The following is a 142,562-nucleotide window of genomic DNA, read 5'->3' as shown; positions in this document are numbered from 1 at the left end:
CTAAGGATGATCATAATTCTTATTTTGTCGTTGAGGTGAATAAGTGAGAAAAGATGAGGTTAAGAAAAGGTGAAAGTTTAAAGTTCCAGAAAAAGTGGTGTGACCCTGGAGAAAGCAAGAAATGTTCTTAGGCTAGACAGTGGTAATAGGCCACAGATCGGTCTCCTAGCTCAGGCTGGGAGGAACTGTGTGTAACCTAATTCTATTTGGGAACCGAATTCTATTTCTGTATTTTTGTAGAAATCAGCAAGTCTCTCAAGATAACGCTGAGGTGGGGAGAGGGAGAGAGAATACCTCAAACAGCAGGCCCTATATTCCTGCATACATACCTTCATGCATTCATCAGTTTGTTTACTGATAAATTCGTATCATATACATAATACAGACACACATACCCACACTTGTGTTAGGGACCAAAGAAAATGCAAAAAGAAAATAAGACTCATCCCCAACCTCATGAAACTTTCAGTCTAGTGGGCATTGAACCCTGGGTGTTTAGAATCATCCACTCTTCCATTCTGAGCCTCAGAAAGGATCCAAGACCTGAGGGACAAATAAACACTTTTTTGGGGGGTGGGAGGAGGGTTCAGTGGAAAGATTCGTAAAGGTACAACTAGTTTTCTTCCAAAGTACTTTGTAAAGCCAGGTCTGTGTGACTGAAGAAAATCATTCCCTTTCACTGAACTGTTTTTTTTAAAAGAGCCTTTAAGAAACCAGTTGTTAGATTATAGTTTGTCATCATCCTACTATACATGACTCAAAAACCACGTCTTCTTTTTCAAAAAGGGCACTAGCTGTTCACACACATATGTGTACACACACACACACACACACACACACACACACACACACACATTCCCTCAGAAAAAGCCCTTTAGTTAGCCCTTAGTTAGTTGACAGAACTTAAACACAAACGCCTTAACCATTCACCTCCCTTGCTAATGCAGTTCTTATGAAAACTTTAGAATAATCTGATCAAGCATTCAGCTACTTATTCATTCGTGGTTTTGAATAAATATGTATTCGGTGCCTATTATATATCAAACACTACATTAATCGAAATTCAACTATGAAAAAAAATACTGGACTGTTAACCCGAAAGGAAATGAAGAAATGAAACATTCATGAGATAACTGAAGACACGGAGTAGTCGTGGCCGAGTGGTTAAGGCGATGGACTTGAAATCCATTGGGGTTTCCCCGCGCAGGTTCGAATCCTGCCGACTACGAGTCGTTATTTTGGGAATGACATTAATCAAAAAGTGAGCTTCGGTTCCACTTCTGTTATCTGTCTCCTACAGATGTGATGATTCTACTGACTGACAGTATGTAGTTCCCCTATTTCAGGCGTGGCCAGTTTATCTTTCGGCGTCCCTGGGAGTCAATTTATATACTTCTGAAACGAGATATCTCTTTCTACATTTTCTCCCAGTTACAAAGTTCCGTCAAGTAAGATGTTTTCTGTGAGACGTCAGGAAAGAAGGAAGGGGGGGACTGGAGCGATGGGTTTTGAACAAAGGAGGCGTGCATTTTTATAGATGAAGGTACACGTAGGGAGCCCCGAAACAGTACAAGAGTTTGGAGTCAGAAAACCCCACAGCAAATTTTGGGAACGTGAACTTTATTGGAGAAGGGGAATCAGTTAGTACTGGTTTCAGTACAGGGATTCAAGATCTGCTAACTACTATATTTTTGTGTCTCCTGCAGCTCCTAACACAGTGAATGCTTAATAAAGTTTGTAACTTGTTTCAGAGATTGGCCGAGGACAAAGAATTTGTACCCGAGAGGCGAATGAGAGTGCACGGGTGATCATCGTCATCATTGTACAAAAGGAATGGCATTTTGTTGTACAAAAACGAAGGCCGCATTGGTAAACTTTATTTGTAAGGTACAGATTCGGAATCCCTGGGAACTCACTTGGGTACGTTTGCCTGGGATTTACAGAAATGAGGAGAGGTTCCTGCTTCCCCCCGATAAAGGATTTTTATAAAAGCCACACCCTCAGTGAGCAAGAGAATGCGACGAGGATGGGATTCGAACCCACGCGTGCAGAGCACAATGGATTAGCAGTCCATCGCCTTAACCACTCGGCCACCTCGTCAATTTATTCAGCAGACAGCATTACTTCCTATAATAGTTAAGGATAGTTCCTTAAAGAAGCAAGAGGAATCGGGAGATTTCTCTACCTTGCTTTCCTTCATCGGGAGAATTCTACAAAGTAGCTCATATGAAAGACCTAAATCTGTAAACGTAAACTAGCTATAATAAAAAATGAAAATAAAAAACTAAGCTCCGCAGGTCCCACCGAGATTCGAACTCAGATCGCTGGATTCAAAGTCCAGAGTGCTAACCATTACACCATGGGGCCTCGCAACAAAGGAAGGATCCAGAAATTCATCCTTATTGGACGTAGCGAAATTTTTTTCCTTCCACTATCACGTTTGGTTTTTTTTTTCTGTTTGTGATCTTATGAACAGCCGCGTTTGAGCCTGGAGGAGAAGAGGAGCGGGCTGCGGACGCTCAGGATCAACACGTCCCGGGAAGAGGACGCAACATGCCCGAAAATGCACTCCGTTCGTCCTCCCGCAAAACGCCCCTGGAAAATTCTTTCCCTCGAACCACACCCGCCCACCGCGGCGCACCCAGCGAACACCATGGGGCTCGCCACAACCCAGAGGCTCGGATTCCCAGAATGCATAGCACCGGATGCGAGGGGGGAGGGGAGACACTCTGGACCTTGCGCCTGTGTGTGGGCGAGACTGTGATTGGTTCGAGGAGAATCCCCGGAAGGAGGAAGTTAGGGCCGGAGCGGCGTTCTCCCGGAACGCGGAGCACTCGGAGTCTACGGTCTCTTGGGCCCCCGTGGTGTGAGTGTGGCATATCCGGCTTTATTTCGTGGGTTGAGACCACGATATCTACTAAGCCCCGGGAAGGTGGCGGGCGATTGGCTGCTATGGTGCTCGAGGAGGAATCCGTGCCCTCGTGCTCGGGGCCGACGAAAACCTCTAACTTCGGGGCCGCGGTCTGGCCGGAGGAGGCTCACGCCCCCACGCCACGTGGCTGTCGTAGGCTGCGCCCGTATACAGACACGTGCACTTCTACATAGCTCTCTATAAGTCTGCGCATGTTTATACACACGAATATCTACAGATGTTGTAACGGTGACGTGATCAAGGTAGACTGAGGCAAAGTTCGGTGCCCGATCGATTTATTGGGGAAGCCCGAATTTACCAGTCCATAAGCTCTCAGCTTCCACAGTAAAAACCTAGTTATGGGGTTAACAGCTCTTTTTTACAATTTGGAGGAGTACGGAAAATAGGAAGGCTAGCATCGTGATTGGTTGGAATTGGGAGCGAGGGCTAGCAACAACCCCCTCCTTCCCTCCTGTGCCAGGACGCAGATAGCAAACCAGACTTCTTTGGATAAAAACCAGACATCCTTGAAGGATATCTTGGTGGTATAAAGATACTAGACCAGACTCCCTGGTGTCCACCTGCATCCTGCAAGGGTAACATTTCCTTGACAGAAGAATAGAACGGAGATTAACAGGAGAACTGGATTTCTAAAGTTAACTCATTAACTTATGAACTCGTTAACTTAACAACTCATTAACTTAACAGACCAGCTAAATTTATGGATTAAGTTCAGAAACAGAATCATAACTTAGGCTGTTAGAGAACAAAAAAAAAGTGTAAATACGGTCACTAAGAAAGACAATCTGACTATTTCAAAGTATATAAATATATTTCTATATAGATACCTAGGGATATGTATATAAATGCATATTTATAAATATATGGCTATAGATTATATATAAGTGAATGTATGCAGGTATCTTTTAGGAGCCATTTATCCATATATAAATATATGCAGATAATCTGTAGATGTCTTGATATTTATATATTTGAATATATTTCTATATAGATATATACTGATCTATGCACGTATTAATATGTACAAATGTCTATTGGTATACATAGGTATCAATAGTAGATATATACTAGCACATATATAAATATAAACAGGTAACTACAGATATATATATATATGTGTGCACATATAAATATGTATTGACATGGATCTAAAAAATTTCTCTATATATAATACATAGAGACAGCTTATATGTATACACATGAGATTTGGGTTATACATTGTACTTGGGTGTAAATAACTTTATGCCTACATATATGGTATATTAATATTTTTATATATGTGTGCTACATCTGACTATGAAATGTTAGACATGACTGTATATGTCATGTGGTATTTGCACATATGTATTTATATATATGTATATTAGATGCATCTGAAGTAGTGAGACAAAGCATTTCTGCATGCTGTGGACTCACCAAATGTTCAGTTGGGGCTAAAGTGACTATTCAGGGGACTAATTCCAGCCTTGAATCTAGCCCTTCTCTCTCTGCTAGTTTTAAAGAACAGAAGGAGAAATATAAAGATGAAAGAGAATGGCTTACTATATGACTGAGTTATAAACACCTGGACATAATTTGAGCCCAATATTATAAGTACAGGAGAGGAAAGATTGATGCGTGGTACTATTCTGCATAAGTTCTTCACTTTCTCTCCCATCTATATATGCCCCCTGAAATTGTGACCCCATCCACAGTGCTAACAGGGGAGATTCTCTATTGTCCTATTTATACTTCTGCTTCTGGAGAGAAGCTGGTCTCTAAACTCCCTAAAGACTATACACACAGGACTATGTGCAGTCTATTCTCCTTTAGAAGAGAAGGCAAAGAATTCAGTGCAATCTACCAAAACTTCCCAAATATGGAAAGTTATTATTCAGGCCAGAGAAGTACATAGATGTTCCTCATAAAATGAGTGAAGATAAATATCTTGAGATCTGCTGCTCAGCATTGCACATTATGCCACATTTTCTATGATCACTGTCATTGCTGAGTGGTCTCAGAAAGCATGCAGGAAAGGTTGTGAGGCTGGGTCCTAAGGTAGTCACTGACCACCATCCCTTCCTAGTGAATTTCAACTTCAGAAAAGCAGTGTGGATTTCTTCTCTTGAGTGCAACTAGCATAGTAAGATATAAAGTGTTCCCCCACTCCCCAAAAACACTCCAACCATTAGTGCAATCTAAAGCATTGATACCTAAAACTGCACCAAGACTTTTGAGACACCCTGTATTTCAATACTTTCTGACTGTGATAGGGGATAGGAGGAGGTGGGAGTTGGAAGGATAAATGAAAATTCAGAGGAACATTACTTTTCAAAAGCCAGGTTTTGAATTGAAGGAGAAACTAGGTCCCTAGCTACTTGGAATTTCTTTTAAACTATGTCCTTTAAATTCTAATTTCATGACTAAACATACATTAAGCAATAAGTTGGGAAGGAGGCAAGAATTGTAAAGGGAAATATGAGATTTTCTCAGTTTTCTGGGTTAAGGTAAAGGAGAAAATTTGAATAACTTTATGAAAGATTATATGTAAAATGACAATATTTTTTACAGAATTCACATTTTATATGTCAGTGTTTTTCATGACTCCTCACTGAGTCAGAAAGAATTTGGACTACAATGGTAAAAGGTGATAAAGACAGCATTAACACCCACACCTGTCCTTGCTTTTGTGCCCACACAGGAGTAAATTGTTTCTGCAAAACAGTAAACTTTTGTGTTACCTACAACAGCAGCAATCTTTTACAGGTGGTGGATATCTCTTCTTTGTACCCTCTTAGAGACCATTTTCTGGGCCTGAGGATGGATGTTGCTTCAAGGCCTTCATTATTCCTGAAAAAGCAAAAGTGAAATGTCTTTTCTTTAGTATTATCCTGTAGTATTGAGAAAGGCTCAATGTTGTAGGTAACGTAAAAGTGAAGAATCTTCAGTGCCTATGTATGAGCAGGAAAGTGGGAATAATAAAAAGAAAGTCAAATGTTATTTGTTCTCACAATGTAACAAGAAACTGAAACTGTTTTTAAAAGTTCTCAAACTTTTTGATCTCAGGATCCCTTTCCATTCTTAAAAGTTACTGAGGACTACCCCACCCCCAATCTTTTGTTTAAATGGGTTATATCTCTCAATATTTATCATATTAGACATTAAAACATCTTAGTGTTATGAAAATAATTTTAACCTTTAGGACCTACCCCCTGAAAGTGGTTCTGCTATCCCTGAGTCCCTGGACCACACTTTGAGAAGCACTCCTCTAAAGACCTGGAGTTCTTTATGTCTCTTCCTTGAATCCCCAAAACTGTACCTTGTGTCCTACTATAATATGGCAAAAGAATCTTTGATTTACCACCCTACTTCTTTAGATCAAAATTGTGGTATTTAATAATAGTAACTAATAACTTTACAATGTACCAAAAATAAAGCTGCTCTTAAAAACTTATATTATCCTTGTTACTTAAAATTTTTGAAATACCTCTTATTGTTGTTGAGGAGGATGAGACTTTGTTATTTCATGAAATAAATGTGATGCTAATAGCTATGAAGTTTTTAACATAGTCTAGAGACTCCCTTTTTTTCTTTAACATTTCCACATTTTTCCCCTTGCCATTTCTTCCATCATTCTTCCCCTTTTACCTGTCATCTCTCCAACTTTCTGCTTCCTTACCCAAAATTTCCCATTTTTTTCTCATATCTTCCTCATTGTGTTTCCCCCTTGTATTTTGACCTACCATCTTCCCTTATTTCTCTTCACCAGATTCCTTCTTGTCCTCTCTTTAATTCTGGGAATGAGGAAATCAAGTTTCCTGACTTTCTACATTTGTTAACTTCCAGGCAGTTCCCACTATCTCCCACAGTTCCCTTTTGCTGACTGAATATTTGAAACTGGGAAGTAAGGAAACAGAGAATTGAGGAGATTAGGATAACAAGTGGTTAATTGTGGGAATTGAGTGAATCCCACTCAATTCTGGAGCTATCTCAGTTCCCTTTCTGTTCAGTTATGAGTGTAGTCCAATTTCTGTCTTATGGGGAAATTTTATTCAGTTGTGGAAATTGTGAGAAAACTTTATTGCATTGTTTGAACCTAGCCCCACATGGTTGGAAAGCTAGACCACCTCCCCTGGCTGCTTAAAGACCCTTAACCAAGAACCTTAGTTATGCTGACCAGAAACTCAATCTGACCCAAAGACTGATGCAAGGAATTTTCTCACAGTTGTACATCTCGAGCAACCCATATGTCTTATCTGAAAATTGGCTGTATATTGATCCATCAGTTATTGTTTCCATATTCCTTTGATTGTTTACAGACATTTGAGGGGAGTAGGATACCTCTTTTTCTGAATTCAGGGAATTGCATCTATTCTTTCTTCCTTGGAAAGACCCTAATCTTCCAGTTAGAAATCAGATTACTTAATGTGTATTGTTTTAATTAACCTTATTTGACTAATTATTTTTAATGTACAAAGGTCTGCCTCCCCCTGTACTGTTGGGCAGTTGCTGTGCATTGTTTAATAAATTGATGTGCTCTGGAGATCAAACCTTTGTTTCCTTGGTCATTTTATCTTTTACCTGCCACAGGAGAGGTTATTATATTACACTGCAGAACAAAGCACTGTACTTAGCTTTCACTCACCCTTCATTATCAGTTCCTCCCATTTCTGAAGTCTGTAAGTAGAGGAAATGTTTTATCTTCCCTTCAGAATGCACACATTTACAGGTCTTCACTTTAATTCAGCAACACATCAAGTGTTCTGGGGATAATGGGACAGAGTTGTACATCCTTACCCCTTCTATTGGGCCACATGTGTTGACCCCTTGATAAAGGGACTTCATTTCAAGCTCCTAGTTGGCCTTCCTGTGTCCTTGTGAGTGGGGTACCTCATATGCAAATGATCTGAACACACAGTTGACTTAAAAATCATTTATTTGGGCTATTATTTGTTCCTTGTTACATTAGGCCATATGTCTAGGCCTGGCAGAAGTTTCTCACCATCCCAGTTCCAGGGTAAGAGGATATGTTTCATCACCTAAGGGTTTAGGCATAGGAGTGGGGTGGAAGAGGGGAAGGAAAGAAGAATGATAAGTGAATGTTGGGAACACAATAAGGTTTGGAGACCCTGCCGCCTCCACTTGAAGGTAGCTATAAAGACTACAGCTTCAGACAGACTGACCTTTGCACTGTGATTTTTCCTCTTTCGTTAGCCGAGAAGTCCCCCAAGTGTATCAGGGCCACTTCTACAACATTTTCAAATAGCTAAGTCCCACAGATGGAAGGATCAGACTCATGGTCCATACCTTACAGTTGTTTTTGGTATTTTTGAAAATGCTTTGGTAACCTGACTCAGGATTTGCTCTAAGGAATTATTTCCTTTTAGTGGTAGGGTGTGGAGAATGGAAGGACAACTGAGTCAGAAATGCTAGATAGGAAAGAGCAAAGGGACATTGAAAAATGAACCTTGTGCTAGTTGTTAAGAGGCTCAGAGGGAGAAATTCTGTGTGGTGACAGAACCACATGGACATTGGAATAGGACTATGAGTGACACCTGGGCACTCGTCTGCCAATCAGAGTATACAGTTTGAAGACACCCTGCTTTGGACTTTCCTTGACTTGAAAAACACGTGAGACAAAAGTGGGCGGTTACTGGTGACAGTGTCTGACACGTTGGAAGAGAAACTGGCCAATACCTTTAAGGAGGGAGACACTGTCCGCAACCAGACAGAATAAGTAGACCAAGGTATGAGCAGAAGCCAAGTGGACCAAGCTTTGATGTAGTCTTATAACCTCTGATATTTTAGCATGGTTATAGCATGTGGAGAAACATTATCAGAATCCATACCTGGAAAAGAAATAGCTGCTCTCCCAAATCCAGGGATACATTTGTCAAACCTGCGGTCTCTGTTGGAGAAAATTCACAAAACCTTGCTTACTGAAACCCTACAAATTTGTTTTATGTGATCTCGACTGGCCTTCATTGCAGAAACACAGTTTATACCTCCCTAATTGATTTGCCATCCTCATACCACAATGACTGTTCCAAAACTTTTCATGCCTTCTCAGATCCCAGCATTAAATCCTATACTAAGGACTTTGCCTCATACTTCACCAAAAAACCCAGGTTATTCACCAAGAGCTTACTCTTCCTTCCTTCTCACCTTACTCAAGCATTTTTCTTGACTGTCTCCTTCACACCTATCTTTGATGAAGACGGGGGCCTTCTTGTTGCCTAGGCCAAGGGCTCTCCATATACCCTTGATACCATCCCTTCCTATCTTCCAAAGCAGATTTCCCGTTCCATCATTTCCACAATCTCTAATCTTTGATCTTTCCCGTGTAATGAATCTTTCCCTGATATTTATAGGCCCTCTTTTTTCCTCCCTGTATATTATTTATCAGCTTCCATGTGTTCAATTGCCATTTCAATGCAGATGCTTTGTCCTTGTGTCTCTACTAAGCTCTACTCCTGCATGACCATTAGTCCTTTGAATGTCTAACTGGATGGCATCTTACATTCAACATGTACAAAACACAACTTATTTTTTTCTCAATCAAATCTCAATTTTCCTTTTACCATGGAGGACATCGTTATTCTCACCATCTACTCCTTTCTCTCATCCCATATATCCCTTCCGTTGCCAAATACTGCCTTTTCTATCTTAATATCTTTTTTATGACTCCTCTCCATCCATACTGCCCCTACCCTAACTCAGACTCTTATCACTTCTCTGGATTGCTGCAAACAATTCCTTAAATCGTCTCCCCATCTCATATCTTCCTCTACTCTAATACATTCACTTATCCACCAGTGACTTTCCTTTCACTTTCTCAACACATTTCAGTGAAATCCTATTACTTCAAGAATAAAATATAAAATTCTCTGACTAGCATTTAAAGCCCTTCACTTTCCTCTTCTTTTCCAGTCTTCTTACATGTTACTCCCTTTCATATACTCCGCCTTCTAAGGTCCATCTATATTGGCATGTTTTTTGTTTCTTAAATACAACTCCTTTTCTCAAATCCATGTCCATTCACTGGCTCTCCCCTCTGCTGAAATGTTTGCCCCATTCTCCTCTGTCACTTAAGTTCCCTGGCTTCCTTTAAGACACAACCCAAATCCCACCTTCAGTAATAGTGGCTGAAGACCTTGCTCACTTTCCATCCCCTTACCCAGTCCCTTCTTCAGAAATTACCTTCGAGCTATTGTGTTTATATCTCATGTGTTTGTGGCAATTTATAGGTCTTTCTCATTTGAATGTGAGCTCTGAGTGCATGTACCGAGTTCTTCTGTTTTTTTGTATTACTGGAGTAGGCCAGTACCTAGCATGTAGTAAAACCTTTACTTGTTGACTGCCACAAACCCAAGATCCAGTTTCAAAGAATAAGTAAGATCTAGTAGAGGGTGTCCCACTAAATGTATCTTTCTTTCTTGAAACACAAAGATCTGATGTTTCTGACCAGAGACCAAAGGAATCACAGATAAATTGCAACTTAATTTCTCCTTACACTTCATTTTAAAATATTTTTTCCAATTACATGTAAAAACAATTTTAATATTTGTTTTCCAAAATTTTTAGTTCCAAATTCCCTCCTTCCCTCCTACAGAGAAGGCAAACAATTTGATATAGGTTATACATGTGCAGTCATGCAAAACTTATTTCCATATTAGTCATGTGAAAAAAAACAGGAAAGATAAGGAAAGTTTTTAAAAGTATGCTTCAGTCTGCATTCTGACTCCATCAGTTCTTTCTCCAAAGGAGGATAGCATTTTTTATCATAACTCTTTCAGAATTGTGTTGAATCATTTTATTGTTGAGACTAGCTAAGTCATTCACGGTTGATCATCATACTACATTGTGTTAATGTCTACAGTGTTCTGGTTCTGCTCACTTCTGCATAAGTTTGTATAAGTCTTTCCATGTTTTTCTGATAGCATCCTATTCATTATTTCTTGTAGCACAATAGTATTCCATCACAATCATATGCCACAACTTCTTTAGTCATCCCCCAAATCATGGGCATCCCCTCAGTTTCCAATTCTTTGCCACCACAAAAAAAAAAAAACAACAAACCAAAAAACTGCAAATAGGTTCTTATGGGAAAAAAAAATCTCTTTGGGATATAGATCTAATAGTTGTATTGTTGGGTCAAAGGATATGCACAGTTTTATAGCCCTTTGAACATACTTTCAAATTGCTCTTGAGAATGGTTGGATCAGTTCATAACTCCACCAACAGTGCATTAGTGTCCCAATTTTTCCACACTCCAACATTTATCATTTTCCTCTTCTGTCATATTAGCCAATTTAATAGGTGTGAGGTGGGATTTCTGAGTTGTTTTAACTTAAATTTCTCTAAGCCATAGTAATTTATAGCATTTTTTCATATGACTATAGATAGCTTTGATTTCTTTTTCTGAAAATTATTTGTTCATATCCTGACTAATTATCAATTGGGGAATGACTTGCATTCTTACAAATTTGACTCAGTTCTCTATATATTTGAGAAATACTTGCTGTAAAAGATTTCCTCCAGATTTTCTCCTTTCCTTATAATCTTAGACTGCATTGGTTTTGTTTGTACGAAACCTTTTACATTTAATGTAACCAAAATTATCCATTTTTACATCCTGTAGTGCTGTCCACCTTTTTATGGTCAGAAATTCTTCCCTTATTCTTAGATCTGAGAGGTGAACTATTCCGTGCTCTCTTAATTTGTTTTAGGTGTCAACCTTTATGTCTAAATCATGTATCCATTTTGACCTCATCTTGGTATATGGTGTGAGATGTTGTGCTGTAATTTCTGCCAAACAGCTTTCCAGTTTTCCCAGCATTTTTGGTCAGATAGTGAGCTCTTGTCTCAGAAGCTTGGATCTATGTGTTCATCAAACGCTAGATTACTATGATTATTTGCTACTGTGTATTGTGACCTTATACTTTAAAACAAATGTAGACATAATGCTCTGGAGGACAGAGTAAAAATTTGTAGAACACAACTATCTTACAGAACATTTAGGGCTATATATTTCTGAATCCAAGGACTGTAGTAGTGTCTATATGTAGACTGGCTTGGCCTGGCCACTGAGGACTGAGGACCACAAGGGGAGATAAGCCTGGTGGTGATAGAGAAAGTGACCAGGGCAATAATTGAAAATGTAGCACTCTAAAGTTGGGTGGGGAACTTCGGAGAAGGCAGACAGGCACTCACCCAAAGTATTTACCTCAGGTGCTGTGCCCTTACTTTTGTGCATATCATATGGAGTTGAGCCCATGGAGAATACATTTACTTTTACTAGCAATTTAAGTAAATATGATAAACAAGTTTGGGCACCTAAATAAATTATGTCTGAATCTAAATCCTAATTTTTCCTAGGGCAGGGGGACAAAAATAAAGCCAACAAAATGCAATACTAGTGAAGCTGTATAGAAATAAATACGCTCACACATTACTGTTGGAATTAAAAGTTAGTGGAGTCTGTGGTATAAATTGTCCACATGCTATGAGTTATAGTTATACTAATATTCTTTGACCTAATAATCCCTATTGTGAGAAACATGCCCTAAAAACATTATCAAAAAGAAAATGTTCCAACAATTGGAAAACTGTGTTATGCTGGTGTAATCCAATCCTATAATGCAATTTAAAACTAGATATGTGCAGAATATAAAATGGTACCGAAAAATTGCTGTAAATAATGACAAGTGAAAAAAGTTGAACCAGAAGTTCTCTGTGTTTAGTTGGACAGAGATAGGATCTGTGAACTTGTGGGTTTTTAAAAAAAATATTTTGATAACTTTTGATATAGTTGGTTCCCTTTGTAATCCAATATGTTTTGTTTTGCGCGTCTAAAACATTCTGAGAAAGGTCCACAGACTTCTCCAGATTGTCAGTGGGATCCAAGATACCATGCCCTGCCCCCCGAAAGCTAAGAACTCCTGTGACTTCGAGTTTTTCCCATAGCACTGAGAACTTACATGACTTGTCTAGAGTCAAATACCTAGTATATGGTGGAAGCAGTATTTAAATTGTAGTCTGTCAGCCTCTGAAACTCAATATTCACTTCTCCCAGCATACTGGTTATAAGTATATAAGCACAAATCAAGGATTAATTGGACAAAGACAATTGGCGAAGACGGAAAGAGTTTAGAATTTGTAAGTTGTAGGAATAAAAGTTAGTTTAATAGCTTCAATAGTTTAATTGATTTTGTTACATTTAATGTCATCTTTACCGAGCTGTTGTTTTCAGATTTTGCCACAAGGGGGTGTGAGTGTAAAGTAAATGATTTCTAAATTTTTTTTTTTAATGCTTGGCATAGTCACTAGATCATTATAGCTAGGTGGAATCTCAGGGGTCACATACTCTAATCCCATAATTTTACAAAGGAAGAAAGAAGTCTAAGGAGGGAAAAGGCTCTTGATCAAGGTCCACACGTTGGATTTGTGGCAGAATTGAGTTGCTCAATCTCTGGTCTCCTGATTTCTGGGTTAGAACTCTTTCCTCTGTCTTCCCCTTTGAGATCTAACAGTGTACTAAATGCATACCAATGTGGCTTTTGATAAGCTTCTCTGATAGTTTTTACCCTAAGGAAAACACACTGAGTATGTGAATGACCATACTTTTCTACTCTTTCTCTTAGCATCTCCCTTTCTTCTAAAACTGGGAAGACAATATTCTTTGAAGGTAAAGGCTAATGTGTGAAGCTGATTCAGTGAGGGAACTGGATCCTGTTCTTGCTTATTTGTGGAAAATTAATAAATGGTTTTAATAGCTAAAAACAACAGACAAATAAAAACTTCATTGGCCTCAAAGAAAAATCTGATTGGGGTTGTAGAGGTGGGGATGAGAGAGTGGAAAGCCTTTTCCTTCCATCATTGCACACTAAACTTGGTTTAATAAAAACTATTGTCAAGACAATGAGTCAGATTAATGCAAACTTTATCTAAAAAATACATTTTCTCTCAAAGAAGTTATAAACTATTAATAACTGTATGAAAAAAGTGTTGCAGGTCAAAATTGATAAAAGAAATACAAATCAAAACAACCTTGAAGTTTCACCTCACACCAAGCAAATTAACAGCAACTGAAGATGGGAATAGTCAGTGTAGGAGGATCGGTGGGAAGATGGACACGCTCCTGTGTATTATTGATTCAGTTTAGAATAGTACAGCTGTTTTGGAGAAACCACTTGGAATTGTGCAAATAAAATGACAAAATGTGCATATCCTTTGACCCAGAGATTCTATTACTAGGTATCTATACCCAAGAAAGTCATTGATAACAAGAAAGTAAACTCCTTATGTATACTGAAATATTTATGCCAGAAGCTTTTGTTGTAAGAAAGGAAATAAAGTAGATGCTATTAATTTGGAATTGGCCATACACATTGTGGTACTTGAATGTAGTGGAATATTACTATCTGTAAGAAATGAGAATGTGATGACTACTGAGAAACATGGAAGATTTCTATGATGAACTGATGCCAAGGGAAGGAAACAGAGACAAAAAAAAAGCCAATATAGACAATGAATGCAACAATGAAGAAAGAACAACCACAAAACAATTTTTAAAAAGTTATAAAATTACAAAGAACAAGTATGTCTCCAAAGAGGAGATATGAGAAGGCACCTTTCCCAACTCATTTGCAGAGGGAGGAAGTCCTCAGGTATGGAACATTACATATATTTTCAGATGTTGTCCATCACTTCCTGATTGTCTTTTCCACCTTTTCTTTTATTTCTTTTAAGAACATTCTTTTTTATGGGGATGTATCTCTGGGAAAGAAAAAATGGAGGGATGCAGGGAGAAATTTAAGTGATATAAAAACCAAAACAAAAAAGTCCCAAATAAGTATTTTTTTAAAATTAAGATCAAAGTATCAGTAATGTAAAAATGAAAGAGGGGTTATTTTTGGGGTCCTTGAATAAGGGGAATGATGAAAGACAAGCATTCTGAAGAGCAAGTGAATAAAGGAGAAGGAAATGAATGAGAAAAAAATGGTTTTAAGTTACCAAAAACTTTTGGGATGACAGTAGATTAGCATGAAATTATTCATGACTTTGAAGATATTGTTCTCAAAGTCTATGTAGCACCACTACCTTTGGGTTATCTCCTCAAAAAGGAATTACTACCCTATATCTTCAGAATGCACTTAATGGACTATGCTTTGAAAACTATTATTTCATGAGCCTGCTACCATTTAGTCTTCCAGTAGACACAAATATCTTAGCAAAGTCATTTATTGAGATGGCATAGGTTTAAAAAAAGAAGCTGCTAAAAAAATTCCTCCCCACAAACCTAGGGTGCACTCCCCCACAAATACACAATGTCACTAGAAAAACAGGGCCCAATGTTACTGAGGTACACAGGTAGGCACCATGTCTCCATTACTTCTCTATTACTTCCAGATTCCTCATAGCTCTTCATAGATCACAAATAAAATACACACCTTACCCCGACTCCATAGGGAGAACCACTTCATAGTCTGACAGAACTTTTTTTTTTCACATTTATTCATCTATTTATTAATGGATTTATTTGTAGTTTTCAACTCTCACTTCCGTAAGTTTTAAATTTTCTCCCCCTTCTTCCTCCCTCCCTCCCCAAAATGACATGCAATCTGATATAGACTCTACACATATATTCTTATTAAACACATTTTCACATTAGTCATGCTGCATGGAAGAATTATAATGAACAGGAGAAAGCACAAAAGAAAAAACAAAACAAAAAAGAAAATACTGTACTCTGCTTCTTTCTGCTTTCCAACTCCATAGTTCTTCATCTGGATGTGGATGGCATTTTCCATCATGAGTCCTTTGAAATTGTTTTAGGTCCTTGTATTGCTGAAAAAGGCTAAATATCAAAACCAGTTATTGCACACTGTGACTGTTACCGTGTACAATGTTCTCCTGGTGCTGCTTAATTCACTCAGCATCAGTTCATATAAGTCTTTCCAGGTTTTTCTGAAGCCCTCCTGTTCATCATTTCTTATAGCACAGCAGTATTCCATTACATTCATATACCACAACTTGTTCAGCCATTCCCTCAATTGATGGTCATCCTCTCAGTTTCCAGTTCTTGGGACCACAAAAAAAGCTGCTATAAATATTTTTGTATATTGCTGGGGTTGGAAGCTCAATTCCATGTGGACAGTCTCAGGCGGGTAAAGGTGGGAACTTCTAAATCTTAGAGTTCTAACGAGACCCCCCAGGAAACGACTGGGAATCGAGGTGAACCGAGCTATCTCGTGTATTTCCGCCACTTCCCGTGAGAGACGTGATGGGAGAGAGCTCTCCCCGCCCTCGAGATTGTCCCGGATCTGGGCACACCTAACAGCACGGTATTCAGATGCAAACTATATGCCTGGAGAACTTAAGTAGGATCAGGAAAGCCTGAAAGCTCTCTTGGGCGGAGGGGCCACGTGTGTGGACACAAGGCTCCACATTTCCTCTTTCTTCTCTCCCCTCCCCCTCTCTCCCCACTTATACTTCTACTTCCAATCTCTTATTGTAAGATCTTTGCCTCCTTGGGAGATCTTTCTCTCTCCCTCCTAAGGAACAATTTCCCCTGCACTTGTAACCGAGACCCTGAAATAAAGCTCAACCCTTGTTCGACTCTGGAACGTCCTTTCTCTCATACGAGCATCCAGTTTGGCCAGCTGAAGACCTCCGATAGAGGTAAGGTAAGACTCGGGTAGCCCTCAGGCCTCTAGGCCTGGCAGTATATGTTGGTCCTTTCCCCATTTTTATGATCTCTTTGGGATACAGCCCTAGAAGTGACATTGCTGCATCAAAGGGTATGCATATTTTTATAGCCCTTTGGGCATACTTCCAAATTATTCTCCAGAATGGTTGAATCAGCTCACAACTCCACCAACAATGAATTAGTGTTCCAACTTTCCCACATCTTCTCCAACATTTATAATTTTCCTGTTTAATCATGTTAGGTGTGGTGTAGTACCTCAGAGTTGTTTTGATTTGTATCTCCCTAATCAATAGTGATTTAGAGCATTTTTTCATATGACTATAGATAACTAATTTCTTTCTCTGAAAACTGCTTATTTATATCCTTTGACCATTTGTCAATTGGGGAATGACTTGTATTCTTGTAAATTTGACTCAGTTCTTTATATCTTTTAGAAATGAGGCCTTTATCAGAAACACTAGTTGTAAAAATTCTTTCCCAGTTTTTTGCTTCCCTCCTAAGCTTAGTTGCAATTGCTTTGTTTCTGCAAAAATTTTTCAATTTAATGTACTCAAAATTATCCATTTTGCCTTTCATAATGTTCTTTATCTCCTCTTTGGTCATAAATTCCTTCATTCTCCATAAATCTGATGGATAAACTATTGCTTACTCCCCCAATTTGTTTATAGTATCAGCCTTTACATCTAAATCATGTACCCATTTGGACTTTACTTTGGTATATGGTGTCAGATGTCAGTCTATGACCCAGTTTCTGCCATACTATTTTACAGTTTTCCCTGCAGTTTTTGTCAAATAGTGAGTTCTTATTTTTTTATTTAATTAATGCATTTGTTTTAAGTTTTCAACGATCACTTCCATAATTCTTAAATTTTCTCCCCTTTCTTGTCCCCTCCCTCCCCAACACAGCATGTAATCTTAAAATGGGTCCTACACATACATTCTTTTTTTTATTTTTTAATTATTATTTAATTTGTTTTTTTCAGTGTTCTACAATCACTTCCATATAACTTAGATTTCTCCCCCTCCCTTTCCCCTCCCTCACTGAGATGGCATACAATTTTATATAGGTTCTATACAAATAATCCTATTAAATACATTTTCACTTTAGTCATGTTGCATTAGAAGAATTAAAATAAAAAGAATTAAAATTAAGATTAAGAAGAAAATTTAAAAACAGAAGAATTAGAGAAATCATAAAAGAAACCAAAACGTAATACAAAAGAAAATGATCTCTTATATTCTGCAATTGAATTCCACAGTTCTTTCTCTGGATATGGAAAGCATTTTCCCTTAAGAGACCATTGGGAATTTTTTAAGTCCTTGCACTGCAATGAAGTTCTAAGTCTACCAGAAAAAATCCTTGCACACTGTGGTTGTTCCTGTGTATAAAGTTCTCCTGGTTCTGCACCTTTCCTTCAGCATCAGTTCACATAAGTCTTTCCAGGCCTCTCTGAAGTCTTCCTGTTCATCTTTTCTCATAACACAATAGTATTTCATTATATTCATATACCACAGTTTATTCAGCCATTCCCCAATTGATGGACACCCATGATTTCTGGTTTTTGGCCAACACAAAGAGAGCTGCTATAAATATTTTTGTACATGTGGGACCCTTTCCCATTTTTGTGATCTCTTGGGGATACAGTCCTAGAAGTGGTATTGCTGGGTCAAATGGTATGCACATTTTTGTAGCCCTTTAGGTATAGTTCCAAATTGCTCTCCAGAATGGTTGGATCAGCTCACAGTTCCACCAGCAATGAATTAGTGTTCCAACTCTCCCACATCTTCTCCAACATTTATCATCATCCTGTTTTGTCATGTTAGCCAATCTGATAGATGTGATGTGGTATCTTAGAGTTGTTTTGATTTGCATCTCTCTAATCAATAGTGATTTAGAGCATTTTTTCATATGACTATAGATAACTTTGATTTCTTCCTCTGAAAACTTCCTGTTCATATCCTTTGACCATTTATCAATTGGGGAATGAATTGTATTCTTGTACATTTGACTCAGTTTTCTACATATTTTAGAAATGAGGCCTTTATCACAGGCACTAGTTGCAAAAGTTCTTTCCCAGTTTTCTGCTTCCCTCCTAATCTTGCTTGCATTGGGTTTGTTTATGCAAAAACTTTTCAATTTAATGTAATCAAAATTGTCCATTTTGCACTTCATAATGTTTTTTATCTCTTGTTTAGTCAAAAATTCTTCCCTTCTTCATAAATCTGATAAATACACTATTCCTTGCTCCACTAATTTGTTTATAGTATCAATCTTTCTACCTAGCTCATGTACCCATTTGGACTTCATTCTTGTGTACGGTGTCAGGCATTGGTCTATGCCTAGTTTCTGCCACACTGTTATCTAGTTTTCCCAGCAATTTTTGTCGAACAGTGAGTTCTTATCCCAGAAGCTGAGGTCCTTGGGTTTATCAAACAGTAGGTTGCTATATTCATTGACTACTGTGCCTTGGGTACCTAACATATTCCACTGGTCTACCCTTCCGTTTCTTAGCCAGTACCAAGTGGTTTTGGTAATTGCTGCTTTATAATACAATTTGAGATCTGGTAGAGCTAAGCCACCTTCCCTAGCATTTCTTTTCATTAGTTCCCTTGATATTCTGGACCTTTTGTTCTTCTAGATGAATTTTGATATTATTTTTTCTAGCTCTACAAAATAATCATTTGATAGTTTGATTGGTATGGCACTGAATAAGTAAATTAATTTAGGTAAAATTGTCATTTTTATTATATTGGCTCAGTCTACTCATGAGCAACTGATGTTTTTCCACTTACTTAGATATGACTTTATTTGTGTGAAAAGTGTTTTGTAATTGTATTCATATAGTCCCTGGGTTTGTTTTGGCAGGTAGACTCCCAAATACTTTACAGTGTCTACCATAGCTTTAAATGAGATTTATCTTTATATCTCTTGCTGTTTGGCTTTGTTAGTAATACATAGAAATGCAGAAGATTTGTGAGGGCTTATTTTGTAACCTGCAACTTTGCCAAAGTTGTTTATTATTTCAAGTAGTTTTTTAACTTGATTCTCTGGAATTCTCTAAGTATATCATCATATCATCTTCAAAGAGTGATAATTTAGTTTCTTCTTTGCCTATTCTAACTCCTTCAATTTCTTTTTCTTCTCTTATTGCTACAGCTAACATTTCTAGTACCATATTGAATAATAGTGTTGATAATGGACATCCTTGTTTCACCCCTGATGTTACCGGAAATGCATCTACCTTATTCTCATTGCATACAATGCTTGCTGAAGGTTTTAGGTAGATGCTGCTTAGTATTTTGTGGAAAGTTCCATTTATTCTTATGTTCTCCAGTGTTTTCAATAGGAATGGGTGTTGTATTTTGTCAAAAGCTTTTTCTGCATCTATTAGTTTTGTTGTTGATATGATCAATAATGCTAATAGTTTTCTTAATATTGAACCAACTCTGCATTCCTGGTATAAATCCTACCTGATCATAAAGTATTATTCTCATAATAAGTTGCTGTATTCTTTTTGCTAAAATCTTATTTAAAATTTTTGCATCTATATTCATTAGAGAAATTGGTCTATAACTTTCTTTCTCAGTTTTGGCTCTTCCTGGTTTAGGTATCAAAATTGTATTTGTATCATAAAAAGAATTTGAGAGGACTCCTTCCCCAATTTTCCCAAATAGTCTATATAGCATTGGAATTAACTGTTCTTTAACTGTTTGATAGAATTCACTTGTGAATTTATCTGGCCCTGGAGATTTTTTCCTAGGGAGTTCATTGATGGCTTGTTCAATTTCTTTTTCTGAGATGGGGTTATTTAAGTGTTCAACTTCCTCTTCTCTTAGTCTATATCTTTAAAATAATCATCTGTCTCCTTTAGATTGTCGAATTTGTGGGCAAAAGGTTGGGCAAAGTAATTTCTAATTATTGTTTTAATTTCCTGCTCATTGGAGGTGAGTTCCCCTTTTCATTTTTGATATTGGTAATTTGATTTTCTTCTTTCTTTTTTAAAATCAAATTGACCAAAGGTTTATCAATTTTATTGGTTTTTTCATAAAACCAACTCCTAGTTTTATTTATTAGTTCAATAGTTTTCTTAATTTAAATTTTATTATTCTCTCCTTTGGTTTTCAGCATTTCTGATTTGGTATTTACTTGGGGATTTTCAGTTTGTTTCTTTTCAAGCTTTTTCAGCTGCATGCCTAATTTATTGATCTCCTCTTTCTCTATTTTATTCATGTAGGCACTTAAAGATACAAAACTTCCCCTAAGAACTGCTTTTGCAGTATCCTATAAAATTTGGTATGTTGTCTCATTATTGTTATTCTCTTGAATGAAGTTGTTGACTGTTTCTATAATTTGTTGTTTAATCCACTCATTCTTTAGGACTAGATTGTTTAGTTTCCAATTAGTTTTTGGTTTATGTTTCCATGGCCTTTAATTACATAGAAGTTTTATTACATTATGATCTCAGAAGGATGCATTGACTATCTCTGCCTTTCTGCATTGGATTATGAGGTTTTTATGGCCTAGTACATGGACAGTTTTTGTATATATGCCATGCACCACTGAGAAAAAGCTATGTTCCTTTCTATCCCCATTCAATTTTCTCCAGAGATCCATCATATCTACCTTATCTAGAGTACTATTCACCTCCTTAACTTCTTTCTTGTTTATTTTGAGGTTAGATTTATCAAGTTCAGAGAGGGGGATATAGTTTTGCTGTCTATTTCTTCCTGTAACACCCTTAACTTCTCCTCTAAGAATCTGAATGCTATACTGTAAGGGGCCCAGGAGAGTGCAAGTCCTGTGACCAAGGCTATAGCAGAGGCAAAGCCTGTTCCCATGGGATTTGTGCTTACTCAAACCCTGGCAGAAGCTCTGTATGAACCTGGAACCTGATGTTCCTGCAGATACTGATGTTCCATACAGTAAAGTTACAAGTGGCCCTGGGAACCCAGGAACTAGCTTCAGGAACAAGATAAGCTTCGTTACTTACTGCGGGTGTAAGGATGTGGAATAGTCATGAGATAGTGAAGTAACGGGATGAGTTCAGCCTGTATGTGATTGGTGGTTACAGCCTTTATAAATCCTGACTTTCAGCTGAATAAAGAGAGTTGCTTATCATCTTGTCTCCAGTCTCCTCCCTTCAGAGCTCACAGATCGCTCAACCCAGACTGACAGGCAGTCAGAGACCTGTTGGTTAGGGGGACCCCAGGGGGCTCGGGACCTGACCCCGAGCACTATACCACTTGGAGCATATATGTTTAGTAATGAAATTGCTTCATTGTCTATGGTGCCTTTTAGCTGCATATAGTTTCCTTCTTTATCTCTTTTGATTAGATCTATTTCTGCTTTTGCTTTGTCTGAAATTAGGATTGCTACCCCTGCTTTTTATACATCAGCTGAAGCCCAATATATTCTGCTCCAACCTTTTACCTTTACCCTATGTGTATCTCCCCATTTCAAATGTGTTTTTTGTAAACAACATATCGTTGGATTATGGTTTTTAATCCATTCTGCTGTCTTCATTTTATGGGAACATTTATCCCATTCACATTTACAGTTATATATAGTTATACATATTGCTGTATGTGTCTTTCCCTCCATCCCCTTTCCCCTTGTTTATGCTTTTAGTTCTCCCTACTCGCTTCCTCTCCACAATAGTTTTAATTTTTGACTACCATCTCCCTCAGTCTTCCCTCCCTTCTTTCCACCCCCCCTTTTAATCCCCTTTTCTCTTACTAATTTTTCCCTCCATTTTACTCTCCCCTCCCTTTTCTTTCCCCTTACCCCTCCTAATGCCTATAGAGTTAATTGTATTTCTATTCTTAACTGAGTTTGTTGTAATTTCCTTAAATCCAACCAGATGAGAGTACCTTTCAAACAATGCTCATCTCCCTTCTCTTTTTCCCTCTACTGTAATATATTTTTGTGCCTCTTCCTGTGATGGAATTTGTTTTTTTTTTCTGCCTCCTCCTTTTCACATCTTCCATTACAATCCCTTCCCACCTTTAAATCACATTTGTTATCATCACATCATTCACTTTATACCCACTCTCTCTATCTACATGTATAACTTTTACATTCATAACAAATATACAGTTCTCAAGATTAAAAAGTATCATCTTTCCTTATAGGGATGTAAACAGTTTGCCCATATTGTGTAACAAGTCCCTTCCCCCCCCATTTACCTTCTTATATCTCTCTTGAGATCTGCATTTGGAGATCAGATTTTCTACTGAGTTCTAGCCTTTTCATCAGGAAGGTCTGGAAATCCCTTATTTAATTGAATGTCCATCTTCTTGCCTGAAATATTATGTTAAACTTTTCTGGGTAATTTATCCTTGGTTGCAGTTCCAGCTCCTTTGCCTTACAAAATATCATATTCCAATTCCTTTGATCTTTTAATGTAGAAGCTGCAAGGTCCTGAGTGATCCTGACTGTAGTTCTTTGATATTTGAATTGTTTATTTCTGGCTGCCTGCAGTATTTTCTCCTTCACTTGATAGTTCTGGAATTTGACAACAATATTCCTTGGTGTTTTCAGTTTGGGGTCCCTTTCAGGAGGTGATTGGTGGATTCTTTTGATGACTATTTTGCCCTCTGGGTCTAGGACTTCTGGGCAATTTTCCTTAATGATTTCTTGGATGATATTGTCCAGGTTCTTTTTCTCATCATAGCTTTCTGGTAGACCAATAATCCTTAGATTTTTCTCTCCTGGATCTATTTTCCAGGTCAGTTGTATTTTCAGTTAGATATTTTGCATTTTCTTCTATCTTTGTATTTTTTAGATCCTATTTGACTGATTCTTGATGTCTCATGGATTCATTAGCTTCTACTTGCCCAATTCTATTTTTTTGTCAAATTGTTTTCATCAGTTAACTTTTGCATCACCTTTTCCATCTATCCAATTATTCCTTTTAAGGAGTTATTTTCACCAGTTAGGATTTTGTACTTCCTTTTCCATTTTTCCAATTTTCCTTTTTAAGGAACTGTTCTCTCAGTGAATTCTTTTTTCATATTTTTAAAATTGCTAGCCAGTTTTTCTTCCATTTCTCTAATTGGTGTTTTAAAATCCTTCCTGAGCTCTTCTAAGAATGCTCTTTGTGTTTCAGATCAGTTCCTATTCCCTTCTGAAGTTTCAGATGGGAATACAGTCTCAATGCTGACCTCTTTGGTATTTGTGTTTTGGTCCTTTAGAAAGATTCTACGGTGTTTTCTTTTCTGCTTTGCTTTTTACTCACAATAATAACCCTTTTCCTGGTTTTTAAGGTAGATCTCTGTGTCTATGGCACAGGGAGCTCTGTCCCACAGTTCTTGTGCCTAAAACTTGAGGTTTTGTGTGTTGTGGCCTTTGGTTCTTTCCATTAGAAATTAAAATGCTGCAGCTTACCTGGTGCTGAGCTGGCTTGTGTTTGAAAGCAGAAGCCAGTTAGGTCTTTTTGTGTTACCCCAAAGTTTCCCTGGAGTTAGCTAGTTAAGTGTGGAGGAGGAGTGGTCTGGACTCCAGGGGCTTCTCTGCTGGGTTAGAGCACTGGCAAGCTCAGCTGTCTGTGCTAGTATCTTCCTGATTCCACTGGGGTGCTGAGACATGCCTGGGGTCCTGGTGTGGGCAGTTGCTGGCTTCACCTCCCTGGGGTTCAGGATCTTCTCCCAGTTTTTTGAGGTGGGGCTGTCTGGCACAGCTCTGATCCTGCACTGGTTGCTTTCTGCCACAGCAAGAGGAACACTCCTTAGTGATCTTTCTAGCCTCCCAGGCTGAGAGTCTGTTTACCCCTTCTTCTGCTCCCACTAATCCAGGATTTTTCCCGGGGAGATATTCTCTAGGCTCATCAAGGTCAGCAAGGGGAGGGAGATAGCAGTTACTGATCACTCCACCATCTTGGCTCCCAGAACTGGAAATCCATGTACATTCTTATTAAACACATTTTCACATTAGTCATATTGCATAGAAGAATTAAAATAAAACCATGAGAAAAAAACAAAACAAAACATAACACAAAAGAAAATAGTCTGTTTCATTCTGCATTCTGATTCCATAGTTTTTTCTCTGGATGTGGATGGCATTTGCCACAAGAGTCCATTGGGAATGTTTTAGGTCCTTGTATTTCTGTGAAGGGCTAAGTCTATCAGAAACAGTTCTCACACACTGTGGCTGTTATAATGTTCTCTTGGTTCTGTTCATTTCACTCAGCATCAGTTCACATAAGTCTTTCCAGATTTTTCTGAAGTCACACTGTTCATCATTTCTTATAGCACAATAATATTCCATTACATTCATATACTGTGTGCTTGCTCCCATGCTTTTTAATATGATGTTTTCAGCCATGTTGGCAAATGCTTTCAATGAGGATCAAAGTCAACTACCGTACTGATGGTAAGCTCTTCAAATTTGCAAAGGCTACAAGTCAAGATCAAAGTGGAAGGGGTGTTGGTGCATGATTTTCTGTTTGCAGATGATTGTGCACTCAATGTAGCCTCTGAAACTGAGATGAAACAAAGTATGGGTCAATTCTCTGCTGCCTGTGCTAATTTTGGCCTAATAATTAACACCACGAAAACACAAGTGCTCCATCAGCCACCACCACACCATTCATACATAGAACCATCAATTACAACAAATGGAGAAGTTTTGAATCCTGTAGATAAGTTCACTTACCTTGGTAGTGTACTTTCCAGGGATGTACACATTGACAATGAGGTTGATGCATGCATTGCCAGTGTCTGAGAGGCTCTGAAGAAAAGTTTGGGAGAGAAGAGGTATTAGACTGACTACCAAACTGAAGGCCTACAGAGTTGTTGTGCTGGCCTCTTTGTTATATGGTTGTGAAACATGGACAGTCTTCCAGTGCCATGTCAGGAAACTGAATAGCTTCTATTTGAACTGTCTTAGGAAGATTCTGAGGATCACCCAGCAGGATAAGGTACCAGACACTGAGGTCCTTGCTTGCCAAGTATTCAAACTATCCTTCAGAAAGCCCAGCTCTGATGGGCTGGCCACAGTGTTCAAATGCAAAATGTATGCTTTCCAAAAAGACTATTTTGTGGAGAACTTCATTGGGGCAGGCAATCACATGGTGGCCAGAAGAAATGATACAAGGCCACTCTCAAGGTCTCTCTCAAACACTTTGGATTTGACTGTGCAACATGGGAGACACTGGCACAGGACCACTCAACATGGTGTGCCCACATCAGAAAGGGTGCTGTGCTCTTTGAGCAAAGCAATATTGAGACAGCACAAAGGAAATGCAGGATACACAAATTTGGGATATCCACCCCAAATATTCACAGGGAATATCTGTGCCCAAACTGTGATAGAGCTTTCCGAGCTCATATTGGTCTGATCAGCCACAGTCAGACACACTAAAATTTCACTTTGTCATGGTGATGTCATTTTTGCCCTTTTCGAAGATGAAGGATAACAACCATAATGTTCTGCTGGTTCTGCTCATTTCACTCAGTATCAGTTCATATAAGTCTTTCCAGGTTTTTCTGAAGTCAGACTGTTCATCAATTCTTATAGTACAATAGTATTCCATTATATTCATATACCACAACTTGTTCAGTCATTCCCCAATTGATGTGCATTCCCTCGATTTCCAGTTCTTGCCCAACACAAAAAGAGCTGCTACAAATATTTTTGTGCATGTGGGACAAATAGTGAGTTCTTATTCCAGAAGCAGGGGTCTTTGGGTTTATCAAACAGTAGATTGCCATAATCATTGACTACTGTGTCTTGTGTACCTAACCTATTCCACTGATCTACCCCCTCTATGCCTTAGACAGTACTAAGCAGTTTTGATGATTGATGCTTTATAATACAACATAAAACCACTTTCCCTAGTACTTCTTTTCAATAATTCCCTTGATATTCTAGACCTTTTGTTCTTCCAGATGAATTTTGATGTTTTTTCTAGCTTTATAAAATAGTTTTTGGCAGTTTGATTGGCATGGCACTGAATAAGTAAATTAACTTAGGTAGAATTGTCATTTTTATTATATTAGCATGAGCAACTGATATTTTTCCAACATAGTATTACATTTCTCATCCATCACTTCAAACCTCTCAGTATAAAATTTCTTTCTCAGTTTCCACTTGGCTTCTATAGTCTTAAAGAAACAGTAATAGATTCCATCGCTTTTTAAAAAATAGACATCTCAAATGGGATTTCTATATAGGGGATCAGAACTTGGCCTGGGATTTCATTGGAATAAAAATTCCCTAAGTGAGAATTCCCTCTACTTGTGTAAATCTGAACTGTTTTCTACAATGTATAATCTTAGAGAGTTGCTTGGGAAACTGAGAGATTAAGTAATTTGTCCAGGATCACATGACTAGGATTTGTTAAATGGGACATTGGCTCAGGTTTTTCTGGTTTCAAGACTGGCTTTCTATTTCCCTGAGTGAAGTTGTATGGAAGAAATAGATATTTATGGGGCTTGACCAACTTGGAATCCAGTAGTTGCTTCCTAAGATCCCTAAGGGACATTCCAGTCAGGGAAATTTATGGTATGGAAGGTTGCCTGTAGGAGAAAGACTGATTATTGTGAGAACAAGCTGAAAATAAAGCAAAATGAGAGCACAGGAATCATTTCATCTATATTTGACATCTTCCCCTCCCCTCCACGTTCATTGTGAAGATTATTGTAATAAGAACATGTGATGGAGTCCCAATAGAGCTGCCCCCAGCTCCAGTAGCCTAACTTCATTACAGGCCCACTGTACCTACCTACTCACCCCCCACCATATCCTGACCTCGTCATATATGCCTCCCTGCTAGTTAGAACAAGTGTGCCCTGAAATTCATAGTTCTCACAGAAACAGCAGGTGTGTCTATGTGATGGAAACCTAGTCACTATCTCTCCTTAGGCACTGCCTCCAGATCCATTCTTCATATTTCCCACAGAAACAGCAGGTGTGTCCGTGCACTCAACCACAGCCACATCCATCTAGTCCTACCTAGACAGGACCACAGTCAGAAAGTCAATCAGAAAGCAGCAGCACCAGGAGGCCCAAGCAGAATGTGGACCCCAATACAACAGAAGGGACTTTCCCTAAGTAGGCACCTTAGAAGTAATAGTAAAGAACTGACCTAGAGTGAACTTATGACATAGAGAGGCTTATTATAATATCATTATCACATATACGTACCCCCTAAATGGGTTTGCATTGTGGGTAATCACATGCACAAATTCATTATGGGTGGGACCCCTCCTCCGTTACCTAATCCCTTAAAAAGCTCCTCCTGCCTTTTTAATAGTAATTATATTCCTATATTCAGTGTAAATTTCTGTTATGTAATTGCATCTTTATCCTACAAAAATCCACCTTGTTTTCTCTGAAGTTGCTGGTTCCTCTTGAAACTTAGCCTGCTTCATGAGAGGTGTCAATCCTAATAAACGCCTATACTTGGATTAGAGGTGGTCTGACTCTGAATTTTTTCAGATGGTTGCACCACAACACATGATGAAACCTCAACAGTTTTTGGTGTATAAGCAAATGATAGAAACCTTAGTATCTAAAGGATTCCAGAGAAAAATCAGTGAATGTTTGTCATTGGCAAATTGGTAGTAGATTCTTCCCCTGTGTATATATAAAATGCAATTTGGTTTCTGGGTTTCCATTTCAATACAATTGTATTTGAAGCTATTGGATTCCAATTGCAAGAAAATCATAAAGAACAATGTTATGGCTTCCTATTGCCAAGATTCACCATCTTTCAAGACCAAGCAGGTCTTGTAATAAGCATGTCTTTTCCTCATCTGCTCTTCTGTTAATGAAAGCTTACTTTCTATTTTTCTAGGATAAAAACCTGACAAAAAAATCTTCTGACCCTGTTCTACTATGGGACTTAAGGATTTAGAAAAAGATTATCTAAAGGAGATTAAAGGGCCATCTCTTGAGTAACTACTTAAAGAAACCTATTCATTGAATGGGTGTATCTCACTCAAAGTGATAATCTGATAAGACCTTAGCCTAAAATGGCTAGGGTCTCACATTGCATCCTGGGCCATCTTCAGTCATGCTGATGAATATCTGGTCACTGGATTCAGATGGCTCTGGAGAATTGAGGCTGGTGACCTCCACAGTCCTCCCTCACTCAAAATAAAGTCCAAGTCATGTCATCATCTTGATGTCATGGTCCTCTGAGAATGAACAGCAAACACAATGTAAAGGAGAACTCAAATAGTCATGGGGAAGAAAGAAGGAAACAAGAAAGGATGAGTTAGGGAACCAAAATATCACAAGGTCTTATTGTTGCCCTTACATTTAATTTTCTCAACAATGTCCCATGTTCATATAGTGAGTAATAAACTGCATGAGAGTGCAGTAACATCGGTTGGAATTCAAGTTCCAGAAGTCTTTAATCTTCTTGACATTTAAGATTTCTTAATACCTTATGATTAACCCAGACTTTTATTCCATTTTGCTACTAGGGACCACAAAGAAGAAAACAAATGAGAAGGCCCTAAAGACCCAGGAAGAATGAAAGACAATTTTACTTAGAAAATTTTAAAAACATTTTTACTCAAAGTTTTCAGTTCCAAATTTTATCTCTCCCTTCCCTCTTACCTCCCTGAGATGGATAAAACATCAGATATGTGAAATTATGCAAAATATTTATTAGTCATTTTGTAGAAGAAAACTCTAATAAAAGGGAAAAAATGAAAGAAAGTAAAAAATAGCATGCTTCAGTCGTATTCAAACAATATCAGTTCTTTTTCTGGAGGTAGATAGCATGCTTCATCATTCATCCTTTGGGATTGTCTTGGATCATTATCAGGATGACTGTAGATGGCTCAGGATGCAATGTGAGACCCTAGCCATTTTAGGCTAAGGTCTTATCAGATTCTCACTTTGAGTGAGATACACCCATTCAGTGAATAGGTTTCTTTAAGCAGTTACTCAAGGGATGGCCCTTTTAATCTCTTTTAGATAATCTTTTTCTAAATCCTTAAGTCCCATAGTACATCAGTGTCAGAAGACTTTTTGTCAGGTTTTAATCCTCACTATATGCTAAGAATAGCTAAGTCATACACAGTTCTTCATTAAACAATATTGTTGTTACTGTGTACAACATTTTCCTGATTCTGTTCGTTTCACTATACATCAATTCATGTAAGTCTTTCCAGGTTATCCTAAAAATCATCCTGCTCGTTATTTCTTATAGCACAATAATATTCTATTACAATCTTATTCCATAGTTTGTTTAGCTTTCCTGATTGATGGGCATCATGTAAATTTCCAATTCTTAGCCACTACATAAAGAGCTGCTATAAATATTTTTGTAGAAAAAGACACTATTTTAATATGACTTTATTTCCTTAGAGAAAGACCCACCTATAAATTTATTACTCTCAGTTCATTACCTAGGTCTGTCAAACAGTGACAATCATGGAACAAATCTAGTTAGCCTCCTCCCAGAGGGATGGTGTTCTATTTTCTTTTACTTTATTTCATGAATCTAATTATTTGAATAGATGGAATTCATCCACTCATTCCAGAGAATAGTTTGGGATTGTAAAGAAAAAAAGAACTAAACTGTTAAGTTACTTTGAATTGTAGATCCTATCCTGGTCAGACACCATAAGGAACTTAAAGGAAGGTAGACTCCATAAATGCTAAAATAGTTCCTGCAGTACTCTTTGTGGCAGCAAAGTACTAAAAACAAAATAGTTTCTAAGTGTGTGAGGAAAGGCTGAACAAACTGTGATCTATGAATGTGATGGCATATATTGACCTACAAGGAATGACAAGTATGAAGAATTCAGGGGAACTTGGAGAGACATTTATGAACTGACACTGAGTGAAGTGAGCAAAACCAGTAAAAGGTTTTATGTGCTAATTATATTAATGTAAATGAAAAGAGCTAAAATGAAGGAGAATATTGTTGAATTGTAACAACCCATTTTGAACCCCAACAAAAGATGAGGAAATGCATCTCTCTTTCCCTGGAGAAGCCTACGTGGTTAGTTAGGGTTGCTGTGTTGCTTGATTTTTATTGTTTTTCTTGTCTGAATGGGAGTCTTCAGGGATTAACAGTGGGATAAAAAAACCTTTAAACTTTTCCCACTGAAGACCCCTTTTCACTGGAGAAATTTTTACGCAATCCAGGGCATATAGATATATAAAATAGGTATACAAATCAAACATTTACTAATAATAAACCACAAAGAAACTTATTTTAAAACAATTCTTTGGTATACATATAATTTTACCACTTATTGAAGATGAAAGCAAATTTGCATACTGAGATTAATGTTTTTGTTTATTATTACATAAAGAATTTAATATTGGCATAATATTTGATCCTGCAGGACCTGGAGTATCTTCAATGATTTTCAGAGTTGATCCATACTTTAATTTTCTAATTGTCAATGCTGAGAATGCTGCTTCATATAAAAATGTAGTACAAAATGGTAGACAAATAGGGCCATTTCAGAAATTGTTGAAAATTCTGTCCTAATCCCAAGTCAAAATAAATTAATTTTTTTTTTTTTAGGAAACTCAAGTTTTAAACCTGTGTTGCTTGATAACTCACCAAATTCTTGAACTTTAATGGGAGATGACTTTTTTAATCTCAATTGAGTACGGTTTATGAACCCAACTTAGTTTTTTAGCATTGAAATTTGAATGGAGGCATTTCTGAAACTGTGTCTCCAGGCACTTCAGATGATCAAATATAATTCTTACAATTAAATCTTTGGGAAGGTTGTTTTCAATCATAAAATCATCTGTAACTGTAAGCATTTCTAAAGAACCATTTTCCAACCTATTCTTCCATGTGTTAACTCTTTTCGTAAACCTTTCAGTTTTATCTTTTAACAAAAATGTTAAAACTTTTCCTTGAAGCCATGTTTAAATCACTGAGTTTTTTGAAAATATCTGACAAACAACGCAGTTTTGAAAGCCATAAGTCATTATAAAAAATTAACAAAATCAGATTTCTGCTCAAACAAAAATATAACTTCATCTTTCACTTTCAATAATCTGTTTAAAATTTGTCCTCTTGAGAGCCACTTTATCTCTGCATGTAATAATAAGCTTTTGTAATCGTAGTCTATGTCTTTCCAAAGGTTTGTAAGTAAAGAATTGTTAAGGGCATGGCTTTTAATGAAGTTAATGATTTTGAAAGTATCATGTTTAACTGGTGATAACTTTTGGCTACAAGTGCCTCCAGATGAATCTTGAAGTAAGTAAAGATATATTCATTGCCACCAGGTATAACTTTTGCTACAAATCCGTCATTCTCATCCATCATTGCTCTAGCACCATCTGTACAGACCTCAATGCAATTTTTCCACTGTAAACCTTCAGTTGTGAAAATTTCATTGGCTTTAAGAAATATATCTTGCCCTCTTATGTGCTCATCCAAAGGGTGACAAAATAATAATTTCTCATGTAAGCTTCCTTCATAAACATATCTTACATCTAGTAGCAACTGTACCATGTTAGAAATATCAGTTGTTTTATCTAACTGAATTGACAACTTCAGGTTGCCTTTAAACCTGGTAATAAGCTGCTGGAATTGGTGGTTACCAATTTCAGAAATTCTTTTGAAAGCAGTATCATTCAATAAAAGAATTTAATTTCATTCCCATACTTTTTCCCATGAACTATTTCTGATATTTTAGTAGCAGTTGGTAACATGAGATGCCCTATCAAATAGAACTTTTTAGTTTTTGCAACAAAATAAGAAGTTTCATAAGGTGCAAGTAAATACTTTTTGTGGACAGTAACAAATGTCTCAAAATAATGTTTTTCTTTATTTGAAGATTTTAAAAGTCGTTCAAAATAGTCCTTTGATATATTGCAATACTTTATTGCATACTTGGTATTAAGATGTAATTATAGTTTGACTGGTTTCATGCTCTCCTCAGTCAAAACTTCATTACAGATTAAGTAAAGAAGTTTTTCTATCCCATCATCATTATTAGAAATAAATCCATATTGCAAAATGATTTAATGTATTTTCTTTCTCTTGACAATTTAGGTGTACCACAACCTGGTAGTGAAGACAGCCACATTGTCATCAGTATATTTTTACCTTTTTGATCTAAATTTAGCCACTTATCGATAATTGAAAAATATTTTTGTCCTAAAATATAAATATTGCTAATAATTTCTCAAATAAATACTAGCTTCAGTGTATGAAATTACATTTTTTGTGCTTCAATTAAAAAATTGATGTTCACATATACACATAAAGCATTGAGGGTAGAGAGATATTATTAAAGGGCTTTTGTCTTTACTTGCTGCAATTAAACACTGATGTTTCTTATGTAAAAGAAGGAGAGAACAGCAATTTTTTAAATTCAAAAGGCTGCACTTGAGGACCTAGAGGGCCATACGTGGCCTTGAGAGTCCAGATTCCCCACCTCTGTAAGCAGAGGGGTATAGGTAAGACATAAAGATGTGAGGTGGGGCATTTTGTGTGAAAAATAGCAGTAGGCCAGTATAGGTAAAGCAAAGATTTCATAGAGGGGAGTAAGATGAAAGAAGACTGGAGAGACAGTATGGAACCAGGCTGAGAAGAATTCGTGTAGCAATAGAGGAGTTTATATTTAATTCTCAAGGTAATAAGGAATTCCTGGAGTTACTGGAGTTACTCCTGGAGTTACCTGGAGTAGGTAGGAGGGATGACATGATCAGAACTATGCTTTAGGGACATCACTTTGTCAGGTCTGTAGGGGACAGACTGCAATACAAGGAAATGAATCACAAGAGACCAATTAGGAGGCCATTGCAATAATCCAGGAAAAAAATGACTTTGGCTGAAACTAGGATAGTGGTTATGAGTGAAAAGAAGGGAACGTACAGGAAAGATATTATAGAGATAGAAAGAACAATATTTAGCAACTAATTGATATCTGGGGTAAGTGCAGAGTGGAGAATGGCATTAAGGCTGTGAACCTGGAGGTTTAGAAGGATGATGGCACTTTCCACAGTAAAAGGGGAGTTCAGAAGAAGAGTTGATTTCAAGGGGTAAAGATAATGAGTTATCTTTGGGGCATGTGGAGTTTGAGATGCTAAACTGACATCCAGTTTGAAATAGGCAGTTGATGATGAAGTACTGCATTCCACTGGCCACAGACCGAAATGGTTTTGGAGGAGAAAGTGAGGCTGGTGACTCTTACAGCTCTCCCTTGTTTAAATTCGTCATTTTCAAGCCATGATACTATCTTCCTGATGTCATGGTCCTATCCAAGGACAAAGGACAAATAATAACAATTGCATCTCACTCCACAGACTAGATATAGAAATCTGAGAACCATACGCATAATCAGTAAAAAAAAAATTTTAAACGTTGACCATGAGACTGACTCTGGGGATACAAAGAAAGGAAAAAACAAAACAAAACAAAACTGTCCTTTTTTATCAAGGAGCATTCATTATAATGGTAGAGACAATATGTACACGACTAACTAAATATGTGAGATACACAGAATAGATGGAAAATTATCTGAAACAGGAAGACATCAGCAGCTGGGTGGGGACCAAGAAAAGCTACCTGCAGAAGGTAGGCTTTAAGTGGAGACTCAAAAGAAGTTAGGAAAAAATGGAGGCTATGGGGATGGACAGAGCACTTCAGACATCAGGGATGAGGAATGCAAGGGTTCAGAGATGTGAGAGGGAAGCAGTGTGCTGTTTCAGGAATTACAAGTACATGACTGTGGCGGGCTGGATCCTAGAGCAATGGAAGAGAATAAGGCAAGTCAAGAAGGGGCGAGGCTATGAGGTTATGAATTTTAAATGCAAAATAGAGGACACTGAATTTCATTCTAGAGGTAATAGATATTCACTGGAGCTTGTGGAGGGAAAGCAAGCTATACACAGGTGTGGAGGGAATTCTGATTCTTATAATAATCAACACGATATGTGTCATGTTTACACTAAGACTAGATTTTGTAAAATTGCCTTTTCCAGCTGCTGAGTCAGACTCACAATGCAGCTTGAACTGATGAATCAAACTTTGATAAGGCTCACAATCTCTGGCATCCTTCTGGCAGCATAATGAAGCAGATCAAAGACTTTAGAAGCTGTTCCCATCACAGAACTCTGGTCCTGTGACCCACTAAGTAAGGAGCCCCAAGGACTTGAGAAATATTGCTCCCACAGGACTCCAGAATTGATATACTCTCTTCCATTTGTGGAGAAACCACTCTGGCCCTAGGAAGGATTGTTTGTAATCCCCCTTCTCCCTTCCCTCCCCACTTGTGATTTATGTATATATGCTCTGTCTTCAGTTCAGCAAGGTGGAATTCTGATCGGGAGAATCCCCAGTTTTCAAATCTGTTCCTCACAATGAAAGTAATTAATTAAAAGAGTGCCTGATTACTGACGCTTTGTCGCTAGCCTGCTATTTTGCCATTCTCAAGTTAGACACTGACTCAGTAAAAAAAAAAAAAAATCCTGTTAACACAAGGTAAGCTTCCAGAGGGATGTACATTTGCTATGACTATGGGTGGGCCCAAATGGACTTGTAGTACTCCCCAAGAACTTATTCCTCCCTATGTTGGAACACCTTCATTTATTCAGCCATTGGGGACCTGACAAGCTGGTGGAGGGAGCTCGAAAATATTGATGGGGGAGTTTTCACAGCACGGCTCTCACTGCCTCTAAGATGTTTCCCACCTGCCCCAAGCACAACGCGTCCAAGCCTCTGAAGCCTGCTCATGGCCAAACACTTTCCTCCTCTACAGGCGCCCTTTGAAACCTGGCAGATCCACTTCAGTCAGTTGCCACCTGCCCTTGGTTACAGACACATTTTGGTTATGGTCTGTATGTTTTCCCAGTGGCTAGAAGGGTTTCCCTGTCATATACTGCCTCAGCCTCTGTGGTAATAGAAATCCTTTTAAAAAAAGATCATTCCATATTGGGGGTTTCCTAAAGAGATGCATAGTGATAGAGGTACCCATTTCACAGGACCTTCATTAGCTAAGTTACTTTTCATCCTGGCCAATTACTCACCACCTCCATTGTGCCTATCGCCCCCAGTCATCACTGAAATCATTAATGAGATACTTAAAACCTCCCTTACTAAATTCTCTGAGGAGCTAGGTATCCCGTCCCAAAGCCCTTCCTTTAGCCCGGTTGAGCCTTAGGTCCAGACCATTTGGTTCCCATAAGCTCAGTCCCAATGAGATGGTGACAGGACGGCCAATGCCACTGTGCCCGTGGGTGAGAAGCATAGTAGCCAAAGGCTCTCTGCTACTATGCTGCATTGGGTTGGCTCAGAAAATATCAGAGACTTACCGACTTACCAGTTCCTATCTGCAAAGGTCTTATATATCTCCTCCGTCTCTCTGGGAGTCTGAAGGAGTAGGATTTCTGAAAGGGAGAGATAGTGAAACTTTTCCTGGTGTTCCCTTCTCAAGTCAAACTGAAAGGTCAATTCAGCACTAGAGAGCTAACACTAAGGATTTCGAGGAGGGAAAGGTTGAGCGTGGGGTGGTTCATTGAGCTGAGTCTTAGAGGAAGCTCTAGACCATAGGATCATAGATTTAGGAATGGAAGTGGCCTTGGAGATCATGGAGTCCAACTCCTTCATTTTTTAGATGGAGAAACTAAGGCTGAGAAAGAGAGGTTCATGGACATGCCCAGGGTGCACAGCTAGCTGTTATCAAAGGTTAAGATCTAGCTGTTTTCATGAAATTGCTCCAACCAGATACTTGGGGGGGGGGGGGGGGAAATGTTTAAGAAAATAGCTAGCAGAGGATGGTTTCGATCCATCGACCTCTGGGTTATGGGCCCAGCACGCTTCCGCTGCGCCACTCTGCTCTCCCGCTACAAGGTCCTTAAGAGTTGGCCTGAAGAAGGCTTCCTTGTCCCCTTTGCCTACGATTTTGGAATTTCTTTTCTTTTGGATTCATGGTTAGGTTTAGGTTAACCTTGAACGCAACTCGGAACGCTATGCTGAGCACACCCTACTCTTTGAAATCAGAAACTTCAAGTCAAACTTCACTCTAAGTGTGACATGCCACTGCTCTCATACCCCCTCTGCCAGTTCCAAACCAACTGTGGTACCTTCTAGACAAACCGAAAACTTTTCAGATAAAAGTCCCGCTCTGTTCTTCACACGCCCCACTCAACCTGTTTCAGCACCACGGACACTTTCCCCTTGAAGGCATCCGGCAGATCAGATAGGTAACTCCTAAGAAAGAGGGACATATCAAAAGAATACACCTTCTCACTGCTTCTTTACACATAACGGTCCTGAAGTGGGACATTGAATATAAATTCAGATTTTTTAAAACTTGTCCATCGACTTTACAGAACTTTCCGCCTTCTTTTTCTTTACTTATTTCTTGTCTTCTTTCTTTCTTTCTTTTGTTCTTTGTCTCGACATTTCTTTCTCTTTCTTTTTTAAAAAAACAAGTCCTTGGCTACAAAGGATAGCTCTGTAGAAAGGGAAATGAGAAAAATACAGGAGAACACCTAGGTGATGCAAAGCCTAAAGATAACCATAGAAGAAGGAGGAGAGAAGAAAAGGTACCACCGTATCGATGGACGCTAAGAACCAGTCCTAGGAACATATGTCTCCCCACCCTAAGGACCCTATCTCTGGCAATAACTCATGAAAGGGTCCCAGTGAAGCAAACTATCTCTCCCTCTTTCAAGAACGAGCTGACCTCTGTAGAATTTCCCTTGTATGAACAAGACTCACCAGCAGAGCTATCGTATACTGATTCCCACAGTTACCATGTGCAATTCAGACGTCAAGACATAGACGTCGACTCCCAAGGATATCTCGTTACAGACTTATAGATCCTTAAAAGTCACCGTCTGCCCCCCCCCCCCCCCCCAACCCTCCATGCCAGAGTGAATGACTCCTGGACCCAAGGTACAGAAATTGTACGTTCACCACCTAATTAGCATACCCGGCACACCACTCCCTGTACTTTTTCTATTTTAGAGTTCCCTGTCCGCCTTTATTAGCGTTATAATAGACTTTTTGTCACTTGACTGGAAGACTGCTTGAGTCCTCGAATTCTTTCAAGACAACTCCGCCCTGAACCTCAGTATTTTGCGGTCCCTGCAATCCCAAGCCACATCGGTATCTTCTATGCTCAGAATGTCGCTACTTTTGGTCAAGTTGCTTTCATTAGATATGCTTTTTATATACTTTCCTAGGAACCCTGCTTGGACAGAACTTTCTCCTTCCTCATCTGTACAAAAGACTACCTCCAAGATCCATTTCAGCTATGACATTCTCGGAACATTTTATTCAGCTTGAATCAAAATCTAATGAATTTGCGAACTTAAAAAAAAGCATATTTTAAGGAAAATATCTCAAATTAGTTAGTTTCCTTGACAACACTATGTACTTTTTCTTATGCCTCTAAATATATTACCCGGAAAAGTGTCTCTAGGCTTCCTCAGGCTGCCAGAGGTGGCTAAGACTCGCGTGGGGCTGGGGGGGAGGGGCACATGGAGGCTGAGCACATCAGTGCAAAGCGTCTTCGTGATGAGATTGGGAGAAAGCTTATTCCCACCCAGGGAAGAAGGAGCGATTTCTTTTGTTTCTTTTTCCAGTCTTTAATAATAATTTTTCCTTTGGCAAAAAAAGAAAGAAAAAAAAATCCAGCTTCTTCCTTCACCATCTTGTTCCCTTTCTACGTTCCGTGTTTCTTCTGGACTCATAATTTCACCACAAGACATAGAGGAGCTCGAAAGAGTCCAATTCAAAGGTACAGAGAAGAGAAATGTTGAAGTCATCGCAATGTCCACACATTCAGTCCCTCAAACCTTTTTTGAACTCCTACCGTTAATGGAAGGGCGCTGTGTTCGGAGGTGAAGGATCTGAGGCCAGGGAAGAAACGGTCCCTGCCTGCAAGTTAGCGGCATTCTTCCTGCCACGGGAGGAGAGATGCTGGGAGCCAAAGGCCCCTGGACTTCGGAGAAAGGTGGAGATTCGGAAAAGTAGGAAACGAGGAAATGAGGAAAGCGCATTTAAGGGTGGCTGGATGCCCGGAGGCGGGAGATAGCACTGCCGAGCTCCAGGACTTGGGTGAGTTTGGCTGGTGGGCAGCGTGCCATGGAGAAGGGGAAATGATGTTGGAAACGCCAGGCTGAGTGAGGAATCTCCACGTTTGTCAGACTAGCCAGCGAGCTGAGGTGTAGCTGTGGGACATAGCAAAGGAGACAGAGCTCTAAAGGGTATGAGACGTGCCCACCTCCTGACTTCGGCTTAAGCTCAGGGCCTGGCAAAGAGTAGGCAGGCGATTAGAATACATAGCCTCGTAGAAAAACAGACGGTGAGGTGAGTGGGTGCTCTCCTCAGGCTGTAATCTCCTACAGGACATGGACTGAGACCCTTTGGTCGCGACATCCTCGACATACAACTCAAAGCCGGCAGAGAAAAGGCTCTTACTAAGCGCTTAGTGGCGGAGCGAATAAAGAGATGGACGAGCAAATTGGAAGCACTGAAGAAATGCATTTTTGCCGCCGAAATCCTTAAGAGGAAGAGAGAGAGCTTGTTTTTCAGGACCTCGTGGCGCAACGGTAGCGCGTCTGACTCCAGATCAGAAGGTTGCGTGTTCAAATCACGTCGGGGTCAATTCGTTCTTTTCTTTTCTCCATTCAATACGCTCGGTACCAATGGGGGAAAGACAAGAAAGAAATAGTGGAGAGAGATGATGCGAGCAGAGACAGATACGGACAAAATCGGGGTTCCGCTCTGTTACCTATCCTCAGCTGAGCCTCACACGTCAACAGCTTCTCAAACCACACTTGGAACCGGCTGAGAAAGCACACCTGCTACTCCGAAGACCCCCCCCTGGACGGAAGAACGCATCACTTTGCTTACACAAAGTGTGAGTTGGGGCCACGAGATTGTCCTGGCCTTTACCGATGGAAACAACCAGCACACATGAAAACATCTGGGATGGCTGCGATCCCTGCCTCGCTCGGGATTCTTCATCTGTGAGGAAGACACACTGCAGTGTGGAGGAAGCACAAAGAGAAGAAGAGATGCTTACTGAACTTACAGAAAGTCGTGGAAGAGCAAGCCTACAGCTTGGCTCAGAAGAGGCGCGCGGTTCTGTTTTTCTCACGCTCTGTCTTCGGTGTTTTTCTCTCCGCACTTTGTACGTTACACACAGCAAGCCAGAGAAATTCACTGCGGAACGCCTTGCTTTGAGGCGTAAGGGCCAGGGTCAGGCTTAGAGAAGGAGAGGGAAGGGCACCGGAAAGTTGGGAATGCCCAGGGAGCGACTGCCCGACTGGGGGGTTGCGGGTGGGGGGAAACGGAGCCCCGGAACCCGATTAGATCCTGGAGCTGAAAGCACGGAAGTTTTCATTGCGAAGAGACAGGGAGGTTCCGGGCACAGGCTTCCTCTGCTTGTGCCCTGAATCGCTTCGTTCGCCTTCTCCCTGAGCGGCGGGATAGACCTGGGACCCTAGAACGCGGAGGCGATGGAAATTAACCATGAGGTAAGGCCCAGAAAGGCAGCCTCCTCGCGTCTTCCTGGGAAGCGTCGAACCTGAAATCTTGAGACGTGCGGTCCGGCACGTGTTCTGCTGCAAACGGCCCGATCCTGTACGCCTCACAGAACGTAGGAATTTTTGGAGTTTTTGCCTCCTGGAACGACCCACCGACCTCCTCCGCGGTCTGAAAAGGTGCATTGCAGGGCTTTCCTTGGCTCCTACTTCTCTGTCTGTCTGTCTGTCTGTCTGTCTGCCCAGTGCCTGTAATTCTCCTCTGCACACTGGGGAAACCCATCAATTCGTTCTTTCATTGGTTCCACAATCATTTGTTAGGTAGCTACTGCGTCGAGGAAGACCCAAGGCTCCAGGGGATGATGGAGAAAGGATCCGGCAGGTCCCGCTATTGCAGCCTTCGGAGATCTTAGCGGAGGATCTCCCCCATTCATCTAGCCCCTGGTTGGTAGAGCAAGAGGGTGAGCCATCATCAAAATGGGATAGGAGATTTTTCTCGGCTTTGGAAGCTCCTAAACCACCAGGGTAACTAACCACCATCACCTCACCTGATCGACGCACCCGTGATGGGGCCAGAGTTGGCAGCTCTCTGGAAAAGACAACGCAAACCTCGTAGTCGGTAGGATTCGAACCTACGCGGGGAAACCCCAATGGATTTCTAGTCCATCGCCTTAACCACTCGGCCACGACTACCCACGCTGGGGGAATGTCCTCTTCACCTCCACGACTACCCACGCTGGGGGAATGTCCTCTTCACCTCCACTAGAGAGGCCCCAAACACCTCACCATCCCGGAGCCAGCATGCTCCGCCTCTCGCCTCTCTCAAGACTGAGGCACAGCCTACCTCTCCCGAAATGCCACAACGCCCATTCCCACACTCGGTCCCTACAGCCAACCTATCCCCCCATGCTGGCACCTCGAGGGGAGTCGATGGCACAACAACCGAGGCCCTCCTACAGCCACAGTTTAGACTCTGGGATTAGCTGACAGCCATTCATCCACTTACCATTTGTGGTCAGAAGAAGCGGTACAAGGACACTCTCAAGGTCTCTCTCAAGAACTTTGGATTTGACTGTGCAACATGGGAGACGCTGGCAAAGGACCGCTCAGCATGGCGTGCCCACATCAGAAAGGGTGCTGTGCTCTATGAGCAAAGCAGAATTGAGACAGCACAAAGTAAAGGTAGGATGCGCAGATTTGGAGTATGCACCCCAAATATTCGCAGGGACTATCTGTGCCCAACCTGTGGTAGAGCATTCCGAGCTCGTGTTGGTCTGAACAGCCACAGTCGGACACACTGAAATTTCACTTTGTTATGGTGATGTCATTTTGGTCCTCTTCCAGAACGAAGGACAACAACCATTTATTTCCTGCGTAAGCATTTGGTGAGATTCTACTACCAGCCCTTCCCTCCCTGTGTGAGGCTACCTGAGACCAAATGGGAGGAAGACAGCACGACCCACAGCAGCAAGTCCCTTCGCCTCTCTGGGTCTCAGCTTACTTACCCATCTCTAAAATGGGGGAGACAGGGACGTGATCTAAACGACAGGATCCCAGACGTCTCTTTGGGCTCTTCTAACATGCTAGACTTCCACACTCAGGCGGCTACGGGGTACTGGGAGTTGAGCCCAAAGGGGAGAGCTATGGTAACTGGAACACCGACGGGAGGAAAAGCGGGGGCCGGAGGGTGCTGGTGGGCTTGGGCTAATCTCGAACGCGAGGATAGATTTTGAACCGAGGCGAGGCGAGGGCATTTCGGGTGGACCAAACAGCGCAGGCCGAGGCTTGAAGTCAAGGGGACTGCCACGGCGGATTCCGGAAACCGTGAAGGGAATGATCTGGCTGGAGCGCAGGGAGTCCCAGTTGGGGAGGCAATCTACGTGAGTAGGAAACGCACCTTACTCGAGGCGCCTAGCACCTGGCGGCTTCCTGTTTGTCCTTTATGTTTGTGCCCACGATTTGCACAAGGAGGGGTGGAGGTGGGAGTGAGGCTGAGGGTAGGGGCAGGGGCAGGGGCAGGGGCAGGGGCAGGGGCAGGGGTAGGGGCAGGGGTAGGGAAATGCCTCTGGGTCTCTGAGCTCCTCCGGCATCCGAAATCATCCTGGGGACCGTCTGACACCGTCGGCCTCTCTGGCTGGAGATTTTGCGCTCAGAACTACAGGGAGTGCGGCAGGCTGTAGAGGGACGCAACTCTGAAACTTTGCAGCGTAAGCCGCAATAGGAAAAACACAGTCCATTTCAAGCTGGGACACCTCCTACGAGCAACAGGGATTCCCTCCAAGGTTGAGTTAACGAACGTACCTTGGTGGATGATGACTGATAGCTCAACGGGAGTGGGGAAGGGGTTGGAGGTTCGAGAAATTTCTCCAGAAGGAGGAATTTAAAATCCTCGATCCTCATAAGTAAGAGGAATCGACGAGGATGGGATTCGAACCCACGCGTGCAGAGCACAATGGATTAGCAGTCCATCGCCTTAACCACTCGGCCACCTCGTCCCGCTCAACCAACCCCTCCACACTCATACACTGGTAATAACCACAACCACGCTGTGGTGGTTCGCAGGTTTTTTCAAATTCTGGTGTTTTCAGGGCTTCGCAGTGTGTGTATCGGAAGACACTGACCCTTTCTGCGTAACAGCCTTCCCCGTTCTCTGGCACTGCAAAGGAAAATAGTCCTAAGGGACAGGACGAGCAAAACGCCGATTCAGGATTATTAGGCCCGTGGCTGCTTGACGTGGGGGTAGCAGGGGACGCTGGAGCCCACACTTCGGGGTCGAAGAGGGGGGCCGAGAATGAGAGACCAAAGACGATCCAAGCGGACAGCACAGACTAGGAACCCGACGGGGGGTAGGAGCAGGGTTTTGGGTTTGTTTGTTTTTTTTTTGGTGGGGGTCACTGCAGAGATAGGGAGCAAAAACGAAAGGATTTCAGCAGGGAGACCTGTTAGGAGACACTTAGAACAAGGGAGAAAAGGAGAGAAGGAAGGAAGGAAGGAAGGAAGGAAGGAAGGAAGGAAGGAAGGAAGGAAGGAAGGGAGGGAGGGAGGGAGGGAGGGAGGGAGGGAGGGAGAGAAGACAAAAAGAAAGAAGGAGGGAAGGAAGAGGATTACGTCTGGTTCACCCTTCTTGTTATCATCAAATACCAGGCACTAAGTCTCAGTCACAGAAGCCAAAAAGACTGTACTTGTTGGAACAAGGGCAATCGGTCCAATTTGCTCTGAGCACCGCTCCAATTCTACACGACACAGCTTTACATTGTTATAATTTTATAGGGGGAAAGGATCTAGCAACAGGGGAAATGCCAAGGATGCCATCCTATCACATTTTGGGGTTTCTCTGTTTCCTTGTCAAACTGCTATGTCTCTGCTTTACATTCTAAAACCATTTGCCTCACCACACACAGGCTTCCTTGTGATTTCACGGACGTGTTTTTGTCGAGTCAGTCCTAATGGCTAGGGTTGCTCCCAGGAGTCAGTCTTGTTCTTTCTCTTCATTCTCTGTACTCTCTTCATTTCTGCACAGATATCTGAGGCTACGGCTTTTGTGGGTGGATCCTTGCTTGGATTTTATCTCCTGTTAATTATAGGACGTGCCAACTATGATTCTTCTACCTAAGTTCCAGATGCTGTTCTCCCTGGCATCCGGGTGATGGACAGAAGTGCAATTTTCTGTTCTCTCTGCTTTTAAAAATTTCGTTTCCAATCTGACGACCAAGGCCCAGGAAAACAGATCTATAGCTAGAGTACACCCACTCTAAGTCATCTCTCCTCCAGGTTAAGCCTTCCCCCATCCCTTCAACTGACCCAGCTGGAGCATGACTTCCGGTCCCTTCGCCAGCCTGATTGCCTCTTCTGCACATTCTCTGGTCCCTTACAAAATATGGCACCGAGACGAGACACAAAGCTCCAGATGGGAACTAACCAAGGCAGAGCACAGCAGCTGGATCTCCTTTCTGGCCCAGGACTCTCACTAGACTCCAATTAATGCAGACGGAGGGGACAGGGTGGTGTGCTGAAATGAGCGCAGGATGCGGAGCATTTGAATCTCTCCTTTGACGTTTCGTAATTGTGTGAACTCGTGCGAGTCCCTACAGAATGTCCCGAAAAAACTGCTTTTGGGGGGGCGGGGGCGGGGAATAGTATTGAGGCGAGGGGGTAGGAGGTGAGGAAGGCAGACAGGCTGGCAAAGTCGAGTTATCCTCAGGTTCACAGAGAGAAAGAGGCTCTGAGCCTACGGATCCCTGCAAAATTTTCAGGGTCGCCAGCAAAACTTCACCGTGCACCAAGGTTCCACCGAGATTTGAACTCGGATCGCTGGATTCAGAGTCCAGAGTGCTCACCATTACACCATGGAACCGGCACAAGGCGCCCTCCCTTCCCACTTTTATGCGACGCTACCAAAATCCACCACTTCCATTGGCTATTCACTCATTTGCAGCTCTTCCTTTTCCCCAACACGTTTCCCCGTCCAAAGTCAGGCACCGCCTGCGTGCTTAAACAATCCGCCTCTCCTTAGTCCGTCCGCCTCTCCTTAGTCCGTCCCCTGCCTACAATCCTCCCGCCAGCTTTTCGCTCTCAAAGAAATCCACACAGAATAAAATCGTCCACCTGGTCCTCTTCTGAACAGTGGATCCGTGCACGAGCCGAGCCCGTCCACCACCAACCCCCGCCCAACACACACACCTTCTGGAAACCCCCCTTTCCTCCCTCCCTCCCCCTCGTCTCCCCCATCCCCCACCTCGCCTCCCGCAGCTGAAGGAAAACCGAGATTTTCCTGCAGGGAAATGAAAAGCAGCAGAAAGGGAGAGATCTTTCAAGGAAGAGCCCACACACCCTACCCCTCTCCGACCCTTCAGCACAAATGCCACTCTGTGTCAATTGAATGTTGTTGTCAGACAGGACGGACGGAGAGACGAACCAACGAGCGGGCGGACGGACAGATGAACAGGCAGGCAGGCGAGCGGACCGACGGACTGACGGACGGACGGACAGACAGACGCAAGTGGTCAGCATTCATATAGCGAGCGCCTTAAGATTTGCAAAGCGCCTTAACTTCATGTTGACTCATTCGACCCTCACTACAACCTTACACTCCCTTCTAGCAGATGGGAGAGTCATGCAGTCATCTGGGACCGGTTGCGTGGGGAAAGAGACTTTAGGTCGCTTCTTCCCGTTCACTTTAGGGGACACGACTCCTCAATCAATGGACTTGAGAGAGGGGACCCAAAGAAAAGTAGGTCCCACCGAGATTTGAACTCGGATCGCTGGATTCAGAGTCCAGAGTGCTCACCATTACACCATGGAACCGGCACAAGGCGCCCTCCCTTCCCACTTTTATACAACACTACCAAAATCCACCACTTCCATTGGCTGTTCACTCATTTGCAGCTCTTCCTTTTCCCCAACACGTTTCCCCGTCCAAAGTCAAGGCACCGCCTCCGTGCTTAAACAATTCGCCTCTCCTTTCTTAGCCCGTCCCCTCCCTAGAGTCCTCCCGCCAGATTTTCGCTCTCAAAGAAATCCACACAGAATAAAATCTTCCACCTGGTCCTCTTCTGACCAATGGATCCTTGCACGAACCGAGCCCGTCCACCACCAACCCCCAGCCCAATACACACACCTTCTGGAAACCCCCCTTTCCTCCCTCCCTTTCCCTCGTCTCCCCGTCCCCCCCCTACCCTCCACTTCCCACCCCCCAATTCCCCGCCCGCAGCTAAAGGAAAACCGAGATTTTTCTGCAGAGAAATGAAAAGCAGCAGAAGGGGAAAGATCTTTCAAGGAAGAGTCCACACACCCTACCTTCTCCGACCCTTCAGCACAAATGCCACTCAATTAATTGTTGTCGTCAGACAGGACGGACAGACCGACGGACAGACGGACGCAAGTAGTCAGCATTCATATAGCGAGCGCCTTAAGATTTGCAAAGCGCCTTAACTTCATGTTGACTCATTCGACCCTCACTACAACCTTACACTCCCTTCTAGCAGATGGGAGAGTCATGGAGTCATCTGGGACCGGTTGCGTGGGGAAAGAGACTTTAGGTCGCTTCTTCTCCTTCACCTGAGGTCCACACGACTCCTCAATCAAAGAATTTGGGAGAGGGGACCCAAAAAGAAGGTCCCACCGAGATTTGAACTCAGATCGCTGGATTCAAAGTCCAGAGTGCTAACCATTACACCATGGGACCTTTGCCGCACACGTGTGCAATAATGACACTCTTTGTTGGACATATTAACTCTTCCGGAGACTAGTTTCACCTGTCTTTCAAGAGCTCTGAACTACGCACCCGTCAGTGGCAGTGACATTCCCGGTACTGCCACTGAATAAAAGCTGATCCACACCATGGAGCTGGCCAACGCCTGCAACAAAACAGGGAGCAAAAGCCCATTTTGCGTAGAAGCCAAGACGCAACCCTTGTACTTAACAGAAATGAATCTTGATGAACAACTGTCCTCCAAAGCGTAGCCTCATAAGCAACCTTAAGAGGGGGCCATTTCTTCCATATGGAACGGGCAGTCTGCGTAGGAGCTTTGCCGCTTGCTAGAAGGCAATTCATTCCAGTGGGCTCAGAGTATCAGCGGCGATTTTACTTCTAGAGAACACGGGATTTCAGAGTTTCTTCAATTCATCGTCTTCGAAGTAAACCATTCATTGAAGTTTCTGTTACTATATTTCACTTTTAAAACTTCCGACCTTTCTGGGTGTAACATCTTCCACAGAACAATCTCAATGATTAGAATTCTGGTATCTTAAGAGAAATAAACCGAGCCAGTTGGAGATAAGGGAGGCAGGAGGAATGACGCGTTCGTATTGGGGTCGAGATGTCCAGCTGTTAGGAAGGGCAAAGGAGAGTGGATTTTATTTTTCTCTTTTATATGATTTCCTTCTGGCGTCTTACTGGATGTCCCTTAGACATCTTAAACCCAATATGTCCAAAGAGAACTTATTATCTTCCCCTAAAATTCTCCCATCCTCTCTTGAATTTTCCTTTCACTATTTAGGGTACCATCATCCTCCCAGTCTCTGAGGCTCTCAACTGAGATATCAAGTTCAACTCCTCACCCTGTCCCCACACCTGTCCCACACCGATATTCAATCTGTTGCCAAGGTCTATGGATTTCATCTTCTTTATATCTCTCCCATAAACTTCCCCTTCTCTGCTCTGACTACCACCACTCTGGTACGGGTCCCCTTTACTTCACACCTATACAATTTGAACTTGATCCGTCTTCCAGCCACAAATCTAAGCCTAGTTAAGGCCTTCCTCTACTTAGCAAGCAAATTACTCTTCCTAAATGGTAGATCAGACCACGTAACCACCGTCTCCCATTGGATGCACTCCAGGGGTTCCCGATCACCTTCAGTATCAAATGTAGAGACCTCTGTTTCACATTCTCCACAATGTGGACGCTTGAGCTCTTTGGGAGTAGGGACTGCTTTTTACTTCGTTTTCTTAGCGTTTAGAAAAGTGCCTAGCTATAGCAAATTACAGGCCTTGTTGATTAATTGCTTGATAAACTATTCTCCAGATCTTTCCGAATTACGTTGCAGGCGTTGGCCAGCTCCATGGTGTGGATCAGCTTTTATTCAGTGGCAGTACCGGGAATGTCACTGCCACTGACGGGTGCGTAGTTCAGAGCTCTTGAAAGACAGGTGAAACTAGTCTCCGGAAGAGTTAATATGTCCAACAAAGAGTGTCATTATTGCACACGTGTGCGGCAAAGGTCCCATGGTGTAATGGTTAGCACTCTGGACTTTGAATCCAGCGATCTGAGTTCAAATCTCGGTGGGACCTTCTTTTTGGGTCCCCTCTCCCAAATTCTTTGATTGAGGAGTCGTGTGGACCTCAGGTGAAGGAGAAGAAGCGACCTAAAGTCTCTTTCCCCACGCAACCGGTCCCAGATGACTCCATGACTCTCCCATCTGCTAGAAGGGAGTGTAAGGTTGTAGTGAGGGTCGAATGAGTCAACATGAAGTTAAGGCGCTTTGCAAATCTTAAGGCGCTCGCTATATGAATGCTGACTACTTGCGTCCGTCTGTCCGTCGGTCTGTCCGTCCTGTCTGACGACAACAATTAATTGAGTGGCATTTGTGCTGAAGGGTCGGAGAAGGTAGGGTGTGTGGACTCTTCCTTGAAAGATCTTTCCCCTTCTGCTGCTTTTCATTTCTCTGCAGAAAAATCTCGGTTTTCCTTTAGCTGCGGGCGGGGAATTGGGGGGTGGGAAGTGGAGGGTAGGGGGGGGACGGGGAGACGAGGGAAAGGGAGGGAGGAAAGGGGGGTTTCCAGAAGGTGTGTGTATTGGGCTGGGGGTTGGTGGTGGACGGGCTCGGTTCGTGCAAGGATCCATTGGTCAGAAGAGGACCAGGTGGAAGATTTTATTCTGTGTGGATTTCTTTGAGAGCGAAAATCTGGCGGGAGGACTCTAGGGAGGGGACGGGCTAAGAAAGGAGAGGCGAATTGTTTAAGCACGGAGGCGGTGCCTTGACTTTGGACGGGGAAACGTGTTGGGGAAAAGGAAGAGCTGCAAATGAGTGAACAGCCAATGGAAGTGGTGGATTTTGGTAGTGTTGTATAAAAGTGGGAAGGGAGGGCGCCTTGTGCCGGTTCCATGGTGTAATGGTGAGCACTCTGGACTCTGAATCCAGCGATCCGAGTTCAAATCTCGGTGGGACCTACTTTTCTTTGGGTCCCCTCTCTCAAGTCCATTGATTGAGGAGTCGTGTCCCCTAAAGTGAACGGGAAGAAGCGACCTAAAGTCTCTTTCCCCACGCAACCGGTCCCAGATGACTGCATGACTCTCCCATCTGCTAGAAGGGAGTGTAAGGTTGTAGTGAGGGTCGAATGAGTCAACATGAAGTTAAGGCGCTTTGCAAATCTTAAGGCGCTCGCTATATGAATGCTGACCACTTGCGTCTGTCTGTCCGTCCGTCCGTCAGTCCGTCGGTCCGCTCGCCTGCCTGCCTGTTCATCTGTCCGTCCGCCCGCTCGTTGGTTCGTCTCTCCGTCCGTCCTGTCTGACAACAACATTCAATTGACACAGAGTGGCATTTGTGCTGAAGGGTCGGAGAGGGGTAGGGTGTGTGGGCTCTTCCTTGAAAGATCTCTCCCTTTCTGCTGCTTTTCATTTCCCTGCAGGAAAATCTCGGTTTTCCTTCAGCTGCGGGAGGCGAGGTGGGGGATGGGGGAGACGAGGGGGAGGGAGGGAGGAAAGGGGGGTTTCCAGAAGGTGTGTGTGTTGGGCGGGGGTTGGTGGTGGACGGGCTCGGCTCGTGCACGGATCCACTGTTCAGAAGAGGACCAGGTGGACGATTTTATTCTGTGTGGATTTCTTTGAGAGCGAAAAGCTGGCGGGAGGATTGTAGGCAGGGGACGGACTAAGGAGAGGCGGACGGACTAAGGAGAGGCGGATTGTTTAAGCACGCAGGCGGTGCCTGACTTTGGACGGGGAAACGTGTTGGGGAAAAGGAAGAGCTGCAAATGAGTGAATAGCCAATGGAAGTGGTGGATTTTGGTAGCGTCGCATAAAAGTGGGAAGGGAGGGCGCCTTGTGCCGGTTCCATGGTGTAATGGTGAGCACTCTGGACTCTGAATCCAGCGATCCGAGTTCAAATCTCGGTGGAACCTTGGTGCACGGTGAAGTTTTGCTGGCGACCCTGAAAATTTTGCAGGGATCCGTAGGCTCAGAGCCTCTTTCTCTCTGTGAACCTGAGGATAACTCGACTTTGCCAGCCTGTCTGCCTTCCTCACCTCCTACCCCCTCGCCTCAATACTATTCCCCGCCCCCGCCCCCCCAAAAGCAGTTTTTTCGGGACATTCTGTAGGGACTCGCACGAGTTCACACAATTACGAAACGTCAAAGGAGAGATTCAAATGCTCCGCATCCTGCGCTCATTTCAGCACACCACCCTGTCCCCTCCGTCTGCATTAATTGGAGTCTAGTGAGAGTCCTGGGCCAGAAAGGAGATCCAGCTGCTGTGCTCTGCCTTGGTTAGTTCCCATCTGGAGCTTTGTGTCTCGTCTCGGTGCCATATTTTGTAAGGGACCAGAGAATGTGCAGAAGAGGCAATCAGGCTGGCGAAGGGACCGGAAGTCATGCTCCAGCTGGGTCAGTTGAAGGGATGGGGGAAGGCTTAACCTGGAGGAGAGATGACTTAGAGTGGGTGTACTCTAGCTATAGATCTGTTTTCCTGGGCCTTGGTCGTCAGATTGGAAACGAAATTTTTAAAAGCAGAGAGAACAGAAAATTGCACTTCTGTCCATCACCCGGATGCCAGGGAGAACAGCATCTGGAACTTAGGTAGAAGAATCATAGTTGGCACGTCCTATAATTAACAGGAGATAAAATCCAAGCAAGGATCCACCCACAAAAGCCGTAGCCTCAGATATCTGTGCAGAAATGAAGAGAGTACAGAGAATGAAGAGAAAGAACAAGACTGACTCCTGGGAGCAACCCTAGCCATTAGGACTGACTCGACAAAAACACGTCCGTGAAATCACAAGGAAGCCTGTGTGTGGTGAGGCAAATGGTTTTAGAATGTAAAGCAGAGACATAGCAGTTTGACAAGGAAACAGAGAAACCCCAAAATGTGATAGGATGGCATCCTTGGCATTTCCCCTGTTGCTAGATCCTTTCCCCCTATAAAATTATAACAATGTAAAGCTGTGTCGTGTAGAATTGGAGCGGTGCTCAGAGCAAATTGGACCGATTGCCCTTGTTCCAACAAGTACAGTCTTTTTGGCTTCTGTGACTGAGACTTAGTGCCTGGTATTTGATGATAACAAGAAGGGTGAACCAGACGTAATCCTCTTCCTTCCCTCCTTCTTTCTTTTTGTCTTCTCTCCCTCCCTCCCTCCCTCCCTCCCTCCCTCCCTCCCTTCCTTCCTTCCTTCCTTCCTTCCTTCCTTCCTTCCTTCCTTCCTTCCTTCCTTCCTTCCTTCCTTCCTTCTCTCCTTTTCTCCCTTGTTCTAAGTGTCTCCTAACAGGTCTCCCTGCTGAAATCCTTTCGTTTTTGCTCCCTATCTCTGCAGTGACCCCCACCAAAAAAAAAACAAACAAACCCAAAACCCTGCTCCTACCCCCCGTCGGGTTCCTAGTCTGTGCTGTCCGCTTGGATCGTCTTTGGTCTCTCATTCTCGGCCCCCCTCTTCGACCCCGAAGTGTGGGCTCCAGCGTCCCCTGCTACCCCCACGTCAAGCAGCCACGGGCCTAATAATCCTGAATCGGCGTTTTGCTCGTCCTGTCCCTTAGGACTATTTTCCTTTGCAGTGCCAGAGAACGGGGAAGGCTGTTACGCAGAAAGGGTCAGTGTCTTCCGATACACACACTGCGAAGCCCTGAAAACACCAGAATTTGAAAAAACCTGCGAACCACCACAGCGTGGTTGTGGTTATTACCAGTGTATGAGTGTGGAGGGGTTGGTTGAGCGGGACGAGGTGGCCGAGTGGTTAAGGCGATGGACTGCTAATCCATTGTGCTCTGCACGCGTGGGTTCGAATCCCATCCTCGTCGATTCCTCTTACTTATGAGGATCGAGGATTTTAAATTCCTCCTTCTGGAGAAATTTCTCGAACCTCCAACCCCTTCCCCACTCCCGTTGAGCTATCAGTCATCATCCACCAAGGTACGTTCGTTAACTCAACCTTGGAGGGAATCCCTGTTGCTCGTAGGAGGTGTCCCAGCTTGAAATGGACTGTGTTTTTCCTATTGCGGCTTACGCTGCAAAGTTTCAGAGTTGCGTCCCTCTACAGCCTGCCGCACTCCCTGTAGTTCTGAGCGCAAAATCTCCAGCCAGAGAGGCCGACGGTGTCAGACGGTCCCCAGGATGATTTCGGATGCCGGAGGAGCTCAGAGACCCAGAGGCATTTCCCTACCCCTGCCCCTACCCCTGCCCCTGCCCCTGCCCCTGCCCCTGCCCCTGCCCCTACCCTCAGCCTCACTCCCACCTCCACCCCTCCTTGTGCAAATCGTGGGCACAAACATAAAGGACAAACAGGAAGCCGCCAGGTGCTAGGCGCCTCGAGTAAGGTGCGTTTCCTACTCACGTAGATTGCCTCCCCAACTGGGACTCCCTGCGCTCCAGCCAGATCATTCCCTTCACGGTTTCCGGAATCCGCCGTGGCAGTCCCCTTGACTTCAAGCCTCGGCCTGCGCTGTTTGGTCCACCCGAAATGCCCTCGCCTCGCCTCGGTTCAAAATCTATCCTCGCGTTCGAGATTAGCCCAAGCCCACCAGCACCCTCCGGCCCCCGCTTTTCCTCCCGTCGGTGTTCCAGTTACCATAGCTCTCCCCTTTGGGCTCAACTCCCAGTACCCCGTAGCCGCCTGAGTGTGGAAGTCTAGCATGTTAGAAGAGCCCAAAGAGACGTCTGGGATCCTGTCGTTTAGATCACGTCCCTGTCTCCCCCATTTTAGAGATGGGTAAGTAAGCTGAGACCCAGAGAGGCGAAGGGACTTGCTGCTGTGGGTCGTGCTGTCTTCCTCCCATTTGGTCTCAGGTAGCCTCACACAGGGAGGGAAGGGCTGGTAGTAGAATCTCACCAAATGCTTACGCAGGAAATAAATGGTTGTTGTCCTTCGTTCTGGAAGAGGACCAAAATGACATCACCATAACAAAGTGAAATTTCAGTGTGTCCGACTGTGGCTGTTCAGACCAACACGAGCTCGGAATGCTCTACCACAGGTTGGGCACAGATAGTCCCTGCGAATATTTGGGGTGCATACTCCAAATCTGCGCATCCTACCTTTACTTTGTGCTGTCTCAATTCTGCTTTGCTCATAGAGCACAGCACCCTTTCTGATGTGGGCACGCCATGCTGAGCGGTCCTTTGCCAGCGTCTCCCATGTTGCACAGTCAAATCCAAAGTTCTTGAGAGAGACCTTGAGAGTGTCCTTGTACCGCTTCTTCTGACCACAAATGGTAAGTGGATGAATGGCTGTCAGCTAATCCCAGAGTCTAAACTGTGGCTGTAGGAGGGCCTCGGTTGTTGTGCCATCGACTCCCCTCGAGGTGCCAGCATGGGGGGATAGGTTGGCTGTAGGGACCGAGTGTGGGAATGGGCGTTGTGGCATTTCGGGAGAGGTAGGCTGTGCCTCAGTCTTGAGAGAGGCGAGAGGCGGAGCATGCTGGCTCCGGGATGGTGAGGTGTTTGGGGCCTCTCTAGTGGAGGTGAAGAGGACATTCCCCCAGCGTGGGTAGTCGTGGAGGTGAAGAGGACATTCCCCCAGCGTGGGTAGTCGTGGCCGAGTGGTTAAGGCGATGGACTAGAAATCCATTGGGGTTTCCCCGCGTAGGTTCGAATCCTACCGACTACGAGGTTTGCGTTGTCTTTTCCAGAGAGCTGCCAACTCTGGCCCCATCACGGGTGCGTCGATCAGGTGAGGTGATGGTGGTTAGTTACCCTGGTGGTTTAGGAGCTTCCAAAGCCGAGAAAAATCTCCTATCCCATTTTGATGATGGCTCACCCTCTTGCTCTACCAACCAGGGGCTAGATGAATGGGGGAGATCCTCCGCTAAGATCTCCGAAGGCTGCAATAGCGGGACCTGCCGGATCCTTTCTCCATCATCCCCTGGAGCCTTGGGTCTTCCTCGACGCAGTAGCTACCTAACAAATGATTGTGGAACCAATGAAAGAACGAATTGATGGGTTTCCCCAGTGTGCAGAGGAGAATTACAGGCACTGGGCAGACAGACAGACAGACAGACAGACAGAGAAGTAGGAGCCAAGGAAAGCCCTGCAATGCACCTTTTCAGACCGCGGAGGAGGTCGGTGGGTCGTTCCAGGAGGCAAAAACTCCAAAAATTCCTACGTTCTGTGAGGCGTACAGGATCGGGCCGTTTGCAGCAGAACACGTGCCGGACCGCACGTCTCAAGATTTCAGGTTCGACGCTTCCCAGGAAGACGCGAGGAGGCTGCCTTTCTGGGCCTTACCTCATGGTTAATTTCCATCGCCTCCGCGTTCTAGGGTCCCAGGTCTATCCCGCCGCTCAGGGAGAAGGCGAACGAAGCGATTCAGGGCACAAGCAGAGGAAGCCTGTGCCCGGAACCTCCCTGTCTCTTCGCAATGAAAACTTCCGTGCTTTCAGCTCCAGGATCTAATCGGGTTCCGGGGCTCCGTTTCCCCCCACCCGCAACCCCCCAGTCGGGCAGTCGCTCCCTGGGCATTCCCAACTTTCCGGTGCCCTTCCCTCTCCTTCTCTAAGCCTGACCCTGGCCCTTACGCCTCAAAGCAAGGCGTTCCGCAGTGAATTTCTCTGGCTTGCTGTGTGTAACGTACAAAGTGCGGAGAGAAAAACACCGAAGACAGAGCGTGAGAAAAACAGAACCGCGCGCCTCTTCTGAGCCAAGCTGTAGGCTTGCTCTTCCACGACTTTCTGTAAGTTCAGTAAGCATCTCTTCTTCTCTTTGTGCTTCCTCCACACTGCAGTGTGTCTTCCTCACAGATGAAGAATCCCGAGCGAGGCAGGGATCGCAGCCATCCCAGATGTTTTCATGTGTGCTGGTTGTTTCCATCGGTAAAGGCCAGGACAATCTCGTGGCCCCAACTCACACTTTGTGTAAGCAAAGTGATGCGTTCTTCCGTCCAGGGGGGGGTCTTCGGAGTAGCAGGTGTGCTTTCTCAGCCGGTTCCAAGTGTGGTTTGAGAAGCTGTTGACGTGTGAGGCTCAGCTGAGGATAGGTAACAGAGCGGAACCCCGATTTTGTCCGTATCTGTCTCTGCTCGCATCATCTCTCTCCACTATTTCTTTCTTGTCTTTCCCCCATTGGTACCGAGCGTATTGAATGGAGAAAAGAAAAGAACGAATTGACCCCGACGTGATTTGAACACGCAACCTTCTGATCTGGAGTCAGACGCGCTACCGTTGCGCCACGAGGTCCTGAAAAACAAGCTCTCTCTCTTCCTCTTAAGGATTTCGGCGGCAAAAATGCATTTCTTCAGTGCTTCCAATTTGCTCGTCCATCTCTTTATTCGCTCCGCCACTAAGCGCTTAGTAAGAGCCTTTTCTCTGCCGGCTTTGAGTTGTATGTCGAGGATGTCGCGACCAAAGGGTCTCAGTCCATGTCCTGTAGGAGATTACAGCCTGAGGAGAGCACCCACTCACCTCACCGTCTGTTTTTCTACGAGGCTATGTATTCTAATCGCCTGCCTACTCTTTGCCAGGCCCTGAGCTTAAGCCGAAGTCAGGAGGTGGGCACGTCTCATACCCTTTAGAGCTCTGTCTCCTTTGCTATGTCCCACAGCTACACCTCAGCTCGCTGGCTAGTCTGACAAACGTGGAGATTCCTCACTCAGCCTGGCGTTTCCAACATCATTTCCCCTTCTCCATGGCACGCTGCCCACCAGCCAAACTCACCCAAGTCCTGGAGCTCGGCAGTGCTATCTCCCGCCTCCGGGCATCCAGCCACCCTTAAATGCGCTTTCCTCATTTCCTCGTTTCCTACTTTTCCGAATCTCCACCTTTCTCCGAAGTCCAGGGGCCTTTGGCTCCCAGCATCTCTCCTCCCGTGGCAGGAAGAATGCCGCTAACTTGCAGGCAGGGACCGTTTCTTCCCTGGCCTCAGATCCTTCACCTCCGAACACAGCGCCCTTCCATTAACGGTAGGAGTTCAAAAAAGGTTTGAGGGACTGAATGTGTGGACATTGCGATGACTTCAACATTTCTCTTCTCTGTACCTTTGAATTGGACTCTTTCGAGCTCCTCTATGTCTTGTGGTGAAATTATGAGTCCAGAAGAAACACGGAACGTAGAAAGGGAACAAGATGGTGAAGGAAGAAGCTGGATTTTTTTTTCTTTCTTTTTTTGCCAAAGGAAAAATTATTATTAAAGACTGGAAAAAGAAACAAAAGAAATCGCTCCTTCTTCCCTGGGTGGGAATAAGCTTTCTCCCAATCTCATCACGAAGACGCTTTGCACTGATGTGCTCAGCCTCCATGTGCCCCTCCCCCCCAGCCCCACGCGAGTCTTAGCCACCTCTGGCAGCCTGAGGAAGCCTAGAGACACTTTTCCGGGTAATATATTTAGAGGCATAAGAAAAAGTACATAGTGTTGTCAAGGAAACTAACTAATTTGAGATATTTTCCTTAAAATATGCTTTTTTTTAAGTTCGCAAATTCATTAGATTTTGATTCAAGCTGAATAAAATGTTCCGAGAATGTCATAGCTGAAATGGATCTTGGAGGTAGTCTTTTGTACAGATGAGGAAGGAGAAAGTTCTGTCCAAGCAGGGTTCCTAGGAAAGTATATAAAAAGCATATCTAATGAAAGCAACTTGACCAAAAGTAGCGACATTCTGAGCATAGAAGATACCGATGTGGCTTGGGATTGCAGGGACCGCAAAATACTGAGGTTCAGGGCGGAGTTGTCTTGAAAGAATTCGAGGACTCAAGCAGTCTTCCAGTCAAGTGACAAAAAGTCTATTATAACGCTAATAAAGGCGGACAGGGAACTCTAAAATAGAAAAAGTACAGGGAGTGGTGTGCCGGGTATGCTAATTAGGTGGTGAACGTACAATTTCTGTACCTTGGGTCCAGGAGTCATTCACTCTGGCATGGAGGGTTGGGGGGGGGGGGGGGGGCAGACGGTGACTTTTAAGGATCTATAAGTCTGTAACGAGATATCCTTGGGAGTCGACGTCTATGTCTTGACGTCTGAATTGCACATGGTAACTGTGGGAATCAGTATACGATAGCTCTGCTGGTGAGTCTTGTTCATACAAGGGAAATTCTACAGAGGTCAGCTCGTTCTTGAAAGAGGGAGAGATAGTTTGCTTCACTGGGACCCTTTCATGAGTTATTGCCAGAGATAGGGTCCTTAGGGTGGGGAGACATATGTTCCTAGGACTGGTTCTTAGCGTCCATCGATACGGTGGTACCTTTTCTTCTCTCCTCCTTCTTCTATGGTTATCTTTAGGCTTTGCATCACCTAGGTGTTCTCCTGTATTTTTCTCATTTCCCTTTCTACAGAGCTATCCTTTGTAGCCAAGGACTTGTTTTTTTAAAAAAGAAAGAGAAAGAAATGTCGAGACAAAGAACAAAAGAAAGAAAGAAAGAAGACAAGAAATAAGTAAAGAAAAAGAAGGCGGAAAGTTCTGTAAAGTCGATGGACAAGTTTTAAAAAATCTGAATTTATATTCAATGTCCCACTTCAGGACCGTTATGTGTAAAGAAGCAGTGAGAAGGTGTATTCTTTTGATATGTCCCTCTTTCTTAGGAGTTACCTATCTGATCTGCCGGATGCCTTCAAGGGGAAAGTGTCCGTGGTGCTGAAACAGGTTGAGTGGGGCGTGTGAAGAACAGAGCGGGACTTTTATCTGAAAAGTTTTCGGTTTGTCTAGAAGGTACCACAGTTGGTTTGGAACTGGCAGAGGGGGTATGAGAGCAGTGGCATGTCACACTTAGAGTGAAGTTTGACTTGAAGTTTCTGATTTCAAAGAGTAGGGTGTGCTCAGCATAGCGTTCCGAGTTGCGTTCAAGGTTAACCTAAACCTAACCATGAATCCAAAAGAAAAGAAATTCCAAAATCGTAGGCAAAGGGGACAAGGAAGCCTTCTTCAGGCCAACTCTTAAGGACCTTGTAGCGGGAGAGCAGAGTGGCGCAGCGGAAGCGTGCTGGGCCCATAACCCAGAGGTCGATGGATCGAAACCATCCTCTGCTAGCTATTTTCTTAAACATTTCCCCCCCCCCCCCCCCAAGTATCTGGTTGGAGCAATTTCATGAAAACAGCTAGATCTTAACCTTTGATAACAGCTAGCTGTGCACCCTGGGCATGTCCATGAACCTCTCTTTCTCAGCCTTAGTTTCTCCATCTAAAAAATGAAGGAGTTGGACTCCATGATCTCCAAGGCCACTTCCATTCCTAAATCTATGATCCTATGGTCTAGAGCTTCCTCTAAGACTCAGCTCAATGAACCACCCCACGCTCAACCTTTCCCTCCTCGAAATCCTTAGTGTTAGCTCTCTAGTGCTGAATTGACCTTTCAGTTTGACTTGAGAAGGGAACACCAGGAAAAGTTTCACTATCTCTCCCTTTCAGAAATCCTACTCCTTCAGACTCCCAGAGAGACGGAGGAGATATATAAGACCTTTGCAGATAGGAACTGGTAAGTCGGTAAGTCTCTGATATTTTCTGAGCCAACCCAATGCAGCATAGTAGCAGAGAGCCTTTGGCTACTATGCTTCTCACCCACGGGCACAGTGGCATTGGCCGTCCTGTCACCATCTCATTGGGACTGAGCTTATGGGAACCAAATGGTCTGGACCTAAGGCTCAACCGGGCTAAAGGAAGGGCTTTGGGACGGGATACCTAGCTCCTCAGAGAATTTAGTAAGGGAGGTTTTAAGTATCTCATTAATGATTTCAGTGATGACTGGGGGCGATAGGCACAATGGAGGTGGTGAGTAATTGGCCAGGATGAAAAGTAACTTAGCTAATGAAGGTCCTGTGAAATGGGTACCTCTATCACTATGCATCTCTTTAGGAAACCCCCAATATGGAATGATCTTTTTTTAAAAGGATTTCTATTACCACAGAGGCTGAGGCAGTATATGACAGGGAAACCCTTCTAGCCACTGGGAAAACATACAGACCATAACCAAAATGTGTCTGTAACCAAGGGCAGGTGGCAACTGACTGAAGTGGATCTGCCAGGTTTCAAAGGGCGCCTGTAGAGGAGGAAAGTGTTTGGCCATGAGCAGGCTTCAGAGGCTTGGACGCGTTGTGCTTGGGGCAGGTGGGAAACATCTTAGAGGCAGTGAGAGCCGTGCTGTGAAAACTCCCCCATCAATATTTTCGAGCTCCCTCCACCAGCTTGTCAGGTCCCCAATGGCTGAATAAATGAAGGTGTTCCAACATAGGGAGGAATAAGTTCTTGGGGAGTACTACAAGTCCATTTGGGCCCACCCATAGTCATAGCAAATGTACATCCCTCTGGAAGCTTACCTTGTGTTAACAGGATTTTTTTTTTTTTTTACTGAGTCAGTGTCTAACTTGAGAATGGCAAAATAGCAGGCTAGCGACAAAGCGTCAGTAATCAGGCACTCTTTTAATTAATTACTTTCATTGTGAGGAACAGATTTGAAAACTGGGGATTCTCCCGATCAGAATTCCACCTTGCTGAACTGAAGACAGAGCATATATACATAAATCACAAGTGGGGAGGGAAGGGAGAAGGGGGATTACAAACAATCCTTCCTAGGGCCAGAGTGGTTTCTCCACAAATGGAAGAGAGTATATCAATTCTGGAGTCCTGTGGGAGCAATATTTCTCAAGTCCTTGGGGCTCCTTACTTAGTGGGTCACAGGACCAGAGTTCTGTGATGGGAACAGCTTCTAAAGTCTTTGATCTGCTTCATTATGCTGCCAGAAGGATGCCAGAGATTGTGAGCCTTATCAAAGTTTGATTCATCAGTTCAAGCTGCATTGTGAGTCTGACTCAGCAGCTGGAAAAGGCAATTTTACAAAATCTAGTCTTAGTGTAAACATGACACATATCGTGTTGATTATTATAAGAATCAGAATTCCCTCCACACCTGTGTATAGCTTGCTTTCCCTCCACAAGCTCCAGTGAATATCTATTACCTCTAGAATGAAATTCAGTGTCCTCTATTTTGCATTTAAAATTCATAACCTCATAGCCTCGCCCCTTCTTGACTTGCCTTATTCTCTTCCATTGCTCTAGGATCCAGCCCGCCACAGTCATGTACTTGTAATTCCTGAAACAGCACACTGCTTCCCTCTCACATCTCTGAACCCTTGCATTCCTCATCCCTGATGTCTGAAGTGCTCTGTCCATCCCCATAGCCTCCATTTTTTCCTAACTTCCTTTGAGTCTCCACTTAAAGCCTACCTTCTGCAGGTAGCTTTTCTTGGTCCCCACCCAGCTGCTGATGTCTTCCTGTTTCAGATAATTTTCCATCTATTCTGTGTATCTCACATATTTAGTTAGTCGTGTACATATTGTCTCTACTATTATAACGAATACTCCTTTTGATATGAACAGGCAACTTTCTGATCTGAGTCAGACACGCTACTGGTGCACCAGGAGGTCCTGAGGAACAGGCCTCCTCTCTTTCTCTTAAGGATTTCAACTGCAAAAATGCATTTCTTCAATGAGTCCAATTGGCTCCTCCATCTCTTTATTCGCTCCATCACTAAGCACTTTGTGGGTTAGGAACCTTTTCTGTGCGGGGCTTTGAGTTGGATGCCGAGGATGTCGAGGATGTCGGGAACAAAGAGTCTTGGTTCATGTCCTGTAGGAGTTTACAGCCAGAAGAGATCACATACTCACCTCGCCATCCGTTTGTCTACGGGGCTCTTTATTCATTCCGTTCCCTTCCACAAAAGTTTACTAAATGCCTGCCCACTCTTTGCCAGGCCCTCAACTTAAGCCAAAGTTAGGAGGAGGTCACTTCACAAATCCTTTAGAGCTGTCTCCTTTTCTGGGTCCCACAGGCACACCTCCGCTCGCTGGCTAGTCTAACATCATTTACAGCATCATTTCCCCTTCTCCCTGGCACGCTGCCCACCAGCCAAATTCACCTAAATCCTGAAGCTCAGCAGTGCTATCTTCCGCCTCCGGGCATCCATCCACCCTTAAATGCACTTTCCTCATTTCCTACTTTTCCGAATCTCCACCTTTCTCCGAAACCCAGGGGCCTTTGGCTTCCAGCATCTCTCCTACCGTGGCAGGAAGAACGCAGCCAACTTGCAGGCATGGACCGTTCCTTCCTCGGCCTCAGATCCTTCACCTCAGAACACAGCGCCCTTCCATTAACGGTAGGAGTTCAAGAAAGGTTTGAGGGATTGAATGTGTGGACATTGAGATGACTTCAACATTTCTCTTCTCTATACCTTTGAATTTAACTCTTTCGAGCTCTTTTATTTATTTATTTATTTTTTTGTGGTTAAATTATGAGTCCAGAGGAAACGCGGGAGCATAGACATGGAATAAGATGATGAAGAAAGAAGCTGGATATTTTGCCGAAGGAAATGCTTAATGACAGTGGCTGGAGAAAAAACAAAACAAAACAAAACACTCCTTCCCTGTACAGGAAGTTTCCCTAAATCTCATCACAGAGACATTTTAGGCCAAAGGGTTTTTAGCCATTTTTTGTGTGTCATGGATTCCTTTGGCAACCTGGTGAACTCTCGGCATTTACACGAAATCCTTTTGCCTGTAATTCAAGCTGAATTCATAATAGTCCTAGCATGTCTTATCTGTAGTCCATCATTGATTCCATTGTTTTGAACAGATGAAGAAGGAAAATGTTCTGTCGAAGTCTGACTCATAGAAAGGCATATAAAACGCACGTCTAACTTAGCCAATCTGACCAAAAGCTCAGCTGTTTTGAGCATAGCCGATACTTTCCTACCCCTTCTTTTCTTCTCTTCTCCTTTATAGATTTTTATGAACGTTCTTTGTTTTTACACTGCCCACACTTGTATCCATCTGGTTTTCCTTTCTAAAGAACCGCTGCTTATAACAAAGAATTTGTTTTAAAAAGAAGGAAGGAAGAAAAAAGTAAGATAGAAAAGAGATAGAAAAAAGAAGGAAACAAAGGAAGGGGGGCCAGGAGGAGTCCAGTAAAACCGATGAATATATCGAAAATATTGGAATGAATGTTAATGTGTTTTTTGCTTTGTGGTGCTGAAACAGATTAAGTGGCGGTGTAAAGAAAGAAGTGTTATCTGGAGGGGCAACCGGTTTCCGGAGAACCCCACAGTTTTATAGGAATACGCAAAGTTGTTCAAGAGAGCCTGGCATTAAGCTACATATAGAGAGAGTAAAGTTTGACCTGAGCGTCCCTGGATTCAAAGTCCAATATCTGCTTAGCTTAGATCCTTGATTTTATGGTCATATATGTATGTGACCATATCTCAGAATACATGAGAAATCTTGTGTTGGTAGGAAATGGGAACGTGAATTCTAATTCAAGGTCATTGTACGACTTTGCTTCTCAGTAGACCAGAGTGGCTCAGCAGAAGCTTATTGGCCTCCAAACCCAGAAGATGAATCGAAACAATCCTATGAGTACTTGAAAATACATACATACACACACACCCGTGTGTGTATTCTAAGTACCCAGATGTCACAATTGATAGAACGCTTCACTTGGAGTCAGAAAAATATTTAATTCAAATCTTGCCTAAGACTCTTACTAGCTGTACATCCTAGGCGCGCTTTCTCTCTCTTCTCCCGGCCGCTCCTTTTTCGTCTTGAAATTCTCGGGCAGAAATTTCAGAGACACCACTGTTATATGTTCACTGATTCGTTTATATAATCTTCCTGCAGAATTTTACCCGAAAACAGTCAGTAAATGGCAGCGCGGAGCGGGTGGGGGACCCGGGGAGGGTTTGGGGAGAGAAGCCTGAGTTGGGACTTCTGTGATCTACAGGGAGACCCTCGGTGAGCTGAAGGTGTTCCTGGAGAATGTGATCTGGAAAGCCGCCGCCTTCCTCAAGCAAGCCTTGCGGAATGAAAGCCCTGGACATAGTCTTAGTGCTCATGCGCCAAGGGCGTTCACTCTGTTGCTTTGGTTGCACCAGTTGGACGTATATATAATATATGTACACAGTTATTCTCCAGTTTTATTTTAGAATTTAAGAAACAATTTAAAAGGGGTTTCTTACCTCTCTTAAACAACAGTAAGAACTTCTGACTTTCAGGAACTGACTTCGTTAGCTGAGAATGCTTCATTACTGTTAGATCTTTGATGGAGGCGGAAGGGGAGGGCGCCCTTTTTTTAATTGTAAAACTAATGAAATTTACAAAGTTTTTTTTTTATTAGTTTACTAATGTCCCGATCCAAACCCCTTTTAAATAGTTAATAGATTCGTTTCGATTTTTCTTTCAATCTACCCGGATGATCAGTAACACCCAAGGAGAAATTATAAATCAGTTCAAGTTTATCGCATTGCATTCTAAGTTTCTCCTTACACTTTCGATGACCACCAAAGGAAGAAAAATAATCTGACACCAAATTATAGTTTGGCTGATGGTAAACAAAGGATATTTTTTCCCATGATCACTAAAGATTCCTTTGAAACCAGTTCAAATTGTTCACATTATATTTACTCACTCATAAATCCTCAATAATCTGACTTACCACTTCATCATTCAACTGAAAACATTCTCTTCAAAGTTAACCAGGACCTCTCAATTCAAAAATCTGATGTCTTCTTTTTAATTCCCCATCCTGCCTGTATTTTTCTATGCCATTTGCTACAGTCCAGCCTTTCTGGAGGTGACGAGATTAACAATTGCCCTAGATCCTGGGCAAATGGACTGGACAATGAAAGAAAAACTGAGGGACCTCTCCTTGCCTGCATATTCCTGATTACCTCATCTCCCTCCCCACAGGATACATATCCTCTACCAGAATCCCTAGTTTCTCCAGGCTAGCTGGGCGTCTCCCTTAAGGAGCTGACTCTCTTAAGGAAGTGCTGCCTCCCTTAAGAAAAAAGCGCAGTGGGCCTGTTACCCCAAATAAACTCCTTCACTTTATTTAGAGACAGACTGAGTGAATTCTTTCAAGATGACACAGAGACACACACACCCTTGCACATCAACATATTGGTGACACACCAACATTCTGGTGACCCGCACCCCAACATGACACTGGGTTCTCTTGCCTCTTCTCTCTGACTGCTCCTTCTCGATCTCCTTAGAAAATCTTTATCTAGGAGAGGCTCATTAATTGCATGTATGGGTCAAAAGACTCTTGAGGATACAGTGTTCTGTTCTTTTCCTTAAAAACTCTCATTTGATGATGTCATCAACTCCTGTGGATTCAATTGCCTTCTCTATGAAGATAAGTCCCAGATCTACATCTTCAATCCTAGTTTTTGCTGAGCTAAAATCAGTCATCTCAAATGCACCTTGAATATCTTGAACTGGATGTCCCAAAGGCATCTTAATTTATCATGTCCAAATCAGAATTCATTATCTTTTCCCAAAAAACTCTACTCAGTTTTTCTATTAGAAACATCTTGGTGGCATAGTGCTTGGTGGTACCAACATCTTGGTGGATGGAGCCAGGTACCTGGAGTCAAGAAGACAGAAGTTCAAATTAGATATTTACTATGTGTAGAACCCCGGACAAATCACTTAGCCTGTTTGAGCGTCAGTTTCCTCATCTGTAAAATAGGGATATTAATAGTACCTAACTTACAGGGGTGTTGTGATAATTGAGTAAGATAATATTTGTAAAGCACTTTGCAAACCAAAAAGCTCTATATAAATTATAAACGATGTAAAACACTATTTTATTATTACAGTAGATGGCAATGTCATCCTCATAGTCACTTAGGTCAGCAACCTCCATTGAATGTTATTACAAATTCCCACTGTGCTAAGTACTGTGGATGCGAAGAAAAGCTAAACCCATGCCTGTACCCAGGGGGCTCATAGTCTTGTCAAATCTTGTCATCTCTACTTCCACAACATCTCTCTCATGCATCTCCTTCTGTACACTCATAGAGCTACAACTTTAGTTAAGATCCTTATCACTTCTGTCTTAGACTATTGCAACAGTCTTCCAATTGCTGTCCCTGCATTGAGAATCTGCCTACTCCAATCCATCCAGCACTCAGTTGTCAAGTTGATTTTTCTAAAGCATAAGTCTGATCCCTGTTCAGTGAATTCCAGTGGCTCTTTATTACCTTCAAAATAAAATATAAAGTCCTCTGTTTATTATTTAAAGATCATCATAAACATGCCCCTTCCAACTTTTCCATTCTTCTTACACCTTGATCCCATCTACAAACTGTCTTACTTGTGTTCTCTACATAAAATGTTACATTGAAATTCCTTTGTTTTTGCACTGGCTGTCTCTCATGCCTGGAATGCTTCTCTTAATCATTACCTATTAAAATCTCTGAGTTTCTTTCAGCTTCAACTCAAGCACCATCTTCTGCAAAAGACCTTTCCTGGTTCTCCCCCAAGCCCTGTTCCCAGCTCCTACTGCCTTTTACTCTAAGGATATTTTTTGAAAAAAATTAAATCCTCCCCATTATATGTTAAAACAATTTGTTGGGGGACAGCTCTGGACCGGGGTCCCCCGTGAGGACCGTGAGACGCCTGAGGGTCCGAACCTGCTTACGTGGCAGGCTAGCTGGTCTAGCAAGCCACGAGGTACTGGGATGGCCCTGGTAACAGGCTGGCTCCACCCACGGGGAGGCACTTGGGAGGAGCTCGCCCGCCCATGGGAGGTGCGGGGGAGGAGACAGGGGATAATAAAAGGGGGTGACCATGAGAGCTGGAGAGAGAAACGGAATAAAGCTTGCTGGCTGCAACTCCTTTCGGGTGCTCTGCCTGTTTATTCCCCTTCCCCAACAGGGAGAGGGAATTCCCTCCCCCGAACCAGGAGGAGGGCCAGAGACGTCTGAGGACCGGGGATAGGTAAGTAAAAGGCGAAGGCCCGGGAGTCGCCCCGGGCAACAATTTTTTAATGTTTAAAAAAAAGTTTTGAGTTCCAAATTCTATCTTTCCCTTCTTTCCTGCCCCTCCCTTCCTGAGACAATAAGCAATTTGATGTAGGTTATGCATGTACAATCATGTTCATATTAGTCATTTTGTACAAGAAGGCAAAGGAAGAAAGAATGGAAAGAAGGGAGGAAAGAAAGAAGGAAGAAAGGAAGAAAAAAGAAAGAGAAAAGATCATGCTTCAGTCTGTACTCAGACAATATCATTTCTTTCTCTGGAGATGAGTAGCGTGTTTCATCATTGGTCCTCTGGGCTTGTCTTGGATTGTTGAGAGTAGCTAAATTATTCAAAATTCTTCATCAAACAATATTACTGTTACTGTGTAAGGTGTTCTCCTGGTTCTGCTCACTTCACTGTGCATCAGTTCATGTAGCTGTAGGTTTTCTGAAATCATCCTGCTTGTTATTTTTTTATAGCACAGTAATATACCACAGCTTGTTTAACCATTCCCCAATTGATAGGCATTCCTTTGATTTCCAATTCTTAGCCACCACAAAAAGAGCTGCCAGAAATACTTTTGTACAAATAGGTCCTTTTCCCTTTTTTGATGCCTTTGAGTTTTAGAACTAGCTGTCGTATTGCTGAATCAAAGAGTATGCATAGTTTTATAGCCTTTTGCGCATAGTACAAAATTTTTCCCCAGAATGATTGGATCAGTTCACAACTCCGCTAACAGTTTACTAGTGACTCAGTTTTCTCTAAGACTATTTTGTATGACAGAGAGAGAGAGAGAGAGAGAGAGAGAGAGAGAGAGAGAGAGAGAGAGAGAGAGAGAGAGAATATTTAAAATAATACATAAAATATAAGAAGCATATATATATATGTATACACACACTCATAGATATAGATATACTTCTTCCCCCTCCTTCTTCTTTCCTTCCTTTCCTGTTCTTCCTCTTCTAATACTTCCTCTCCTCCTCCTTGTTTGTTTCTTTTTGAGACTATGCCTCCCTACCTCACCCAGTGAGAAGTGCAGCAGTCATTCATGAGCCTGATCTGACTGCTGACTCTTTACAATCTGAGCCAGTTTTCCACTTTGTAAGAACACCTGATCAGTTTTAGTTCTACTTCATCCCAGTACTCCCAAACTCATAAAATCACCTCTCAAGTTGCAAGGACTACAGTCATGTGGCACCACAACTAGCCCTTATTTATAAGGAGGGGGTCAGAAACAAAGAGAGGGGAATGTAAAAGACAATACAATGGAGATAAATGTACCTTTACTTATATAACTATGAATATGAATGACATGAATTTACCTCTAAAGTGGATAAGGTAACACAATGAATTAGAAAGCAGAATCCCACAATATGTTGTTTATAAAAATTCAGTTGATTCATTGGGAGTCATACAGTATCTTAAAGGAATACTTTTGCTGGAGCAAAACCTATTATATTTCAGCTAAAGTAAAAAAAAAACCAGAGGTAGCAATCATGCTCTCAGACAAAACAACAGCAAAAATAGACGATTAAGGGAAATGACATGGTTCTGAAAGGTATGATAGATAATGACTTAATATCAGTACTAAACATATGTTCACCAAAAGGAAAATTTAATGAACTAAAAGGAGAAAAAAACAATAAAAACACAGTAGTGAGGGAACTTCAATGTCCACCTTTCATAGCTAAACAAATCTAACAAAAACTTGTCATCGTCATGAAAATTTAGTGTGGAGTTCAGGGGAATGGCAATACTAGGGCGGGCTAGAATGATTTATTGCTATTCATAGACAAATGCAGAATAGGAAGGTATGGGTAGATTCAGTCAGAGACAGATTTCCATGTGGTATGGTGTGAGCAATAGCCTTAAGAAGTAATGGGTTGTGCTCTTTGGTCAAAGGCTGAGATAGTTGTCACATTGCTGGTGAGTCAATAGTGTCAGAAAGTACAGGCCAGTAGCAAAGTTGGGACTTTCTAAAAATTAATCTTCTCAACCTCCTCAGAATGACAGCAGAATTACAATGATGCACCATCAGTAAGTTTGATAAAGGAATTCAGCAGGCAGTTCTAATTAGAACTATGTGCAATTTAAATCTTAAGTGTACCAGAGTTGCATAATAGGACACAGTCACAAGTGGGAAGGGAAGGGAAAGGAAGACCATAATCTCTGTTATCTATTTAAAAAATAATCAAGAAGTGAATAGAACTTTGGGAAAGTTTGATAGGATCACTATCTGTGATTACTGTGTGGAAAAATAAAAGAGTACACAAATTTCTCAGTTTGTACATAGCACCTTTACAAAAAAAAATGACCATATATTAGGATATATAAACCTCACAAACAAAGATAGAAATGCATCACTATTAAACATCTTTTATGGACCATAATGCAACAAAATTGCATTCAATGAAGAGCAGCCAAAGAGACCATTAAAATTAATTGAAAATTAAATAACTTAATCTGAAAGAATTAAAAGGTAAAGAGTAAATTATAATAGACCATATTATTAAAAGGACCTCTGACCTTCTCATCAATAAAAATTACAGATTTTTTGTATCATATTAGAGTTATTGCAAATATTTCAAAATATAACTTATAATTAGTGTTATTTTGAAATAACTATTGTAATTAAACTCATAATTAGGTCACATGTGATTGCAGTTTTCCTGTCTACAGACCCTTGTGTATATAGATGGTCAATTATGAGGCCACTGTATGCTTAGTTGTCACAAAACCATCAAATTATGAACTAACTCACTAGAATCTCTGCTGCTTTTCAGTATTCTCTATGTACAATTAATGCTGAAACATGCTACCCAGCTGCTAACAGAGTCTTGATAGACTCAAGATGCAGAAGATGGTCATGGCCAATTTGAGATTGTGTCTGCCAATTGCATACTTATTACAGTGGTTTTGTGTTTCCTTTTTTCAGATGGGATGAGTGGAAAGGACATGGAGTTAGAGTTGCTAAAAAAAACCTCAAACAAGGAAAAAAATTAACAAGAGATATTGAAACTTAAAAAAAAATGTGTTCAAGGGAACAAAAGCAATTACATACAAGAAGGTCAGCTTTGAAAGTTATCTATTGAATTTATTATATACTTTAGAAAAAGGAAAGTAAGCTGCACACAATAAATGCTTGCAGTTTAATTTACAACCTTCTTTGTTCTATATGAAAATGTTTATTTTATTTGGTATTTGTTAAGAATTTTCAAAAATTAAAAAAAAAATGAAAGGAATGGGTTCTATGAACCCTGGGAAGACTTGTGTTAACTGATGCAGAGTAAAGTGAGTAGAGAATCAGGAAAACAATTTATGTGGTTGCTAGAACATTGTGAAAACAAACAAACAAACTGATAGATTTAAGACCACAGACCTGTGAATCAACCGTGACTCTAGAGGATTTATGAAGAGGCCTGATATTCACTTCTGCTGGAGGTGATAGACTAGAATTGCACAACCAGAAATATACATAATTATGACTATGGATTAATGTGATTTGATTAGCTGAAAATTGGCCACACCTGTTAAGGTCATTAAAGAGTTGAATTGCTAGCCCAACTCTGAGTGCAGGCTTTCTGACCAAACACTCTGAGGGTCTTCCCCTCATAGACTGATTCTTTTATGAAGACAACTAGGCCATCCTTATCCTTGATTCTCACCTAGGCTTTAATTATTGAATGGATAGTAATTATTTAGTAATTATTGCCTCAGACAAACTGAGACCTGGGAAACATCTTAGCTTGAAAAGACTAAGCTCTCCCATTGCATCTGGGGCTATCACCAGTCATCTTGACCTATGTCTTGCCACCGAACTCCAGTGACTCTAGAAGAGAGCATGAGGCTAATGACTTTGCAGAGCTCTGCCTCACTTAAATCAAATTCATTTGCAAGTCAAGACATCACCTTCCTGACGGCATTGGTTCTCTTTGAGAAAGAAGGGCCACTACCACCACCACCCAGTGCAGACTCAATAGCACTTTATGGAATAGACTCCTGGAGGCTTGGGGGAAGAGGAGAGAATTTCTCTCTCCATCATTCCCCCATCAGCCATAGTGTCAAATAGCAAATTGTCCAGAGGAAGATACCCTAATTCATTGGTTTAAGAGAGTTTGAGGTAAAATTGAATACTCAGAGTTCATTGGTTCAATTTGAGGCTCAATTGAGTAAGACATTCTTCAGATAGATATAGATATAAAAAAGCAGTCACTTGACGGAGGAAGCAGCTTGAAGAAACAGAGCCCTTTACAACAGAAAAGAGTGCCAGCTGTGGACTCATCAGAGGGCTAGCAATTGAAAGAGAAGCTCTGGAGTGGAACAAACCCTGTAAACCAAGTTATATAACCTACCTAGCAACCAAGAGGAACTATGTGAGGACCCTACAAATAAGGATAGGATTTCCAGGTCCTGCAGTATCAGAAGCAACTTATCTGATACATGTGCCCCAATCATTGTACTACATAAGCCTACTTTTCCCATAGATGCTATATGTATTTATAGGCTAGTGTTCCTCAAATTTATAGGGGAATTATTTGGTAACGATTGTACTTACTGTGCCATTTTAGTAAGCGCCTGTACTGAGTCACTTGTATCTATGGGCTGACTTTTGAAAGGAAATACCACCAATGAGGGCTTAATAGCTGCAGAAGGGAAAATAGTCACCTACAAAGTTCTCATTTACCTTAAGGTAGTAGAAACCCTGTGGAGATTTAACCTAGAAGTTTGAGTGCAATTTGATGGAATGACCCAGAGTGGGTGCTGCACCTGTTTTTGTTTTCTTCTATTCAAGTAGAAGTACTGATTTTCCACCTTTTTATGATCAATTGCCTTTCTGAGTATAAAGTAAAATAAAATTTACATAAGTAGCATGGTTTGGAATGACACTCCCCCGCATCACTATCACCTTCTCCCAGCCCATCACAGGTATGACCTCAAGTCCAAGATGAAGTTGGTTGAAAGGCAGAACCAGGTTTTCAGTGTTTTTCACTGCTGAGACCCTAGCTTGTTTTGGGGAAATTTTCTCAGTGATGACATATTCAATTTTTCATATTCACTGTCTCTCTGATAAAGACTTCTTTTAAAATTCTTATGACCTTTCCAGCTACAACTATTCAAAGATGCTTTATGGATTTTTACGAGTGATTTGATGAATTTTCAAGGGTAATTTCAATTAAAAGGAGATAGACTTTAGAAATTAATTCATGTGTAAGAAGTGACTCCATTTAGCAAAGCTCTTGACAATGTACCTAATGCCATTTTTATTGAAAAGATAGAGATGAGAGTTAGATGATGGCACAATTTAATCAATTAAAAGAACTTTATCATAAAGACTCAAAATGAAATTGCCAAGGCAAGCTTTAGTACAGAGCTTTGAGTATCTGTACTTATTTCTGTATTATTTAGAATTTTTATTAGTGGTTTAAATAAGGACATAGATGGCATGGTTATTAAATTTGAAGGTAACACAAAGCTAGTAACCAGATGCTAAGAACTAATGGGATGTATGGTACAGTCAGGATCCAAAAATTTGCAACATTGGGTTGTATTGAAGAAAATGAAACTTAGCATTTCTTACAATTGAGATAAAAAATGTTCTTCTACAGTACAAGATGAGGTAGGTATGGTTCGATAACAGTTCATTTTTAAAAAGACATTTGGAGGTTTTCATGGAATGTAAGAACGACATGAGTCAATAGTGTGATGTGAGCAGTTCCAAATGATATTGCAGTCTGGGTCTATGTTAAAAGCATAGTTTTTAAGAAGATAGAGGAGATCCTTCTGTGCTCTTATCTGGCTCAGACTACATCTGAGTATTGTCATGAGTCCCAGGCACCACTGTTTAGCAGCAACATTAATAAGTGAGAGAGAATTTAAAGACGAGAGCAAGGAGGATGGTGAGGAAATACGTGCGTATGGCATATAAGGAAGGAAACTAGGATTTTAACTTATATATGAGAAAACTTGGGTGGGGGATGAGAGATATAGGATAGTGGGGGATGGGAGGGGAAATTGAAACCACAGTTATTTTGTTACATCTTGATAGACTATTCTCCAACCATTTCAGGGTCTAATAGAAAATCTCCAAGCTCTATTGAAGGAGAAATAAAATATGAAAAATTATAGAATGATATATAGTAAAGTATAAGGTCACATTCACTGTCTTAATGCTTGTCCTTGAATAAGACACCTTGTGGTTTTACCTAAAAGAATTTCTTTCAGCTGTGAGATTATAATAAATTATCTATTTCTGTTTTGTGATTATCTTTTATTCTGCAAGCCTAGTTTTGGCCTTATAAATCATATGAAGATAAGTTTACTACGTAATTTCAATTACAGGAAAGCTGGAGTGTGTTTGATGTGATGTTGAAAGCCTAAGTTCTGAATTATTTCTGCAAAGCTGAGCTTCTGCCAAGCTAAGTTGGTGAACTTTAGTTCTCCACTCTTTGAAAGTTAAAGTTTACTATTCTACAGTCAAGATGGTTCGTGGAAATTTACAGATCATTCCATGATGTTGTTACTGATGGTGATAATGTTCCATTAATCACTGGTTTACTACAAGTTGAATGGGGTTGGGAATGGCAAGAGGGAAAGTATTGGCAGCATAGAATCTTACATAGTATTTACCATAGAATTTTCCAGGATGTATCTAGTCTAACCACATTTGTTATGCTCTAGATAATCAGAAAGCAAGACCACCTGTGTTACTCAAAATTGTGTTTCTCATCTATGACTATTAAAATGCCGTGATGCCTGCCATGCATTGTCTTTGACCATACTAGGAGGTCATTGACCCAATTTATTGATAATTGCATGACTTGTTAATAAACTTTCCTTGTAAATATTTTGTAAAAATTGTGCTTGTAGTGAAATGGGTCACAGCTTCTTTTCTCTACTATGAAGCAGTTTGTCTGAGGAAGGAAAGTATACATTAAGTATTGTTTGAAATGACTTTTCAGTGACTAATAATAATAATAATAGTGTCTCTCATGAAAGAAATAAATGTTCTATAAAATTAATTTTTTAAAAAGTGTGACTCTACCTAATTTTTCCAGTTTTACTTCTCTTTTCTGCCCTTCAGACACTCTAGGTTTCAGTCAACCTGGATTATTATGTCAGAAAGCCTGTCATCTCCCTCCTCCAAAAGTCATGAGGACTGAAGTTAACATATTGCCTTTGTATCTTCTCTTACTCTCATGGATCCCATTGATTGGTTTTCTTTTCATATTTCTCCCCTACCTGAACCCACTTGCAGATTGTTAGTTTCTTGAAGTAGAAAATATGTAATTTTGAAAATCTTTGTATCTTCTCTCTTTTTAAGTTTTATTTTTTTATGAAACTAACACCAAGAAGAGCACTTCCACAAAGCTGACTTATTCCTCTAGTTGTATACCATAGATTTAACACAATTTTCAAAACTATCCTGTTTATGTTTCCTTTCTGACCTTCCTTCTTTTCTCTTCTATACATTGAAAAAAATTCTTCATTGCCCTTCTGTTCTTACTTTTCTTTCTTTCTTTCCTTCCTCTCTTCTTCCTTTTGCTCTCTCTCCTTTCCTTTCTTTTCTTTCTCTTTCTTTCCTTCCTTCTTTCCTCCCTTCCTTCCTTTCTTTCTCTTTCCTTCTTCATCTCTCTCTGTCTCTGTCTCTCTCTTTGTTTCTCTCTCTGTCTCTCTCTTTGTTTCTCTCTCTGTCTCTGTCTCTCTCTCTCCTTCCATTTTGGTAAGCTATCACTAGTTCCACTCTCCTTCACTAACTTCTCCCCTCACCACTACTGTCCTATCCCCCACCAAAACAACAACAACAACAACAACAAAAACCCTGAAAGAAAAGCAGACACCTTTATCAAATATTTGTGATAAAGTCAAATAAATCTTCACATCAACCGTGACTGAAAATGTACGTTATCATGTACCAAAACGTACCATTGCATACCTTATGCTCCTCCTTATTTTGTGGAGATTTCAACAGATTTCATTACAGGGCTTCTAGGCCTGTTTTTCTGGACTGGTTAATTATCAGTTAAGAAGAATTGATTAAGCTCCTACTAGTAAGTCCTTAATAAAGGTGTGTTGCCTTGTTTATTGACTACTGTGGGTCAGGCACAGTGCTAGGCACTGGGGGTGGAAAGATAAAAAGAAAACAATTACTACTCTCAAGATTATATTCTATCAATACCTTGAACACAGAGTTTTTAAAATGTCAAAAAAAATTTTACTAAAAGAGAACGAAACTTTACTTCATTTTCTTAAATTGTTTCTTTCTCTTTAGGATTTTCTAAAAGCAGAAGCACGTGAGTCAGCGATAGTAAATACCTTTTGAAAGGTTAGTTTTTTGTGAAAACAAACCTCGCAATAAGTCTGTTTCCGCCCGGTTTCGAACCGGGGACCTTTCGCGTGTTAGGCGAACGTGATAACCACTACACTACGGAAACTTACGAGAAGTGGAGATTTTCATTTGCGACTCATAAAAAGGATTTGACAATTAACGTTTCTTCTGGTGAATTATTCTGGCATTGGACAAGGGTTTGGTTTTTGCTTTGTTTTTAGATTAATGCTAGATTTGATGGTTTCCTGACTGAGACCAAAACAAAATGCAGAAATTTTTTAGATGTTCTGTAATCTGTGAAAACTACTTATACTGCCTTCAAGATAAATGAAAAGGAATGATAATGTAAAATAGTGATGCTTACATCTGTTGTAGTATAGGGTTGTTGGGAGGATCAAATAATATATCAAGTGATAAACCTAAGGTATTATCTAAATAGCAACTTATTATTCAATTCAATAACTATTAAGCACCTACTATGTGAAAGCTACTGTATTTTGCCGTGAGTATTCCTCAGTGTTTTATAAATCTGTGACCTCATTACTATAGGGATTACTTCCGTTGGTGCAGATGGCAACTCAATCATCCCTTCTCACACGGTGTAGTTCTTTTCTTATTCTTCAATAGATCCTGGGAAGGGGTGGGGTGGGGTGGTGAATGAGGGGGTTTGATAAAAGAATACAGTGAAGATACTGAGGGCCTTTCTCTACGTCTTTTTTTTTAATTTTTTGAACAAAAAAAGCAGAAAGAGGGAGGAGGAAGGAAAAAAGGAAGGAAAAGAAAAGATGGTAGGGAGGAAGAAAGGAAGGAAAAAGAAATGAAGACAGAGAGAGGGAGGGAGGGATGATGGAAGGAGGAAGAAAGAAAGAAAGAAAGAAAGAAAGAAAGAAAGAAAGAAAGAAAGAAAGAAAGAAAGGAAGGAAGGAAGGAAGGAAGGAAGGAAGGAAGGAAGGAAGGAAGGAAGGAAGGAAGGAAGGAAGAGAGAGAGAGAGAGAAAGAAAGAAAGAAGGAAAGAGAAAGATACTCTAGTACCAAGCGTAGTAAAGCAAAAAATTTAAATTATCTCCCCCCAAAATACTTAGAGAAACCCCCTCTTCTTGTCTCCCTTCCCCACCCCCCATCATCATTGGATTCTTTTTTCAGGATCTGTGGAAGAAAATAGAAAAGAATGACACCTACAACTGATTCCTCAGAGATTTGATGCTCTAAGATTCACAATCGGGAGATTTTTATTGAAATTTTATCAGGGAGTAGTTGGATATTATCATAAACACTGCGTTAAATTAAACAATTTCGCTTAACAATTGTGTAGTTTAACTAGTAATAATTGTGTGACTGTATAATTTAACAAATTCGGCCCCGCTTCCTCTGTCTGCTGTTCAGCTCCGGCCCTGTTCCAGGGGCAGTGTCTGTCCCAAACGTGGGCGCTGATGTCATAACTCAGTGCACTGCTCCTCCAAGCTGGAAGCACAAAAAAGTAATTTTTCAAAGCTGTGTGAATTTTTATGAAGATCTTTTGTAAATAATCATAAATCTCAAAATGTTTTGGTCCTTACACTCGATTAGTTTGAATCCTATGCATAAGAATTTTCCTTTATTCAGAAGAATAAAGGTGAATTGAAGAGAAAAGAGAATTAGAAGCTATATTTTAAAAGTCTCTGTCTTTTGAAATACATTTTTTCTTACAGTATTTTTTTAAAAAGCGATTTGTTTTTAAGATGTTAAATGAACCCTCCAGCTCAGATTATTTCAAAGCTCTAAAAGAACCTTAGTGTGCTAGGTAGTCGTGGCCGAGTGGTTAAGGCGATAGACTTGAAATCCATTGGGGTTTCCCCGCGCAGGTTCGAATCCTGCCGACTACGAGATGCAATTTTAAAAACGCCGAACTAAAGAAAATAGTGTGTTGCTCCCTGACAGAAGTGGGGAGTGCACGCAAGCCTTACAGTCAATGAAAAAAAATCCAGAAGTCAATTTCCGCTAAATCGATTTACTAAGATTTCCCTGTTGTCCCCAGGAGCGCCAAACTGCAGATGCTGACTCCTTTTCTGGACCCCTTGCCTCATGTAATTTATCACTGTGATCACCTTTCCTCTCTATTGTTTTTGCACCTGTCTTCTGGCTCAGCTTTCTTCAATTTCCATTATAGGTTCCTTCTCTCATCCAGGAGGTCACAAGAATTTATTGTTTTTACTATATGTCAGAAACAGTGCTAAACCCTGGGGATACAAAGAAAAGCAAAAACACTGTTGGTGATGTAAAGGAGGCCATATTCTAGTGCAAGAGAGAAAATGTAAGTAACCACCATTAAGAGAGTGTGCAGGGTGGGGAACTTGTGGACTCGAGATCACATGTAACCTTCTAGGTCCTGAAGTGCGGCCCTAGGGGCTAGAGAGTCACACGTGGTCTAGAGGCTGAAAGTTTACCACCCCTGAAGGAAGGTAGAGTCAAGGCACTAGCAGGGAGTATTAGTGAGAAAGTTGCTGTGTTTGTCCTTTATTCTCGAAGAGGACCATGTCATCATCTTGATGTTGACTTGCAGTTGACTTTGATTTGGTTGAGGGAGAGCTGAACGAGAAGGGCAGAAGTCTCGAAAAGGCCTCTTACAGAAGGTAGGATTTGAGTTGTGTCTTGATGGAAGTCAAGAGGTCAAGGTTAGGGGGGAGAGCTTTCCAGCTGTGGAGCATGGTATAGCAAAGCCTTGGAGTGAGAAAACAAAGGGTGCAGAACAGCAAACAGGTCAGTGTAGTGGTTCAGGAAGTAAAGTGTAAGAACACCGGAAAGGTAGAAAAGAGTCAGATTATGAAGAGTTTTAAATGCTAAAGAAGAATTTATCTTTGACCCTGGAAATGATAGAGAGCCATTGGTACTTCTTGGGTTGGGGTCACGTGGTTAGACCTGTCCCTTAGGAAAATCATTCTGGCAGCTGAATAAAAGGTGAGGGGAGAGACTTGAGTCAGGGAGACCAATGAACAGGCTAATATTGCCTCCTCTGCAGAGGTGGAGGTGGAGAAGCCAGGGGAATTTATTAGAGCAGAACATTACCTATGTCATCAATTTTTTTCAATATCTTTTACTAATTTTTCTCGTTTTCTTTAGAAAATTCTTGTTTAAAATGATGGCTCTTTGGGAAGCAAAAGAGAGAAATCAAGGAAAATTTTAGGTTAGGTAAAACAAAGATTATTTTTAAAATAATTATTTTTAAAAAGCTATTAGTCACTTTTTTAAAAGTTTCCAAATAATTTGCACATTTTTTATCAAGCTGTACCACAGCTAGCCCTATATCCAAAATATGTCAAAGAGGAAATGATCTTTCATGTACAAAAATATTTGTAACAGTTCTTTTTACCATGGCAAAAAGAGAGAGCAAACTAAGGGGATACTCATCCATCGGTTGAACAAATTATGTTATGTAAATGTGATGGAATACTATTTTGCTGTAAGAAATGAAGCAATAGATAATTTAAAAAACAGGGAAAGATTTCTGTGAAGTGAGCACCACCAGAGGATGGACTTATACTCTAACATCAATATTATAAAAATGAATAATTTATAAACTCATGAAGAATGAAAGGAACAGAACTAAGAGAATGGTTTATACAGTCATAATGGCACTGTGAAAACAAACAACTTTGAAAGCTAAAAGAACTATGATCACTATAATGACCACTTGTAATTTCAAAACACTAACGTGGAAACATGCTATAAGTTTACAGAGAAGTGATAGATTTGGGGTGCAGAATGAAACTTACATACAGCAACTGAGGGGATTTGTATTGTTTGATTATGCATATTTATTACAAGAAATTTGTTTTTCCTTTTCCATTTTTCAGTGGAGTGAAAGAAACAAAAAATACACTCTGAATTTTTTTTTAATAGAGAGATGAGGGGGGGAATATGTTTTGTGAACTGTCATGTACACTTTCAGATGAGATCCCTGGTTATTGTTAGTTCTACTTAACTGTTTTACTTTGTTACAAGCGACATCTCATGAAGTGGTAGCAATGTGTACATATTGGCAATACATAAGCAAAATATATTAAACTTTTTTTAAAAGAGGTTATTGGATAGTCCAGGCATGATACAAGAAGAAAAGGGGAAATATAGGAGAGATATTGTGAATGTAGAAATAGCAAAGATTGACCACAGATTGGATATATGGGGTGTGAATTAGAATGAGGAGCCAGGGATGACACTGAGGTTATAGGATGGGTTGACCAGGAGGGTAGACTGGATGGGTAGTGAAGCTTTCTACAGTGACTGGTGTGTGTCTGGCCTTTGTTGTCGAAGAAGACCATGCCATCACAGAAGTAATGACATGACTTGCAGTTTGTTTTGAGCAAGGGAGGGCTGTGCAGGTCACCAGGCTCACTTTTCCTCCAGAGCCATCCAGCTTGTGAGTGTCAAGTGTCTGAGGTGAGATTTGAACTTAGATCCTCTTGACTCCTGCACTGGTGCTCTATCCACTGCACCACCTAGCTGCCTGATATAGTACTGAAGCTCAGCAGAAAGGCTTGGGTTGAATATATAGATCTCAATATAATTTCTTTATAAATGATAATTGAATCTATGGGAGCTCATAAGAACATCAAGTGGGATAATATAAGCAGAAGAGAAAAGAGAACTTAGGAGAGAGCCTTGGGGGACATCCACCCTTGGTACATGTGACCTGTATGAAGCTCCAGCAAAGACTGAGAAGGAATGAATGTACAGGAGGAGAACCAGGAGAATGTTGTGTCAAGAAAACCTAGAGAGAAGAGAATATCTAGGAGAAGGTGACCAACACCATCTTGCCAGAGGTCAAGAAGAATGAAAAGTAAAAAAGGCCATTAGACTTGGCAATTAGAAAATCACTGGTAACTTTGGAGAGATTTAGGTTCATGATGAGGTTGGAAGCCAGATTTTTGATCTGGCTTTGAGTCATAGGAGCAATAAACAAATAAATAAACAACCCAGTCTAGTAAAATGATGTTTTTAAATGGACAAAATAAGATATATAAGATTGCAAAGTAAGCTGATTATATTGAAATAGCTATCCAAATGTTTTTAAAAACAAATTCACGGACTCTAGGTTAAGGGCCTCTAAAATAAGGTAAGAAAAATGAGAGAAATTACTATTAACCCCTTCCTACTCCCAGACCACCAAGGAGAAGGCCCTCATTGTTACTAGAATTAAACCACTCTTCTCTCTAATAAACCTATCTCTACAAGGAAGGATACAGTCCTCTAAACTTAGAATGTTTTCTTGGGTTGAATATCCCTTAAAGCACCCCATGTGGATAGAATGGATTTCTGCTCTTCTGGACATGTACAGTATCTATGAAAGGTCAAGTCTATGTTTGTTTCTCCACATTCTACTTCAGAGTCTTGCTACTCCATAGCTCTTAGTCCCCTTGATCCAACATTTCAACTGGTTCTAGGAGATCCTCTCCTTTATGTAGGTATTCCTTTTCTTGGTTCTGGAACTCCTTTGCTTGATCTAGGAGTCTCTTGCTTCCTACTACCCCATTCCTCTGATTCCTGTAGTTCTTGGTTTGACCAAGTAACCTCTTACTTCTTTGTGGACCTAGGCCTTTTGGCCTCATTTAAACCAATAAAGCTCCCAAAAGGGTGATCAATAAGAAATAAGGCTGGCAAAATAAGTAGGGTCTGGATTAGGGAGGGTCTTACAGGACAAATACAGCCACCTATATTTTATACTTTGATCTAGGGGTTCATAACCTTTAATGTGTCATGAACAATCTGGTCCTTATAGAAGTACTACTTTGAATAATTTGCTTAAAGTCATAATCAAGGAAAATACTCAATTTCTGTTAGAAGTCAGTGAAAATGAAGTTGTAATTTTCCCCATCTAAATGCCATCTAAATTCCCCCACCTACAATCTGTCTCTGGAGCCCTTCTGCAGATCCCAAATCAAGATCACTGCTTTAGGAAATGGGAAACCAAAGAAAGATTTTGTACAGGAGAGTGATATAGTGGGACCTGTGAATAGGCAGATTATTTTGAGATGTATAGAGATCTATGCAAATATATAAAGATACATACAGACAAATATATAAAGACAGATGTATGAGACCAACAGCCACTCCCCAATGAATAAGTAGAAAAGTATATTAACAAAACGTTCTCAAAAGAATTGACAACTGTTAACCATATGAAAGATATCTCCAGATTGCTAATAATAGGGAAAAAAAGATAACCTAAACAACTCAGATATCAGTTCAGACCCAAACAATTGGCAGCGTTGGACAAAAAATGGGAATAGTCAAGTGTTTGAAGGGTTGTGGAAAGCCACTCACACTAGTATACTGTTAATGGAACTATGGTTCAACTATTCTGGACAGAAATTTGGAATTACACTAAGAAAGTGACTAAAATATTAATATAGTCTGATCATAGATATCATTGCTAGGCATATATCCTAAAGGAGGTCAAAATCAGAAGGAAAGGAAAACCAAAATATTCATAGCAGTGCTATTTGTTAAAGCAATGAACTGGAAGTCCATTCTTTGAGAAGTTTAACAAATTGTAGCTCATGAATATAACTGAATATTAATTACAAGAAAGGATACAAAGAAGCATGGAAAGACGAATGGATACAATGTGAAATAAGAAGAATTAGGAAAACAATATACTCAATGAGTACAATAATGCAAATAGAACAACAACAAAAACCCCTCAACACATCAGATTTTGATGCATTGCTTAGTTTTCCTGAATAGCTTTTTTCTCGTTTCTTCGTTTCAAGACATGGATCTTTGTGTAGACAAAAGGGGAGGGATACATATGGAAATAAAAGGGATGTGAAAGTGAAAGATATAAATAAAAAGAAAATATAGGGAAGTCATTTCGGCAGCTATATAGAGGATGAATTGAAGAATGTAGAGGCTAGAAGCTAGGAGACCAATTAAGAGGCTTTTAATTTAGTCCAGGTGAGAGACAATAATGATTGAATGAGTGGAGAAGGGGAAGTTTGCAGAGATACAGTGAAGATAAAAATCAACAAGGCTTGGTAAATGATAGGATGGGGGTGGTAATGGGAGGGAAAGAAGAGATGGCAGGGGAAGAGCTGAGAGGAAAAGGAAAGAACCAAATATAACTTTGAGGTTGTAAAGCTGGATGTTTGGAAGTATTGGAAGTGTATATAGGAAGAACTTTTACCAGGTTTACCAGAACACATCATGAGTTCTGTTCTGGATATGTTGATTTCGAGATGACATATTTAACAGGCAGTTGAAGCTATGTGTTTATAATTCAGAAGGGAGATTAAAGATAACAATTTGGGGGCCTCTACACAAAAACGATCATTGAAATCTCCAGAAGAGGTACATGTATTCGAAAAAAGAGAAGAGTGTGGCCCAGTCCTGGAAAATAGCCTGATTGAATATTGATGAAGTAATAAAGATAATCTTGGGAAAGAGAAAATATTTCAGCTAAATGTATTTATTGTAGTTTCAGCTACAAATCATAATATTTACATTAAAAGCTTACAAAGGGAACAAAACTGCTTCTTTCAAACAATCAATCAACAAGCATTTATTAAGTGCTTACTATGCACCCAGGAAGAGTGAGAAAAAGAGTACTTTCAAGGTGTTTACATTTAGGGTACATACAAAGTAGACTTTTCTTTTTAAATCAGCCTCTTTTTATGCTTTAATAACATGCTTTTTTAAAAAACTTATATATACACAGAAATATTTACTTTGTAAGTTATAACCACAAGTATACAGATTCATACTCCCCAACTCATGGGGCAGTCTTTCGCCCCCATGTTTTTTTTTTTTATTTTTTTTATTTTTTTTTAGTCAATCTTTTTTTTTTTATTTTGTAATGTTTAACAATCACTGCCATATAATTGTGATTTTATCCCCCCCACCTACCCCCCACTACCCGCCTCCCTCCCCACGACTGCATACAATTCTGTATAAGATTCTACATATACTTTCCTATTGAGTATATTTTCACTATAGTCATGCTATGTAGTCAGACTAAGATAAATGAAAGAAATCGTATAACAAATCAGAACATGATACACAAACACATACACATACACAAACATGATCTGCTACAATATGTGAGTGACTTCCATATTTCTCTCTCTGAGTGTGGCAGGCATTTTGCCTTGAGATCCTCCATTGGGATTTTTTTTTTTTTTTGGTAAGAAGTTCTTGTGTTATTACAAAAATCTAAGTCTACCAGAAAAAACTCTCACACACTGTGGTTGTTGCTGTGCATAAAGTTCTCCTGGTTCTGCTCCTTTCACTCAGCATCAGGTCATATAAGTCCTTCCAGGCCTCTCTGAAGTCTTCTTGTTCATCATTTCTTATGGCACAATAGTACTCCATTACATTCATATACCATAATTTATTCAGCCATTCCCCAATTGATGGACATCCCCTTGACTTCCAGTTTTTGGCAACTACATAGAGTGCTGCTATAAATATTTTTGTACATGTGGGACCCTTTCCCATTTTTATGATCTCTTGGGGATATAGTCCTAGTAGCGATATTGCTGGGTCAAAGGGTATGCACATTTTTGTAGCCCTTTGGGCATAGTTCCAAATTGCTCTCCAGAATGGTTGGATGCACTCACAGCTCCACCAACAATGAATTAGTGTTCCAACTTTCCCACATCCTCTCCAGCATTTATCATTTTCTTGTTCTGTCATGTTTGCCAATCTTATAGGTGTGATGTGGTACCTCAGAGTTGTTTTGATTTGCATCTCTCTAACCAATAGTGATTTAGAGCATTTTTTCATATGATTATATATAGCCTTAACCTCTTCCTCTGAAAATTGCCTGTTCATATCCTTTGACCATTTATCAATTGCCCCCATATGTTTTTAAAACTTATTGTCATTATTACAACACTATCACTTCACGAAATTTGAAAATAACCTCTGTTAACAGAGGATGGTTTTGATCCATCGAACTTTGCGTTATGGGCCCAGCACGCTTCCGCTGCACCACTCTGCTATCCAGCTAGAAGGTGTTGATTGGCTCCTAATAGGATTACACACAAGCTACCAATTCCTTTTTGAAAATAGGAACGATTTGTGTTTGTTTCTTTAATGTTATTTTTACCAAACAAACTTTTCCCAAACACCTTTCCTGGCCCCTGCATTAACTCTAGAATCAATTCTACAGCTGGCCAATCTTCCAGCTTTGACCAAAACGCGAAATGTGAGATTTAAAATTTAGAGTGAGATGCATGCTCTCTCAGGTTTATGTGAGTGTGTGTGCGCACGCGCACGTACGTACGCAAAGTCTGGGAGGAGGAGGGAGAGATGAGTCTGGGAGGCTCGAGTGTTTGGGATGACGTGTTTATACGGCTAGGCCAAGACTAATGCTGAATGAATAATGCACAATTGAGATCTTTCCTTACAAGCTACAAATACTTCGAAGTTTCCTGGGAAGGAGAAATGAAGAACGAATGGAAAAGAAATAAAATATTAGGGGTCTGAAGAGATAAAATTGAACAGTCCCTGCCCTCAAGTAATGTATTATATTGCGGTTGGAGGAATACATACTGATAATTATTTAATATAATTTTTGGACTTTAATAAGGACCAGAGCCCGAATTTATCAACCAGAAGAAGAGACTGGACCTAACAGCTTCTTTGTTTTCTGAGTAAACTCAGAGGATACCCCTTCCTTTGTCAACAAAGCTAGATGAGGCTGACTTAGTTTTCTTTATGAGACTTTTAACCCAAGACACTATCTTGAATAATGGGACTTTTTCCATATCTTAATATTTTGTGGACATATGAAATGGACAGACCGAGACAAGCACAGGCAAGAGTTAATTGAGAATTTGGGAGCGTCTTTATTAGCCGGTGGCTGTCCACTAAGGAAGCAGCCCTGAACAAAGGTGTGTGTGCCTTTTTAAGCACCTTAGCACTTCCCGGTACAGCCTTGGGGTTCCAATAGCACACATTTTTCACAGAACAGTTTTGACAGGGGTTCCTGGGTACTGCTAGGCAAGGGGGCACAACAGAGAGGGGGGCCCAGGCAGCTGCTAGGCAAAGAGGTACAACAGAGATAGGGGTCCAGGCAGCTGCTAGGCAAAGGGGCACAACAGAGAGGGGGGCCCAGGCAGCTGCTAGGCAAAGGGGTACAACAGAGAGGGGGGCCCAGGCAGCTGCTAGACAGAGGGGTACAACAGAGAGGGGGGCCCAGGCAGCTGCTAGACAGAGGGGTACAACAGAGAGGGGGGCCCAGGCAGCTGCTGGACAGAGGGGTACAACAGAGAGGGGGGCCCAGGCAGCTGCTAGGCAAAGGGGTACAACAGAGAGGGGGGCCCAGGCAGCTGCTAGGCAGAGGGGTACAACAGAGAGTGTAGCCACTAACAGAAAGTGGCTACTAGGCCCAACCCTGCCTAGAACTAAACATACATTATCTCAACCCAGGGGTGCCAGGCCTAGAGGCCTGAGGGCTACCCGAGTCTAACCTTACCTATCACAGGTCTTCGGCTGGCCAAACCGGATAAACGTATGAGAGAAGAGACTTTCCAGAGTCGAACAAGGGTTAGGCTTTATTCAGGGTCTTGGTTACATGTGCAGGGGGAATTCTTCCTTAGGAGAGAGGGAAATCTCCCAAGGAGGCAAAATCTTACAGTAAGAGAATGAAAGCAGAAGTGGAAGTGGGGAGAGAGGGGGGGAGGGAAGAGCGAAGAGAGGAAAAGGGGCCTTCTGTCCTGTAAGGGCCCCTCAGCGCTAAGAGCCTTCGGGCTTTCCTGACCCTACTTAAGCTCTCCTGCCGAATAGTTTGCACCTGAATACCGTGCCTGTTAGATTACAATAGGTGTGCCCAGATCCGGGCCAGTCTCGAGGGCGGGGATGCTCTCTCCCATCATGTTCTCACGGGAAGAGGCGGAAATACACGAGATCTCACTCCTCAATTCCCTGCTGTTTCCTGGGGGGCCTCATGAGAACTCTAAGGTTTAGAAGCTCTCACCTTTACCCGCCCGAGACTGTCCACATGGAACTGAGCTTACACCCCCAACACAGGGGCTTTGGGGGGGGGGGGGGAGGAATAATGTCCACTTCACATATACTATGTTATGGCATGTTAAGGGTAAAGAAAACACAGATATCCTGGGTCATAATTTCAACTGACACTTTTTCATCTCTCTTATTGTATTTACCACCCATTCAATTAGGAAAATTTCTTTCCCATAAAACGGTTAATCATATATGGGAAATCATAAATCTGAGTGACACCGACATGCTGAGTTGGGAATTGTCCTACAATGGATTTAAGCATGGTCATTCCTGTATCAATCAGTCAGAAGTTTCCTTTTGCCTCCATGATCACGTATCTGCTACCTTTAAGCAAATAAACAATATGGATTTTCATATCCCCTGGCCTGTTTGCCTTTTTGACCAAATTTTCAGGTGGACAATATTCATCTCAGTAAATATAAAGTGTATAAAAGTGAATACAAAGCCATTTCAGGGGGAAAGACTGAGAAAACAAGAAAGGGTATAGTATACTAGCATAAACAAACCATTTCCTTAGGGCTGTTTTGGGGACAGGTTGTGGTTTTTTAAATGAAAATTGGAGATTTTTAAGTGAATGTATAATAAATACTAGGAACCTGGGAGACATCTACCATTAAACCAGAAATATGTCTTTCGCAACCCTCACAGGACAGCTCTCCCACTCACATCTCTGAAGGAGTAGGATTCCAGGATCACAGATGAGAACTGGAAGGAACAATGGATACTATCTATCATCCAATCAATCAATCAATAAACATTTATTAACTTTCTATTATATGCCAGACATTGTACTAAGTACCGGGGATACAAAAAGAGGCAAATATCAGCCCTCGCCCTCAAGAAGCTTACAATATAGTGATCCCGTCCAATCTCATTTTACAGATGAGGAAGCTGAAGTGCTAAAAGTTTAAGTGAATTCCCTCAAGGTCCTACCCAAAGTAAACTGCGCAAACGTGGTTGAATCCAGACCCTTTCTATCCAGATTCAGAGCCTTTCCAACTGCATTTTGCATTAATTAACAACTTATAGAAGTAAGGCTACTGGATGGGGTAAGATTCAGATCTGGGATCCTGTAGTGCTCACTTAGCAGCTGACGAAGTCATTCTGCTTTCCTTGGACCTCAGTTCCTTCATTTAGTGTTTAGATTAAATGATCGCTGGCTTACTCTCAGCCCTAAAATTCTATAATTCAGTATATTCTAGCCATTTCTTTAATTTTGGCACTGCCCTGGGTAGAAGTTGATGCAGAGTGACGCAAATGCAAGAAGTCCTAAGGGAAACTGCATAGTGAGACACTGGAATCTAATAATGAAAAGAATCAGCTTTCAGTGGTCTTGTGGCCTCCTAAATTCTACAGGTAGAAAAGGAGTGAGATTGTGCTTAAACACATTTGTCCATTACAAACTCTCTCTGCAGAATTTTCCAACAAATACGTGTGGAAATTCTTTTCTAGTGACGAAAAGAGAAAAATCTGGGGGGAAAGAGGGAGTAAAGGGGGAGAAACTTAAGATAGTTTTTTTCTTAAGTTGACAAAATAAAAAAAAGGCGGGGAAAACAGATTTTTTGTTCCCGCCCATGTCTGCGGTCCTCAAACAGGTCCGTCATTAGGCCATATAAGTGACTACTTCTCAGAGGCAGTCCTTCTTCATTTACTCTTTTCATAGTTTTGTTACTCTTGTAGTGGTAGTCATGTCTGGGCGAGGGAAAGGAGGTAAGGGGCTGGGCAAAGGGGGTGCCAAGCGGCACAGGAAGGTGCTCCGCGATAACATCCAGGGCATCACCAAGCCTGCCATCCGTCGTCTGGCTCGGCGCGGCGGCGTCAAGCGTATCTCGGGGCTCATCTACGAGGAGACCCGCGGCGTGCTGAAGGTGTTCCTGGAGAACGTGATCCGGGACGCCGTCACTTACACCGAGCACGCTAAGAGGAAGACGGTCACTGCCATGGACGTGGTCTACGCGCTCAAGCGCCAGGGCCGAACCCTCTACGGCTTCGGCGGCTAAACTTCCAGTCTGTATTCAGACTTTTACCAGAAATTAAAAGGCCCTTTTAAGGGCCCCTCAGCTTCTCACTTCAAGAGAGATATAACTGAGTTGTGTTAAAGGACCGCCTTGAAGCTAAAACTTTAGGCAAGTTTTAATAGTGTGCCTTTAATCTGGTAACATGAAAAAAACAACCCTTTGAGTTGGACGTAAAGTTTCTATTGGTATTCTGTACTGGTAAATTATTATTCTTGCTGACCTCCAGACAAGACGGGGATAAAATGCAGTTGTGCAGTATAGTACTACCAAATCCTCTAAAGCTTAAGTCTGGCTATTAACCAGTAGAGGTTTCTCGTACGCAAGTAAAAAGTGCGCCATGTGAGGCTGTCCAGTCACAGGTGCTAGAAATACATGGGCCAATCCGGCTGTAGCATGAGAAATTGCTCGACCAATCAGGAAGGAGCTACATGATACCGTGCAAATTTTAAGCTATCAAACTCTCTGATTCTTCCTAACTGGAGATTTTATTTTTCTACTACAAAGACATAAAAGAGATGGCTTACCTTTTTGAAAACTTTGGTGTGGGGAACAAACTAGGCATTTCATCTCTTTCAGTAAGATCCTGGATAACGATCTTAAAATATTCATTGTCTAGACTGCAGGAAAACAGGTAGAAACCCTGACGTTAGTTGTGAAACTATTGCCCAGTAGTAACTGCCTAACTTACCTCAGCTATTGGTTAAGGTCTCATGTATTTCTGAGCTTTCAAGAGGGGAGAGGAAAGTGGTATGAAGGTATTTGTAGCACTTTAAAGTTTGCAATGCCTTTTTAACATCTTGTTTTGTCCTCACAATTACCCAGTGGGGCAGATGAGGAAATTTAGGATTGCGAGGCATGGTCGCGTGGCTGGTAAATTTCTTGCGGCATCTAAACTCAGGTCTTCCTGCCTCCAAATCCCAACCTCCAGTTGGGACTTTCCAGTCAGGAAAAAAAAATTCCTTAAATATAAAGGTGAAAAGCACATTCCTTGAGGCAAAAACAGCCCTCTCAGAGAAATAAAGGGTTATACTTTACCTTCTTAGCTGGAGGATTATAAAATGGAAGATACCTTCGGAGCAACTTGGTGGGCTGTTGCGACACTTAGGGCTACACCCCATCCCAGGAGGCCCCGCCCTTTGATTCATCTCTACCTGACTCTTTGCACTGCTTCTGATTTGAATTGTGGAAATAGAATATTAGCTAGGCCTCTGACCTACTAAATCTTAAATTCTGATCAAAATGGTTCTGGACACAATCCAGTTTACTAGTCACTGCAATAGAAAATGCTATACCTGAGATAATTCAAGGCAAAAGCAATGATGACACCTAATTAGAGTCTGCGAAAGGCAAGTGTTACCCCATTCCCTCCCCACAGTCCCAGGAATGTGCCTTTTTCTTATTGAATCTTTTGGTTTTCCTACTCTATTTTCCATGGTCCATATGATTGATCTTCTTTCCCTAAATGCCTAAGTTTTACAGCCCAAACTATGTTGAGATAGCTTAATATACTTTTTCAGAATTTCCAAAGTACCCACTATGTGCCAAGCACTGGGGATACAAAGAAAGGTGAGTCTCTGCTCTCAAAATTCTCAGTATAATGGGGAGGAAGGGGTGGGGAGGAGAGTAACATACAAATGTCGATGTGCAAACAAACTATATACAGGATAAATTGGAAACAATCAACTGAAGACACCAGAATTAAGAGGAATCTGAAGAGGCTTCTTATGGAGGATATAATCACTTGAGGAATAGCAAAGAAGATCAGTGTCAATGAATTGCAAAGTAATTTGGGGATTGTGTGGTGTATGCAAGGTGTAAGAAGAAAAGGGATTGTGAAAGACATTAAATGCTGGAAGATTTTTATACTTGATCCTGAAGATAATAGAGAGCCACTGGAGTTTATTGAGTATGGAGGAATTTACCTGGTCCCAATCCAGTCCAATTAGTCTTAGAGAAAAGTTCATCTTGGCAATATTAAAGATATAGCACATTCTGGACAATTTGCTTGCTGTTGGAATGCACTAAAACCTTATAATTACATAGAAAGAAATCAAATCTGGGTCTCGTATGGGAAAGCCTGAGGTCCACATTCCTTCCCTCCTTTTCCACCTTAGGCCATGAGGCCCTGAGACCTGGGCTTGAAATTTGGGGGCTTTTCTCTTGACCTTTTCCATTCCAAGTCTTAAGGAATGGGTGGGGTCTACAACCAGGGGCCTAGAGGGAGTTGCTTTGATCTGAGAATCCAAGAATCCAAGCCTGGCATTTCCTCTGGGCCAACAGCAAAGCACTGAGGAACAAAGCTTTGGACTTGAACTTGGTGGAACTCATACTACTTTGAAACTGAGCAAAACTACTACCTTAATAGCCTTTCCCTTCCCTTAGACTGAGGTGGTGTTATGTAGGGAAAAGCATGGCCAGGAGGTGTTCTTTTTAAATCTGTTCTTGCTATATCTTTGAAGCAAATAGCCCTTTGTAAAAGTTAATCCAATATTATATGGTTAAATGGAACTGGGGTGCTCATCAATGGGACCTTAAAAATGAGGAAACAGTTGGCAGAGGTTCAATCTTTGTCAGAAAAGAGAGATTCCCCAAAGCCCTAAGGGTATTGGAAATCCCTGGGGTAGTGTAAAATGTAACAGACCTAGTCATCAAAGAGTAGACTAAAGTCAGAACATGTTGCACAAGGTCTAGATGGAAAAATACAGTAGGTATGACTCATAAACTCCCATAGGAAAGAAAAAATACAGCCAAGTCCTTTGCTCTGGCTTAGATTTTTATCATCACTTTAGATGCTAATATACCTTGTAAAAGGTATGAAGTTTTTTGTCTGGGGGTGGGAGAGATGGCAGTGAGCAGGGTACAACACAATTATGTGCCTGCTTTATCTCAGGGAGGCAGATTAATGAGAAATGATAGCTTAAACAGCAAAGCAAACAAGACAAGAGAAACATTTATCCCTAATGGACTTCAGGAGCCAATGACAACTACCATCCTAGTGGTTGAGTGAGTCCAGGATTGCTGCTCCCCATAGAACACCCCTTGGCCACTCATACCTAAGTCTTCTTTCTAAGAGTAATGCTAGCTGTGGGGGAGGAATAAATCCAGTTGTGCTTTTCATTGATGTTCTGGTCTACATAGTACCAGGAATAAGAAACAAGATAGCAGTTATGCTAACAATTCCCATAAGCATTCATACTTTTGCTTACATGTTATAGCCATGAATTCTTCTGTCTTACTGGGTAACATTCTTAATAATTAGCTCCGTGAGGGAGTGGAGCTAAGATGGCAGAGTAGAAAACCAATAAAACCAAAAAAATGACTAAACAAATTCTAGAGCAGCAGAAGCCACAAAACAACAGAGTGAAAGAGATTTCCAGCTCAAGACAGCCTGGAAGGCTCACAGGAAGGGTCTATTGCACCGGGCTCAGCCACTGAACGTAGCCCAACCTTGGCCTTGGACTGTGCTGGCAGGGACAGGACTGGAACAGGCTTCAGGGGGAGGAATCCTGGGCAGCAGCTGCTGTTCCCAGATTCCTCAACCCATAAACACCAAAGACAGTTTCAAAGGTCAGTGACAAAGCTCTTTCACCTGAGTGAGAAGGGCATGCAGTCTGACCCTGGCCTCGGGGCTGCAGCAGTAACTGAGGCAGCAGCATCCATTTTAGGAGCCCTCAGCCTAAAGCCCCTAGGGGAATCCAGCTGCCCATCTGGATCTCAGCCCTGAATGGTGGTCCTGGGGTGAGGAAGAGCACTACCTGGTGGAGCTGGTGGAGGCTCTAAAGAGGGAATTCTACTTGCAGATCCTGGGCAGAAAAGCTTGTGGTTGCTCCCAGACCAGAGTGCAGGCCAGGAAAGGAGTAAACACTCCTCTCTCTTGATTGTGCCACCTTGGAGGAAATGAGAACTTACAGGTCCCTAGAGAATACCCTCCACTTGACAAAGGACTCAAAAGTCAAGTAACTGTCTGGGAAAATGCCCAAAAAAAGAGGAAAAAAAATAAGACTTATAGAAGGTTACTTTCTTGGTGAACAGGTATTTTCCTCCATCGTTTTGGATGAGGAAGAACAAAGGATACCTTCAGAGAAAGACATCAAAATCAGGGTTTTTGCATCCAAAACCTCTAAAATAAATATGCAATGGTCTCAGGCCATGCAAGAGCTCAAAGATGATTTTGAAAACCAAATAATAGAGGTGGAGAAAAAATTGGGAAGAGAAATGAGAGCAATGCAAGAAAATCATGAAAAACAAGTCAACAGCTTACAAAAGGAGACCCAAAGAAATGCTGAAGAAAATAACATCTTTAAAAATAATTAGCCCCATGAGCTACAGACCCAGTAAAATCCTTAGAACTCCTCTCTTGTCTTGTCCTATCCTTTGACTTGCTAGTAAATGCCAGGCCTTGCTACATGAAGCCCAGGTCCTTCCTGAAGGCATGCATTGGTGACCTGCTAAGACTGATATTTTCCTGCCAGGTAGCCTTATGTGAGCTAATGTTTCCCACACTACACTAAGTAGGTAACAATTTAAAATCCTAAGAGGTCACTATAAAAAGCTTGTACAATGGAGTACACTTGCACCTAGATCCTTTGTCCTGCTAAATCCTGATGGACCCTTTCAGATTTACTTGAATTATTATTAAGGCAGAAATGAACAGTGGAATTACTCATGTGCCATATTAAACAGTTCTTGGATTATATAGCTGAGGAGGTGAAGTCAGAGCAGTAAAGGCCTGGCCCAAAGCATGGAATTCCATGATCTAAAAGCAAAGCTGTAACTCTCACAGAGTTAATGAAGCTTTGCCCTCAAGGAGCCAAGTTAGAGATGCTTCCTCTTAACATTCAATCAATCAATCATCAAACATTTATGAAGTACCTAGTATGTGCTTTGTACTATGTTAAGCCATAGAGATAATGACTCATCATCATCACCACCATTATAAACATTACCATCATCACCACCATCATCATCATCTTCATTATTATCACCCCTGATCCCAATGAGCTTATGCTCTCTTAGGAACCAGTATTTCTGAATCTCACCTCTTAGTCCTCTGCCAGGCTACAATATGTGGTGCAGTCACTATCTTTTAGTCTTATAGTGTCTGTCACCCTGGACCTACATTCTCCCCAATCCTGCAAAGGTGCAAAAAGTTTGACCAACCCATTTCCTGGCATGATTGCACTTATGTTACTCTGCTCCCTCACCAAATGTTCTTGCCTCAGGTGAAAAAAATCTAGTTACGAATCTAGGAGACAGGAACCCAAGTAGTACTTTAGCAGAGATTCTTCCCAGTCTCCCTGGGGACCCCTTGGGTGACACACTGAGGCATCACTCTTGCTGCACACTGATATGCAGCTAGAATCCCTTTCACATTTATTAAGATTCATTAAAATTCATAAATCAATTTATAGACCCCAAAGGAACATGTGGCATTGGAAAATCAGTTCACATAGCCACAGGTTAAGAATGGGCCAGAGCAGTGAACAGGAATATGCAGTGTATAAAACCAACTTCCCCTCCCTCCTGACCCTTTCCTGGCATTAGTCTTTCTGCCTTGTTCTTTTCTCTTTTCTAAGGATGGCATTGTGTCTGCTCTTGGGAGTTTGCCTGGGATCCAGTGGTGTTATTATTCTCAGGACTTCCATTGGTGCAGATACCACTGGGTCAGCTGGAATAGTTGACATAATATAATAGGAAGGCAAGTTGAAGTATACCAAAGCACTCTGGTCCCTGAAATTAGCAACTGGGCCTACTTAATAATTCATTAAACTATTGGAGGAGACACTAGAGATCTTCTCTTGCCCCCCCTGAAAACCACATGGAGACAGCCTCCTTACATGATTCCATGAGATCATATATGAAAATTCTTTGTAAATAGTAAAATATGCATATTATAATGGCAAACTGTCTATTGTCCAAGTCAATCCATGGCCCCACAGCAACCTTCAATGGAGTCTGAGGCTCTTATCTCTTCACAATCCCTTGACAATATAAAACTCACTTCAAAACAATTGTAACTATCCAGATCACTCAAAAAGAAATCCTCCTTAGTTCTGATCCCCATTTCCACACACGGAAAAAGGCTTCTCTACCTGGATCCCCATTCTCCCACTTCAAATACTGTAATGGGATGAGTTAGAGCCGACCCCTGTCCATCGCAGGACGCCACACTGAGAGCCTTCCTAGATAACCTGGGGGCTTGTCAGTAGGGGTGGAACTAGATGGATTTCAGGAGGAAGTGTCTCGTCTTTGTTGGCAATGTGGCAGTTCTTTATCCAGTGCCGGATGTCCAGTGGAGAAGACACCCATATAAGAAATAATGTTAGGTGATAGGTTCAATGTATAGGCTTAGGAATGTTCACGTAATTAAGACTATATATCCATGTGAGCTAGCTGGAATAAACGGAGTTCTCACCACCTCATTTCATTACTCACTAGCTCAAGGCCTCTTGCTGGACAAGAGCCTTGGGTTGGGGTTTAGGGATCCCCAAAATGGTCTAGGGGACCCCAACAAAATACCATGTCCAAATCCAAATATTCTCATATAGCTCCCCTCCTCTCTCCCAAAAAAACCCTACTCCTCAGTGTCTTAAAAAGTGTTGTATTTGGAGTCAGAGGACATGTGTTCAGTTCTGAAAACATGAAGTGCTTTCTAAATGCAAAAACCCTATGCTAGGAGTTAAAGATACCAATACAAAAATCAAGCAGTGACTACCTGGCTAGGGAACCTGGGACTATGATCTTTCATGGCTTACTTGATCAAGGTCCAGACCTTGGTTTCCACATCAGAAAAATAAGGGGGTTAGACAAGATGACTTCTAAAGTCTAATCCTACTCAGTCTATGATCCTGTGAGCGTTTTCTATATGTTAGCATACTGAATGTGAGTACTAGGGAAAATAGATTGTGGGTAAAATGTTTCAGATTTGACTATTTCTGTCTACCGCATTATCATTCACTCAGACTCTCATATTCACAACAAGAAAGCTATATTTTGACTCTTCTCTCATCATACAGTCATAACTCATTATACAGCCAGTTACCTTCTCCCCTGGCAACTAGGGGGCAAAGGGGATAGAGCTGTCCCCCACCCTACTCCCTCCATCCCTCCCTCTCTCCACCCTAGTCTGGAAGATCTGAATTCAGATTTGAACTCAATCGCTTACTAGCTATGTGACCCTGGGCAAGTCACTTCACCCTCATCTGCAAAATGCTGAGAAGGAAATGGCAAACCACACCAGTATCCTGGCCAAGAAAATTCCAAACGGAGTTACCAAGAGTCGGGCATGACTGAAACAACCGAGCAACACCTCCCTAAACCTCTAGAAACCAGATACTTCTCCATTTAGAAGGCAGCGAACTTGTGCGGTGGATAGAGCACAGAGAATCAGGAAGATTTGAATCAGGCTCACTTATTTAAGCCGTGTGGTCATTCTTTATTAGCTGGGCAACCCATTTCAACTTTTTCAAAGTCGGTTTCTTCTTCTGAAAAATAAGGATAACAATAGAACCTGCCTTCCAGGGTTGTTCTGAAGATAAAGTGATGTAACATTTGTAAAGTTATAAAATAGCTATTCTTATCTATCTGTCCCCTTTCCACCCTAGGACAGATTGTAACTTTTCTTCCCATTTCTACTCTAGTCCTACAATCAAGTCTTTAAAATTCCAGAATATTATTCCTTACACATGAATCCACTTCTGTCACTTCCCTGCTTGCTCAGAAGTTTTCAGAAACTCCCTGGTTGTCTATTGAGGAAATCATCCTCCGCCCTCTATGCATTTATCTGCTTATATTATTCTTTAGGCCTTGAACGTCAGACATCCCCTGATCTGTCTGGTAAAAAGTAACAAGAAAAGAAAATGACACTCATAACCCCCTTCTTCCCCCACTAACCTAAACTTTCCTCTTTCAAGTCAAAACAGGTCCACCCCCAGGTCCCTAGCAACCAGGTATGAAAGGACTTGTTTTCTTGGGGATTAGAATGAACACCTTTTTCTAAGAAGGGCAGGATCTTGGAAAAGGAAACGGGAAAAAAAAAGGTAGTTGGGGGGAAAGGGAGAATGGGAGGGGTCTCGTGTATATTAATTATTGAACTAGTGTTTCTTCTATCTCACATAGGTAACAACGTGCTAAAGTGAAATGCAAAGGACGTATAAAATGTTATCTCCCTACTCTCCAGGGCTGTGACATCAGCTCGTGAAATCCTTCAATGAAATCTTTGCAAGTTATTATTCTCTCCAAGACGCTTCAATGCCATAAATTTAGCGATTCGTAGCACTGGACAATCTAGTGCAGTCCTCCTCTTTTCTAACTGAAATAGGGACTGGTCGAAGGTCATGTAGTTAGTGACTCACCTGTTCAAGTCTACTGATAGGATAATAATTTGCCATTTGGTGATGATTTTCGGGAATCCAGAGCAGAACATTAATTTAGGTAGCAACCTGTATTCCTTTGCTCAGATCCCTCCCGATTGGGTAGAGGACCTATAGCTCTTCCCTGCTCAGCAGCCGATTGGCTCGCGCAGTATCCTTTCTGGTTCACTACCACGCTTGGCTTTCCTGCATTATTTTAATTACTGTATTCTAGCTTCGTAAAACCCACCTTAAACTTTTAATTGCAGAAATCTATGAGCGATAGCCGCATAACACCTGTTCTACTTTCTTGACGCGTCTGTTTATAGCTAAAACTAAGTTTTATGATATAACGTTAGTGCAATATTTTATATTCGCTATTATAATAATTTATAATTTTTAGCCAGAAAACACTGTACACATTGCTACCTGAGTAAAACGAACGTCAAAACATAAGAGCTACAGTCTTTAGAAGGAAAAAATGTGTGGCCCTGAAAAGGGCCTTTTATTTTCTAAGGGAGGTAGGGATTTAGCCGCCGAAGCCGTAGAGGGTTCGGCCCTGGCGCTTGAGCGCGTAGACCACGTCCATGGCAGTGACCGTCTTCCTCTTGGCGTGCTCAGTGTAGGTGACGGCGTCCCGGATCACATTCTCCAGGAACACCTTCAGCACGCCGCGGGTCTCCTCGTAGATGAGCCCCGAGATACGCTTGACGCCGCCGCGCCGAGCCAGACGACGGATGGCAGGCTTGGTGATGCCCTGGATGTTATCGCGGAGCACCTTCCTGTGCCGCTTGGCACCCCCTTTGCCCAGCCCCTTACCGCCTTTGCCTCGCCCAGACATGATAGCTACAAACCACTAAAGAGTTGTGAAGGGAGAATGCGCTTGCACTCTTTTATATAGCCGAGGGTCCGACCTGTTTGAAAACCACTTACGCTGGGCGGGAACAACTTTTCCCCACCCCTTTTGGCTCTAACAGCCAATATCTAGTTCAAGAATGCATAATTAGGTATCCGCCCCTCAAAAGGACTTTCCTCGTAAGAGAATTTTTTTCTAAATATTTACTTTTATTTCCAGAATCGTATTTTCAGATCTTAATTTTCAGTAAAGTTTCTTCCAAGAAATCTGAAAATAGAGACACGAACAAATAAACAGGGATCGCATCCGTCTTTTACACCTAATAAGCTTAGGATGAGGTATGATTCCTCCAATCGCGGGAGGCTCAAGGTCTCACATTACATGCCATTTCCTGTAGTAGTTTTTAGCATTTATCTCAGCCTACAATTTTCACCAAAGCTGATTCCGGAAGGAGCCTAAAGTCAGGAACTGCTTGTTTATTGAATTTCAGGTCGTCTAGTACATAGCTCTCTCTATTTTCAAGATGAAGGGAAACAGCTGATTAGTGAATGGCTCGACAGGAAAGAAAAGCAAGATCTCTTGGTCCAATGCCCTTGTTTCCTTTCTACGCTGCTGTAAAATGCTTTATACATGTATTATTTGTCCTTTCATTTATTCGAATGACATGGGGAAGGGAAAACCCACTACACAAAGAAATTAGTTTGGGAGAGATTCCTTCTCCCTATTACTGGTTCAATGGTAGAACTCTCTTCTGTTAGTATAAAAGCTGATTCTCAAAAAATGCAGCATTTATTTCAAAGTCTCCAACTCTCAACAAAGGGTGGTTTATTCGCTCTGAATCCTCCATTTCCGTGGGCCCAGAAACACAAATCCCTTAAGTGTGCTCTAAAACTCCTTGAGAGCGAATAGAGACTGTTTTACTTTCCTTTTTGTATTTTCAGCATTTGAACTCAGTATTGGTCACAAAATAAGTTCTTGGTGACTGTTTTTTCATGCATTCTTTATTCTTTCTCTTTCATTTTTCTTTCACCTCATCTCACCTTCTCTACATATACCATTCTTCTCTATTTTTTTCTCATCTGCTCCAATCTTCCTCTTCCTGATCTCCCCCTTTCTTCCTTTGTCTTCAGTTAGTCAACAAGCATTTATTAAAATCTTACTATGTGTTGTTCAGCACTGTGGTAAGTATTAGGGATAGAAAGAAAGGCAAAGGTATATTTGCATATATGCAAATAACTCTATGCATACATGATATTTACAAAGTAGATGAAAGGGAAATGGGAGGTGGAAAGAGACAAAAAAGGCATCCAGCAGAAGATGAAATTTGAAATGATTCTTAAAGGAAGACAGTGAATCATGGTAGTGAAGGTGAGGAGGGAGAGCATCCCAGGCAGGCATGGGTGACAGTCAATGAGAAGTGTGAAAATTCATGGAGTAGAAATAAATGCCCTGTTGGGATAACTGTAAGGAAGCCAGCTTAGGTAAAGTGTAGATGGTGTGAAGCTGAGAAAGTGAAAGAGTAGAACCTAGAGGCCATAGGGAGCCACAAGTAAGGAAAGAAGTAGATCCTATACCTTAAGAAAACCATTTTGGTGGCTGAATGGAGAGTAGATTGGAGTGGGGAAAGACTTGAAACAAATAGACCCAAATAGACAGATTTTTGTAATAGTTTAGGCATGAGGTGATAAGGTCCTGCCCTGAAGTAGTACCAGTATCAAAAGAGAGAAGAAGACATATTGCAAAGGTGTTACAAAGTGAAATCAGGAGACCTGGGCAATATATATTGGATATGGAGTAGTAAGAGATAAGTGAATAGGCCAGGATGATTTTAGGTCATGAGCCTTCTGGATTAGGAGAATGGCATTGCTCTCTATGACAACAGAGAAGGAAGAAGGAGGATAGAGAGAGGAAGATAATGGGTTTGGTTTTGGACATGAGTTTAGGATGTCTACCGAACAGAAAGAAATGTCTGAAAGGCAGTTGGAGTTTGTAGATTGGATACCAACATTAGAGGTCAGGGCAGTATAGGTAAGTTGAAAATATCAGCATAAAGATGGTAATTAAATCCATGATGGTGAGATCACCAAGTGAAGAAAGATAGTGAACAGATAAGAGCCCAGGACAGAACCTTGTGGAACTCCTGTGGTTAGAGGCTGTGATCTAGAGGAGAATGTCCCAAAGGACACTCACAAGGAGTCCTCAAATGGAGAGGAACCAGGAGAAAGAAGTGTCCTGAAAAACTAGATAGAAGAGAGTTTCAAGAAGAGTATCCATGTCAAAGACCACTGAGGTTGAGAAAAATGAGGACTGAGAAAAGACCATTAGTTTTAGGAATTTAAAAAATGCATTTATCAAAGTTTAAAAAAAAAAAAAACAAGTTCATGGACTCCGGGTTGGGAGTCCCCTGCCTTAGAGCTTTGGACCCTCCCTCACCCTATTATTTGATCTTTTCCCTTGTGAATTGGTAGTAGCTTTTGTGAATCATGATTCATTTATTTAAACAGTTTCATTCCCAGTATTTTACTGAACATGACTAAGAGTTGTCTCTGATGGGGAGAGGAAGAAAGAAAAGGGGGAGGGGAGGGAACCGGTAAGGGTTAAGAATGAGTTTGAGAAAGTTTTATATTTCACAGAATCTATAAGACTGGGTCTCACTCCTGATTTAGTGGCCAAGGGGACCACCTGGAAATAGGTGTATGAGTCTTTTTGTCCTACATTTTTCATTGCTAGCTTACCAAGAACAGAATTTGAATTGCATCTGAAATCTTCCCCATACTTGGGAGTCTATACCTTTCATTTCTATTGGATGTATTTATCTGATGTGACTCTCGGCCTGGTAGCTAGGACTCTCTCTGGTCTTGGAAAAGAGGAAGGCATTGAAGAACGAGGAAGGAGGGGGACTTGGGAAGGAGAGGAGGTCCCTCCCTAGCAGGACATAGTGGCACTTGGAGTTTTCTGACATGCCCCTTTCTGGTTGGGAGGGGAGGGATTGAGAAGGGCCTATATAAGTGCTACAGTTACGCTGCGGAGCTACAAATGAACAAAAGAAAGTATTGTTTTTTTACAAGATTCTTACTGGGAAAAATAAACATATGTCTTTGCCCTTCTGATGTCCCTACTCCAGACCAGAAAGAGTTCTTGTTAGCTCGAATCTAAGTCACCAGTCTCAGTGAAATTTATACATATCATACAGACCGAGCTCATACATATAACACAGTCCTTAAGGAGAAAAAAAATCCCCCTTCTCTAAATCCCTCCCACCACCTGGTTTTGGATATGAAAATATCCTGGGTATTTGTTCCAGTTGTGTTCTGGATGTAAACATTGTCTACTCATTTCTGTAGTAAGCTCGACAGCAACACACCTTAAGAGAGCAGGAAGTTTCACAAGTACAGTACTTACTTTCTAGTTGAGGGAGTGGAGATGAAAGACAGGGAGATGAAAGAAGTCTTCGAAGAAAAGGCATTAAACTCCTATGAGAGCAAGTGATAGGCTGGAGCCTTGGAAACCATCTGTTCCAGGACAGAAATGCTTGTCAAATGAATTGATCAAAAACGCATTCAATGCCTAATACAAGAGAATACTTGGTGTCAGGCCCTTGAGATCATATTAAAAGTGACCAACTAAAATTGGCATTTCTTTAATCCTTCATGGAACTTGTCATCTGGCATTATTCCAAGTCTACTCTATTAAAGACTTTCAGGGTGAGAGATCAGTGAGTAAAGAGGTGGTCCAAGCAGCATCTTCCTGCTTTTTCCCTGCGGTGGAGATACACTTGCTTGAAATAAGTGGTTAAAGAGGGAAATTAGCAAAGACATATTTGATTAAAAAAACACCTTCGTAGTGGGCAGGATATGAACCTACATGGAGAGACCCCAGCAGATTTCTAGTCCATCACCTTAACCACTCGGCCGCAACTACTTCCTATGCCATAGAAAAATTATAATGTAAATAATAAATCCTGGAAATACTTCTGTTGAAGGGTTCAAGTATGTTTATTCGTTGTTTATAATCACTCAATGAGCTTCTATTACAAGAATCTGTCCCTTCATGAAATAAAACAGAAAAAGGATGTTAAATCCATATCACTTTACCTCTAAAAACTATAATGGTTCATTTTTACATGTTGTATAAACCCCTCCGTGTACCCCTTGTGGACCTGGAAATCTAGTTAAAGGAGACAAACAGGTTAGGAGATATGTAAATTCATGTTGTTTATTCCCTTAAAGCTAGTCTAAGTTAATGAACTTGCACAAGGAGCCAAAATGTAAGTTCTGACTGACTGATAGAAGAATGACCAGGCTTAAATCTATTTTAGGACAATTCCAAGATGTCTACATCCCTCAGATTTATAGTCTCTATATGTGTTTAACTATACCATGAGAAAGGAACTTTCTTAATTGAATAAATCATAAATACAGTGAGGCAAGACAATTAACAAGGCAGTATGAGTTAGAAAATTAGAATCCCAGGATGTCTGGGTTTTCCCCATATAGCATATGTCTCTGTATTACCAAGATAAGAGGAATCCCATCACTCTGGTTGCAAGCATCATGTCACAAACAGATCTTTGAAGTTCCTGACACAGGAAAGGGAATTTGTAGAGCAAACCAAAGCAGTCTGATGTTCAGGCTTGGCCCTTATTAAAGTCCAAAAAAGATATTAAATGGTATCATCACCCTCTATTGAATTCCTTACAACACACAGTATTCCAAAACACTTTATAACATAAGGTGATATTAGGTCAGGTAATACATTTGATCTTCTACTTTAGTGGTTTTTCCTCTTCCTTAAAGAAAGGACTATATGGCTTCTTGTTCCCCCTGCCAGTTGTCAGTGTGCCCCTTTGTATTTACTTTTGTATATATATTTGCTTATGTATAAAACAAACTTAAAACCTCCTTTTGAGTTCAACTGAAAACATTAAAAATAGATATTTCTTTAGTCTAAAGTTCTTTCCAGATTTTTCCCTTTAGGAAATTTGTATAAAAAGTCAAGAAGAAAAGCTAAGGCCTGATTTGGGGGGGAGAGGGAAATGGAATAAATTATGTGGTAACTAGTTTAAGAACAAGAACCTACCTAATTAAGATCATTGTCTTCCCCATCTCCCTAAAGAAATTAGACTTATGGCCCACCTAAAAACACAGGGCAGGAAGTAAGGAGAGGATAGAATCATGGAACTACCTGAGATTCATCCTATGGAGGCCTAGACAAAAAGGCTACGTTTTACTCTAATGCCAAAAACCTGCTCTGATCTCATTCCATGTGGCTCAATCTCTAAAGCCAAAATGAAGTTTCCATTGCTGGATTCTAAATTCAGATGCAAACTGTTACAAAGAGACATTTACAAAGAGCTAACCTAGAAAGAATACTTTTTCCCACATTTACTATTGGGGGGAGAGGAGGGGGAAAATAAGAATTTCAATCATTTCACTATATCTTGATGGACTAATAATGTAGAAGTCCCCCAATCATCTGGTGGCTTAATATGGGGAAGTTCCCCTACTCCAACCTGGTAAAATAGATAATCTCATCCACTGCTGTAACGGCTACTTGAAGTTTATTATGCATGAAGGCTTATCAGTTCCCAACAGTAATGCATATCTCTAAATGTAAAAGATTTGAGACTTAGGCCTGATATTTTCTTTTCATGTTCCTTTTCCTTGCCTTTTGTGTCATACACATTTCATATTCTTTGGAGAGGGTAGTATTCCATATGTCTCTGCCAAATAGCATTGCTATGAGAATGTTAGTATTAAAAAGATGTCAGTTTGCTTTGCTTAGTTAGAGGAGTTCTGCAATTCTCAGAAAGCAATTTAGCCCACTCAACTGAGGTGTTGGTTGAATAAGAGACCTTGAAGTTTTATCTAAAAGAGCTGCTTTCACAATTGTAAAAGTTTTTGGTTTCTCCTTTTATCTCCTGCCCTTGAGCAGGGAATGTGTTCTCATAATCTAGCATTTATGTTGCCCTTTTTACTCCCTTCTCTGATTCCTCACTCATTCCTCAACCCCCTTCCCCCTTTCTCTATCCTTCCCTCTCCAGTGAAATGCTTTACTTGTTTATCCTAACTATGTACTGCTAATGATCAGTTACATGCTCTAAAAAGGTCTGAATTGTTATAAAAACCCAAATATGTTGCAGAGATATCTGAATTTGCTCTTAGAGAAAGCAGATTTCTTAGCGTTCTAATTTCAGTCAGCCTCCTATCTTTGATTCAGAGATAATCAGACCCTCACTGATGTTTCTTTCCAGAGGACAAGAGAATTCCCCAACACTATTCATTAAGCCATTATAATTTGTATTCCTAGTCATCATTGTTTCTAGGTGGTAAGCTGGGCTCCCTATTATGAAAATGAGATTCCCAAATTCCCAAAACTATGTGAATGAAAGCTGACACAGGCAATGGGTTTGACACACCTTTGAAGTGGTCTGGAAGCATTAGAATATCACAGCCAGGAGTGCATGTGAAAAAATAAAATAAAATGAAACCAACTGCTCTTCCCTTCCTCCAATTATGTTGGTACTGTCTTCTTACTCCTAACTTGCAAACAGGTTCTGTGTGTTTCACTTACAACACCTGGATTCCAGCTAGGGAGATTGAAACTTTTGTGGAGGATACTTCCAATATCCCAAAAGCCAGCAACATTCTAGACACAAAAATCTTCTCTAAGTGGATTGAAAAAAATTGAACTGAATAACAGAAGTCCTGTGTAGTCCAACAGGAAGATTTCAACCAACACCTCAGTTGAGTGGGCTAAATTGCTTTCTGAGAATTGCAGAACTCCTCTAACTAAGCAAAGCAAACTGACATCTTTTTAATACTAACATTCTCACAGCATTGCTACCTTCTCCAAAGAATACAAAATGAGTGTGACACAAAGGGCAAGGGAAAGGAACATGAAAGGAAAATATTAGGGTGTCAAATCTTTACATTTAGGGATATGTATTACTGTATGTGTTACTAGTTGGGAACTGATAAGCCTTCATGCAAATTCTAGCTTATGTATTTATAAAGTATCAAAAGACACTAATAGTTTGTGTATAATAGTTTGTGTAGAAGACAACTTTTGTATGAATCATAAGTTGCAATAATGTTATCCAATTCTGAAAGTTCTTGAAGCCATATACCATTATGATACACTCACCAAGTGTAACTTTGATGTTTTTCCCTTTCTGTTTGATAAACACCCTGCTCCTAAATTGTAATTTAATGTAAAAATTTCAGTATGTATGAGATAATTGCCAGGACTTGTCATAAAGATTTACCCAAGAATACAAGATATGGACACCTTGTGTCAAACTGGGACATGATAGAGAAGGTTCTATACCAACAGCTGCCATCTGGAAATACCATTAGAATGAGAGTATTAAGATGAGAATTACTACCTTCTGGCCTAAAGTCTGGAAGTGTTATTCCTCCCCTTCATTCTGACTTATTACTTCGAGATTCTAGACCTTTTGTTTCTCTGATTGAATCTTGGTTTTGTCTTGTCTAGCTCTGTAAAGTATTCCCTTTGCAATTTGATTAGTAAAGCACTAAAAATCTGTAAATTAATCTAGGATAACATCATGACTTTTAAAAAATTGAATTGGCACTGCCCAATAATAATCACTAGATATCCCTCCAAAGTAAATTTTTATTTCTTTGAGGAATGTTTTGTAATTGTATCTATGTCCTGAGTGTGTCTTGGTAGTTTGATTCTCAAACATTTTGTATACTTTGCAGTTAATTTGAACAAGGTTTCCCTTCCTTTTTTTGAGGTATTTACTCTTCATTTTGGGTTTTTTTCCTATAGAAATGTAGATAACTTTTTTTAGTTTATAGAAGCTTCAAGAAAACATGAATCATTTTCAATATTTTTGTCTTGTGTAGCCAGTTTTCAATATTTTTTTCTTGTACAGCCAGTACCTAGCACAAAGCAGATACTTAACTGATCCTTCGGATGCTCTCTCTTGTTGAAGTTATTAAGGATTAAATATACGCTAAAATATTATATCAACACTTTCTGTAGTAGCAAAGAACTACTCGACTGGGAAAGGGCTAAACAAATTGTGTTACATGAATATAATACATATAATAAATATGAAGAATTCAGAGAAGTATGAGAAGATAAGTGAAGTGATACAGAATGAAAGAACTAAGAATAATATACAGCTACATTTAAATGGAACATAAAATGAAACTAAATACTGTGTAATTAATGATCTAGACTGTCCATATGGAAAGGATAAGAAATTTTACTTCTCTCCTTTGCAGAGATGGTAACTGTTGGTGTGAAATATTATACACACTAAGATTTTATGACATGTTTAGTTTTGCTGAGCTATTTTTTCCTTTATAAAAAATTCTTTATTAAAAGAAATGGGCTTTCAAGATACGTTTAGAAATGAAAATAGAAAAACAAAAAATTCCAGACTGTCAAATGGAAGAGAGATGAAACTGGTTCTCTTTAACCACAGTGTGAGGCAACAAATTAAGAGACAGCTCAGCTTACTGTATAGCAAGAGCTTGTCCTTGGAGCCAGGAAAACTTGGGGTCATCTTGACATACGAAAGCTGCATGACTCTAGGTAATCTTGAATTTCTACTCTTCATGAACCCCCTTTTGGGGTTTTCTTGGCAAAGATATTGGAGTGGTTTGGCATTTTCCTTCTCCAGTTCATTTTATAGAAAAAATCCAAAACAGGGTTGAGTGACTTGCCCAGGTGAGTGTCTGAGGCCCATTTTGAAATCAGGAAGATAAGTCTTCCTGACTCCAGGGTTGGTGCTCTAATCCACTGTACCCTAACTCTCTCCTTCCTAACAATTACAACTATCCAAAAGTAGAATAGGAGTGGGAGTACCTGCAGAGTTCCATCTCCCTGGTGGTATTCAAGCAAAGGCATGCATATTTTAAGAGATTCTTTTTCTGGAGGGAGGTGGGGTATGAGTTTGACTAGATGCCCCTGAGGTCTTAACTTTGACATGCCACAACCTTCATTATTTTTACTTCCATCAAGCTTAATACGGACCTTCATTACTAACTGCCAAGATATATGTCAATCAACTTTCTAACAGGTTTTTACACTTTTACTTTTGATCTCCTTCACACTTCTACCAAAATATTTCTTAGTCAGAAATCTGGTCAGGTCACTAATCTCTCAAAAACCTCAAACTATTGTTTATGGGGTAAATTTTCCACTCATTTGCCTGACATTCTCCACAACTTGGTACTATCCTGCATATTTCCAGCCATATCTCAAAAACTTCCAAAGCAGTCCAGATACAGATGTCCCAAAAGTGCTTAGATTTGTGGGACACACTGTATAATTCAACGCTATTAATCTTTTAATTTGTATACCTCAAACACATCCTATACTTTCTGATTTATGGCCTTGCTGTTCTCTATACCTGGAATAAGTGGGAGGCCTCTAACTCTGAATTCAGAAAACTTGAGTTCAAATTTGTGACCCTGGGCAAGTCACTTTATATCCCTGGGTCTTAGTTTCCCCACTTATATAAAAGAAATTGGACTTCGAAACTGCCTAAGATTCTTTTAAATAGTAAAACTATATGTAAGGGATAGCTATATAGGGCATCTGCTGTGTCCCACCTGACAATATAATGTCAAAGCCTAGTCTACTACCTTAATTTTTCAATCATACCTTCTCCAAGTTAAACATACCCAAGCTGACATCTGATAGAAGTAAAAGAAGCAATTGAAGAGTGTTATTTTTAAAGAGTATTTTTTTTATCCTGCTGTGTCCACAGTGATAGGTTAATGAGGGAATCTGAGAATACAGAATCTAAGAAATGATTCCCATTATCTCTTAAAATCTAGTTGGGGCTAGTAAGAAGCCACGACCTAATCTTTCAAGAATAAGATTTTCACCCTTGTTTTTGTAGTATTACAGGTATGGTGGTTCTTAAAATGACAAGTACTCCCCATACTTTAATTCTCAGCACCACAAAACTTTGAGCTTGTGAAGGGGCCTGATCTAGGCCAGCTCTTTCACAGCTGAAGACTTGAATGAAAATCTCTAGGGGAATATTACCATAGGATGGTGTCTAAATTTCTTCCACCTATGGTAATTAAGATTTCCAAAAAGATGTCAATGTGAAATTATCCTGTTGCTAAATTAGCCCTCATAGTTAAGTATAGTGACTAATAGAGAGTTTAACTTTGGTTATACATAATCCCAGAATGGAATAAACGACTAGCACACTGTCTCGTCTATCTTTCTCCTACGTCTTGACAGAAACATTTACTTTCCCTTTGTTCTCTCACCATTTGCCACCCCTAGGATTTAAGAATACAACAGCTAAACTAAGCACAGGAAAACCTTTTAATTGCGCAGATCGATCTCAGCTCTTTTGATGAAAAAATGAGGGGCCCTGAAAAGGGCCTTTTGAGTTTGTTTTGTGGATGTATTAAGTCAATTTAGCCGCCGAAGCCGTAGAGGGTTCGGCCCTGGCGCTTGAGCGCGTAGACCACGTCCATGGCAGTGACCGTCTTCCTCTTGGCGTGCTCAGTGTAGGTGACGGCGTCCCGGATCACGTTCTCCAGGAACACCTTCAGCACGCCGCGGGTCTCCTCGTAGATGAGCCCCGAGATACGCTTGACGCCGCCGCGCCGAGCCAGACGACGGATGGCAGGCTTGGTGATGCCCTGGATGTTATCGCGGAGCACTTTTCTGTGCCGCTTGGCACCACCTTTGCCCAAACCTTTGCCTCCTTTGCCACGACCAGACATGGTGACACGCTACGTTACTGGGGACTAAAGCGTCTGGGCTTTCCGTTGGCGGCGGACCTTTATATAGACGAGGATCCGACCTGTTTGAAAACTGAAAGCGCGGGAGGGAAACTTGATTATTACGTCATCTTCCGCCCTCCCACCGTTGTCCCTCCTCAGGCCATTTCACTTGGGGCTAACAGCTACTGGACCAAGAATTCAAAACCTCAAGCTCCGCCCTTCCTTAGTGTGCATCCCCTTCTTATTGCAACAAATCTTTTTCCGTTTTCTTCTTTGCGTCCGAAGTGTTTTTAGAAATTTGTTTTCTCGGAAATATTCCGCAAGAAAATTCTGTAAGTAAAACCCATAGGGGTGCAATGATTTGCTCACAGTTACAGAGCTAGCTAACGGCATGATACGAATTTAACTGGACTAGAAATTTCCCCTTTGTCCTAAACCATTATCTTCCTACCCAATGCAAAGAGCTGGAGCTGGCGAGGGGGTTCCAGTCCACAAAGAAATCTATAAGAAATGGCTTAGATGGCTCTTCTTTTTGGTATTTTATGGTGGTTCAGTGATAGGATTCTTATCTGCTTTAGAAAGAGTTTGTGCTCCATTCCAAGCTAATAGTATATATGTATGTATGTGTGTGTATATGTGTGTTATATTTATGAGAGAAACATAGAAAGACACAAGAGACAGAGATTGAAAGATATATACACATACATATATAAAATGCTTAATATGTATATATTGCTTTCATTTTAAAATCTGCGATTCTGAATGCAAAACTCAAACATTTTGCGATACTATCATGGAAAAGGAGATAGTTCTTTATTGTCTTTTTTTGTTTTAATTTCTCCTTTTGGAAACCTTTACCGCACCATGACATCAAAGAACATTCCCTCTCACTCATTTTCCGTTCCACATATGGTATTTCTGCAGTGCCGGGGATATTGGGGCTCTCTCAGATTGTCAGGAAAAATGAACTGTTTGAGGGATTCATCCTTGGTAGAAAAGAGAACAAAAGAGGAAGTAACAAAAACGTAAATGTAGTCTTACAAGGGAGTTAAGGTAGCTATGGTAACAGAGCAGAGTGGCGCAGCGGAAGCGTGCTGGGCCCATAACCCAGAGGTCGATGGATCGAAACCATCCTCTGCTAAAGGGACAGGTTTAATTTTTTCCCTGTGAAAAGGATTCTTTAAAAGAATAAAATGAATAAAGTTACCTAGTAAATGTTAGCTAGAAGGATACCTAGACGTCATACACCTTTATTTTAGAAAAGAGAAAATAAATTCAGAGAAACTGAATAACGAGGGAGCCGTGGATAGTTTGTGGGACCTGGAGTCAGGAAGACTCATCTTGAGTTCAAATTTGGCCTCAGACACTTACTAGCTATGTGACCCTAGGCATGTCACTTCACTCCGTTTGCTCAGTTTCCTTATCTGTCAAATGATCTGGAGAAGGAAACGATAAACTACTCCACTATCTTTCTTGCCAAGAAATCCCTAAATGGAGTCATGAAAAGTCAGATACAACTGAACAAAAACAACTACAGGTCCTCAAAGTCCAAATCCAATGCTCTTCTCTGCATCAAGCTGCTTCATGCAGGTGTGGTCTTGCAGCATTGAATGTTTGGTTATATCTTAAACAAAGAATTTTCTTGGGCATAGGGCATAGATAAGGAAGATTGAAATGTAATTTAGTTTTGATCTAGTTAGTTAGGTACTCCCTCAAACAGTCCTTGGGAACCAGAATGGCAATTATGAAATTTAGGTCCAGCTCCTCATTCTAATATTCATTTTTTCATTAATTGTTAACCAATCAGAGTTGATTGCTATCCTCTTGAATGTTCTTCTTCCAAAAGAATGTATATGTCTTGAGCCCACTGCCATGGTTGTCTTTGGTCTAAGAGAGAGATGATCAAATGACCATCCTTTTATTAAAACACTAACATTATTTAAAAAATGATTAAATTACCCAGAAATTATGTCTCTTGAACTTTTTTTATCACCACAAGTGGAAGAGGAAGGTGAAGTCCCTTGCACACAGTAATAAGGCCAATGTTGTGAAGAACATTGCCAGGAAAAGAAGCAGTAATGGGGACAGAACTGGAAACTCTTGTTCCATTGGGGTTGAGGATAAGGGAGGAAGCTGGTAGCAACTTCCTATTTTAACTCATTTTGGTCTTAGTAGATACAAAACTCACTTGTTTCCATGATGATGAAGGATTTAAAATGCTATCAGTACCTCTCCCCATTTAAATTTTTTTACCCTGAGACAAAATCTTGGCCTCCCTACTTTATGTATGATTCAATTGGTAAATCCACATTTGGAATCAGTTGCTGGTAACTATGAAAAAAGGAAATTTTTAAAATCAGATTATATTTTCACTTGTAGGGCATTAATTTTATCTAAATAATTTAGTAGGGAAACTTAGGAAGCAAAACCTGCAATTCCATTTCTGGAACTAAACTGTACAGTTTTTTTAAAAGTTTTAAACAAACCCCAGATCTTGACAAAAACTAATTTTTTGCCTAAAAATACCTCAAACCTTAGACTACCTCTCAAAGACTTTGCCTCCCTTTCCTGCTGTATTTCCCATTCTCTCTTTTCTCTACCTATCACTCAACTTCTGTTTTCCTTCTCTTTTTTTTACCTATTTCCTTCTCTCTTCTTCCATCCCTTTTCCCATCTTCCTTCTTTCCCATTCTCCCTTCTTCCTGCTTTTCCTCATCTGTCCATTTCTTTCTTCATTTCACTTAACTGACCATGAGGTAAAAATTGAAGCTTATTTTCTTTATTTTAGCAGAGTTTACAGTAGAATACCTTACATATACTCAGTCAGTGTTGGGTGCAATCCCTGGTTGAAAACCATATTAATCTCCTTCAGCCTGTCAATACTCAATACTTTATTCATTCTTATCCTCCTTCTAGGAAAACCAAAGTATATGACTTGATATTTTCTCATTACTTACTAAAATTTCCATATCTCTCTCAATTAATCAATTAGCTCTGAGCCCCTACCCAGTTATATTTATTCAATAAACTTTATAAACCTCTCTTCCTGTAAGTTTTTGCTAATCTCTCTCTTTATAAAATTTCCTAATCTCCTAGGCTTAAATAAAAATCAACCTTATACTGGCTATGTAATTTTGTAAGAATGTAACAAGCAATAAAAGAGTAATTATCCACAATCGATCATCTATAAGATGGATCAGAGGTAATCACCTCTAACCATCCCTGCAATGGTTAATTCTACCTTAATTGTGGAATTACAGTTCCATTCAGTCCTCTTGGCATACCAATGAATGTTTCTTCTAAAGAATTCTCTTGTTTCTTTGCAAGCTAAGCATTAAAACAGTTCAACAACAACAATAAAAAAGTTCTCTTGGTTGTTCTTAGTCTCTGTCCTTACAGTTTGTTCTTGGCCATCACAATTAAAGCACACTCTCATCTCAGGATGCTGCTGCTGTTCAGACATGTCTGACTCTTTGTGACCCCATGGGTATTTTCTTGGCAAAGAAACTGGAGTGGTTTGCCATTTTCTCTTCCAGCTCTTTTTCCAGATGAGGAAACTGAGGTAAACAGAGTTAAATGACTTGCTCAGGGTCACACAGCTAATAAGTGTCTAAGGACAGATTTGAATCCAGAAAGAGGAGTCTTCCTTGACTGCAGGCCTCAAACTCTATCCACTGATTTGTCTAGCTGCCCTCTCAAGAGTCTATTCCCTCTTAAACATACAGCAACGGTATCCATCTTCTCTGTCAAAGAATGGCTATTGAATCTTGTGTTACATGCAAATGTATCTTTTTTCTTTTCACTGATTTCTTTTCTGATAACAAACATGCTGAATCCTTTCCTAACTTAACGAAAACCCTTGCCTACACCCTTATTACCCCTTTACAATTGACATAAGACTTTCTGAAGAGTAGTCATACTTCGACTTACCCTTTGGAATCTGGATTCTGCCCCCATCCTTATATAGAAACTGCTCATTAATTACTAAACCCAATGATATGTCCTCTGTACCTCCCTTCTTTAACCTCTCTGACATTTGATGCAATTGACTATTTTTGTTTTTATTGGCTTTCAGTATACAGCACTCTTCCTGTTTCTTTTATTTCACTGTGTACTCCTTCTCTTCCTCCCCATGTGATTCCTGTTTTTTTCCCTAATATGTAATGTAAATATTACCTGGTTCTGTTCTTAGTTCTCTACATTCCTACAATATCTTCCTTAGCAATGTCAACTATTTCCATGGTTCCATTTACCATCTCTTTGTTAATGAATTGCAGATCTTAATTAGAACTTCTCTCCCAAATTTCAAACTCAGATTTTAGCAGTCTACTGGGTATTTCTATCTAGTGGTTTCATTGATAACTCAAATTCAATATATTCCAAATTGATCTCACTATCTTCCCATGCAATATTTCTAATTGAAACTACTTTTCTTCTAGCTACCTGGACCTCAAATCTTGGTGTTACCTTTGATTATACCCTCTCCAAGGAGATCTTACTAAGGGAGAAGATTGTAGAATCTCTTAAAGGGTGCTTCTGAAGGAGATAAGAAATAGTAAAAGAATTTGGAGACTAGATGACAGAAGGTGGGAAATGACATAGACATATGTAACTAAACTGAATGAAGAAAATTACAAAACTGTTGACTAGGTTCACTAAAAACTTATGTGAAAATTTACCTGAGTCTTCCTTATAGCAAGACAATCATTTTATATTTCCCTAGTCTAGTAGCTGTCTTACTCACCACAAGAGTTTTTTCAATCCTTTTCGAATCTCCTCAAAATTCTCATGACTTTCGCTTCCCTCACCCTCTCTGATGAGAACTCTGCCCAATATTTCACTGAAAAAAAAAAGACTATTTGCTAAGAGCTTCCTCTTCTCCCCTCCTCATTCTCCAGCAGATTTCACCCTCCATCATCCCACTCATCTTCAATTCCATTGCCTACTGGCTGTTTCCCTGTCACCACCCTCCATCCTCAAAAAATCTTCACTTGATCATCTATAGCCTTGTAGTGTTAGTGATAGTCCTATAACTCTCCTCCCTTTCATTGCTAAACTCCTCAAGAAAGGGATTGGTTGATGCCTCTTCTTCCTTTCTTTTTCTTCTGTTCTTAATTCTTCTCATTCTAGGTTCAGCTCTCATCTTTCAACCAAAACAGCTCTCTTCAAACTGATCCTTCAATTGCCAGTTCTTTCCCAAACCATTTGCCTCTATATTGTCTCTTCCCTTCCCCATCTTGATCCCTTGGTAAACCAATTTAACTATGCATTGTCTTCTTCTTTTGAATCCCTTGCCCCTTTAATCTGACTCTCCCAAGTCTCAGCTTTGGATTACTTTCACTATCTATTGTCTTTGCTCTTCTATGCTGCTAAATGACATGGGAAAAAAATCATGAAATTATTATTAATGGGTCCACTACAATTTAATGTTACATAATCTTAACTGGGCCCTCACTGGAGCAAGGCAATACCTTTGTACCTCTCTAATTGACTCTATCCCACACCTCTCAAGGGCTTTTCCCAACCTTTCCATCTTTCCTCAAACTGCCCATGGCTCCTCAACCTCCACCCTCTCACTTGAGAACTGTCCCATATTTCACTGGAAATATTGGGAGTGTTTTTTGAGAACTCCCTCTTCTCCCATCTTCCTTAACCCATGTCACTCATGCATTCTGCTATTGTCTTATCCTTCCCCTATATCTCACATAAAGGGATGGTCTTTTTCCTTACCAAGACAAACCCCTCTACATGACCAAGTGATGCCCTTCCATCCCATTTTCTCCAACATCCTGTCCCTTTAATCACCCCCATTCTCATTCCCCACTTATTTATCTTTAATCTACTAATTGCTTCTCCTCATTCATTGTCAAAAACAAAGAAAAAAAAGCCAAACCCTCATTTAATTATCCTTCCTAGCTATCCTCTAACTCCCAGAAGTTATCTACTATTTTTGCCTCCACTTTCTTTCCTTTCACTCTTTTCTTAATTCATTGTAGTTTCGCTTTCCATCCCTTCATTCAACTGAAACTGTTGTCCCCAAAGATCCTAATAATCTCTTAGTTAAGAAATTTAATGGCCTTTATTCAACCATCATTCTTCTTGATGTCTCTGCAGTCAATGATGTTGTCATTCAGCTGGTTGATATCCTCTTCTCCCTAAGTTTGTTGGTTTTTTGGTTTGCTGTGGTCTTGGGGTTTTGATTTTGGAGGGTTTTTTTGTTTTTGTCTGTTTATTTTTACTACTATTCATTTTCTTTCTACCTGACTGAGAGTTCCTTCTCATACTCTTGCTGGCTCTTCATGCAGGTCGGACTTGTCAATCAGAAGTATCTCCCAAGGCTCTGTCTTGGCCCTCTTCCGTAAAAGAGGAAAAATATATCACCTCCCCCACAGGATTTCTGTAAGAATCAAATGAGATAATATTTGCAGAAAGTGCTTGGCACAAAGCAGTTGCTATATAAATGCTTATTTCCTTCCCTTCTGCACCCTGAAACCACTGCCCAACTTGTCATGTCCATTGTTCAACATTTACCTTATTCTGTCTCCCTTTTACACAGAGTCTTGAGCACAGGTGAAATGTTTAGCATTTTGTTCATGAGAAATATTTAGCTATAAATTTAAAAGAATATTTAAGGTACACACATTTTCTGGCTATGAAGCACTTCTTTTATGATGGAAATAAATAGCTGTCTGTGGGTTGTCGATCACAGTTGCAGTTAGGAACATTATGAGTTAAATGGATAATAGTTGCAATTAGGGGAAAAAACTCATAAATATTCTATAGATCAAGAATGAGGTGTGGCAGACTAGCAGCCAACTCTGTCTTTGGTTGAATATATTCGCACATCCTGCTACTTTGGCCACATCCTGAGGATTTCAGCAAACTTCTCTTTTAATCAACTTTAGTGAATTTAAATATATGTGTTATATGTCTGTGTGTATACATACATATATATACTACATGTATGTCTGGTATATCATGTATCGAGATAGAGAGATTTAAGAAAAAACCATGACAGGGACATATCTCTGCTTCTTTTTGTTCATGCAAAGAGCTATATCATAGGGGCTTGGACTGATCATCCTGGCATCCTGATACCTCTTTCCTCAGGATCACTGCCTCATAACCAGTTGCATTTGGGCTCCAAGACACTGTCCTATACCTATATCCACTTTGTACACTAAATATGGTCTCATTCTAGAAGAGATCCTGTTCATTTCTCTTGTGAAAATTCTAGACATGAGCAATATTTCGGCTTTGTATTAGAGATTTTTCTCAGAATTCTTCTTCTGGATAGGGAAAAATGACCTAAGGGAAGGGAAAGAAATGTCTGTGGTCAGGCCAGCCCAAGATCAATCCAAGCCCCAATAGCATACTGTCATGAGAAGGGGCACTCTAAGCCATGGAGAGGTTTAATATTTTTTCCACTTTCTGACCTACAAGGGTCCCTATCTTTATAACACACACATGCACACACACACACACACGCATACATACACACAGTGTCTCCTTTACCCTCACACTTTCAATTTTGCAATTTTCCAATAATAAATGATCTTCCATTCCTCATTTGACTTCCAAGTTCGTAATTTATAATGTTCTCTACTATGAAGTGTCCATCAGAGGGCTTTGCCCTCAATCTCTCCATAGCTTCTTTGCTCAAGACCCTATTTTATATATTGATGTAAGTTTTTTATAGGAATTTTTTATACCTTTTCTCAAAAAATATTTATAATAGGACTTAGAATAAGAAGACCTAGATTTGAATTCTCAGTAACTAAATGGCTATAAATTTTGCAACCTTTTGATCTTTCCTGTTTCTTTTCTTAAATATATATGCAAGGGAAATAATATTTATGCTACCTAACCCAAAGACATTTTATTAGGATAAAATGAAATGTATATAAAGTGTTTTATATTGTAATAGATCCAACCTCCCCCTCAAAAACTGCTGCATAAATATGAGCCGTTATTTTATCAGATAAGATGATTTACACAATGTGATATTCCAATTTCCCTAACATGACCAGTGAGTAGGAAGGTATAAATGAAAGTACAACAAACATTTAAAAGAGTAGTCAGGTAAGCCATGTTATCAGGAGCAAACCAAATCTCAGTGACAGTAAAAGATGGAGAGAGTAAGAAAAGAAAAGGTTTAAGATGAAAGCTTGTTACCTGAGGAGCATGCATTCCAGAGATCACAGTGGGAGAGGTATATAGCTTTAGAGTGGAATGTTAGGAAAAGGAGAAGATTAAATTGAGAAGGATGGGAATAAAGGACTGGTCAGTGCGGGACCACAGAGTCACAAATAATTGTAGCTGAGCTATCAGAATCACTGGGAGGGAGAGGTCATGACTGGGTGGAAGTATGTTAATCACTAAGGAATGCATTCAGTTTGTTTATTCCTATCCACAGACATTTGGCCTAGGGATAGAATTGACTCAGATCTAGGAAGCTATGTGCTGGGGACTTGGAGGGAAGGGAGTGAAAGAAAGTGAACCGAACATCATGGAATCCTAAGTGGCTAGAGAGGATCCCTGGAACATGATGGAATTCCTGCTTCAGGCAGATGAGGCAACCCCTGATCTCTTAGGTGGAAAAATTTCCTGTTCTCTGGGACTGGGCAATACTGCATATTCAAGGTTCTACTTTTTCTTCACCAGGCAGCAAAATTCTCTCTGTAGAATGATATGAAAGATATGTGTCCACCACAAACAGGATTCCCATCAATAGATTTTTTTAAAAGCCTTGGAACCAAATTGGAGATAATAGGTACAAAAGAGATTTGGATTAGATGATTTTTCCTCATTTGGCTAAAAGATTCCTGAAAATAGGAACATTATGAAACTAAAAAGTGGCATGGAAAGCTGGAATGCCAGCACCTGTAGTCACCTATATAACATAAGTTCTGGAGAGAGCAAAAGATGATCCATACTTAATGCACAGCAAAGTTTCTTCCCCACTGTTCTTTTCAGAATTTCCTTTAATAAGATACAGATATTTTTATCCCACAATGAAATCAATGCCATGTGATACAACTGAAGTCACTCTTGGGAGAGATAATTCAGTCAAATGAAAATGATTACTAGATTCCTGCCCCACACACACTCACATCCCCCAGCTTTGTTAGAAGATTTGTAATAGTAAGACATGACATGACAAAGGGCACGGATTACTGAAGCAAATAAACGGAGTTAACACTATGTTGTGGTTAGTGGTCAGATCTATTAGAAACAAGATTTTACAGTTGTTTGGAGGACAATTGTCTGACAGAGATCCTTCTCTCTCAGGGAGTGTCCCCGTTTGACATCAAGAGTCTATTTCTCATTATTTTTTTGTGGAGATCTTTATGAGAAGTCCTAGAAATTATCTTGTACTCTAAAACGTGCACTAAGTTACAACTTAGGAACAGAGTGTTCATTAACAAAAAAAAAATAAAATAAAGAAAACAGATCAAAGTTACATTTGGTATTTGGTAAATCATAACAGTCAGAACTGTACAGGCTCAAGGACTTCCAGGACAAGATAAAGGTAGATTCAGATCTGCAAGGTTCAAACAATAGTAGTTTTGTCAGAATAAACAAAATTCAGTCAAAGATTAGTGGCTACAGCTATCTTATAGGATATTCTAGAATTTGGACAGTCTATTTTGCTTTGATTACCAACTATAAGCTTATAAATGTAGACAGATTTACCTAACTTTTATGCATTAAGGCATGAAGAATTTATTTTTCTTTTAATACAAATTTAATTGCAATAATGTATTAATCACTAATATATATCTTTATAAATTTGAAACTCTTAATATTTTGTTCCATCAAGGAAAGGATAAAGCTGAAGAGAGCATCTAAGACAGGCTTCCTTACTTTATAACTGCACCAGAACCTAACATTGTTTAGCACTACAATCAACAACTTCTTCAGTTATATCCCAACTTTGTTTCCTACTATCGCAGACAGGAAATAGGGCTGGATTTAATGTCAAGGAGATGCACTTAAATCCTACTTCTTCTGCTCATGGACTTGGATAAGGTTATATAAGTCTCAGTTTCCTCATTTGAGGAAGGATAAAAATTAAGGGGATTGGATTAATTTAGAGGTGTCAAACATGTCAGTCAGCTGGCTGTCTACAACATTCTGTGATGTTTAAAAAGGTTTGAGAGACCCTTTAAACCAGCAATATCACTTCTAGGGCTGTATCCCAAAGAGGTCATAAAAAATGGGGGAAGGACCCACATGTACAAAAATATTTATAGCAGTTCTTTCTGTGGTGGCCAAGAACTGGAAATTGAGAGAATGCCCATCAATTGGGAGATGGCTGAATAAGTTGTGGTATATGAATGTAATGGAATACTATTGTGCTATAAGAAATGATGAACAGGAAGACTTCACAGGGGCCGGGAAGGATTTATATGAACTGATGCTGAGTGAAAGGAGCAGAACCAGGAGAACACTATACACAGTAACAGTCAAAATGTTTGATGACTGATTTCAATAGACTTAGCCCTTCTCAGCAATGCAAAGATCTAAAATAATTCCAAAGGACTCATGATGGAAAATGCCATCCACATCCAGAGAAAGAACTGTGAAATTGGAATGCAGAATGAAGCAGACTATTTTCTGTTTTGTTATGTTTTTTCTTTCTCATGGTTTCTCCCATTTGTTATAATTCTTCCATGCAGTATGACTAATATGAAAATGTGTTTAATAGAAATGTATGTGTACAGCCCATACCAGATTGCTTGCTGTCTTAAGAAGAAAGGGGGAATGAAGGGGGAGAAAATTTAAAACTTATGAAACTGAATGTTGGAAACTAGAAATAAATAAATTAATAAATTGGGTGAAAAAAAGGTTTGAGACATAATTTTATCAATAATGCCAGAATTTTAATAAAAGAATGACCAAAGATAATCATAATGTCAGGTTCATAGCTTATATGTCCATTGAAAGAGGGATGCTCCCAAGGGTGGCAATCAATTCTGATAGGTTAACAATGAGAGAATGAATATTACAATGAGATGTTAGACCTGAACTTTGATTATGTCATTTACTCCTAAATTACACACCACCACCCCTTGAACAATCTATTCAAAAAATTTATCTTCTTCCAAACCTGAGTAGAGCACAATGGCTTCTCCACCTGCATGGTTCTGGATAGAGAAGAAGAGACTGAAGTCTTGAAATAAGGATAAGAGAAAAAGGAGGAAAATTGAATCTCCCCAAATCATTGATTATTAATAATAATTTCTCTCAAGTCCCAAGTGTAGTTCAAATCAACCTAAAATATAAATTGGGAAATATTTAACAAAATATATAAAAATACAATAAAATACAGATAACATCACATTCTAAAACTGAGGTGTGCAGCCCACAGGGATCCTCATATATGGTTCAGTGGCCCCTATTGCTGTTTGCATTCAATACCACTAGGCTAGATGATCTTTCAGATCTGATCCTACTTTGAGTCCTATGGTTTATTTTTTAAGTGACCTTGAGTATAGATAGAGAGTAGTGGGGAAAAGAGAAGGACAGAGACAGAAAAGGCTGTACCACCCAGATAGTCCTTCATTTGTTCATTTCCTGAGGCTAAGTTATTGCTACTTTGCACAGGGCCCCACTTCAACCTCACTCATGAAGCAGGTCCTTTATTCATAGAATGAATGACTCAGAAGAAAGGAGATTTCTTGTTTAATTTCAGTTAGCAAGAATTTGTTAATGGCTTGGTATTGTCATTACTGCTGCACATCAGTAGCGAGATATGCAGAAAAGAAAAGCAGGTTTTGGAGATGAACTAGTAAATTATTAAGTGTCTGAGGCTGAATTTAAACTCAGGTGTTCTCAATTTCAGGTTAAGTGCCATCTAGCTGTCTAGTAATATGAGGATAACATTAGTTCACTTTTTGACAAGGTTTCTAAAATGATAAATCAAGGGAAACGTATAGAAAGTTTAACTACATTTTCATGAAACGTTTAATAAAGTTTCTCCTTCTAATCTTGTGGAGAAGGTGTAGAGAGGAGGGTTTGATGATGGTGTCACTAAATTAGGGGTTCTTAACCTGCATCTGTGGATAGACTTCAGGAAGTCTGTAAACTTGGATAGGAAAACCATTATGATAATTGCATTTCAATATAGTTTCTTTTGCAATTCTATATATTTTATTTTATATCTTTGAAAACATTATTCTAAGAGGAACCAGTAGAGTGCTAGATTAATAATAATAATAATAATAATAATAATAATAGTTTAAAACTCCAAAACTAGATGGATTCAAAATTGGTTGAATAGCTGATTCCAAAAAGTAGTCACTAATTGTTTCATTTTGACTTGGAAGGTCTCCAGGGGAGACCTCAGGTATCTGTAGATGGCCCCGTGCTTATTAACATTTTGGTCAGTGATTTGGATAAAGGAAATAGATGGCATGCTTTATCAGCTTTGCAGATGACACCTTTCTGGGAAGAATAGGTAACTCACTAGATAAGAATAAGTTTTCAAAGTTATCTTAACAACTTTTTTTCCCAATAAATTTTTATTGGTGTCTTTTGTTTTTTATGCCACCATGTTTCCCCCCTCCCACACCCATACCCCATCCCTTGCCCAACCCCTCTGAGAGAGCCAGATAGTCGTTTTTAAAGACAAAAACAGGAAAAAAAAATCAGTAAACTGATCAATAAATCAGTGTGTAATGACAGTATGTAAAGGACACAGAGGTCCTTCTGGAGCTGAACTGCCAAACATTCAAACTCTACTGCAGAGAGCATGACTCCAGTGGGCTGGCCACTTCGTTCAAATGCCAAACCTACGTTTTCCCTAACAACTACTTTGCAGAGAGATCTGCCTGAGTAGAGACCCAGCTAGCTGGGTAAACCAGCTCATCCTCTCCCTTCTGTCTCCCTCTCCCCTGCTTTTGGGATTTACTGGCTAAATGCCCTTCTTTCTTTCCTTCCTTCCTTCGTTCCTTCCTTCCTTCCTTCCTTTCTTGTCATTCCAAAACCTTAAAGCCAGTGCACTCTGAAACCCATAGTTTGGACAAGAGGTCCCTGACCAAGCTCCACTTAATGGCTGCCTTAGAGTGATTATCAATAGTAACAGTTTCTCTTTCCCTCCCAATTTGATTTTGTTATTTTTTTCTTTTGCTCATTAACAGGGTCATTCCCTGACTACTTCTTAAAGAGACCTATTCACTCAGTAGGTGTTACCTCCCTCTAAGTGAGTACCTGAAAAGTCCCTCATTGCACCCTGGGCCATCTCCAGTCGCCCTGATGAATATCTGGTCACTGGATCCAGATGGGTCAGGAGGAGAAAGTGAGGCTGGTGACCTGCACAGCTCTCCCTCACTCAAAACAAAGTCAAGTGCAAGTCATGTCATCATTTGTCTGATGTCATGGTCTTCTTCAAAAGTGAAGGACAAACACAACAATTTTACAGAGAACTCACACAAGGCAAGTGCTCACATGGAGGTCAGAAGAAACAATACAAGAACACACTCAAAGTCTTTCCAAAGAACTTTGGAATTGATTGTGAGACATGGAAGACACAGGACTGCCCAGCAGGGGGTGTCCACATCAAAGAAGGTGCTATGCTCTATGAACAAAGCAGAATTGCAGAAGCTAAAAATAAATATGAGATGAGCAAATTTAGAGATGTTTCCACTCCAAATGTGCATATGGACTATTTGTGTTCCCACTGTGGTAGAGCCTTCCCAGCTCATATTGGTCTGATTGGCCACAATCAGACTCACTGTACCTTGACCCCAACATAGTGATGTCATTTTGGTCCTCCTTGAGCACCAAGAATAACAATCATTAAGTCACTTTTATGCACCAGCCCCTCTACTAAGCGCTGGTGATACAAAGAAAGGTTAAAAAGAAAAACAGCCTCTGCTCTCTAATTTTAATAATTTTTCCTAATTGCATGTAAAAACAATTTTTAATATTCATTTTGGAGTTCCAAATTCTCTCACTCCCTTCCTCCCATCCCCCCATCACTAAGAAGGTAAAGAATTGGATATAAAGTTATACATGTGCAGTCATACAAAACGTTTTCATATTAGTCATGTTGTAAAACAAAACACAGACAAAAAATAAAACCAAGAAAAGGAGTCAAAAAATAGTCAAAAATGATCAAAGGCTATAAACAGACAGCTTTCCAATGAAGAAATCAAAACTATTTACAGTCATATGAAAAAATATACTAAACCATTATTGATTAGAGAATGCTAATTAAAACAACCTTGAGATATCATTTTACACCTATCAGATTCAAGAGTAAAGCAACAAATATTGGAGGGAATGTGGAAAATTGAGACACTAATTTATTTCTGGTGAAAATGATCCAACTGATCCAACCATTTTGAGAGCAATCTGGAATTATGCCACAAGACTTATTAAATTGCTTTTAACCTTTGACCCAGCAATACCACTACCAGGAAAAATGAAGAAAGTTACAAAAAAAAAGCTTGTTTTGATTTGCATTCAGACTCCATCAGTTCTTTCTCTGGAGGTGGGTAGCATTTTTCACCATAAGACCTTTGTAATTGTCTTGGTTCATAGTATTACTGAGAATAGCTGTCATTCACAGCTAAACCTCATACAACCCTGCTGTTACTGTGTATACTCTTCTCCTAGTCCTGCTCACTTGACTTTGCATTAGTTCATATAAGTCTTTCCAGGTTTTTCTGAAAACATCATGTACTTCATTTCTTATAGCACAATAGTATTCCATCACAATTATATACCACAACTTATTCAGCCATTCCCCAAATGAGGAACATCCCCATCAATTTCCACTTCTTTGCCATCCTAAAAAAATGGTACTACAAGTATTTTTGTATATTTTTAAATTTCTATGGGATACAGACCTAGTTGTGGTATTATTGGGTCAAAGGATATGCACAGGTTTATAACCCATGGACATAGTTCCAGATTGGTCTCTAGAATGGTTTGATCAGTTTACAACTTCATTAATGGTGCTTCAGTGTCTCAATTTACCCACATCTCCAACATTTGTCTTTTTCCTTTTCTATCATATTAAACACTCTGATAGGTGTGAAGTGGTACCTCAGGGTTGTTTTCTCTCTAATCAGTAGTGATTTAGAGCATTTTTTTATATGAATATGAATAGCTTTGATTTCATTTAAATACTACCTATTCATTTTTTTGACCATTTATTACTTGGGGAATGACATATTTTTATTAATTTGACTCAGTATTCTGTATATTTGAGAAATGAAGTCTTTATCAGAGAAACTTGCTGTAAAGGTATTTCCACATTTATGATTACTATTTTCTCTCTCTCTCTCTCTCTCTCTCTCTCTCTCTCTCTCTCTCTCTCTCTCTCTCTCTCTCTCTTTCTCTCTCTCTCTCTCTCTTTCTCTCTCTTTCTCTTCACTCAGTACGTCTTCAAAAGTGGTTTCTGCTTCTGACTGTCACATCCCCCAATCCTCCCTCCCTTCTATCACTTCACTTTTGCTTCTCTCATCCCTTTTCCCTCCTACTTCCCTGAGGGTAAAATATACTTCCATACACAACTGAATGTGGATATTATTCCTTCATTGAGCCAATTCTATTGTAAAAAAAAGCTCTTTCTCACCTATTTACCACTCCCCCCTTCTCCCAGTGGATCCCTCTTTCTCACTCAATTTTATTTTCTAATTATCATGCCATCATAGTCATCCCTCTTTTTCACCCCTTAATTTTATTTTTTATATCATCCCATCATAGTCAACTCACATTTGTGCCCTCTCTCTATATATACTCCTTCTAACTACACTAGTAGTGATAAAGTTCTGAGGAGTTATAAGTATCCTCTTCCTATATAAGAATGTGAACAGTTTAACCTTATTGAATTCCTTATGTTTTCTCTTTCCTGTTAACCTTTTTATGTCCCTCTTGAGTCTCATATTTTAAAGTCATATTTTCTATTCAGCTCTAGTCTTTTCATCAGAAATGCTTGAAAGTCCTCTATGTCATTAAATATCCATTTTTATACTCAGTTTTGCTGGGTAGGAGATTCTTGGTTTTAAGTCCTAACTTCTTTGCTGTCCAGAATATCAAATTCCAAGCCCTCCTGTGGAGTCATTTCAGACTCTTTGTGGTTCCATTTGGGATTTTCTTGGCAAAGATACTAGAATGGTTTGCTCATTTTCTCAGCCTATTTCTTGACTGTTAACTTTATGTTAAAGTTTCAGGTTGTTTGTTTGTTTGTTTGTTTTTGTACTGCTGCTTTCAGAGCTAGTTCTGGGGATCTGTAAGTTTTCACTTCTTCCAAGGTGTTATAATCTAAGGAAAGATGTGGTCACTCCTCTCCTGGCCTGTGCTCTTATCTGTGAATGACCACAAGCACTCTTCTCTACCTACAACTGTGACCAGGGCTCCCATACCTCTGTGGCTGTATGCTCTAGTATGCTAGTATTCCTCCTTTTGCTCACCCTGGGACTGTGACCTGGAGCCATGTCAGCAGAGTTCCCTGTAATCTCCTTCTGACCAACTGTCTAACAGCCTTTCCATCTGTAGGCTGAGAGCTTGGGATGCCACCACTGATGATTCAGTCTCCCCTCCTGATTCAGTCATCCCTAAGGCCTGCTGCTGGCTTGCTGGAGTATGCCCTTGTCTGGCGAAACCTGTGCTGGACTACATTCTATCCTCACCCCAGAAAATCATACCTTTGGGCTGAAAAATTGTTTCACCCCATATATTTATTAATTTTACTGCTCCAGAATTCATTCTTTAAATCATTTGGAGGGGAAATTGGGAGACCTCAGGTGAGTCGCTTCCTTTACTCCAACATCCTGACTCTGCCCTTCAGTCCCTGATCTCAAGATGTTCACAGTCTAAAAAGGGAGACAACATGCAAACAATTATATACATATAGGCAAGAGACAGGATAAATTTGAAATAATGCAGGACAAAAACTGCTTTTTAATTCATTGTCTATTGGAGATAACATGTAAACAACTTTGTACAAATAGGAGACATGCAGGGGAACTGGAAATAAACTCAGATGGAAGGCAATAAAATTAAGTAGAAAACAGTGAGGAGCAAGCACACTTAGCAAGTTCATATGTACCTACATGGTTGAATTGCTTTCTCTTTCTTGGTATACCTGTTAGGAAAGTTGGTCCTTTGCTAAATTGGGGTACTCAGAGGCAAGGCTGGGTTGTTTGTGCTGCAAAGATGGACCACAGTAAGAAGAGATTAACCAGAGCTGTAGGGACAGGATATTACTCCTCTGAACCCAGTCAATTCCCTCATCACCCTCTTCCCTGCCAGGGTAATCATATCTTCAATATTTCAAAAAGGGCAGAGATCTATACCATCAAATTTGTAGAAGTCTCGGGTTCTGCTTCTTTGGGTAGGATGTAGAGGAATTTCACTTTCCAAGAGGCAGGTGGCAGTGTAGGGAAGTATAAAGACAGTTCTTGCTTTATGTAAACATACCATTCAGGAAGATTCTGAAGATCACCTGGCAGGATAAGGTACCAAACACTGAGGTCTTTATTTGACCCAAACTGCCAAGCATTCAAACTCTGCTTCAGAGAGCAAAACTCTGATGGGCTAGCAATCACATGGGGGCCAGAAGAAGTGATACAAGGACACTCTCAACGACTTTGGAATTGATTGTGTGACATGGCAGACACTGGCACAGCACTGATCACCATAGTGTGCCCATATCAGAGAAGGTCTTATGCTCAATGAACAAAGCAGAACTGAAACAACTCAGAGGATATTAGGATGCACAAATTTAGAGTATCCACCCTAAATGTTCACATGCACTATTTGTGCCCGATCTGCGGTAGAGCATTTTGAGTCCATACTGGTCTGAGCAGCCACAGTCAGATACACTGAAACTTGACTTTAGCATGGTGGTGTCATTTTAGTCCTCTTCAAGAATGAAGGACAGCAACCAACCAACCAATGTAAAGTCATTTTTATAGAATGCAAATTCCCCCACCTACACCCCATATAAGAAAGGGAGAGAGGTAGACAAGTAGAGGAGCATTTGCCCTAAAAGAAAGGGGCTAGCACTTGTTTCAAGGACAGGTGTGGGCCAGGGACAGAGAAGCAAGAGCAGGAGTTACACACAGCAGGGCCCAGGGCCAGTCAACTGTCGATCTGGTCCAAACCAAGGGGAAGAACATGGGGCATATGAGATGATGAAGAGGAGAGAAGAGGGAGCTCATGGTGAATGACCTCAATTTTTTCTGTAAAATATGTGGCCAGGTACATGTACTTGGGTCCCAGAGTTCAGGCCAGGTAGAAAGGATGAATAGGACCCTGAAGGAGCATATTGCTAAGCTTAAACTAGCGGGACCTGGGTGAGTCTCCTTTCTTTTGTCCTGCTTCAGCCTAGGCGTACCCCCCCAATCTCATGGCTCTCTCTCTGGCCCCCTTCAAAATCATGTTCTGAGTAGCCCCCTGGTTGTGCCTTGAGTTGTTGATTCTGGGTGTTGGCTTCCCGACCTTTCTAATGTTGCCCTCCTTAAGTCCTTACAGGCTCTGCGCAAGGTCCAGAGTGCTCTCAAATCTTTATATTAAGCAACAACTACCTGAGGCCTAGGAGACCCGGCTGCATCTACAGTATCACCAGGCTATTGGGTCCTCACGAGAAAACTACCCCAGGGATCCTTGCTTGAACCTCGGTGGACCAGGCCTTTTCAAGTGATCGTGTCAAATTCATCAGGGGTTAAGGTCGCAGGACGCAAGGCGTGGATACATCATTCACACGTCAAGCCAGTTTTACCCCTTTGGACTCTGATGAGTCCCTTGTTTAAATTAGTTACATGAAAAGGGGGGAGTAAAGTGGACATTATTTCCCCCCCCCCCCCCGCCCCGAGCCCCGGGTTGGGAAATGTCTGTTGAGTTTCTAGGCAGGCTTGGGCCTAGTAGCCACTTTCTGTTGTGTCCCTTTGCCTAGCAGCCACTCTCTGTTGTACCCCTTTGCCTGGCAGCTGCTTGGGCCCCCCTCTCTATTGTACCCCTTTGCCTGGAGGCTGCTTGGGCTCACTCTCTGTTGTGCCCTCTTGCCTAGGAACCCCTGTCAAAACTGTTCTGTGAAAAATGTGTGCTATTGGAACCGCAAGGCTGTACCGGGAAGTGCTAAGATGCTTAAAAGGCACACACACTCTTTGTTCGAGGCTGCCTCCTCTGAGGACAGCCGCCAGCTAATAAAGACACTCCCAAATTCTCAATTGACTCTTGCCTGTGCTTGTCTCGGTCAGTCCATTTCATATGTATATGCATAATATGATAGAGAAATATTCATTAATCTGCTCCAAGTACATCCTGTTTCTACAGAACAGCAATTTTCATATTGAAGACTAAGGTTTCCATCTCTGCTGCTTTTTAGTACTTAGGTTTTGTAGCACAGTGGTCATAATATTTTTAGTGGACTGAAAAATCAGACTAGCCTTATTTAGTCCCTCCATTTTCCCAGAACTGCAATCTATTCTAGAGTAGTCCTCAGCTACAAGAGAAGTTTCCTCATGGTCACGCCAAAACATTTGGTTCTGTGAGTCTCCTGGTTCCGAAAGAGTTCTTAGAAATATTGGGATCATAGCGCAAGGGAAGGAAAGAAATCCTAAATAAGACTGGGAAAAACAATGACAGAGCACTTACCTAGCTTGGTCATGATGCTCAAAACCACACATCTTGCAACACACATGCCTGTCACACAGAGCCTACTGTTTACAACCTGAAGATATCAGCTCTTTGGCAACTGTTACCCCCATCCAATGTCCCCTAACGTATTTTCCCTTTGCTTGCACACCTGTTTTTTGGGGATGCGGAAGATTTAACAAAACGAAACACACACAAAACAAAAACCCTGTCAAAATCCCCCCAAGGTCTTTGCCATTGACCTCAGGTAGCATTTCTTCTTTCCCTTATGATGGCCTGCTTCCTTCCCCACCTAGGGCCTTCTCAGAGAATCATCAGATTTAGTAGAAGCCTTTCTCAGTTGCATCCTTTGGGACTCAGGTCCTGCCTTTCCCAGAGATGGGGTGGAGGACAAAGGGGAGAGAAGCCAGAGTGAGTGAGGAATGGAGAAAGTGCATTTGGGAAGGTACAGTTGAAAAGGAATTGGAAGAAGGCATCTTGTCTTGAATTCCAGGACATTTGCCAGTTCCCCACTCTGTTTATTTCATTTCTCACCCCATATCCTCTTCAAAAAGTGGACATTTTCCTCTACCAACAGAGCACAGTCAGTTTCCTGAGACTAAGATGATTCTGTTTTGAGGGGAGAGGAGGGATAGAGACAGGACTTCACTGTTGAGAAGCCGATAGACACTTGACTGAGAAAACAAAGGAAAGATGGAAAGGAGAGAGAAGGGGAGCATCCATGCAAGTATCATCAATTGTCTGCTTAACTGCAAACCTTGTCATTTCTTATTGAATAGAATAGAGTTGCTTGAAAAAAACAGAACTATAAATTAATGTGAACTGTAAATACTCCAAATGGCAATGAAAAGTAGTGAAAGGTAATATTTCTTAAAATTGTCCCATGTTTCAATGGCTAACCCCCAGAATTTGAAAGCCAATGGTCCTAGTTCTCTCTGGAACCATTTAAGTATCATTTTTACCATAATCATTTTATCTATGTGCCAGTTTTTCTGGATTTCGGTCATGGTTTAATGTGGCCAGTCTCTCTTACTTACCTTTTCAACCACCAAGGGTCAATAGCCAAAGAGAAAAAACAAACAAACAAGAAAAATAGTGCCCATGTGAGCCACTTTCTTTATCTCTGAGTGCAGTTTCAATTAAATTGTTTGCATTTTTATCAAAATAGAAGCTGGGTTTAAAAACAGTGGTCATAACTTCACATCCTGACTTTGATGATTACTCCCTTTGTGACTTTGGGCAAATCATTTCCAGAGCCTCAGTTTCCTAGCATCCAGTATTAATTTTCCTTCAGGTTGACGCTTTTATTTCTTCCATGCAACTAGGGCTCTTACCTACGCCTTCCCGCCCGGCTAGCTCAGTCGGTAGAGCATGAGACTCTTAATCTCAGGGTCGTGGGTTCGAGCCCCACGTTGGGCGATTCTTTTGTTGGTTTACCCTATTTTCTTTGGACCTTATGGATATCAGTTACTCAACAAAGTTTTATTAAGTGCCCGTCCGGACAACTGACAGTTCAGCTGAGCTACCCCAGCTCCTTTCCATCCCTTCTCTCTGTAAAGTAATGAGACTTGCTGGCCTCTAAGATACCTTCTATGTTCCTATATGAATCAACATGAAGAACATGACATCTAGCATTGTTTCCGTCAAGGTGGCATTTACTTTGTTTCTTCAGCACTGTTCCCTCTGTAGCTCATTTGGTATAATACGACACTACATTCATTACAGATTCCTAGAATTCAGTCTCACTTAAGATGACAGTCAATCAAATTACTATACAATCCTTCCATGTCTCATGTGCAAAGCATCACAGATAGATTTTCGCTTTTTTTCTACAAGAAAGAAAAGAAAATTCTCTGTCCCTGAAGAGTTTTTATGCTACTGGGATTCTCCATTAAGGGGGTGGAGATTCAATCTGTAAACCCAAGGGAACCTGAGGAGGGAAAGATCACTAATAACTGGTATTGAAAGGTGAGGATGCGATAGGGAGCTTTGGCAGCTCCAGAAACAAAATAAGTAAAAGGAAGAGGGTTGTGAAAGAAGATTATCTGGCGCAGTGCAACAGACCAGAGTTAAAATGAAAAGAAAAAAAAAGTTCGAAGTGCTGTTTTTCGGGCACAAAACATAGTGTCTGAAATGGACTGAGAGGTGGAGGCCTGTTTTTTCCCGGTCTCTCTACCCCTCAATATTCTTTGCCTCTTCTCTCTTAACCTTTCCCTACCCAGCCTTCTTGTCGCACAGGGCCGAAAGTAAGTGAAAATCTGGTGCGAAAGAGAGAAAACGAAAATGGTTGTTTCACGTTCTAGAGCCTTAACACCATGGTTTCTTCTGGTGCACTAGAGGAAAGCAGCAATTGGCCTTTTCTCTGGCTAGCACAGTTGTTAGAACACAAGACTCTCAATGTCAGGGTCGTGAGTTCGAGTCCTACGATGGATGAGTGTTTGGTTTTTACCTTATTTTCTCCGGATCAGACTGTCTCAGTCACTCAGCTCAACAAATAAGTGCCTACCCAGACAGCTGACAGTTCCATTTGGACAACGCAGCTTCCTTCCTTCTTTCCCTTCTTTCACTCCTTCCTATCCAGTGTGTTACAAGATTTCCTTGCCTGTGACCAAATCGCTCCTTCCACCGTAATTTCCATAAAAACCACTGCCTCCTCTTTTTTTCTGCAGCTTCCAGTAGCCGCACTGGAGTTGAAATAGGGAATTTTGGCCTGGAGCTACTACCAATAACCTCAGCAGGGCCAAGCATCAGGAGGAAGCGAGAAATTCACACCAGAAGTGTATTTTTTTTAAGCCTTCTGTGCACCGCCAGGGAACCAAAACACCTAATCCAGAATGGAATGGTCCTCTTCTGGGGTTTTCGTTCCTGAGTCACTGAGTCTGAAAGGGGCGGTGCATCCCTCTACTATGAGGTCTGACAGGAGAGGACTATTAAGCATAAACACCTACCTACCTGTTGGCCTTTCCACAGCCCCAGGACACATCTCCCTGGAGAGGATGCACATGCACTGCTCCCTCTACTACACCTCGAAAACCCCGGTGTGTGTGTCCTGAAAGTTCCTGAAAGTTCCTGAACTCGAGGAAAATACAGCAACGCACGCCTAAGAATTACGCAGAACAGTATGAACTAATTGCCAGACAGGTGATTCATGACATTCCTGTATCGTTTGTTCCGCTGTTCCTGACAATTGATTTCCGAGAACTGTGTCAATGTGGCCTGGCAAAAAGAAAACCAGAAAAGCCGTGTTTCCGCCCGGTTTCGAACCGGGGACCTTTCGCGTGTGAGGCGAACGTGATAACCACTACACTACGGAAACCGCCTCCAAAGAATCCTCTTCTCCTTCACACCTGAAATTTATGTGGCAGTTTCAGTTTGGTCTTGGCAATATTTACCTGGCTCTGATAAATTTCTTTGGGGTTCTAAATTCACCCCGGCCTCTGTGCGTGAATTGCCACTCACAAACCATCTGATGTTTCTCCCTCCCACCTCTCCACACCAGTCCTGGCACCTGCTTCTTCCCTGGAGGTTTCAACTTCCTACTCAGCCAATCTCCAGCATACGTTTCTCTCTCAAACTACTGCCGTTTCCTCCAGGTGTACATACTATCTCTGATACTCACAAAAGGACGCTGGATCAAACTTCCCAGCTAGGGCCTATATCAGTTCAATACTTATACATGCTCCCTAGACCTATCATCCACAAGAACATAGTAATAATAATAAGGCAATCTGCTAATAGGGATTTCTCTAGTGAAGAAGGCAAGGTTGCTGTTCCCAACTTATCACCTACTCCCACCTAAAATCTGAAAATTTTGTCGTATAACATATGCAAGGAATAATTGAAAAGTTATAGTGGTGATTAATTCTCAGTCCAAAAGAGATAATCATGGATTATGGGGAGATACATTTTCAAAGTAAGAAACATAAATCGTTCCCCCAAAATCATAAACATAACGTTTATTATGTTCCTATTATGTCCTATGCACAGTGCTAAGCATTGAGGAGATAAAAAAGAGGTAAAAGATAGTCCCTACCCTCAAGGACTTCACAGTCTAACGGGAGAGACAAACAAATATATGTGTATGTGTGTGTGTATATATATACATATATGTGTGTATGCATGTAGAAACAAGCTGCATACAGGATAAATAGGAAATAATTAAAAGATTCCCGAAGGCACTAGAATTAAGAGGGGTTGGGAAAGGTTTCCTGTAGAAGAGATTTTAGCAGGGACTTAGAGGAAGCCAGAAAAGCCCATTAGGCAAAGATGAGGAGAGAAAGCATTCCAGGCATGGGACACAGAGGAAATTCTCCAAGCTGAGAGATGGAATGTCTTATTTGTGGAAGGGCAAGGAGACCACTGTTACTAGATGGAAGACAATGTGAGGAGGAGGAGGATGTAAGAAGGCTGGAAAGGTGGGAGAGGAAAGGGAATAGATTTTGAATGGCTTTAAATTCCAAACAGAATATTTTGTATTGATTCTGGACATGATAAGCAACCACTAGAGTCTATTGAGTATAACTGAGCTTTAAGAAAATCCCTTTTGTGGTTGAATGGAAGATGAATTGGAGAGGGGAAAAACTTAAGGCAAGCCCACTCATCAGTAGGCTCTTGCAATAGTACAAGCAGGAAAAGACAAGGGTGTTTGTCAAAGTGGTGGCAGTGTCAGAGGAGTAAAGAGTGGGTATTTGAAAGGTGTTTACAAAAATGAAATCTATAGACCTTAGCAACACATTGGATATAAGGGGTGAGAAATAGTGGGTCCAGGATGACTTCTAAGTTGTGAGCCCTGAAAGACTGAGAGGAAGGTGTCATCCTCTGCAGTATTAAGAAAGATAACAAAGGGGGAAGATTTAGGGGGAAAGCTACTGAGTTCTATTTTGAACATATTTAGTTTGTGGTGTCGTTTGGACATCTAGTTTAGTATATCTGAAAAACAGTTGGAGATAGGAGATTAGAGAACAGCAAAGAGGTTGGGACAGGATGAGTAAATTTGAGAATCATCAGCATAGAGATGATAGTGAAATTCATGGGAGATGATGAGATCACAAAGTGTTCGGCCTAGAGGCCGATGAGCTACCCGAGCCTTCCGCGGGTCTTCGGTGATCAGCCGGATAACCGTGTTGAGAGAAGAGACTTTCCAGAGTCAAACAAGGGTTAGGCTTTATTCAGGGTCTTAGTTACATATCCATATGCAGGGTGAATTCTTCCTCAGAAGAGAGGAATCCTCCTCCTCCCAAGGGGCAAGGATCATACAGCAAGAGGATGGGAGCAGAAGAGGGGACCCTCTTCCCTCCAAGGGCCCCTCAGCACGAAGAGCGCCTTCAGGCTTTCCTGTCCCTACTTAAGCTCTCCTGCCGCATAGTTTGCACGTGAATACCGTGAGTGCTCTCAGCCTCTAGCTAATCAATAACAGGTGTGCTCAGACCACGGGCCAATCTCTAGGGTGGGATGCTCTCCCCAGCAAGTTTCCCACTGAGAAGAGGTGGAAATGCACGAGATAGCCCGTGTTTCATGCCTCAGTCCCCAGCTGTTCCCTGGGGGGCCTCGTGAGAACTCTGAGGTTTAGAGGTCCTCACTTTTACCTTCCTGAGACTGTCCACGTGAAGACTGAGCTTACACCCCCAACAACCAAGTGAAATGGTACAGAAGGAGAAGAGAAGAGGAGCCAGGATAGATCCCTGAGGGACAACTCTGGGTAGAGGGAGTGATCTGGAGAAGGATCCAGAAAAAAAGAAAGAAAAAAGAATCCCCCCCAAAAATTAAAAAAAGATAATATCAAGGAGGAGGGGAGTGATCAACAGTGTCAAAGGCATCAGAGAGGTCGAGGAGAATGAGGACTAAGAAAAAGACATTCAATCTGGCAACTAAGAGATCACTGATAACTTTGGAGAGAATAGCTTCAGTGTAATAATTTGGAAAACTGGATTGTAAGAGGCTAAGAGAAGAATGAGAGAAGAGAAATTTGAGTCACCTATTGTAGTCAGTCTTTTCAAGTTTAGCTACAAAGGACATGAATGGGGAGGAGGGAGTGGAATACTGACACCCATTTATAAGCAAAGGGATGAAAATTGAAACAACTCTAAGATATGAACTCATCAAATGAGTAAAAATTAATTAATTAGTTAATAACAATTAAAAGCAATGAAATCCAATGCTGGTGGGGTTGTGGGGACAAGATGCTATTATCAATTTATGGTGGAATTGTCAAATCCTAGAATTCTTTTAGAAAGCAATCTTCCAGTATCCAGTAAAAGTTCCTAACTCAAATATATATTTCCATCCAATATTTCCATTGCGGTATATGTACCCTGAAAGAACTATCCAAAAGGTCAACAAAAAAGGAATCTATTTGAAAATTCTCATAGCCACATTATATCTAATGAAAACATGAACAATGTAGTGACTTCTATAATTTAATTTCTAATTCTTTTACATAATGGTTGAACCAATTTGTAGCTCCACCACTACTGAATTCATGTTCCTGTCTTCTCAATGCCTCCTTCCAACCTGACTATTCTCATCCTTTGTCATCTTTATCAATTTTCTGGTCCTTAGGAGAATCCTCAGGATTGTTTTGAGGTACATTTTTCTTATTATATGGTGTTTTCAGTATGATTTCATTAGGTGGGTGATATTTAAAATTCTTTTGAAAACCCTTAATATCCATTGATGCAATGGTCTGTTTTGTCAGTTGATGGATTACTCAGCCTTATATAGATGAGTAAATTTCTGTGTTTTCTGAATATCAGTCTTTCAAAACTAATAGATATAATTTTTTTCCACAGTTCACAGTCTCCATTCTTAAGCTTCCTGAATTGATCATGTTCCTACAGAAGCATTTAAATGTTTTATTAAAACAAGAATAGCTTCTTTTAGGATACCACCTAGTTGTGTTTATGAAAAGCACCTCCTCCCTAGTTCCTCCAAACGATAATGCTGTGACCTGATAAATTTGGGTGAAGCATCCACTTGAAACATATAGTATACCAAGGAAGGAGATAATCTGAACCTATTTTCTGTCTAAATGAGTTCCTGTGTTCCCAAGAGGGTTTGTTTTCCTCTTACTAAATGAATTACTGTTGATATTTTTTTTTTGTTGTAACATTGTCTACATTTGGCAATATATCCCTGCCTTTTTCACAAAGACCTATAATAAAGAATCAGAAAAAATGAGGGAAAAAAGATCAGCAAAACTAACACATAGAAATAGTACGACATTTTATGCAGTGCTCCACAACCATGGTCACTCACCTCTTCAAATGACTCTTCTTTGTGGTCACCCTGGGACATTATAATTCCACCCCATTTAATTTTGATTCTTTTATAGTTGTTTTTCTTGTCATTTATGTGTATGTGCTGATTTCTTGATTCTGCTGCTCCATTCTGCAGCAGTTTATTTATGTCTTCCCATACTTTTCTATGGTCACCATAGTCATCATTTCTTTTTTCTTTCTGAAGATTAAAAAAAATTTAATTTGGGGATGAAATTAATTTTCACATGTATTTAAAGAGTTACTCTTTTCACTATCATAGGTCAGTCTACTGTAAAACTTTATTAAGGACACAGTCTGCTAATTTTGAAATCAAAGAAATGCATAATTAAAATTCTAGTTGCATGTTAATTAAATTGTATATTTCTGTAGAATTATTGTAACTTAACACATCAATGTAAAATATGCAGGAGACCATTTCAATCAAAATAGAACTATGAAATAATATTAAAAATTCACACACTGGATTTTAAAGTGGTGATTTTATATTAGCAATATGGTTTTGTTTATGCCTATAAAACCCCAGGTTAAAAGCTATGCATAACTTTGGGGTTTTATTTTCTTTCATAACTAGAAAATGTTCTAGAGTCATCATTTCTTACAGCCCCAAATGGATTACTTGTCAAAAAGAATGAATAAGGAGTTCACAAAAGAAGAATTATAAACTATTAATTATATGAAATCACTAATAATAAGAGAAATATTTGTCAAAAAAACTCTAATAAGAGAAATAGTTGTCAAAAAAAAACTTCAGATGAAGAAAATTGGCTAAGATGACTTAAGTTGGGAATAGTCAATGATGAAGGGGTCATGGAAAAATAGAGAGATTAAAACACTCTTAGGGAAGATATCATTGGTCCAACCATTCTAGAAAGCAATTAGCAATTTTACTAGAAAAGTGACTAAAATGTTTCTTTGACCCAGACTTTCCAAGAATTCCTAACACACAGGAAGTTCATAGGTGAATTTTGCATTCATTCGCAAGTGGGGAACACCAGCAGGAAGGTAATGGGTCCAACATTCTGAACCCTGTGTGTAGTGCACATGAGCAATCAGGCCTCAAATTAGAGGTGAAACCTCCTAGGAAGTTGACAGGCTTGAATTTTTCTGAATTTCTGTTGTTCTGTCATCTTGAAATCTCTTTCCCAGGCTAAACCTCCCAAGACAATCAATATCTACAACTCTTTAGGAATCTCATGGGGATCTCTCCTGGGAGCAAACAAAGGAAAGGGCTTCATCTTCAAGGACACTTATGGATAGCCTTACCATTCCCTCTGTCCCTCATCTTCCTACTTCTGCAGTACCCTTCAACCGCATGAAACTATTATTCGACCTCTCATCTCCTTCAATCCATCTAATACCTGCATTTAAAGATCATATTTCATATACCATGAGTGACCTGGACAAGAGAAAAAACTAGATAAGATAGGAAACAGATCAGAAACCTGTAACAGTAGCAGGATTTTGTAATAATGAAGTCAAAAGCATTTCTGGAGCTATCCCTTTGCTCACAGAAGATGACAAATTATTGACAAGCTTCTGAGATGATTTTGCTTTTCAAAAGAATAATAGATGGAACTAAAAGTTTGGGCCTAATTTGAATTAATAAGTGGCAAAGTAGAAATGATGAGAACTTTGAGAAAACATGACCATTCCATCTTATGAATTTGTGATAGGTAAGAAAAGAAAAGCTAGATATAGATGCACACTCTAGATTTTGAGAAAGTTGAGTTTCAAATAATTTAGAGATAGGGTAGATTAACATTCTAGAGAGGAAGTAAACCCATGAGTGACCTAAAGAATGAAGTTTTGACAACAAAAATTATTCTAATGTAAGAGGAAACATCTAAGCCATGGATGCACAGGATATTCATTGACCACCTTATATTTCAAAGGCAGATACAGAAGATGGAAACAATAGCAGATATCTTAGAACAAATACAAGAATGACAATGTTAAGAGAAATGTCAGAAGTCCTACTAACAAGAAGATAAAAGAAGGGACTTGAGTTACAGAAATGGTATAGCTATATTTTATGCATTGTAATTCATTTACCTGAGAGTAAAAGTTTTAAAATAAAATTAAAAAAAAGTTATATTCCAGAAGAAGATAAAATGAGTTAATACTTACACAAATCCCATTACTAAGACAATTCCACAAATTCATGACTCTAAGATTCTAAATGTCAACAGGCTGATTACCATATGGACAATTTGGGCCAAAAAACCTGTCAGAAACCCAGGACACATTCTCTTGCACAGCTTGCAACCTGCCCCAGCTTGCATACTTATTATCTTTCCTTGTAATAATTTTTTCCCAACTCAACAAGAACTCCTCTATAATTGGGGAGTGAGTTTTCACAGTTGACATGTGTGTTTTATTGGTAGCATACAGAAACACCAGTGCTTTATGTGGGTTTATATCATATATATACACACATATTATATACAGATATAGATTTTATGAAGCCAGTCTCTAACCTGAAAATTTTCAGAGCCCCACAAATCAGGCTTAGAGACAAGAATGCCAGTAATCAAGTAATAGCTTAATTAATCAGTTTCAGAATGAGGAATCCTTTCCAAACTGGAGTAGCAAAGCTTATATACATAAATCATAGTGGGAGAAGACAAAGGGGAAGTGGATTACGAACAATTGTTTCCCAGGACGTGAGTGATTTCCCACACAAGCCCAGAGTACAGGACAATATAATTCTTTGATTTATTCAAATTTAGGGGATTATAACCACCCCCCAAAGCACTGAACCAGAGTTGAGTGATCGAGACAGGTTCTACAGTCTTTATTGGCATCTCTTAAGGTATACAGGTGTCAGAATGCAGTGATTCTGAAAGCATTGTCAAGAGTTTGATCGATCATTTCAAGCTGTGTGGAAGTCTGACTCCTAAGCCAGAAGAGGTATTTTTGAGAAATCTAATCTATTAGTATATTTATTATACATATCATATTGATTAAAATGAAAATCATAATTCTCTTCATAATTTTGTATTTATTTTATATCTACAACTTTACTGGATTTGTTGTTTAATTGAATTTTTTGCTGAATTCTTTAGGATTTGCTAAACAAACCATCATATCATCACCCAAAAAGCTATAACTGTGTTTCCTCTTTGACTGCTTATTCTATTGAGTTCTCTTTCTCTTATTGCTTTAGCTCTCATTTCTAGGACTGTTAAAAAGGAGGGCATTCTTGCTATACTCTTTGTCTCGTGAGAAAGTTTATCTCTATTACATATAATGTTTTGCTCTTGGTTTTTAGGACTTCTCACGTTAGTTTGTTTTTAGAAAAAATGGCCATTAGATTTTATCAAAAGTCTTTTTTTTTTACTTCCATTGATAAAATTTTATGGTTTTAATTATTTATATAATGAGTGTCACATCATACTTATACTTTTCCTTATGTGAAATTAGTACAGCATTTGCTGCATAAATCCAATACACTAGTCAAAATGTATAATCTTTCTAATATGTTGTTGTAGTCTATCTGCTAATATTTTATTTCCATCACTCTTTTCCACCCGTCAATCATCCAAGGACAAAGAAAAGAGAATGGGTTCAAGACAACACACTTCTCGTTCACTGAGAACATAGAATTTGAAGAAAACCTTAGCATCAGATTCTGCTTCAGGTTGGTGATTTTGGGCCTTTGGCAACTCAGGCTAGATGAAAGAAAAGTAAAGAAAAATCCTCCCTTTCAAAAACTAAATATAGTCAAGCAAAACAAGTTCACATATTGACTGCTTCTGAAAACGTGTGTCTCATTAGCCTCTGGTTCACTGCCTCTGTTCCAAGATGTGGGAAGCAAGGTATTCTTATCAGGCTTCTGGAGTCCCGATTGGGCGTTGCATTGGCCATGTTTCTGAAATCTGTGAAAGTTGTTTTTCTTTCCCTTACTGCAGTCACTGCATAACTTGTTCTCCTGATTCTGCTCACTGACTCTGCATCAGTTCCTACAAGTCTTTTCAAGAATTCTCTGAATCCATCCCTTTTACCATTTCTTCCACCTCAATAATATTCCTTTATATTCATGTAGCATTTATCCAACCTTTCTGCAGTCAATGGACATCCATCTCCCTTGTTTCTAGTCGTTTGCTGGATGTTGCTTTCTCCAAAGTTTCATAAATACATACATACTCTGACATACATGGCAGCCTCGCTAGGTCAGTCATTCCAAAATACTGTACGAAGTCGCTAGACAAATTCTCAGTGTCAGCAATAATCAATTCATGGTTATTAAGCCATTTCCAGTTCTTTGTAACCGTATGGACACTACTGTCTACGGGATTTACCAAGATAATCTTGAGGACTAAGATATAGAGGGATTAGGTGACTTGTCCAGGGTCACCCACAGATATTTAAGTGTCTGAGGTCAAATTTGAAATCAGGTCATGGAGCCACCTAATGAATTCATAATTTTGCCTATCTCCACAGCCTCTGCGTTTTGAAAAAAGGACTCCCCCAGAAAGAAAAACAACTAGTTAATGGAAGGCAGGTTCTGGCGTGCTAAACAGAATAAGAAGAGTTATCCAACAGTCCACCGCCTGTTTCAGTGGATATCTGGACAAACTAACCGCAATCTTAGAAATCCAAAAAGTTTTTGAGGTACACTATTGGGGATGTTGATTAGGAACGAGAGCATTGGGGGCCAATTAGCTCAGTTGGTTAGAGCGTGGTGCTAATAACGCCAAGGTCGTGGGTACGATCTCCGTACGGACTAGCCACTTTTACGAGAAATCCCTCTCGCAACTGAACTGAAGCACTTAGCTGCAAGTAAATTCCCCACTACAACTGCCCTATGCGGGGTCAACGAAACTAGCCAACTAGCCAAATGTGAAATGCCAGCTATTCGATCCCAACTAAGCATTACCACGGAAAATACGCAGATCTTCCAGAAACTTCAGTACCACTAGCAACAGCGAGGAGGGGGCAGGGAATGCGAGAACTCGTGGAGAGACCTTCTCGCCTAAATTTTTTAACATACACTTTTTACTAACAGCTCTCAGGTCACCAGAATTTCTTTCTTCCCCCAGACCCTCCACAAAACCAACCCATTCAACGAGCAATACAGTCTTTACAGAAAAAATGAGGAAGAAGGGAAAACACAACACAAAACTGAACATGCATTGTAAAAGTCTGAAAATAAGTGCAACGTTCCACAACCGTGGATCTCCGATACTTCTCCCAAAGAGTGCCGATCGGGATGCCTTCTTAGATCTCTTCGCTTGCGAACGTCGTGTGGTTGCTCTTCCACCGTCATTGTCTGTGTGGATGCTGTTTCCTCGGCTCTGCTTTACTTTACTCTGAATCAGAGTGTGGAAATCATTCCGTGCTTCTCCGTAGTAGGAAACGCGCAGAAACTGTATTGTCCTAGTTGCCCAAGAGTGAACGCCATCCTCAGGCTCAATTGGCAGAAATGGAAACTCAGCAAGGATTTTTATAATCCTTCTCCGACGCCAAGCCTCAAACACTGAACTAGCTGCGGGTGACCCTGGACAAGTCACTTATTCTCTGACTTGGATGAGAACGAACAGCTAGTTGCCTGGCTGTTCAAGGGCTGGAGCGACCCAGAGAACAGTTCCGAGATGCTGCAGGAATGAAGAGAAACCTCCTTGGAGCAATAAGGGTCCGGACAGACTCGAGCCTGGAAAGAGGAACACCCCCACCCCCAGTCCCCTCTATCTCTGCTCATCCTTTCTTTGCAGGAGCCCTCAACCTGGAGTCCCCGGGAGGAGCACGCGGCCTACCAGACCCGACACACTACTGGTCTCCTGTGAGTGTTCTGGAACGACTTCGCACTATTCCGTGCAAAGGATGCCAGGAGCTAGGTGGGGTTGCCCTGCTACTAGCTCTATACACTAAAGGAAAGAAAAAGAGGGGAAAGGATCCGTGTGTGCAATACATTTTTATGGCAGCTCTTCCCGTAGAGCAAAGAACTGGAAAAGAAAGGAGTACCCTCCAGTTGGGAACGGTCATTGGGAACGGTCCAGATTGTGATATCTGAGTGGAATGGCACACTAACGTAATGGGGCAAGAGAGTTTCAGCGAAACCACCGAATTTTATAAGATCTTTGACATTTTACCACCGTTGTTCAAACCCCAACTGTAAAAGGATGCAGTTCTGTCAGGTCAAAGCGGCTTGGAGGTTGGAGCAATCTGTTTCCTTCTTGTTAAAGCACTGGATTCTCTTTTAGTTTACGTGACTGGTTTGGGTCTGTTTTTGTTTCTGACAGTCCTTAGTGAACTGCACTGTGTTAGGAGCCCCACTGATGTCTCTGTGATAAAGATCAAGCAGAAGACTGCACTCTGTCTTTCCGGTTTCTCTCTCTGTGTTTCTCTCTGTCTCTCTCTCGTTCTTTCTGTCTTTGTCTCTGTCATTCCGGGTCTCTCTCTCTGTGTGTCTCTGTGTTTGTATCTCTCTGTCCCTCTCTTTCTGTCTCTGTAACTCTGCCTCCTTCTGTCTCCTACTCTTCTCTCAGTGTATCTCTGTCTCTCTGTATGTCTTTGTCTCTGTCATTCTATGTCTGTCTCTGTCTCTCTGTGTCTGTCTCTCTCTGTCTCTGTATTTCTGTCTCTGCCACTGTGTCTCTCAGCCTCCTCTCTTCTCTCTTCTCCCTGTGTGTCTCTGTCTGTCTTTGTGTCTCTCTCTCTCTGTGTCTGTCTCTATCTCTCTGTTCTTGTCTCTGTCTGTCTCTCCGTGTCTGTCTGTCTGTCTCTCTCTCAGCTTTAAAGCATTTCTCCATGCCGATTCCCCAGTCACCCTTATTCCCCCTTACTCCCTTTTCGGTCTTATCCTCATCACCACTGGGTCAGGTTTCGATTTCCAGCGCTGGCTTTGAAGGGGTATCATTAGCACGATCTGTGTGAAAATGTGACTGAGGCTAAGTACAGGAGGCCAGGACGAGCTCCAACGCTCTCTCGGAAGCTTCTGACCCCGGACCCAACGCCTGATTAGCCGCGGGGAAGCTGTGCTTGGTCGAATCACTGCGGTGCCTTGACTGAGTATCCGTGTTGAATGTCCTGCCAGCGCGTCATAGTCTGCATGGAAGTATGCTCGTTAAGTGTTCTGGGGGAAAGCTCTGGGTTTCTTGGCTCTACGCTCTTCAGTACGGCTGTACAGCTCTTGGCATCTTCGAAGATGTTTGTGGTGAGATCATGTATTCCGGGCCCTCAGTGGAGTCTGCAGTCCAGAACTGTTGACGTTGTCTTTGCAGAAAATCTGAGTCAATCATTTTAACATTTTCCAAAGAATCGACGGGATAACTGCGAAATTCCCAAGTGCCCCTGAATCAACTGTTTGTCAGAGTACTGTAATTGACTTGGAAGGAGCAAACACGTTTAGGCATCGGGTCCCAGTTCTATTAAAAGCCACAGTTCCCTAAGCCATATTAGCTTGTGCTCTCCCTTGTGCTATGCTTGGTTATTATGAAGTAAAGCCACGTAAAGGTAAGAAAGAAAATGTAAGCGAAGCTCAGGAGAGGGCTAAGAGCTAGAGATGTCCATGTAGGAGCGACCCGAGTGAAGTCGAGCCCTGCAGGGGGCTGAGCGGTGTGGGCAAGCGTGGAGGAAGGTAAGCCTGGGCTGAGAGGTTCGTAGGCTTGGAGCAGTCTGCTAGTGACCTCGGGGTCTTAGGGGTTATTTGGTACAAGTCCGTGAAATTGTAAACCAGGAACGTGAGGCCTGGAAAGATGAATGGATTTTAGAAAAAGTTTTTAGAAAAGGAATTTCTTTAGAATGAGGAGCCCCCTCTTACCTCCCGCCCCACCCTCCCACAGCCCCCCAGATCCTGGAGAGGTACAGTAGTAGAAAAGAGATCAGCACGAGCGCATTGGTGGTTCAGTGGTAGAATTCTCGCCTCCCACGCGGGAGACCCGGGTTCGATTCCCGGCCAATGCAGCAGTGTTTTAGGTATCTCCTCCCTTCTTGCTCCAATACCACTAACACGGACTCCTCTCCCCACTCCCTCCACCAAGTAATTGCTCCCTTGCTGGGATTCCACTCAAGCCTCTTGGCATCTCCCAGGCGACCCCATCACGCGGACCTCACACCCCTGTTTCTTTGTAGTCTCCAATCTCTTCTTGCTGATCGCCGTTCTCTATGTGAGCTTCATCTTCCATTCAATACACGTTCGTTGAACACCTCCTGCGCCATGTAGCTTTTGTTTTGTGTGCCTGTCTTCCTGCCCTCGGTGCTTACCACCGCGCCTGCCACAGAGCTGGCGCTTAATAAATGAGAGCTGACTGACAACTAGACCGACTCACTCACTGCTTGACTGACTCTTTGCTGGGCGCGATAAGACAGACGGGTATTCGCACTGACCCTGGAAGGCGAAAGGAGTCCAGAGATCGGGGTAAAGGATCAACTCAGTCGACACAGGATTTCGCCGAAGATACATAGCAAATCATGCCCCTTTCCAGTTTCTCTCTTTCCTAGGCTTAAGATACGACCTAACCCGTGTAAAAATCGACTAAGAGATAAGTAGCATAGTCGTCCTCCACTTTGGACCTAGACTAAGGGGAGTCGAGAAGGACGTGTAGAAAACAGAAAACGAGTCAGGTCCCACCGAGATTTGAACTCGGATCGCTGGATTCAGAGTCCAGAGTGCTAACCATTACACCATGGAACCGCTTTAGTGCGATTTTCCTTCCGACCCTTTTCAGCAATACTTGGACCGTTTACCTTTCCAAGTCAATCGCGAATCCCTTGTTCTCAAGAAATTCTACCTTGTGCAAGAAAAGAGACAAAGTTCACAGCGGCGAAGATACCATCTGCCACTTACATTGATCCACCTGTCTGACTCTGTGTGTGCGTCTCTATCTCTGACTTTCTGTCTCTCTCTGTGTCTGTGTCCGGGAGCCTGTCTCCGTCTCGGTTTCTGCCTGTCTCTGTCTCGATTTTTGTCT

General features: G+C 41.0%; 3 protein-coding genes and 24 non-coding genes across 27 annotated transcripts; 13 read left to right on the top strand and 14 right to left on the bottom strand.

Annotated features, from left to right (window-relative positions):
- The first annotated feature begins 1,146 nt into the window (after positions 1-1,146).
- TRNAS-UGA (transfer RNA serine (anticodon UGA)) lies at positions 1,147-1,228 on the top strand. Its single transcript has one exon. It is a non-coding gene; the product is annotated as a tRNA-Ser (tRNA).
- A 790-nt stretch (positions 1,229-2,018) lies between these two features.
- Positions 2,019-2,100, bottom strand: TRNAS-GCU (transfer RNA serine (anticodon GCU)). Its single transcript has one exon. It is a non-coding gene; the product is annotated as a tRNA-Ser (tRNA).
- A 195-nt stretch (positions 2,101-2,295) lies between these two features.
- TRNAQ-UUG (transfer RNA glutamine (anticodon UUG)) lies at positions 2,296-2,367 on the bottom strand. Its single transcript has one exon. It is a non-coding gene; the product is annotated as a tRNA-Gln (tRNA).
- Positions 2,368-36,327: 33,960 nt separating this feature from the next.
- TRNAM-CAU (transfer RNA methionine (anticodon CAU)) lies at positions 36,328-36,399 on the bottom strand. The gene has a single exon. It is a non-coding gene; the product is annotated as a tRNA-Met (tRNA).
- Positions 36,400-39,106: 2,707 nt separating this feature from the next.
- On the top strand, positions 39,107-39,178 carry TRNAW-CCA (transfer RNA tryptophan (anticodon CCA)). The gene has a single exon. It is a non-coding gene; the product is annotated as a tRNA-Trp (tRNA).
- A 1,492-nt stretch (positions 39,179-40,670) lies between these two features.
- Positions 40,671-40,752, bottom strand: TRNAS-AGA (transfer RNA serine (anticodon AGA)). Its single transcript has one exon. It is a non-coding gene; the product is annotated as a tRNA-Ser (tRNA).
- Positions 40,753-42,472: 1,720 nt separating this feature from the next.
- On the bottom strand, positions 42,473-42,554 carry TRNAS-GCU (transfer RNA serine (anticodon GCU)). Its single transcript has one exon. It is a non-coding gene; the product is annotated as a tRNA-Ser (tRNA).
- A 1,787-nt stretch (positions 42,555-44,341) lies between these two features.
- Positions 44,342-44,413, bottom strand: TRNAQ-CUG (transfer RNA glutamine (anticodon CUG)). Its single transcript has one exon. It is a non-coding gene; the product is annotated as a tRNA-Gln (tRNA).
- Positions 44,414-45,291: 878 nt separating this feature from the next.
- Positions 45,292-45,363, bottom strand: TRNAQ-CUG (transfer RNA glutamine (anticodon CUG)). The gene has a single exon. It is a non-coding gene; the product is annotated as a tRNA-Gln (tRNA).
- Positions 45,364-46,171: 808 nt separating this feature from the next.
- TRNAQ-UUG (transfer RNA glutamine (anticodon UUG)) lies at positions 46,172-46,243 on the bottom strand. Its single transcript has one exon. It is a non-coding gene; the product is annotated as a tRNA-Gln (tRNA).
- A 1,536-nt stretch (positions 46,244-47,779) lies between these two features.
- Positions 47,780-47,851, top strand: TRNAQ-UUG (transfer RNA glutamine (anticodon UUG)). The gene has a single exon. It is a non-coding gene; the product is annotated as a tRNA-Gln (tRNA).
- Positions 47,852-48,659: 808 nt separating this feature from the next.
- TRNAQ-CUG (transfer RNA glutamine (anticodon CUG)) lies at positions 48,660-48,731 on the top strand. The gene has a single exon. It is a non-coding gene; the product is annotated as a tRNA-Gln (tRNA).
- An 878-nt stretch (positions 48,732-49,609) lies between these two features.
- TRNAQ-CUG (transfer RNA glutamine (anticodon CUG)) lies at positions 49,610-49,681 on the top strand. Its single transcript has one exon. It is a non-coding gene; the product is annotated as a tRNA-Gln (tRNA).
- Positions 49,682-51,484: 1,803 nt separating this feature from the next.
- Positions 51,485-51,566, top strand: TRNAS-GCU (transfer RNA serine (anticodon GCU)). Its single transcript has one exon. It is a non-coding gene; the product is annotated as a tRNA-Ser (tRNA).
- Positions 51,567-53,286: 1,720 nt separating this feature from the next.
- On the top strand, positions 53,287-53,368 carry TRNAS-AGA (transfer RNA serine (anticodon AGA)). The gene has a single exon. It is a non-coding gene; the product is annotated as a tRNA-Ser (tRNA).
- Positions 53,369-54,860: 1,492 nt separating this feature from the next.
- On the bottom strand, positions 54,861-54,932 carry TRNAW-CCA (transfer RNA tryptophan (anticodon CCA)). The gene has a single exon. It is a non-coding gene; the product is annotated as a tRNA-Trp (tRNA).
- A 2,707-nt stretch (positions 54,933-57,639) lies between these two features.
- TRNAM-CAU (transfer RNA methionine (anticodon CAU)) lies at positions 57,640-57,711 on the top strand. Its single transcript has one exon. It is a non-coding gene; the product is annotated as a tRNA-Met (tRNA).
- Positions 57,712-73,833: 16,122 nt separating this feature from the next.
- On the bottom strand, positions 73,834-73,906 carry TRNAV-AAC (transfer RNA valine (anticodon AAC)). The gene has a single exon. It is a non-coding gene; the product is annotated as a tRNA-Val (tRNA).
- A 1,674-nt stretch (positions 73,907-75,580) lies between these two features.
- Positions 75,581-75,662, top strand: TRNAS-UGA (transfer RNA serine (anticodon UGA)). The gene has a single exon. It is a non-coding gene; the product is annotated as a tRNA-Ser (tRNA).
- Positions 75,663-86,476: 10,814 nt separating this feature from the next.
- On the top strand, positions 86,477-86,857 carry LOC140523941 (histone H4). Its single transcript, XM_072638503.1, has one exon. The coding sequence runs from the start codon at positions 86,490-86,492 to the stop codon at positions 86,799-86,801; it is 312 nt and encodes a 103-aa protein (XP_072494604.1). The 5' UTR covers positions 86,477-86,489; the 3' UTR covers positions 86,802-86,857.
- An 8,780-nt stretch (positions 86,858-95,637) lies between these two features.
- On the bottom strand, positions 95,638-96,046 carry LOC140523940 (histone H4). Its single transcript, XM_072638502.1, has one exon. The coding sequence runs from the start codon at positions 96,009-96,011 to the stop codon at positions 95,700-95,702; it is 312 nt and encodes a 103-aa protein (XP_072494603.1). The 5' UTR covers positions 96,012-96,046; the 3' UTR covers positions 95,638-95,699.
- A 10,288-nt stretch (positions 96,047-106,334) lies between these two features.
- On the bottom strand, positions 106,335-106,823 carry LOC140527603 (histone H4). Its single transcript, XM_072644656.1, has one exon. The coding sequence runs from the start codon at positions 106,757-106,759 to the stop codon at positions 106,448-106,450; it is 312 nt and encodes a 103-aa protein (XP_072500757.1). The 5' UTR covers positions 106,760-106,823; the 3' UTR covers positions 106,335-106,447.
- A 1,005-nt stretch (positions 106,824-107,828) lies between these two features.
- On the top strand, positions 107,829-107,900 carry TRNAM-CAU (transfer RNA methionine (anticodon CAU)). Its single transcript has one exon. It is a non-coding gene; the product is annotated as a tRNA-Met (tRNA).
- Positions 107,901-127,719: 19,819 nt separating this feature from the next.
- Positions 127,720-127,792, top strand: TRNAK-CUU (transfer RNA lysine (anticodon CUU)). Its single transcript has one exon. It is a non-coding gene; the product is annotated as a tRNA-Lys (tRNA).
- A 1,824-nt stretch (positions 127,793-129,616) lies between these two features.
- Positions 129,617-129,689, bottom strand: TRNAV-CAC (transfer RNA valine (anticodon CAC)). Its single transcript has one exon. It is a non-coding gene; the product is annotated as a tRNA-Val (tRNA).
- An 11,795-nt stretch (positions 129,690-141,484) lies between these two features.
- Positions 141,485-141,555, top strand: TRNAG-CCC (transfer RNA glycine (anticodon CCC)). The gene has a single exon. It is a non-coding gene; the product is annotated as a tRNA-Gly (tRNA).
- Positions 141,556-142,213: 658 nt separating this feature from the next.
- On the bottom strand, positions 142,214-142,285 carry TRNAQ-CUG (transfer RNA glutamine (anticodon CUG)). Its single transcript has one exon. It is a non-coding gene; the product is annotated as a tRNA-Gln (tRNA).
- Positions 142,286-142,562: the final 277 nt, after the last annotated feature.

The sequence above is a fragment of the Notamacropus eugenii genome, chromosome 2 (genome assembly GCF_028372415.1).
Source record: "Notamacropus eugenii isolate mMacEug1 chromosome 2, mMacEug1.pri_v2, whole genome shotgun sequence".
In the NCBI taxonomy this organism is placed as follows: domain Eukaryota; kingdom Metazoa; phylum Chordata; class Mammalia; order Diprotodontia; family Macropodidae; genus Notamacropus; species Notamacropus eugenii.
This window is presented reverse-complemented; position numbering and strand designations above follow the sequence as displayed.

Bases quoted from the DNA above. Each gene is read 5' to 3' on its own strand.
- LOC140523941 (XM_072638503.1), top strand. From the start codon at position 86,490: ATGTCTGGGCGAGGGAAAGGAGGTAAGGGGCTGGGCAAAGGGGGTGCC.
- LOC140523940 (XM_072638502.1), bottom strand. From the start codon at position 96,011: ATGTCTGGGCGAGGCAAAGGCGGTAAGGGGCTGGGCAAAGGGGGTGCC.
- LOC140527603 (XM_072644656.1), bottom strand. From the start codon at position 106,759: ATGTCTGGTCGTGGCAAAGGAGGCAAAGGTTTGGGCAAAGGTGGTGCC.